This window comes from Esox lucius, chromosome 6 (assembly GCF_011004845.1).
Source record: "Esox lucius isolate fEsoLuc1 chromosome 6, fEsoLuc1.pri, whole genome shotgun sequence".
Lineage (NCBI taxonomy): Eukaryota > Metazoa > Chordata > Actinopteri > Esociformes > Esocidae > Esox > Esox lucius.
In genome coordinates, this window is record NC_047574.1 from 17,845,066 (window position 1) to 17,989,244 (window position 144,179).

The 144,179-nt window shown below is 38.4% G+C and overlaps 1 protein-coding gene across 2 annotated transcripts; it reads right to left on the reverse strand.

The window, feature by feature from the left end:
- Positions 1-19,246: 19,246 nt before the first annotated feature.
- sorcs3b (sortilin related VPS10 domain containing receptor 3b) lies at positions 19,247-88,044 on the reverse strand. 2 transcript variants are annotated; one of them, XM_020047073.2, is made up of 27 exons: positions 87,211-88,044; positions 49,382-49,449; positions 44,363-44,456; positions 42,443-42,601; positions 42,156-42,229; positions 40,171-40,235; positions 39,516-39,634; positions 35,835-35,924; positions 35,371-35,550; positions 34,980-35,126; positions 31,351-31,453; positions 30,855-30,931; positions 30,637-30,731; positions 29,664-29,765; positions 29,348-29,465; positions 29,014-29,147; positions 28,375-28,488; positions 27,971-28,142; positions 27,379-27,562; positions 25,934-26,067; positions 25,654-25,777; positions 25,297-25,409; positions 24,184-24,309; positions 23,854-23,953; positions 22,759-22,864; positions 22,296-22,456; positions 19,247-20,153 (listed from the first exon to the last, which is right to left on the reverse strand). In XM_020047073.2, the coding sequence occupies exons 1-27, from the start codon at positions 88,018-88,020 to the stop codon at positions 20,089-20,091; spliced, it is 3,834 nt and encodes a 1,277-aa protein (XP_019902632.1). In that variant the 5' UTR covers positions 88,021-88,044; the 3' UTR covers positions 19,247-20,088. The 2 variants fall into 2 exon arrangements, with proteins under 2 accessions (XP_019902632.1, XP_010868274.2); XM_010869972.3 differs by having other exon boundaries at positions 24,178-24,309.
- Between the last annotated feature and the right edge of the window lie 56,135 nt (positions 88,045-144,179).

Below are 144,179 nucleotides of genomic sequence, written 5' to 3' on the forward strand. Positions count from 1 at the left end.
TCCTAAATCTGTGAACATTTAAGAGTAGTCAAGAGGACTCCTAAGTCACTAAGACCAAGTCACAAACAATCCTAAAAGGGCTGCTGCCAGCAAACCGCCTCGTAATCCGCTCAACGTTTTACAAACATTTATTGATACCGAGTTTTTAAAAGGTATCAACTTCACCAACAAACAGAAACAACCCAATGACACCGGAGATAAAGGTTGTGACAACTCTATGCTACTTGGCCACCGGGAAAATGCAGCCATGCAGCAAAGATGAACTATGTATATCTACCACATCTGTCAGCAGAATATTACATCAAACAATAAATGCCCTCGCCAGACTCCATATCGCATTGAAAAACATTCAGTTTCCTCCTGATGTTTGCCAACTACAAAGAAACAAAGCCGACTTCATGGCCATAGCTGGACCACGCAGTGTAGTTGGTGCTATATATGGAACACGTAATTGCACATATTTTTGGCCCATCAATAGATGAACGCGCATTTGTTTACTGGCAGACATGTAAGAGGCTAAGAATTAGCTGAACATATCTTGACTACTCCGTATATCATTCTTGGTTTAATGTATTAATCAATAACACTCAGCCTACATTTTTATTTGAATACCTTTATTTCAATATAGCAACATGACACATCATTCTACAGTTTTACTATGATGAAGACTCATCCCCTATCAACCAATCACTGTGGGCAGAGTAAATTAGCTTGTTCGTGAAACACGATATAATCCATAGCAACAGGGATAATCCCGCCCTTTCTGTTAGTTTAAGATTTCTCCCCATTCCTTAGTAATAGTTGGTCTTAGCAGCTTTGTGAGTTTTTTTAAGGAAACTCTTAGCTTGGAACTTTTACCACTGTTTGGGTGTCCTCCTGGAGGTAAAATAAAATGTTTTGTGAAAATGACCCCTGGACCACATGCCAAGCAGAGTACAAGAGAGGACATAATCCAATATATATATATATATATCTCATAATCCACTGAGGGCCTCCACCATTTAAAGAAATAATCTGAGTGCTTTCAGCTTCATTAGCTTCTTTCAGCTTCATTAGTCAATACCATCCTCCAGCCAGGTCATCTGTGATCATGGCTTCAAACCTGAACATAGGAATCTGTCAATGAAGAGCAATGAAAGTGAAAGTCCCACTGAGGCGTAAGGAGGGAGACATCTTTCAACCACAACCTTGTAACCTTGTGGGAGACTAGAAGCGCAGAATCATCAGCAAAAAGAACAGCCATTTCACGACGGATTGTCAAAGATATCATGGTAATTAATGTACTTAACATGAAAACTATATTAAATATTTCACATTTTTACTAGTCTAGCTGAGATGTGTTCAACCTGTTTCCTGTGCGTAGCTAGGCTACATTCTGTGTGTAGCTAGAGGACATTGTAGAGAATGCTTGCCCAGTATCACTGCATCCACCCACACATTTCAGAAGTGGATGAGTAAGAGAGCACTGCTTCCCCTCGTTTCTGTGCTGCCTGCCTATAATCTGCTGCTTGCCTGAAGTCACTTGGTGGGGAATAATTATCATAATTAGAAAAGGACATTTACAGATGTAAATCTGGTGTGCTTGATAACTTGTTTTATAAAATTGATGGTTTATGTAAGTTACTATAGGGACAGTGACTAGAGTTTTACTCACAGATGTCATGGCCTGGGTGACAGATTTCTCCCGAAGAGACGTCCATCACGATGAATTTAGCACATTGATCTGTCATCTGCTAGGTGGGAGTTGCTTTCCCCACTGGGAGTCAATAAAACGAATGAAAAAACAAGCAAACGTTTAGAGCACACAGCTACGAACGGGCAAACGTTTAGAGCACAATGTTACAATAGAATTAGCATTAGTGAGACCCTCACCTCACTTCAGTTGTGTCCTCCCCTTCTTTACGCCTCAATTCTAACTGAAAAGAGTATTGCAACACCTTCTTGTCCAGTCCCCCTGCTCGGGGTGGAAGACAAGGCTGTGGATGTCAAAGGCTTATCGATGCCTCTGACAGGGTGCATACTCGTCAAGGCTAATGAGAAGGCTGCTCTCCAACTCAAGATCAGTCAGCAAGATTATCTGATTTAAACGGGAATAGGTCAGCAGTGAAGCCTGACCTGTTCCCTTATCTGTAAGGATGAAACTTGATGAACTACTGGAAAGACTGTGAGAGACAGCAAACCAATATGACCGTGGTACCGCACATGATAAATAAAGATATTTGTCGGACTCCCATACAAGTAGCTTAGTATGGTTTTCGGACCAACCGTTTTATTATGTTTCTTATGTGTGGTTGCATAGTCGGTTGACCTGAAATTCAATTACGGTATTAACTAAATTAGATATTCTAATGTTAATAGCTATACTGAGAGCACAAAGCAATAAAAATTATAATACCTATAGTGTAGCTTTGTACAGTGACAGTATCATTAGAATATGCAGGCAAGCAGAAAATTGCAAATATTGAGTTGAATGGACAATTGTTCAATTAATTGAAAAACACGGATGTCGATATAAAAGATTATGCAAGGGATTAATATGATTCATGGTGAATATAAAAACATGAAATATACAATCTCATATCACTTAAGGCTACAGCCCGCAAAGCATATGAACCCATCGTAAGATGGTAAAAGACGGCAAAATATTATTCACAAACATCTTTTAATAAATCTTGCTGTGGGCTGGGGTTCTCTAGCTGTCTGGTCCAGTGCCTTTGGTGCACAGCCATACATACATTCTGCACAGTGTGCTTGAGCCTGGCCCACCTTCAGCAAAAACTCTCTATCTTTCCCCACTTTCCAGTCCAGTACAATGAAAATGCTTGAAAATATGGAGTACTGTTTAAAAGTTTGGGATCATTTACAAATATCCTTGTTTTCAAAAGAAATGCAATTTTTTTTGTCTGTTAAAATATCATCAAATTTATTTGATCAGAAATACAGTGTAGACATTGTTAGCATCGTAAATGAATATTGTAGCTGGAAACGGTGGAATTCTTTACGGATTATCTACATAGGCATACAGAGGCCCATTATCAGCAAAAACCTGTCCTGTTTTCCAATGGCACATTATGTTTGTTTATCCAAGTTAATAATTGTAAAAAGCTATAGTCAAGATACTCAATTAGTCTAAAGAAGGCCAGTTTTATTGCTTCTTTAATCACAACAGTTTTCAGTTGTGCTAACATAATTGCAAAAGGGTTTTCTAATGATCAGATTTCCTTTTATAATGATAAACCCAGGTTCCAATGTGCCATTGGAACTCAGGACTGATTTTTGCTGATAATGGGCCTCTGTACGCCTACGTAGATATTCCATTAAATATCAGCCTTTTCCAGGTACAATAGTCATTTACAACATTAACAGTGTCTACACCGTATTTCTGAATACATTCTGGTTGTATTTTAATTCCACAAAAACTTGCTGTTCTTTTGAAAACTAGGACATGTCTATTTGACCCCAGACGTTGAATGGTAGTGAATGTAAAAAAACAACAACCTTGTTACCAACTTCCATGGAGAGGTGGAAACGGTTACATAGTACCTCTCTCTGAAAGATCTGTATTTCATACATTTCACATCTGGCATTTCCTGGGTGTCAAATGTTTCTACATTCAGGCATACAGTAGTACAACACAGCACATAATACAACACATCACAACATATTTGGTCTCTGTTTCTTTACCAGCAAAGAACGTTATAAAGACCATTGGTTGTCTTAACCATGTGATAAGCCATCACTAGTGCGGTCAGAGTCATATGCTCAAGAAAACAACCCTTAACATATAGAGCTCCCTTTGTAAAAGTTCTCAGAATCACCTACAAAACAAAATACATTTCCCATGTCAGTATACATTTTTTGAAAATACAAGAAATGAACACTTACAAGCGTCATTCCATCTGGCACGTGGCAAGTCATGAGTTACTTAATAGAGTTACTTAAATAAATGATTTCATTTAAGTTGGTAAGTAAACCTACAATAAAACATAACCTAATTTTCTAATTTGTTACTGTTGAGGCATAATGCTGAATATGGGTTGATCTTCCATGCAGAGGTAAAGCAGAGTACTTGCATGTTATATTTTAGGGTAGGGGATTCACTGTTGGTCTGTAAATAAATGAATCAATAATAAAATTATGCAACTATCATTCTTCTAATGTACAGTATTGTGGACATATCCTTTGAATATAAGATGAACAATAGCATTGTTAAATTACGGTTGTACAAGCTAAATAATTCTTAACATTACACATATGCAACATACTTTGCTGTATCACAAATTGTTCTAGGGACCATTCTGGACAGGGCTATTTTTCCCTTCAAATTTAAAAGAGAAACTCTTTTAAATCCTTCAACTCCTTTCCTATTCAGTGTTTGTTTCAACATGAATCCAAGTATAAATCCAAGTAATTTATGAATTCAGAATTGGTTTCTTGTTTCACAATAAGGCATCCTTCACTTATGCTGCCAAGATGACCCTTGTACAAATGTCCTACCTGTCAATCCTACAACTGCAACATAGTTTATAGTCTTGCTCTTAAATGTTAAACACATTTGGTTGTGTCTGAGCAAACTAGATGCCTTCAGCAGTTATATCATCAATGAAGAAAAGTGAGCCAATTACAGTGGCAGCCCAGAATATAACACCCCATCCATCATATTTCAGCTATACAGTACATACACATAAAAGCTGAAAACATAACACCTCCTCTACTGTACTTCACAGATAAGGTGGTATGCCATTCCCTTTTTTCCACCATATTTTCCTCCTGGCATCACTCTGATTCATGTTCATCTTTTGTTTTCAGATTGGGAATTCTTCTGTGGATGATAGTAGCTGACATATCCACCCCTATGTCCTGGAGAATGTCCATGATTTGTGGACAGTTGTTTGTTTCCCCCATATACAAAACAAAAAGTTTTTTTCCACCTAAGGTGGATGACAATAAGTATGCCTTAATAAGATCATACTTCATATTTGCCAATATCGGACCAAATAAATCACAAATTGTGTCATGGTGCAAAAAAGGAGTCCAAAATAGGAGCAAAAGAAAAATGCGATGGATCATTAAATAAAAAAGCTGCTATTGGCTTCTGGTACTAAACAGATAAATAGTATTTGTTTTATGCTTTTCTGGTGGATGCAATTTTTGCGTCTCTTAGCTGTACATTACCTGTACTAAAAGCATATGTGTGCTTCTGTTAATTAAACCATTTTGATATAGTTCACATACGTCCAACTGTCCTCTTGGAAGAAAATAAAGATAAAGTGTTTCTTCTTCTCGTATCTGTTTTGTTTGTGGTATAATTTTTACATTCAGGTAGGGCATGCATATATCCACAAGGATGCAATAAAATGTATGTAGTCTGTATATATACTCTTCAATTGTTTTGAGGCTCTACATAATTCAGTGTATCATGTTTCAGTAGTCTTGCTTTGATGGAGTTACACCATAAACCTGTTTACTGGTTTACAAATTCCAGAGTTATAGAAGGAGCCTATTTTAGAATATGGGGCTGTTATCTTTTCCAGTGGACCCAATAGATGAGACCACTGAATAAAATTGGAAAATTGGAGCAGTAAGCCAATTACAGACTGCTGAGGGAAGCAAGATGGGGCCTTTTTATTATGGTTAAGACAGTATGGAAAGTGAGGAGAAACCTATCAACACAATAGGTGGAATTAATCCAACAAGTAGTCACTCTTGTCACTTTGCACTTAATGGCTGCCTTCCAGTCAAGTCTCAACTAAAAGAGGTTCAAATGGCTCTGAGTCACCTTCCCTCTGAATTACCCAAAAACCCCAGAGATTGATAGGCCATGTTGATGGGAAATGTTTGCCATTATTAAACAACCCTGTTTCCAAAAAAATTGGGCCACATTGAACCATGCACACCAATCAGCCATAACAATAAGACAGGTGAAGTGAATTACATTAATAATCTCGTGATACCATGGCACCTGGCAGTGGGTGGGATATACTAGGCAGCAAGTGAACATTCTGTCTTCAAAGTTGATGTGTTAGAAGCAGAAAAAATGGGCAAGCGTAAGGATCTGAGCTACTTTGACAAGGGCCAAATTGTGAAGGCTAGACAAATGGGTCAGTGCATCTCCAAAACTGCAGCCCTTGTGGGGTGTTCCCAGTCTGCAGTGGTCAGTCCTTATCAAAAGTGGTCCAAGGAAGGAAAAGCGGTGAACTGGCGACAGGGTCATGGGCGACCAAGGGTCAATGATGCACCTGGGGCGCAAAGGCTGGTCCGTGTGGACGGATCCAACAGACAAGCTACTGTGGCTCAAATTGCTGAAAAAGTTCATGCTGGTACTGATAGAAAGGTGTCAGAACACACAGTGCATCGCAGTTTCTTGCATATGGGGCTGCATAGCTGTAGATCAGTCCGGGTGACCATGCTGACCCCTGTCCACTGCCGAGGGTGTGTACAATGGGCATGTGAGCATCAGAACTGGACCACGGAGCAATGGAAGAAGGTGGCCTGGTCTGATGAATCACGTTTCCTTTAACATCACGTGGATGGCTGGGTGCGTGTGCATTGCTTACCTTAAGAAAACATGACACCAAGATGCACTATGGGAAGAAGGCAAGCCGGCAGTGGCAGTGTGATGCTTTGAGCAATGCCATTCATGTGGATGTTACTTTGCAACGTACCACCTACCTGAGCATTGTTGCAGACCATGTGCACCCTTTCATGGCAGTGGTATACCCTGATGGCATTGGCCTGTTTCAGCACGATAATGCGTCCTGCCACAAAGCAAAAATGGTTCGAGGAACACAACAACGAGTTCAAGGTGTTAACTTGGCCTCCAAATTCCCCACATCTCAATCCAATTGAGCATCTGTAGGAAGTCCAATCCATGGAGGCCCCACCTTGCAACTTAAAGGATCTACTGCTGACATCTTGGTGCCAGGTTTAGGGTTAGGGTTACCACATCACACCTTCAGAGGTCTAGTGGAGTCCATGCCTTGACGGGTTAGGCCTGTTTTGGCCCAAAAGGGGGACCAACACAAAATTAGGCAGGTGGCCATAATGTTATGTCTGATCGGTGAATACATGCCCGTTTTGATTTGATTCCAGCAACACGTTTCAAAAAAGTTGGGACAGGGGCATGAATATTACTATGTTGCATCACCTCTTCTTTTAATAATACTCTGTAAGTGTTTGGGAACAGAGAAGTGAAACATTTTCTCATTCTTGCTAGATATATGATTTCAGCCACTCAACAGTTCAGGGTCTCCTTTGTCATATTTTTTGTTTCATAATACCCCAAAAAATTATGTCTTCACAGATGTGCAAATCACACATGCCATATGCACTAATGCACCCCCATACCATCACTGATATTGGCTTTTGAACTGTGCACTGATAACAAGGTGGATGGTCCCTCTCCTTTTTAGACCTGAGGACACAGCGTCCATGATGCGTACAGAGATTTCGTGGGATTCTCTGAATCTTTTAATGACATTATTTGCCATTGATTATGAGAACCCCAAAATTTTACATTGAGAAACCTTATTCTTAAATTGTTGCACTATTTGCCTGTGCAGTCTTTCACAGAGTGGTGAACCCTTCCCCATATTTACCTCTCTGGGATGTTCTTTTCATACCCAATCATGTTACTGACCTGTTGCCAACTAATCAAATTAGTTGTGAGATGTTCCACCAGCTTCTTTTTTTGTATTACACAACTTTTCCAGTCTTTTGTTGCCCCTGTCTCAGCTTTTTTTAAACGTGTTGTTGGCATCAAATTCAAAGTGGGACAAAAAGGGACAATAACATGTTTCAGTTTCAACATTTGATATGTTATGTTTGTACTGTTTTCTATTGAATATAGGGTTTTAATGATCTGCTATTTTACACAGCATCCCAACATTTTTGAAAAAGGTTGTATTTAAAAAAAATAAGGGATCAAGATTTCAAGTTGGTGCCTTCCTATTATAACTGAATGCAACCCAAATAAGGCGACCTTTAAAAAATGACTCCACTGTGTCCTCTCTTAAACCCTGATGTTTAAAAGAAATGCAAAAATGGCATGACTGAACAGAGGAGTTGACATTTGCAACTGTCACAACTGTATCATATTTGTGAATACTGCAGCTATTACTGCAACAACAATGGTATTTCCATAACTGATTATATATTACCTTAAGTTTAATAATAAACATACAGTGCTTTTGGAAACTAACAAGAACAATTCCAGTGTGCAAAGCCCATAGCAGTTCTGTTGTCACAGTAGCCATTGGAAAAGGAAAAAAGACCTCAAGTACTTTTAACTCACAGCTATGTTAATTGGCTGCAAACATATTCTATTCTATATACAATGTAGTTGAAGGATGAGAAGGATGTCTGGTGACTCAACAAAGTGTTGTCAAGATTTAGAAAGTTAGCTTTAGTCCCCTTTAACTCCAAATATGTGTTTGTGGTATTTAAAAACGTATTAAAACTATTCCTTATATCTTCTGAATGACCTACAATGCATTATAGCCAACATCATCAGGAAACCCCATATAGCAAGTTTTCTTTTCTAGCTATGTTTTAACTGCAGCTGCCCAGGAGCTAAATATCAAATAATGCAGCAAGTATCACCGGTTTTCATGAAAAATTAATCTTTAATAAATTTGCATAACTCTTACCCTAACCTTAACCCTCACCTAAACATAACCTAAACCTTTACAATATTTGTTACATTAATGTATTCCTTCAGGGGATATCTGAACAAATCATTGGCTGCAAAAAAAATCCTTGAACACCAGAAACAAATAATGTCATATTCAGTTATTTCTTACTTCAGTGAATTGGTGAAAAAAACTACTCTCCAATAAACAGTTTGTATCTATTGCATGAAGACCTTTGATCCCCTGTTGGAAAATTAGAGGTGTGGCAGTAATTTGTTTATTTAATTAATTAATCACAATTTTCAAATGCTAATAACAAGTCAAACATTATATTTCATTTTTTGAAGACTGACTATGTTGAGCTATTTTACCAAATAATCCAGTCCAGAGCTCTGTGTTATTGTGTTACAACCAAGAGCATTTGAACTCATTGGACATTGCTTCATAAAGCAGCAGTGTTCATCACTTAATACAAGTGTGCTCAAAAGTTTGCATACCCTTGGAGAATTGGTAGTATATGTACCATTTGTAAAGAAAACATGAGTGAGCAGGCAAAACAGATGTATTTTATTTCTTATGGGATTCACATTCAACTGTAGGTCATAACAGAATGGCACAATCATAAAACAAAACATGGCAACAAAGAAAAAACATTAACTGACCCCTGTCTGCATACCCTTAGTTCTTAATACTGTGTATTGCCCCCTTTAGCATCAAAGACAGCATGCAGTCTTTTGTAATAGTTGTCTATGAGTCCCCGAATTCTTGCAGGTGGTATACTGTAGTGGCCCATTCATCTTGACAAAATGCCTCCTGGTCATGCAAAGTCTTTGCTCGTCTTGCATGAACCGCACGTTTCAGATCTCCCTAGGGTCTTGTCACTCCAAATTACAGTGTGCCAGAAGCTGTGAGGCGTGTCAAGGTGTTGTCGGGCATATTGTAACCAGGCTTTTTTGTAGCATTGGCGCAGTAAAGACTTCTTTCTGGCAACTCGACCATGCAGCTCATTTTTGTTCAAGTATCGTCTTAGTGTACTCCTTGAAACAACCACACCGCCTTTTCCCAGAGCAGACTATATTTCTCTTGAGGTTACATGTGGGTTTTTCTTTGTATCCCGAACAATTCTTCTGGCAGTTTTGGTTGAAATCTTTCTTGGACTACCTGACCTTGGCTTGTTATCAAGAGATCCCCGAATTCTCCACTTCTTGATTGAACAGTATTGACTGACATTTGCAAGGCTTTGGATATCTTTTTACATCTTTATAAAGTTCTATTACCTTGTTACATTTGTCTTTTGACAGTTATTTTCTGCTCCCCATGGCTCAGTATCTAGCCTGCTCAGTGCATCCACGTGAGAATTAACAAACTCATTGACTATTTACACACAAACACTAAAAAAGACACAGGTGTGGGAAATTCACCTTTAATTGTCATTTTTACCCGTGTGTGTCACCTTGTGTGTCTGTAACTAGACCAAATATTCAAAGGTATGCAAACTTTTGATCAGAGCCATTTGGGTGATTTCTATTATCATTAAGAATTAAAATGGAGCCAAACAACTATGTGATAATAAATGGCTTCATATGATCACTATCCTTAAATAAAACACAGTGCCAAAATTTCACAATATCTGCCAGGGTATGCACACTTATGAGCACAACTGTAATGAATGTATGTTTTTAATTTTTTTTCTGATGGCAGAATTTGAGCTTATTTAATTAATATATTGGCCCATCAGCAACTACCTTGTTCTACTTGGTCCTGCCACACTTCATCAAATATGTTTTTTTTTTCATCAAATGTGGTTAAATTATGCAGAAATTCAGAATACTTGAAGAGAAAAAGGGAAGTAAGCGTAATTTATATGCACTTCACCGAGTCCAGAATATGTGTCTGGAATTCAATCATCATGATATAATACTAGTGTGGTTCTAGCTACATAATATATATCAACATATATGTGCCTGGAATTTAATCATCATGATGTAATACTAGTGTGGTTCTAGTTACATTATATATATCAACATATATGTGCCTGAAATGTAATCATCATGATGTAATACTAGTGTGGTTCTAGCTACATAATATATATCACCATATATGTGTCTGGAATTCAATCATCATGATATAATACTAGTGTGGTTCTAGTTACATAATATATATCACCATATATGTGTCTGGAATTTAATCATCATGATGTAATACTAGTGTGGTTCTAGTTACATTATATATATCAACATATATGTGCCTGAAATGTAATCATCATGATATAATACTAGTGTGGTTCTAGTTACATAATATATATCACCATATATGTGTCTGGAATTCAATCATCATGATGTAATACTAGTGTGGTTCTAGTTATGTAATATATATCAGCATATATGTGTCTGGAATTTAATCATAATGATGTAATACTATTGTGGTTCTAGTTATGTAATATGTATCTGCATATATGTATCTGGAATTGAATCATCACGATGTAATACTAGTGTGGTTCTAGTTAGGTAAAATGTATCTACATATATGTGTCTGAAATTTTATTGTAGAATATTTCCAGTCACACGTTTTAACCTTCTTCACTATGGACACCTTCAGTCCTGGTGTGACCTAAAGGAGTCAGTAGTGGTGAAGCCCTCTGTGGTCCAAGGAGCTGTCATTTAAAATACTGTACAGAACTCTACAGCACCACTAGTAGTAAATTACTTTGATCACAGCAGCACATTGGTGCTCTATGATGCTCTCATCAAGTCCCTCTGATAGCATCAGTTTCACTTAAGTAACAATATGATCTTTAGTCACAACTAATAGTTAACAAGGTTTAAGTTACCCAAATCAGCGTATGTCCCTATACGTAATTAGCTTGATGTTAAAAGCATATTGTACTATATACGACAAAGGGCTTCCACCCTTTAGATGTCAAAAAGGGTTACATAATCGCTGCCGAGCTACCCACTCTTGCTTTCATTATGAAATATTCACTTTGCCTCTCTTGTCGGATGTTACCACATTTTACACCAGGACAGAGACAGGGGACCCCTGGTTACAGCTCAGATGCATTTAAAAACAGACTCAGCCCAAACATGGACTTATGGGCAAACTAATTTAGCCTATCCAAAGTTAATTACAAATCAGTGTCAAATGACATAACCTAATGTAAATATAGGAAAAGCATAGCCGGCAGGAACAGTATGAATTTTCCATTGATTTAAAATTGAAAATCACAGAGATCAGTGGAGTGCAGTTTCTGGTGTTTTTGTTCCTAGGATTGCCAACAGCACTTGTGACATCAAACGTAATCAAAGATTGAAATCAAGCAAAGTCTTTCATTCTTTATTATTATTATGGGAGTTAAATGGGTTCTACCCATTTACTTCCATTTACATTGCGCCGCTGTTAGGCCGACCTCAACATTAAATTAAACAAGCCAGTAATAACAGCATAGCTAAATAGCAGCACAATATGAAACCACATTTACCCTTGATTATATTCTTTGTATCATGGTGGGTTCATGATTGGCTCCTAATTCGCTTTTCTCTCTTTACTGCATTCATGCATATACTGTTACCTAGATACACAAGCATGTTATTACACATTTTCACCATTAGAGGACAATGTCTTCCCATGAACATAACATCCCTTAAAAGGCAGAATTTATCTCAAAACAGGATTGTCTCATTTATTTTACATAACTAGTTTCAAACCATTTGACGTTAATAGTTTTATAATAAGACATACTATGCATTAACATTTACTTCATCATGAAGGGTTCACTTTAATTAGAATCACTTTCAATAAAAGGGTTAGGTTGTTGCCCTGCACACTATTGATTGTCACAGTTCCATAAGCTTGGCATTTTACAGAGCCTGAAACATAACACGTTTTCATCCACCTTTCAGCTGCATAAGTGTATAGTAGATATTGCTATCCATTCCAGTCAATCTTTAGACATGTTTAATCTCCATGATCTGTTACAATCCTGGATCCACTTATTTGCATAATGACAAATGTTTATGTTGCAATAAGTAAACACAATTCCAAAGGCTTACACTTAGTTTTGAACTAAGAATGCAAATCAATCAAACCAGCCTGGCAGAATTCATGCAGTAAGTTGTTATGGCGTGTTTGAATGAATCCAGGCTTAAGTTAATAGGTATTTAATTACGATGATGCATCATGTAATTGGACACATTGAGAGAGGAGACCAGTGGTGGGGAATCCTGAGTTGGGAGTTAGGGGAATGTAGTTATACAGCCTGTATGATTACTTGCCAAGACCTCACAGACAATGGGGTAATACATCATAGTTGACTGCTGCACATCGTATGTCCTGTATGTGGTATGGCATGTGTGAACACACTGGATTTGTGTGTGTGTTGTGTGCAAGTGCAAGTATGTGCGTTTGTCATGCATGTGCGAGTGTGTGATGTCTGGTACAGCTTATTAAAATGTGTAATAGATTTACTGACCCTGATATGCCAGTAGAATAAAAAGTAATTATTCATACAGTGTAGATCAGTCTAATTTTAACCAATGGAAAGATTTTAGAAAGAGCAAGATGGAATTAGTGAGCCTTGGCTAAGGACCGAAATGGGCTTTAGGAAGGCTTTCTGGTCTCTTGTTAAATGACTGCTACACCTAGGTGTAAAAAAGCAACAGAAATTATACATCCTTGGTAGAAGAGATGGAGGGAACATTTTAAATGTTTTGTTTTCATTATTTAACAAGGCACTGTGTTTAACAGTTTAATTACTTAGGCACATACATTTTCGTTTTCATTTAACGGACAGTACACACCATGACTAACAAGGCATGGTTCTATTTCAATTTATTTTGCTGAGGCTCAGCTCGATTAGTCCGTTAAACCATAATCATCATTGGTGGAAACATGAAATTAACTGAGAAAAGTTTAACTGGCTGATAGAAATTGTTGATCAGTGGACTTTTAGCCATATTATTATTTAGACAGTAGGAACACTATTTTCAGCAGTTTCTTCTTTTTAATGCAACCGCTAGACCTGACCTAAACCTTCTACGAGAACATTTTCAGATTTTGTTATTTGTAGCTGAATGCTACATTTGTCATTACTGTGTGTGATTAAGATCGATTTAGCATCCACATTACCTCATTTTAATTAACAGGATTGTGCCCTGGTTAATGCATGTTTGTAACTGCTCAACTCACGTATGTAACCACAGGCACCCTGTGCCATTACATCACTACATTCCCATGAATCTTTAAGATAACTGAACATTATAATCTGAAATAAGTCGTTTCATATTTAACTAGTGTTAGTAGGGTAGTAAGAAAATGAAAGTCATAGCAAGAACATTTGCCCTCAACAAATTAGTCATCAGCAAAGTCCATGGCAGTTGGGCCAGAACAGAGGGTGGTTGCGGGTGCCATGAGATTTATCTAAGAAATTCCTTTAAGAGGTTTGGATTCAGCCATTTATGGAAGATGGGTAGAGACTCTGCTTCTCAGACATAATGGAGAAGAGTTTTGAATGGGCTGGCAGGGAGCCCAGAGGTGGGAGGACAAAGGGCCAACTACAAGTGATGGAATAGAGAGCTACATTTGGGTTGCGCTAAAGGGTTTGCACTAATTAAGATATTATGGATTGTTATTAATCAGCAAAAAAATCTAAAATGACATAAAATACAAGATCCCCAGAAAATGACAATGCATTGGAAAAATAAACATTAATTTATAGGACATCACTAACTCATGATCAATCTTTCAGTTAATATGATTCGTCTTCTGAGAAAAAATGAATTACAGTACACTGTTTCATGTCATATCAACACTTGCCCCTCTTTAAAAGGAAGCAATATTTTATAGTCATCACTGAGAATTCAGTATTGATGAGTGTGAAATTATGAGTTGAATTGCTCTGCAGCTCTCTCTGGTCCTGTTAAGTTCCCTGAACCGAGACCTCATCCAGTTTACTTTGCAGACCGGATTTCGGTTAACTAAACTGTCACAAGATTCTCCAGGTAAATCATTCTGTTGCTTTGTTCACAGTATAGTCTAATTTCTAGCCAGGATATTTACAGATATAAGGCACTACCTACTACTATGCTTTTAGAACAACTTATAGTGTTCTGCCTGTTGGCCATTTTGGAAGTAATAGAGTAAAATAGTGATTTTAAGCAATAATTCATGTTTTTTGAAATATACACCAAAAATTACAGGTGAAGTCTACAATGGAGAAGGCATGCCCACAGACATTAACACACAGCCACAGAGCAATGCACGTGGAGCAAATGTTTAAGTTCCTTGCTCAAGGCAATAACGACAGCAGATTACACCTGGGATTTCAACCACCAACCTTCCAGTTTGGATAGCATTCTGATTAATTTACCTTTTGGGTAAGTATAGTGCCACAACTGTTTTATAAGAACAATATAAGAATTACCTAACTCATGTTGTTTCGATTGAGGTCAACTACAGTTTTACTATGTAGGTAATAAAGTGAAAAACCTCACAACAACTTGGAGTTTGATTGCAGAAGTAAATACCTCAACACTTTACATATCTATTTGTCTTATGTCTAAATCCTTTTTGTCCTCTATGACATAAGTGAGCGGTCAGTGTTTCTGTAGTAACTTTTCTAGTGTCAGTCGTATGTGTGGGTTTAGCAGTTTGTGTTATCTGCAAGTTCAATAGGCAAAGTATCCCAGACTTCATGTTAATTAAGCTGATTCAAATGAGCATCATTTTGACAATTTATATCATTCTCACACACCAATCCCTAAGCAAATGAATCTTTACATCTAATTTTACAACTTACATTGTATATCCTAAATCCAAAAGCAAAAAACAAATCTTATATCTAGATACTGGGTATCAGTATTCTTCAGCTATCAATATTAATCTTTAGGACAATGTGAAAGTTGACCTTTCTAAATGCTAAATGGAGTATTTCAGTCTGAGGCGTTCAACAGAATTGCTGCAAAGGTTGAAAAGATAAGACCTAAAATAACACATAGTATCCTCAGCTTCCATACTTCCATTACAAAAAGCCACATTCTCCCAAGTTTATATTATTCCTACTAAAGTGTGTGAATCTGTCAATTTTAAAGACATAATGAGGGTTGTTCAAAGTTTAACATTTATCACCAAAATGAAAATGTAGTGTAAATACCCCATTAAACCCAGAATGACACCAAAATTATACAGGGAGTGTTACTCCATTTCCCTTAACAGAGGTCAATATTTTACAAGATGTACTTAAACTAGTGATTAAACAAAGGACGAACTACAGTGGGGAGAACAAGTATTTGATACAATGCCTATTTAGCAGGTTTTCCCACTTACAAAGCATGTAGAGGTCTGTCATTTTTTATCATAGGTGAACTTCAACTGTGAGAGACGGAATCTAAAACAAAAATCCAGAAAACAACATTGTATGATTTCTAAATAGGTAATTAGCATTTTATTGCATGACATAAAAATTACAGACTTCTACATGCTTTGTAAGTGGGAAAACATGCAAAATCGGCAGTGTATCAAATACTTGTTCTCCCCACTGTATGTACTGTATGCATTCCTTTGATTTACTGTATCATCTAAACTCTTTTGTATAGTATATTTTCCTTCAGAAAGATCCCAAGCATCAACATTGTGACATGGCACCCGACAACTACGTAGTGAGAGTTAAGAAGAATATATAAGCAAAAATAGAGCCACACAAAATATACATAACACTGTACACATTAGCCGCAGTTTCTGTAACTAGCAGCAATCTGGGTAGTTTTATTGAACATTTAGATATGGCTAGTATGGCAGTAATCTACATAACACTGTATATAGCAGCAGTTTGAAAAGAGTACTATAAACAGGCAGCAATATCGTTAGTAGTATTGAATACTATGCAAGTATGGCAGTAATATACATACAAATGTGAACAAGCATGTGAACTAGTCTGGCTAAGATAACTGCCAGCTCACACTGATATCAAACTCAATGAAGAAATTCCACGTGTTTTTAAGCTCAGAGTCTATGACCAACTTATAAGCAAATACATCTTTTCGGAAATGACTTCTAGCGGAACCAGTGGATAGTACAACACCAATATTAATAATTTTGCCGGTAGATTGTTAATGAAAATGTAAATACAGAATAAATGAACTACTGCTTGACAGATTGGTGTGTATGACCACAAGACATTAAGAGGTTTAGCAACAGTAAGGTAAAGTAATCTAGTAGGTCTCATGCATTAGGGCCTTTGTAAGGGAAGTTAACTGAATATAGTTACTAAAAACTTGGACATTTATTATGTCTATATTGCCCCCAAAAGCATGCACAGAGGCGTACTTCAAAAATCCACCAGAAATAGTTGGAATATTACTGTGAACAGTATTATTTTAGGCTTACTATGATGTAGCTACTGAAGCTTGTAGCCAGCATAGTTTTTGTCTATCCTGAACAAATCCTAATGCATTCTTTGTTCTGTCCGTGTAAAGGATTGAACACCGGTCACCCACATCAGTCTGCATCTCTAACCACTACACTATTTAACAAGGGGTAGTCAGACAGTCAGTCAGTCACTCACTCAATAAAACACATTCGCTCTTCTTGGCCGGCTCAGGTAGTTACAATATATCTGAGATGCTTTTACGATCAGTAGGAGAGGCGATCTTGGAGAAAAGGGTTAGGTGATGACAAGGATCTTTAAGATAAACACCCCTAGTTGTTTTGTTTTTACCTGTAACAACTGTTATTTAGCATGCACTATATCTTCTAATGATTTTATTTGCATATACTTTGGGGCAGCCTAGTAGGACAATGAAAAGCAGCCAGAAGCCTGGAGTGTATATCTAATGGGCTAGTTTCACATTTTCCCCACTGTGCAACACATTAATTATCCCCTCTCCAGGACATCAACACACACTTAAGCAGGATCTCCATAAGTGAAGTAGCACCTTGAATAAAAAATATCCCACAACAATAGCTTGCAGCAATATTGTGTTAGTCCTAGTGCGAAATTGATGAGCGTGGTTCCTTTCGTTGAGTACTGCATTATAGCATCTGTCCCTGCAACAGGAATGTAGTGGCGATAATGTGGAATGAGAAACAGGTAGAGTGAGACTCCCAGGGATATGGAAACTGTTTGGCAATGATGGAGATGGCATCTGACATCAAGGTGCTGAAACAGTTACAGAAAAAAGCAATGTGAGAGAAAGAAAGAGAGAGGCTGGGAAGAAAGAAATGCACCTGTTCAAAACCAAGTTACTTTAGAGTCTGGGGTATAAAATCTCACACAAACATATCAGACTTGTGAGGAAAAAAAAGAGATTACTTCAGGGCCTATGCTGGATCACAAGAAAGTGTGTGTGAGTGTGAATGTGTGTGTGTGTGTGAGTGTGTGTGGGCGCATGCGTGGACCTTCGTGTGCATGTCTAGCCTTTGCTGGCAGATATAAGGATATATGTTCCAGCCAGGAACTCTGCAATACCTTTGGGGATAATAGTTAAACAGAGATTCAGTAGGCTGGAGGGAGAATTATTTTAGAGGCTGTCCTGATCACAGTTCAGCAACTCCCCTGACAGAGGACATAAAGACATGCACGTAATTAAAGGAAATGCCGGCATATGTTGGGCCACCAAAACATGCCAGAAAAGTTTCGGTGCGCATTGGCATTGATTTTACAACTGTCTGTAATTTTATTAGAGGGATATGACACCATCCTTTTATAATGAATTACAATAAAATATACATTTCACACCCGTTGTGAAGCTACTCAACAAGAAAAAAAAACGTAATTAAAATAAACACACGCTAGAAACACTCCTCTCCCCCACCACTCTCTATCCCCTCATCCCAAAACCCACAACCCCCCTCTCAACCAACCACCCAACCAACCAACCCGCCCTCCAGAAAGTCCCGCTTCTCCACCCCAGACGTTCCACTGCACAGAGAAACCAAAAACCAAGACAAAACAAAGAAGAGAAAACACTATGACGACAACAACAGAAACCCAACTGAGTGTGTCATTGCATTCTCGTAACTGTTAACACACGTGTGAGTGCGTGTGCCCGTGGGTCTGCGTGTACGCTAGTGTTCATGTGCGTGCAAGTGCTGCATGTCCTCCTCCTCTGACAAATTGTTTTTGGGAAATCTGCTTAAACCAATGTTACCTCACCTCCAGCAACCCCCTCCCAATTCTCCCTCAGTTTAATACACTGCAATATTCTGCTTCCCTTTGACTGTCCTAGCTGTTGTTTTGTTGATGGCGGTGGTAAAAGCATTGTCATGTATGACCCTAAGAATTTTGAAATGTTGATTCCACACCTGTGTGGAAGCACCACTTGCTTCCTTTAACTATGTATTACTCAATGTGAACTTTACATATTTAATAGAAATAGCTTTGTTGATCTTTCTCTTCTGTGGAAAGTCCATTAATCAATGAACCATGGTGAATAACATGAATTATTGCCTATGATAATTATGTTGGTTTCACTTAAGTCTCACCAAACAAGAAGCTCATTTCTCAAGCTAGTTTGCTTGAAGTACAAACAGCAAATCAATCAATTCAATGTGTAATTGTAAAAAAAAACAATACAGAACAACATACGTTCATAGCAAAAATACATTTATTTCGAACTATTTGACATCTGAATTTTGTTTTCAGTAAGAAATGAGGTACAATCAACAATGCACTTGATAGCTCATGCACTACTATGCAAAATGTGCTAAATGTTTAACAAGACCATCAGACAAATGTTTTATTAACACATTTTTCATTCACAGTTATACTTTTACTAATGTGAAAATCACCATGATTAACATTTGCTTACCTCATCATGATATTTTACAATTATTTGGTGACATGCTAGAAACGGCAAACGATGTGACAATACTGTAGCTGTAAGCTTCTTGATTTTACTAACGCTCTGTTCAGTATGCCGAGGTTCTACAATTGCTAGTGAAAGAAAAGAAGATAGGTCCACATCCACCTGTACACATTTTAACTTCTAGTCTATAGATTGTTTCCCAAGTGGCAAAGCTGTAGTTTATGTTTATATCTCATTATGTACATCTCATCTCCCTTGTGTAATAGTACAACAGTTGTCATTATCGAGTGAACACCAGCGTGATAACAATGTTGGCCTAAAGTATTTAATAGCATTGATGGCACTTGATGAAACAAATTATTCTTTAAACAATAGCGTTTTCCCGATGCCTGTTTCTGACACAACATCCACAGATGATGAATTGAGCTTCCTCATTACTCCAATAATGTATCTACACCAAATCATTTGATCAGCCATATGGAGTACATATTAAGTAGCAGTTGTCAGTGTCCAAATCATTTCCCCTACTGTATGGTATATTTATAAAGAATTGTAAAATACATACAAAGTAGCAGTTATCAGTGACCAAGGTAAATGGTGAAAACAAATAAAATAGAGTTTTCCCACTGAAACACCACAGTCTGCCAGAATCACATTTCTTAAACATTAGTACAAGTAGGAAATTCTCTTGTGATCACTCTCTCCCCATTTCTTCCATTTGTCCCTGGTGATAGAATATATAAACACACAAAAAATATTTTGTTTTAACAACCCAAAATGGTTCCCTTTGTGCTTACTGGAACTTACAACGCAAATAGACTAATGTTTCTTTCAAGAGCACAACAATTTTGAACTGGTTTATCATAACGCCTCAATGACACAATTAGATTGAGACAATACTTGCAAACCATCATTTTTTAAAACTCTGAATATTTGACCCAAACATATAAAACAGTAACGAAACAAAGCACTCACCAGCAATCTGTATACATTTATCTTCTATATTATAGTGCTTCATTGTGTTTTATTGTTTTTGTGGCTCAGTATGGATAACACCTTCATTGGCTTTGGTCAATAAGGCATTTCTATCAATATGCATTTTTTTTTTGGGATTCAGTCTTTCACAGTTGAAGTGTACCTATGATAAAAATTACAGACCTCTACATGCTTTGTAAGTATGAAAACCTGCAAAATCGGCTGTGTATCAAATACTTGTTCTCCCCACTGTATATATATATATATATATATATATATAAATATATATATATATATATATATATATATACATAGTCCGTGGCGTCGTTAGGCCTTTTTAAAAATAGAAATTGCCCTTTATCAATTCATCTCTAATTCCGAATGCGCATTATGACAATGTAGACGTATAGACCGTTAGCATGTACATCAACATTTTCCGTGTGTACATTCAAAACCCTGTACTTTCTGTCCCGGGTGGGGCGGGGGAGGGGGGGGCTAAGCCCCGAATGTATTGGGATCCTAGCAACTACTCTGTATACAGTGGATATAAAAATTCTACACACCCCTGTTAAAATGCTAGGTTCTTGTGATGTAAAAGAACGAGACAAAGATGAATCATGTCAGAACTTTTTCCACCTTTAATGTGACCTATAATGTGAACAATTCAATTGAAAAACAAACTGAAATCAACTCACAATAATCTGATTGCATAAGTGTGCACACCCTTAAACTAATACTTTGTTGAAGCACCTTTTGATTTTATTACAGCACTCAGTCTTTTTGGGTAAGAGTCTATTAGCATTTGCACATCTGAAAGTGGCAATATTTGCCCAGTCTTCTTTGTAAAAGCGCAATCTGTCAGATTGCGATGGCATCTCCTGTGCAGAGCCCTCTTCAGGTCACCCCACAGATGTTCAAATGGATTCAGGTCTGGGCTCTGGCTGGGCCATTCCAAAACATTAATCTTCTTTTGGTGAAGCCATGCTTTTGTGGATTTGAATGTGTGCTTTGGGTCATTGTCGTGCTGAAAGGTGAACTTCATCTTCAGCTTTCTAAGGGACGTCAGAAGGTTTTGTGCCAAAATTGCCTGGTATTTGCAACTGTTCATAATTCCCTCCAACCTGACTAAGGTCCCGGTTCCAGCTGAAAAAACACAGCCCCAAAGCATGATGCTGTCACCACCATGCTTCACTGTGGGTATGGTGTTCTTTGGGAGATGTGCAGTGTTGTTTTTGCGCCAAACATACCTTTTGGAAAAAACTGGCATTTTAAGGGGTGTGTAGATTTTTTATATCCATTGTATATGTATATTATATAAATAGTTTTTCAGCTTAACTTATGGATCTGCTACTGTTAGCTAGCTATCATAGCCAATACTCACTTTGCATAGACAAACTAAGCTGTTTTATTATGGCTGAGATTATTAGAATCCTTCAGCTAGGTTGCATTACAAATTCAGCAACAATGTTGTTGGAGAGAGTGTTACATTTGTCTAAAAATTTTAAGATAGCGTTCTAGTTTATAGTTTGCACTCGTTAAGGATTTTAGGCAAGGGAAATTGACTACCATGTTTTTTTTGGTCACAGGGCTCAGAATTGGTGTATCAACAGGCATCAGGTATTACTTACATAAGTGACTTGGTCACAACTCAGCTACTCAGGAGTCACCACTGATAAAGCTTGCTGCTTAGAATTTTTTGTTGGTTTTGATTAAAGACATGGGAAGATTAGATTTTTTTTAGGAAACATTCTAAATGAACATATTGATAACTACCCAAGAGGATTTCCAAAGTACTCCCTACATGCTTTTGAAATTTTCCCAACATGCTTTTTTACATACAAACTGCAGTACTTAAGACTTCCAAATTGGCTGGGAATAAATCTGGCCTTACCTCTGCTTCTGGCCTCCAGTTCTTTCTCCATGAGTTCCTTCTCCGAGGGAAACTCACTAAGCCTCATTTTGGACATGGTGTCATTTTGCCCAACTGCACCGATCATCTCTTGCTCCTTTTCCTGGTTCTCCTCAGCCTGGACATGGATCCAAGGAATTTTCCTAAAAAGGCAGATAACTCTAGATTAGATTAGATTAGTTTCAACTTTATTGTCATTGAACAAGTACAAGTACAGTACAATGAAATGCAGTTAGCATCTAACCAGGTTTGTGCTTACTCAACTCTACTTACACCATGTAAACTAAACCTGAGTTACCTTAACAATTTAGCTTTGAGAGTATTATAAGAGTATTACATTTGAGATTATATTGTATTCTATGAATGTCACCAATAAAAAAAAGACACAATTTGGAAATAGCTATATACAATAGCCAATCAATTGATATAACAACAAGGAACATACCTTTTGAACTTAAAGACAAACAACGCAGCTAAACCAACAAACGCCACAGAGAGCAACATCAGCATGGCTGAGCTATTGTGAATAGGATTGGAGTCCACCAGAGGTGCTAGGGAAAGACAGACACCATAAAAATAAACAAATGAAATATCACATTTGCCATGACATTTGAAATTGAGCTGAGATGCATACTGTTTCTGCCAAAACCTTCAGCCAAAGCCTTTTTCATAATCAGTTTAATATACCTACTACATTAAATAGGAATTTATCATGTACATAAATTAAGAGTATTGTCTGTATGATACTTCTGTATTTGACTGTTCAGTACTGTGTCATGTTCTTTGGACCCCAAACATTTATTTATAATGACAGCGTTTTGTAAATCATTATTTTAATTGACCTGCCTGGTTAAGTGAAGGTTATGTAAAACCAAGAATAGGATTCGGTATAAACTGATCATGCTAAACACACAAACAAGTGATGATGACAGCAGCAGCAAAACTAAAAATAAATGGGAGGAAAGTATGGGATGAAACCAGAAATAATTCTGTTGTTTAGTCAACACGTGTCAATTACGAGTGAGTGGTCATTCAGAGGGTCTTCATCCATTTGGTCCTTCTCTCTCTTCCTATAGCTCTGAAAGGTTTGTGCTTAGTCATGGCTTTTAGTGCTGAGGCGTATTATTCAGAGCATGCATTAGCCCACCCTTCCCATCTTTCTCTCTTACAAGAGGAACCAGTGAAGTCGATGACCTTTCCACAGCATTTTAAAGCCATATAAGACCTTTCCATGCAGACACAAATGAAGAAAGATCAGTCACTGGACGAAAAGGGTAAAGTCAGGATGGCTTGATCGACATGTATGCTAATATCCTAATTCCCAAGGTGCATAGTAAAGATTGCTAATCGTATCATTGATTGCATGACTTCAAGACAATCTACTGTCATAAGCTAGTGACAAAGGGGATTACATGGAAAATGTCCATTAATGTCTGCTGGTGATATATGCAAGTTTCCATAGTGCTTATTATTGCACTTGGCATTGTGTATGCATTGTAAGTTAGCACTTGATGCTGTGAAAAAGTAAACAAATATTTACCTGTAGTTAGCTGTGTGATGTAAACACTTATCCGTGTGTCAGCTTTCAATTCAAACTGGATAAATCCTTGGTTCAGGGCATTGACAAGAATGTCTGATATCTGTTTGATGGAATCAAAAAATGACATGGGACCCCAAAATAAACATTTGCAAAGATTATTTCAAATCTGAAGAAAAGTTCAAAAGTTAACATCTTGGAAAACCAATTCAGTCAGTTAAACCCAATTGGTGCTACAAATACAACTTTTTGTGCAGATGAATTAGAAGTCTAAATGCTTTTAAGGATTTTAGAAAAGCCAAACCTTTTGAAGAAACATATGCTTACACTCACTAAGGCCTCTTTGTCCCCTTTTCCATGTTCAGGCAACTGTGTCTCAGGCAGGATAAATAGCTCTGCAGTTGTTGGAACACCTGGAAACAACGATACCAACAGCTGCTCCTCTGGTAACCCAGACACCTGTAAGATCAGTCTTAGAGTCAAACGTACACACTACTATTGTTTGAAAACATATGATAATATTATGTTTAGGTTACTTAAGTCACATTAAGTTGGGAAGGGTTGTTCTCATTATGTCTCACATGTTTTGTTGTAGCCCTAGTAATCCAAATCTTCCGGTATTTAAAAAAAAAAAATTACCATCTCGCAAAATAAATCTATTTTTCAAGCCAGGAAGTAATTTTTTTCGAATGATAACGTTTCAACATTTTCCATTGTGCTTTCAGCGTGGAAAGCAAGTAGGAAGGCATGAGTGTGGTTACATCTCTGGAGCTATCAGATAACAATCACTATTCAGTGGCTGTTTAGTTTTAGTAGCTTTAGTAACTGATGTTTGGTTATCCGTGAACAATTTATTTCCTAAAATAACTTGGCCTGGTGGTCGTTTCCGTGGTTGGCTGTGGTATTGTCAACAATGTAAAATCAAAATAGATTAAATATCATCATTCACCAGAGCAAAATATTGACAGATGCAAGTGGTTGGCGGCTATTAGAATCCCTAAATACGACGTGAACGTACACCCAGAGATGTAGCAGAATGTCTGTGAATAGTTAGCATTTCACTCCGGAGGACGGTGAGAAGGATATCTAGACCGAGCTGATGGGTAGCGAGTGATTAACATTACAATGGGTTTTCAGGCCACACGCTATTATTAAAGTACATACAATTCATGTCTTCAATGTGGCATGTCATTACATTGTGTAATGTAGCTATCTAATATTCAAGCCAAAAACAACATCAGCTACAAGATCAGGAAGACAAGCTCACTCCTTCCTAATACTTGTTGTAAAAATACATCACTGATGGGAGCTTTTGTCATATTTGCCATACATACATTTCAAATGACAGGACATAATGACAAGCGGTTGATATGTTGGAAACATGACCTGCACGACGATTTTCAAGTGTTTTGGCTTCTGGAGTTGTCCTTTAAGCCAAGCATGTACCTGTGACACAGCTGTCCTCACCACACGGCCCACATCCTCTCGCCACTCCGGAATGTCTGGGTTGTGATCGTCCAGCGTCGGAGAGAATGACAGGAGCAGGGATTTGAAGAATTCTGCAGAACATGGAAGATGTTGCCATGACTTCTCTAGTACAAAGTGTTCCCAAGCTGCAACATAATGCTACTTCTTAATATGACTTTGATCATTTAATTTAGTGACCGTTCATGACATAGAGGTTACTTGGCAGGAGTAGAGGTGATGTCCACATTATTTTACTCACAAGGCAGTGTTTACATGGACATAGCATTCCTTTTTTATATACTAACAATAAAGGCATTAGAAGTCTTTCTCACTCACTTTTAACAATTATAACCTTGGTATCCTGCAATATGTTGCACCCAGAAGACACTTGAACCATGACTTTGTTCTTGCCCTCCTTCTGAAATGTATATGTGATGCTTCCATCCAAAGTTATTAAGGGCTAGGATTCAGAAGAGAAAGAAAAGCATAGAAAACCTCTCAACCTTGTTTATAAAGCACATGTGAATTACAAAAGAAATAAACAATTCCAAACTACCATCTAACAAGGTATCTGAACTAATCAAGGTGTCCAAGTAATTAGGTGAAGGAATCTCACCTCTGAGCTGTTTTCAAACCACCAGAAGAAAGTAAGTATTCTTTGATAGACAGGCCAAACCACAGCAGTGAGGTTAACTTCATTCTTCACAATGGCCACAATAGGAGCTGAGAGATACACATGCTCCACTGGGCCTAAGACACACCAAAGCACAGTAAGTTGCTTAGTGAATCAATACAACAAAAACTATTATTATACCTAAATATCAACCTAATTTTTATCAAAACATTATTAGACATGTAATATTGTCAGCTGAAATTCAAACAGTACCCTCAGACAAATTACATTTTACCTGCATGTTTCAAAACTATGAATGATGTTGCTTAGAGGTGAATAGGTCATAAATAAATACAAACATGCTCAAGCTTCCCATTACTTCCACAGTACTAAAACTGTGGCACCAATTAGCTTAAGTCTGTAATGGCTGTTAAAAGAACATATTGGCTTAGACATGACTTTCAGGGTGAGGAACCATCTGGGAAAAAAGGAAAACTGTCTTAAAATTGTCTCAGTCTTTCCTGTTAAAGAAACTTTATGATACTAATAAAATGTATTAAATAACTGCACATCTTGACTTTAGTTATGTTAATGTGCAAAACTGAATTAAATTCAAAAAAGTACAAAAAATATGTCTGTGACAGAAAAGGGATATTGCTTAAGAACATACCTTCCCAAGCCACAAAGTCAATAATACAGAAATACTGCTAACGTTTGGACCACAACTCAGCTCAGTATTAAGGACCCAATTTTAATGGAATCCAATTGTCTGCTTTTGCCTCAGCGAATACAGCTAGCGTTGTTACCATACTTACTTACGTCTTTTTAACATTTGATGTTATTATTTGATTTTTCTACAGATGTGAACAGTTTTTGGGAAGTAACAGGACACATGTTTATGAATGAAGTGTACACTGTGGAAGCAAATATTGTTCATTAACAAGTCATAAGTAACTGATAAACATTTATTATCCACTGACATATAAAGTGCATGCACTCACATTTATAAAAGCACACAATAATAATGAGTAAATAAGAATCCCATGCATGAACAATGCAATTATACATAAATGGTGAGTCAAACCATTAATCAGTAAACAATTATTACAAATGCCATTCCCACCAATGATCAAACATCTGTTTATTATCTTATGAATCATTCATAAATGTACAATATATACTTTATTACCAATATAATATGCTAAATAGGTGCAAACAATATTATATAGAAATGACTTATTAATATAAAAAAACCTAAAGATAATGATCTTTAAACCTAAAGATGAAGGGAGCATAACATAAAGTGTTCCTTATTGTTGTTGACGGGTCATTTTCTACAATCTATGCCGTTGTCAATGGCTTACTGTAATAAAATGCTTGGGCAGGAAAAATGCTTGGGCAGGACACTGTATGAGAAATGAAAGAGCCAGCGTTTCTCATTGACATACTGGTGATGTGTAGGAACATGGAGCTGCTGTCATATCCCTGGCTGTTCTCTGCATGTGCAGTCACTCTGAAGATCCCAGCTGCTCTGTAGTTGTGCTTGATCCCATCACCTCTCTGGCTCAGGTTGTACATGACTGTGATGCCATCCCCAAAGTCTAGCTGGATAGAAGTCCACAGCGAGTTTCCCTGGAGACAGGAAGTAAGACAAGCATCATTAGTCAAAAAAGATGATGTTATGACACTGCATTATCTTTCCCAGGGAAAAGCTGTCTAGGGAAATACTTGGGATGAGATTTGAGATTAGACATAGAGAACTACTGGTGATGAGAACAAACAAGAGAGAAATAAGAAGGAAAAAGTCAGAGATAAAGATAGAAAGTAAAATAAATGGAGACAAATGCGGTGAGTCACAGTCATCATTCATTTCAAAACTAGACAGGACCAGTTCAGTCTGTTAGGACATCACGTCATCCAACACTTCAAAAGCTCAAGATAATCCAGGGCAAATTTTCACAATTACACAACTAAATTATATGAATAATAAAGTGCCTTCCAATGACACAGGTTTTATTAGTGGTGGGAGAGAACACTCACATCATCCAGATGAACCAGGAAGGTGACGTTACTGCCCACCGTGGCAGTGAGCTCCCCATGGCTGGTCATCAGTCTGAGACCTTTGGGAGGCCTTGGGGAACACTGCTGTTTCCTAGCAGAATACACATCATTCCCTCCCTCTTTGCAGTTATTGGACAAAACCTTCCTGTACCTAACATGGAAGAAATTGAAAGCAAATATATATATATAAAGATATTTATAGAGTGTGAGACTGGGTTTGCTGCAGGCTGACAATATACTATATGTAGAATCAGTTGCTGTACAAAGAGCAAGAATCAAGAATTTACTGCGTGGGGCAAAAAACTGAATATAAAATCACAGTAGGGACGAAAATGTTGTTCTAGAAAAATAAGAATGAGGTTTAGTGCCACACGTTACGTTACCCTGTGCTGTTGAGGAAGTTCTGACTAATGCCACAGCTTCCTGTTATGGTGTTTGGATTAAACCAAAATGCAGATGAACACTTTCCATCAACTTGACGTTCATACCCATAATCACTGTAAAAATAGACGGTTCAGACAACATTATCTACTTTCCCTCTGTCACAGAGAAGCTTTTGTAGCTGACAGTTGGTAACAGTTATTTCTGGTATGACTACATGTTTTCATAACTAGAAACACGATTGCTTTCAGATAGATAAAAGATAATTCAAAGATAATTTCAGTCAGAATTAATTTAGCAATGAGTTACTTCATAACTGGAAAGTAATAAATAATTTGACATTATCTAAATTAAACCAGCCTCTTAGTCACATTTACAAATTCAAAACCATAACTGGATTGTGTGAATGTGTCTGCGGTAGCAAATATACGCATTAACTTGGAGAACAAAAGATATTTAAAGTTGAGCAAAGAATTTGTGGGGCTTTGCTATGTGATAACGAAGGCTGGTAAGAAAACCTGTGAAGCTCCAGTAATGAAACAGTTCAATAGAATGTCTATCAGGGAATTGGAGGATCGGTTACATGCACAATCCCTTTGCAAATTCACTGACAACAGAATGTTTATCATAACTTCACTTACCATTCAAAATCATATTGCCTACAGACGCATGGTTCTGAGGATATAACTCTGGAATAGCCCTGGGCAAGCATACAGCGGGCCCCCGGTCTCCGTTTCATAAAGGTCTGCTTCTCTCCCATCACACATGGCTCTCCCTGTCAAACAGTATTACATTTCATTATGCTAATTGCATTTTTGTGCTTAAAACTCAGAAACGACTCCATGTGAATATACAGTGTGTTTCATCTTAGTGTGTGTGAATATGCATGGGCATCGCTGTTCTATGTTTACAGTGATAACAAACAAACATGTCCATCTTGATGATCAAATCAATAACCTTCAAAATGTCCATTACCTTGTTATTTAGGTGCCATGTCTGATAATCCCCATCCATGCATCTCCTGCTAAATATGGCTTTGTAGTCGATCTTTATCAGATGCCATTCTGAAACACGGCTTAAGTGTCCAGTGAAACTTCAATCAAAGGAAAAAAAGCCTATCTTGTCAAATGAGCGTTTTCCCCCTACGTAGGACAGTACATTGCTGCTGTAGCCCAAAACTACGCAAACACCATTCTGTTTATCAAGCCCATACCCATTCAGACATAACAACAACACCATTTTACTCTCATAACTAGATGAGCTGTAATCTAGAATACCTGACTCCACTTACGTGATAATGTGATTCTCTCGTTGAATGAGAACTCCATCCAGAAACAAAGGAGCCAAAGAGAAACTGTGGCGATCCCATTTCCTTCCCTCGTCTAGACTTATCCTAATTCACAACACCGGACAAGAACACCATTAAGATCTGATGGAATACATCATTGGATTCTTTACTATTCTAGTAACGGTGTGATTACAAGTAGGCCACAATACCAATGTAGTTAACTCTATGGCGTCTTCGTAACCTTCAAGTTATGACAATAAATCAAAGAAAATATTTCTAACCTCTGCTAGAAACAGATGCCCAGGAAGTATCTCATAATTTCTAGCGATAGAGTAGAGACCACAGATGAAAGATGGAGTAACGTTGTCAGCATGTTCTATAAGTAGGAAGTGATCCCAACTATGTATTCAACAATATAACTAATGTGTCACGGTTTGGGGTAAATGTTGAGAGAGCCAAAACATGAAAAAAAAGATTCATGGTCAATTTTGAGACCTATATCAATATTCATTGATCTTAATTGATTGTGACATTGTTTCAGTTCTGGGGACATCAAAGTATCTGGTGTGACTGGGTTCCCAAAATACCAATGCCCTGAAAGTCTCTCAAAAATTGTTATCTGCTGCATTTGCATAAAAGCTCTCTAAAATACCCATGAGTATTAGAATTCAATAAGCAACATATTTTGTTGAAAGGATTTTGACAGTGGTGAGAGAAAGAATTGCAGAGGCTATACCTAGTCACCACATAAAAACCAACCTTGCCAATTAGCATTTTAAAAGCTAAATGTAATCGTTTGCAACATCATCAAAACTGAAATCAGAATGACCTTTGTACTGAAATGGGAACTTCAGGATTAGTTTCATCATGTTGCACATCTAAAAGCAATCACAGTGAATATAATTATTATAGTAAATTTTTATAGTGCAGCATAGACTATAGTACCAGAAAAGGCAATAAATAACAGTGAACTAACCATATGTGACGGGTTGGTACTGTTGCAATTAAAGACACAGCAACCAAAGCACCACCATTGTCAAGAAACCACACACCAAGTTCTTCTTCAAATATCTAAAAAGGACGAAGACAATACAAGACATACACTTTAGATAAAGTTAATCATGTTCATAATGCATATCTTTAAGCCAAATTAATTTAAGTTTGAGTTGATTAAGAGGTACAAATCGGTCTCACATGTATCCAGCTATTGCCAGCATCAGATGTTACAAACATCCCAAGGTTAGTGGAGGACAACTCGGTACCAACATTGCCTGAAAAAAAAACACAAGACATTTACAGTATGATTGCATATACCGGCATAGATGCACAGAAAATCTTAAACTGCCCTCAGTAATCTGAAGACTTGATATTAGGAAGACGTATCTATACAAATGAAAAGTGCTGTATTTCTCAAGTGAATGACACTTAATATGGATGAGAAATGATACATAAAAAGGAAAGACAGAATATGATTTTAGAATGTTTCTGATGAATTAGGATGTTATTACACTGATTGATGGAAGTTATTACACTAGAGATTATGTTGCAGCGGATAATGTCTTTATCAAAGCACTGTGCAATAATGATGACAGATTTATGACTTCATGTGCAACACCGTCCTTACACTACACATTCAAAGTATATATTACATTATCGGCAGTTATAACATTGTTCATTTCTCCAGTCGTACCTGTGGCTACGATGATCCCGGGTGCAGAGTCAGTGCTGGAGATGCGTCCAGGAAGGTAAGGGTTCACAGGCACATCCAGGTGCAAATGCAGAGAACAATATGGCTGCCAAAAACACACAATGGGTGAAATGAAGACATTAATCTAAACCAAAACAAAATCAATCCCAGCTTTTCTGGGTCTACAGGTAACTTCCAAATCAAAGGAAACATGAGTAACGTTAGGAATACAATAATATTGAGACCATGTGCTTCCATGCACTTCTGGTTCCTAAGTTAAGTAATTAAGCAATTATCATCCCATCATGTATCAAAAGACGTATGTTTACTTAGGTATATTTATTTATGCGAAACAAAGAACAGCAGGGTGCGCCCCGGGAGCAATTTAGGATAATGGTCTTGCTCAAGGACAGAAGGACAGATTTTTCATCTTGCCAGCTCAGGGATTTAATCTCTATTTCAATTACTGGTCAGATGCTCTTACAACTAGGATAACTGGCGCCAGAGAGTTCCACTCCACCCCTTAGAGGGCAAGTTAAATGCTAATAAATACCCAGCCTTTCTGAGTGTTCACCTTCAACCTCTGGTAAAACATTTCTATCATAATGGGAGTAGTCTATTCCAGGATGACAATGCCCCCATCTATAGGGCATGAATGGTTTGATGAGCTTTAAAACAAGCCATGGTGGTGCCTGAGTCAGCGCTTTCCACCACCATCAAAAAACCAAATTATGGAATATCCCATCAAAGAATCAAACATAAAACCATTCAGAAAGCAAACACAATACAATAAATTACAGAATAAATCATTAGTCATGCTTTATTGACAGAAAGTCAGAAATACATAGGCGAGCTTTGTGCTGAAATGGTAGTAGTCCATTTCAAATCCATGTTGCGGTAGTATATGTGCACTGGAGGCAGTAAAAAAAGACCCCCACCCAAGCTCATGGCACAAAGTCTTCTAACTTTAGTTTACTTTGCAAGCATTTAAAAAAAAACTGAGTGCTAACCATCCAAAAAAACTTTATAAACATAATTTGCATATGTAGACTACCAAGCATGTTACTAACTGTAAGTCGCTCTGGATAAGAGCATCTGCTCCATAACTAAAATGTAATGGTTGTCGTTATATTATTGTTATTATAAATTATTATGAACTAGTAACCAATCTAATTACAATCATATATAAAATATATATATATATATATATATATATATATATATATATATATATATATATATACAATTATATAAAAAAACATTATGAAGCATTTAAAAGCAGGACACTTCTTTTTTACATGTTTAATGTAGTAATGATTTATACTGTCAATGCAGGAAAATATAATTGCTTATCCCACCAAGTATGAATTAATGATACAAATGCAAGTGTACAGTATATGAACCCATCATGAACATTACAAAAGAGTGACAAACTACAGGGGCCAGCATAAGACAATATACAACTGTCAACAAAGGCCCTCAAATTTAATAGGAAGAGGTCCAGGAAAAACAAATGATCTTTATGATAAACCTTGGCAAATTATAATTTATTCAATACTTTTAGTTGTTTCCCTACCATATTTAAATATAAGTTGTTTTATTGACTGGATATAACAGTGTAACGAAACACAAACCAATAATGTTGAATTGTCCAGCAGTAAATCTGCGTTATTATAAAGAATGTTAGATCTCTGTTTCCCGGTAACCCACAGTCAACTTGGAATTTCAGGACAGGATTGGAGCAAAACAACATGCGACTACTAACAGTAATTACTTGTTAATAACCTTGTAAAACCATACTTATTACCGAGCTATTACCCTGTTAGTATCAAGCTTGAAAGTACATTTAAGGGCTACCCAAAATATTGTACACATCAGTAATGAATTCACTGACAGAGACCCCACCCCTATCAGCCCTATCACTGTGGGCATAGTAAGTAAGCTTGTTCATGGAACTCGACACCATCCACAGAAACAGGGTCAACCCCGCAAACTTTAACTGCTGTTTAGGAGTCCTTCTAGTGGAAAGATGAAATGTTTTGTGAATTCAGCCCATGGTATTTAACAAATAATTTGTGGGTGAGGACATGTTTATTCTTGCCTCGCTTATATTTGACTCTGTCTTCCAGTGGTGCAAACTCATTTATCTTTGGAAAGAAAGTTTGCAAAGACAATTTATGGAACAAAGAAACTATTTTCCACCAAAAGATTAAAACTGCTGCAAAGGACATTGGAGCTAGCTATTCCATTCTAAAGCAAACAAGCCATGTAATTATAATTACCCAAGATGCAAAGATTAATCTGTCTAAATTGTTTCATTTACTGATAAGTCTAAATTAAGCTACTCATCTTTCTGAATCAGCCACTTTGTGAAACATCAATTGGAGCTTTCAATAACCCAAAGGGAAGACCTGAGTACAATGGGCATTTGTATGAGACAGATAAAGCTATTTATATCAATGATTCTCAATCTTTTAGTTATTACTTTCATATTACTTTATCACTTTTAATATCAAACATACTACTACTAATAACAACATAGCTAACACAGACTACCAAATGGCACTAAATGGCATTTAGAGTAATGTGACATTTATTAGGGAGATAATAAAATTGTACTGATGCATTGGGCAAGACATGCTCCCATTCCCTTGCTTGACAGTGAGTACATTTAAATGTTTAAAATATTGCAATATTCATGTAAACACTGCTTATCTTAATGGGCGTAAGGTCAAAATTGTAAGCAAAAAAGTAAGCAATGCTGATTAACAACCAGTTTTTTTGGAGAAGACAAGCAGAGCGAGTGAAGTGGATTTGGAATAACTGGAAGTAGGAATTTTGGAAGTACATACACATATATTTATACAGAATGTGAGAATATACAGTATGTCTCAACTCGGAATCAAATAGGCTTACCAAAAAGAGAGAAAAGTTAACACCAGTTTGCTTTAAGATAAGCAGCTTTATCTCCACAAAAAGAGAGAAATGTACCTTAGAGTGAGTAGAGGCTTGAGAAAAGAAAAATCTAAACTGTCCTGCTATATTTATTGCAAGTTATATCTAGGTAGTTTGATGCTTACTTTCAAAGATAGATTCAGGGTATCTGAATATGTTTTCTCCCTGCAAAAATGAAGGAATCAATTGAAACCCATCTGAGTAGTCCCAGAAACTGATGGGTTCTGTCTTGGAAGGACGGGAACAGACAGGTTGGACTTGGGCAGTAGCCAAAAAACACATGGGGAAAGCACTATTTTGAAATTTTTTCATTGTCTTTGAAGTTCTGATTGGCTATAGATGATCCACTTGCTAAAAACATGTTTTGTACACACTTGATTTTGACATCAACTTAAAGACTGCAGTAAAAGGAATCTCAGATGGAAATACTGCACATTGCGAACAATAATTTAGTACAATATTTCCATTTGAGTTGTCATACATATTTTTATTACTGACTTTATGATTTTATGATTTTGTCCCATCAGGTAGTCTGATTTTAGATGAGTCCATGTAAGCAGAATTATTAGCAAGGTCAAGTAATCATTTTACTCACACAATTACATTTGATTAATTCATTATTTCATTAATGAATTATTAAAGAGACAGTATAATTTACACCAATGGCTCCATCTCACCAAGATGCAGTGCAGACTGTTCCCAAACACATCAGTGTTAGGAGCTTGCAGAAGGGCCCAGGTTTGACCCTTGTTATAGGTAATAAAGGTCTTCACTTCACGATGCACCAGTTTGTTGGCTAGATATATGCCGTTTATTCCTTCTACCTAGAGTGACAATAGGCAAAGTGGATAAAACAAAAGGGGTATCATATTGAGAGTAGCAATATGTTTTCAATATGATTTATTTTAATATATTCATGATTAAGACAATGCTATGCTGTGCAAAACTAAAGTAGCAATTATATCATAAAAAGTGTATCTTTCAAAAGGTACCGCACATAGGAGCGCCTCATATAGGCCCTTCCACAGGGAGATTGGTTGAAATAAACTCACTGTACTGTAGATTTACCTTATATAGGTCGACCAGTAAATTTCCACCTGGCTCCCTTCTGGTCCTGAGGTGCTCAAGAGATAGTGTGAAGTAGACCCCTGGAGAGTCTGAGATGTACAGGCTGTAAGTGTCATTCTGGTTCCACTCCTGTACCGCTGCAAACACCTGCTTCTCATCAGTACTGATGATGTGCATGTCCTATTAGAAAAGACAGAAGTGGTGGAAGAATCAACAGACAGCTAGCGACAAATACAGATACAAAAAGACTGATTGGTACACACACTGTATACTGTAGCACAATTGTAACAAATAACAGTTGAGGGAAAATCAACAATGTGCTTTAAGATTAGGATCTTTCAATCCCCACAACATGTGCTAGTGGTGTATCTTAGAGCAAATACATATTCAAAGATATCGAATAATGAATCATTAATCTACTTCTGTATTTATTGCTAGGTTTATTTGTAAAGTTTGATGCTTACCTTTGGCAGACAATATTTGGGTAGTTGAATTTGTTTAAATGATTCCCTCATATAGGACACAAAGTAACTTGTCTGCCCTGACTTGGTGACCTGTAGGAAAAAACATTTCTCAGTCAACCCAGAACAGTTCATTTCAAATACACGCCATTGGAATGGAATTACATTGAGAACATCTACATAGTTATCTGTTGATCGGTCCAGTTCTGACAATGATTTAATGGACATATAATGAATATAATTCAATTAATTTAAATTATATATTTTTTAATAATTCAGTGACTTAAATCTAAAATATATAGTAGGCAATGGCTGTGTTTAAAAATGGGTATTTGCACTTTGTGTTATCCCAAGTGACCACACTGAGCCCATGAATGACCATACTGTCCAATACAGGAGAACACAGTTTTCAAAATCTGTTTGAGTGGAAACACGCTTGTGTGGAAAGGAAACAGAATCACCAGCACAGCTGGGTCCAGCTACCATCATCATTGATAGACAGCTAAATTCAGGCGCTTTGTTGTAGCGGCATGGAGATTTATGTCAACTATAAAATAAAGCATAGTTAGTTTACACTGGCTATGGTTTTGTTGTGTGCTCTGTCATGATCAATTACGACAAGTGACGAGCAAAACAACTAAATCTTTGGACAAGCCAGCATAGGATCACTGCATTCTGTAATCCACAGTTCCCTGGGTCCCTGCCAGGAAAATAATTTTTACAGTGTATGTCAGACACTAGCGAATCTGCCTATAATCTCAAAATATTTCAAGGATAAACTCAACATTTTATTTCAAGGCAGTAATGGAATTGGGTGTACTTCGAAGACATGGGACTGCTGCTAAGACATGTGGCTTGAAAATACAATGTCATTTCAAAAGACACATACATAAATCGGAAAAGTTGTTTGCAATCCAATTTTCTGGATTAAGGCAACGCAAAGTAATTGAGCGGAGACCACCTAATTTAGCCAAACATTTTAGTGTAGCTATTAATCACTACGATGCTGGCACTGAGGGTTTAACTGTATAACTTCATACAGATCAGGCAAGGATGAGAAGTCATAGCCAAGACAAATGTATGATAAATCTGGGGCATTTGTGCCGACTTTTATCATAAGCTTATGCAAGTGGTGACGACATCATTCAATCGCCAATTGTTAGGTTCCCTATTGTACCTTTGTATCATCCAAGTTAGACTTTGCCAACTGTATTTTAGTAACCCATAAACAATATCAAGCCCCTGTGTTTGTGGGCAAAAATGCTTTTGGTAGTGGACTTTAAGTCATTCTATTTAATGAAGTTAAATAACAAGTGTACCATGGTAGCACAGCAAATAAAAAATATACTGGTGTACAGTGTCATATCTTAATGGAATGCACACCATTACTTTGAACTTGATAGCACAATACTTGGGAGACCTACTAGTCATTGCATATTGCTTTTATTATATAATACAATATATAATTCATCATTAATACACTGAATGCGCCAAACTCTATTTTTGTTTGTGCATTAAGGATTTTCTTATCAGGGAATGCTTTCAATACCCTTAAATATAAGGAAAACATTGACTGTATTTGTGTAAATGAATATATTGTTGTTATTTCAGAATATCAGGAAGAAGCATCCAAACTGCCATCCCGTAAACCAGGATGTATGGAATCCATCTTTCATTACACTGACATGGAGAAGACCACACCATCGGCAATAGTCTTATTTTTATTTTTTTGTCAATAAGTATGTATAACACCTGAAATAAAAACTGTTGTTTGAAAAGTTTGGAGTCAATTAGAAATGCCATTGTCTTCGAAAGAGAAGCACATTTTTTTGTTCATTAAAATAGCATCAAATTGATCAGAAATACCATGTAGACACTGTTAATGTTGTAAATGACTATTGAAGTCGGAAATGGCTGATTTCCTATGGAATATTTATATAGGCATACAGAGGCCGATTATCAGCAACCATCAGTCCTGTGTTCCAATGACACGTGTTTATCATCTGAAAAGGCTAACTGATAAATAGAAAACACTTGTGCAATATATTAGCACTGCTGAAATCACCACTGTTGTGCTGATTAAAGAAGAAATAAAACTGACCTTCTTTAGACTAGTTCAGTATCTTCAGCATCAGCGTTTTTGGGTTCGATTACAGACTCAAAATGTCCAGAAACAAAGAGCTTTGTTAAATAGTCCCCACAAAACACCAGCCTCAACATCAATAGTGAAGAGGCAACTCTGGAATGCTAGACTTATAGGCAGAGTTGTAAAGAAAAAGACATATCTCAGACTGGCCAATAAAAACCAAATTCTAAGCTGGGCAAAAGAACACAGACACTGAACAGAAGAAGAATTTTGCCTACATGTGATTGATTGCTTGATTTCATATTTACTAATAACACTTTTTGGAAAAAAATAATGATTGTACACTTGATAGCATTAAGATTCAATCACATAATGTTAATTATTTTATTTGTAGAGCAACATTTCCACCAAAAATTCAAATGTTTTATTTTTTATTTACCAAACATTTTGGAGGGCCAACACAAATCACTCCAGTTGCTGACCCCTGAACTAAAGGAATGGCGATTGTCTTCAAACACACTACATTAGAGCTCTAATGGAATAATCTATTGAAAATCAATGGGCTACATTTTCCCAGGCTAGATTTCTGAGGATGTTGCACTTGGCTGTTCCTTCTCCCCCCAGAGACATTTGGGAGGTGTTGAAGACTGCTTATTTCATTGTAGCTCAATCGATAACCTCATTACTCTTTGTCAAGTTAAATCCAACTGCCCCAAGAAATGAAAGTCACAAGAAAGTCATCTGTACTGCCACAGCTCTCTGCAATGAGCCAGCTGTGTCCAACTGGACTCTTTTTTTAAACCTAAATCTATAATGTTGGGGCCAATTCCATCTCAACTCCAGTTTGAATCAGGAAATGTATCGGATTATCGTGTTTGACCCACACAGTCGTGTATGACCATGGTCACGCTCATCATTTAGAAGCAGAAATTAATGTTCATTAATCATCTTTTCAATCAGAGTTTTAACAAATTAATTAATAATTGAGCATAGTACAATCCTATCATTTATAAAAGACAATTATGAAGATGGCCATATTTATTGACAAATAGCACATTCATCATGAACACCAAGTTCTGTATGTATGTAAAATAAAAGACCACTAAAAACACTTGCGAACCAAAGTTTTGCGCCAACCATTTCTACATCATATTACTTAATCACGTTAATCTAAACTATAATTAGCAATATAAATCGTGTGAACAAAGGAATAGCCAAGCTGACAAAGACATAAACCCAGTAAATAATCTCCCAAACTTGTGTGGAACACCAAATAAGTGATCAGGAGGAACAATGTTATCGCTTAATTTCAACCAATGTCATGTGTCATGTAAACATGGTTAGCAATAAAGGACAGCAAATTACATCATTGCCCAAAGCCCTCAGCAGATACAAATAAGGTTATCAGTAATCTGAGACTCTTTTAACATTATAGGCAGCTTGGACTATAGATAATCAAGACATCATTATTAATTGTAGCATGTTTGGAAGGTTTGGAGGTACAATAGACAGGCTGCAACAAAAGAGCTGAGTTCAAAGAAAAAATGAAAGCTTTTTGTGAACATGTAAAATGCACTGCAGTAATAGATAGTACACACCTGAACGAACACATAGTCATCCTGAACAACCAGAGAATTTGTGTCTATGTCTTCCGGGAAAAGGTATTGTTTGTTTGATTCTGTGCATCGTTGAGCTCTGCACTTTGCATACTGAGCACCTAACACAGAAAAGAACTAGATTAGTTGACAGTGACAACTCTTGAACAACCATCCAATGAAAGAAAATCACAAGCTAATGGACTTTTGTTTGTCTTTACAGGGCACCATACCAATACCAAGTTTTTCTGGGCACAAGAAAACATTCATCTAGCATTGCAAATCAATGGAAAAAAACAACAATAACAATTCAATAACTCCCTCTCACATTACACAAGTAATACTACTTTGTCTACATCCACGAATCCTGGTAATTGGTTTGGATGAATAGAATCTATACTGTTAGTGATTTTGGAGAATTTAGATTCTGATCTTGGGCCCAAGAGACAAATTACAGAGGAAAACATATATTCATCCATAATATAAAGCTCTATTTTCGTCAAGAGACTCATATTCTGCTTTACAGTGCTACTGGGACCTATCCTAGAGCCCAGAATGGGTCTTATCTTTTCTGTGACCTCAGTCTAAATGAGAGGCAGGGGATCCTTGGGGTCCTGCTACTGAGAGGAATTGAGCCGAGTCACAGTGCAGCACTCACGTCCTTTAGGGATGTCGGTTTCCAAGTGGACCACATCTGCCTCTCGGTCCAGCCCAGTTTGTGCCCTGCAAAATAAGAGAGAGGAAAAACAGGAAAAAGAATACGGAGAGTGGGGGCGGAAGGTGAGAGGTGGTAAAGGGAGAAGATGAGGAGTACAACGAGAAGAGGGACGGAAAGAGGAGGACAGCAATTTAGCAGAAGAAGAGGAGGGGGAGAACGAAATTGGGAAAGGGAGGTGGAGGAGGGGAAGGGGAGCATTTTAGAAGCAGGAGGACAGCCTTAAGGGGACAGTGGCAGGCCGTGATGGACAGCCTTACTCAGCCTTACTCTGCTTCCTCTCACAGATAACACATCTCCATTTCCTGTACGCCAACTTCCCATTTGTGCCAGCCTCAGCAATTCGTCTTAATTTGTGAAAGCGCTAACAAAGGCAGACAGAGGCAGGAAAGCCTGCACCCTACACAACAATTACTTGTTTGGGGTCATCTCTCTCTCCTTCCCTCTCCAACCATTTGAAATATGACATGCAGGTGAGGTAAACTCTGTTATATGGTAATTTTCAAGAAACATCAATAGACAAAAAACATGTCATGCGTGCAGTAAATACAAGCCGTTAAACATTTCACATGTGAAATCATAAATTTCCTAAACCCATTACAATCTTGTGTGGGGTGCCATTACTCCCCTTGTGCATAGGGTGTCCAAACCATGTCCTTTCTTTCTCAGCTTGAGAGGCACTTCGTTTTGACACACAACATGGCAGACTCTTATAAACTGCCTCACATCAATATTCACTGCCTTGTGTCTGTGCACTTGAGATCACTGAATGACAACAAGCTAAAACAACAATGTCATACTTGGGCTTCAGATAAAGGAGGCCAATATTCCTGGCTACGTGATATGCGTTAAAGATTTGTAGGCCGACGCTGTATGGATGGTTGTCTTTGTCAATCATACACAGTAAATCCAACCAACTGAAAGAGCTGGGTAAATATCTATACATAACTTCCACTTGAGTGAATATCTAAATTACATATGCCAACAAACTGAACTTGATTATTAAATGTACACATGATTTGGTATGTGGTTGTTTCTTAGAAACTTATTAGCTCCCCGTTAGCCCCAATTTTGTAGTATTCAAATGTAGTTACGACCTTGTCACATCACAACGTGCTTGGGAGTGTTTAAGATTGTGAAATTCTTTCTCCAAGACATGTCAAGCCAAGCCATTCTGTTTATTTTCACACAGCTCATTCAACCAGTAAAGTTAGATAGATCCGAATGTGAGAGGTCACACTTGCTCAATGGATGCTAAACTGAGTAGTGCTGCCATATTTGTTGATTGTCAGAAGGTTTTGACACATTTGATCACTCAATTTTGTTGAGGTAAGCGCAGAACAAAAGATATGCTCTGCAACTACCTTGTATTGTTTTCAGAGTTTAGAAGACGGCTGGTGGTTTCTGTATTTGATAAATGTTTTTATATAATACCATGATCCTAACATTTGCAGTGTTTAAATTAGTTAATGCAGTGTATTTTGTTTAATTAGTTAAATACTCCTTGTTAAAGATGCATTTCAGGATTTATGACCACTGTTTTTAAAAGTGGTGCTGTCAAGCCAAAACATGTTACGGAAAATTGTGTACTGTGTAATTTATGTACTGGAGACGGTAGGAACAAGTGCCATGGTCAAAACTATCATCAAAACCACTCGCTAGCCATAAAATGTAATTTTATTGCTAAGTGAGGTATGAAAGTGATTCCACTTATCGATTATGCACACACATACAACATATTACAACTCCTTTCCAAACTACAAGATTTAAAAATGATTGTATAATTTGCAAGCCCTAGAATGTATCTTCAAACTGTATTAACACGGCACACTTGAAAAGGAGAACCCATTCTCGTTGTGTTTCCCCTGAATAACAAAAAGCAATACCTTTAAATTAATAATAATAAACTGTCAGGAATTAAATCATACCAGAAGAACCGACCAGTTGTCACATTCTCACTAATCAACTGCCATGTTCTTCCAAAGTCCATTGTGCTGTACACCTGACAATACATGAATGTGATCAAACATTAGTGGGATATGCAAAATTGTAACATCAAGTGTGTACATTCAATCTTTAGGACTATTTCAAGCAGAACAGGTTATTTCAAGCAGAACAACATTAAAATCAGAATTGTTCAACTTCAGACTTCTTTTAAGTTCAAAGATTATTTTCCATTCAACATAAAAAAAATGTTTTAAGTCCTGCTGCTTACCTTATTGTCTGGACTGCTAGCCAGCAGCCAGTTTTCCTGTGTTGGATGAAACAGCAGACCGTCCATGTAGAAGTTAATGGAATACTTCTCGAAGCTGGCACCTTCATCTGAGCTGATGAGTATACTGTGCTCCCGCTCTGGGTCGCTAAGCATCATTATCTAAAGTACAGAAGAGAAGAGATATTAAGGGGAGAGGGAAGGAAACAGAGTATAGATCATTGTGCTGAATGGAGGGTATGATTGCATGATGTCAACGGAGCAGCATTAGGAATAAACAGCAGCATAACTGCATTTTTTATGAAAGCAAAAGCTACATGAGGTACCGACATCATTAGTCATCAATAAACTGACCAAGAAAACATATCATCTTTGGGTAAAAAAAAAAAAAAAAACATATTTAGTCTGGAATTATTCCATGTAGTGAGGTACAGTAGTTATGTGGGTTATGGGGTATAGTGGAGTTGTTTGTAACTATGGGGTTTAGTTGAATAGTTAATGAGTGTGGGGTGTAGTGGAATAGTAAGCGTGGACTTTAGTTGAGTCGTTAGTGAGTGTAGGGTATAGTGCAGTAGTGTGTGAGTAAGGGGTAAAGTGGAGTGGTTACTGTGGGTGGGGTGTGGTGGAGTAGTTATTAAGTAGTGTAGGGTATAGTGGTGTGGTTTTTTAGTGTGGGGAAAAAAACAACAGTAAGTAACTGTGGGATATATTAGAATACTAAGTGAGTTATGGGTGTACTGGACTAGTAAGTGCCAGGTTTAGTAGTTAGTAGTTTAGTAGTAGTAGTCAATTAGTTTGGAGTATAAAGGAGTAGTTAGTGAGTATGTGGTATAGTGGGGAAGTTACTGAGGTTTAGCAGAATAATTTAGTGGGTTAGCAGGGTTGGGTAGGTTACCTGTCCACATCTGTAATCAGTAACGTAACTTTTGGATTACTCAAACTCAGTAACGTAATCTGATTGTTTTGAATGTGAGATTACTTTCAAATGAAGAGGCATTAGAAGATAAATTGGAATATAACCAATTGAACACATTTGAGGGAGCAATCAATGTTAGAGTTTACATAGCTGGCCAAAAACGGAATTAGTATTTTAAAATAACGATGTTTTTGAAACATTCAATAAAAAAATCAAACATGCAGTTTGTCATAATTATCAATGTTAGGTTATTATTTTTTAATTGAAGTAATCCAATTGCATTTTTTCAAAACTATCTGTAATCCGATTACAATATTTTAGCTGGTGAAGTAACAGATTACGGTTATTGTTCTTTGTAATACTGTTTTTGGCTTATCTGTAATCCGCTACCCTCCAACTCTGGGTTAGTTAGTAATTGTGGGATACTGCAGTGTGGTTAGTTAATTGGGGGAATTGTAGACCATTTAGTAACTGTGGGATGTATTGGAGTAGTTAGTGAGTTAGGGGTATAGTGGAATTGTTAGCGGCCTTAAGCGACCGCATATGTCGATTATTCCTGGAGCCGGCCCTGGGTATAGTGAGTAGTTAGGGTGGAGTATTGTCAAGTAGTTACTAAGTAAGGGGTCAATTGATAAGGTGAATGACCAGAAATCTTGGATATAATATTGACACTAGAAGCTTGTGTTTTTCAATTCCTAATAAAACTATACAAAAAAATTTGAATGTGCTTTAATAAGTGTAGAAATGATATAGGTATGTCCAGAGCCCATTAATTCCAGAAACGTACAATACACTTCAAAATCTAAATCAGCATGGTCCTAAAAGCCAAAGGTCATTTATGTCACTGGGGGCAACACTATTCCTTGTTAGGCTAATACCACTGTGACAAAAATGCAAAATGTTGTCTGAAGCAGAAAGAGGCTTGGACACCTGGATACACATGCAACACATTTCTGTTTGTCACCAACACAATGGAGATATTGTACAATGGAATCTGTTACACAAACCTTTCTCTTGTTGGTTGGGCAGACATAGAGACAAGCCAAGTTTGATCCAACCTTGTTATTCAGTTTTATATAAGTGCTCCCGTAGTCCACAGATCTGTGAATAGTAAAACATGTGTAAGGAACACTATCATTTTCTTTTTACACTGATGTGGCTGGTAGTGCAGAGAATGTGATTTAACAAAAAAACACCCGGCAGCTCTAATCACATGTACAGTACTTCCCCATCTGAGATCAGGGTTCAATCCCTGAGTTGTCCCGGCTGATTGTAATGTTTTCCCACAGCCATTGCCACCAAAAGCTGAGAACTTTTTCCAAATTGAACAGTCTCCTTTTTTCCACTCCTGTCTAAATGAAGTGCATAGGAATATGTCAGGAGTGTAAGGCCTGCCTCTAACACTCGGCCTTCCCACCAGGCTGATGAACACATCTCATTCACCCAATCCCTTGAACGCACCCCTCACAGCATATTGCAATCCCCTGAACGTACACCTCAAAGTATATTGCAATCCCCTGAACATACTCCTCAAAGCATATTGCAATCCCCTGAAAGTACCCCTCACAGCATATGGCAATCCCCTGAATGCACCCCTCACAGCATATTTCAATCCCCTGAACGCACCCCTCACAGCATATTGCAATCCCCTGAACGCACCCCTGACAGCATATGGCAATCCCCTGAACGCACCCCTGACAGCATATGGCAATCCCCTGAACGTACCCCTCACAGCATATGGCAATCCCCTGAACGCACCCCTGACAGCATATGGCAATCCCCTGAACGCACCCCTCACAGGAGATAATACTCCACTGAATGCACCCCTCACAGCAGATCCCAATCACCTGAATAATAATTAGCTAAATGCCACACACCTGTGCTCTTCCTCTTCCCCTGGCAGCCACTCTATAGCCTGGTCATTCACACCCTGTCCTTGTGAGGTATGGGTTGTGATATTTCCACCCTACTAAGCCTGTTTGATTGGGGGTTTTCTGTGCTGTAGATAGTTTGTAAGTCTTGTTCTGGTACCCTGAACCGTGTGACCATGTCTTTGGATTGTCCCCTTTTGTACTTCTGCCATCTGTCTGATTTGATACCTGTGTTACTGACCTTGAGACTGCCTTTGGACTACGCACCTGCTTGTTCCTGTATATGTTGTTGGATCATCAAAATAAACATACTGCGCTATGCGCTTGGATCCAGCCATCCCTCTCTGGGTACACTGGTCACAAGGAGTCTCTTTATAATAAAAATGCAAGTTAACTCCATTGTCCCTTAAAATGGTGAGTTACTGTATTGGTATTTTTTCAGGTTATTAATCACTGAATTGTTTAGATAAAATGATTATGCTTCTATGTCCACACAATAGGCTATGCTGAATTGCTCTCCAGAAACAAACAAATGAAAAATGATGGTGCTTCTCTGAATGCACTCTGCCCCCTAGCTAGAACTTCCTGTGTTGTTACATGAAAATGGTAAATATGTCCTCCATTATTCGTGGTTCTATTACCACTCATCAAACATTCAATGTAATCATCTCCCTCAGTTCTATGTGAGCAACTCTCAATGTTATTTCATTGCATAATTAGATCTGCTAACTCTGCTGGCGCATTAAGCTGTCATATTCTACTCCATATGAAAAAATAGACATACTTATGTGAAAATAAAAAATACATAAATATATACATTGCCTCTTAAAAGTATTCACCCCCCTTGGACTTTACCATACTGTATTCTGTTACATCATGATTTTATCAGATTTTGCTAATGATAAACATAAAAACATCCATAATGTCAGAGTAAAATCTGCAATTTGTTGTAATTTACATACAACAGCAAATAATAGATTGCATAAATACTCATCCCCCTTTGTTATGACACACTTGAATGAGCTGAGGTGTGACAAATTGTCTTTAAAAGTCACATCAATAGTTGAATGGAGTCCATATGTGTGCATTTAAGGTGTTTCACATTATTTCAGGTGAAATACACCTGTCTCTGGGAGGTCCCACAGACATTTTGAAGATGTAGGATCACTGACCAATCAAAAACACCAATCAGGGGGGAGATACACTGTAAGAATATTTCCAAGGCATTGAATATCCCCTTCAACACAGTGAAGTCCATTATAAATTTTTTTTAGAGGAAGGCATAACTGTGAATTTGTCAAGAACAGGCCTCGAAGAAATTATCCAGGCGAGAAGGACAGAAGACAGAGAGACACCAAGAGGCCTGAGGCAACTCTAAAGGAGTTACAGTCTTCCACGGTTGATCTGGGAGAAACGGTGCATACCGCAACAATAGCCTGGGTACAGAAGTAATACATTATTTGCCAAACTCTCTTTAGTGTATATTTTCTTCCGATATGAGATTTGCTGTACTACAGTGTAAAGTTCCTTCATTAAGAGAGGCAGTCGTTACTTTGAAACATGCAGGAGATGCTTGTTAAGATACCCTTTTTGAAGCGCCAATTCATCGTTCCTTTGCATTTTGCCATCAAAAGTCTCCCTGGGCAATATCCATAAATAATTTATTGTATTATTACAGCGATCATTTACTCTGTTTCTTTTGAAAACAATCATATGGGTTCCTTTTTTAATATCATGCTAAGAGCCTTGACGCACCGCCTGAAGGAAACTCTAATTTACTGGCTATGCTATTGTTAACCAGACACCTTGATGATGGAAGACCTCATGTACACAATATGGGATTTTGAAATGTGTCAAGTCGGGTGTAAATCTAAGCAGCGTCTCTAGTGAAACAGAAATTAATTTGAGTCTCTCTGCTTGGTGAACTGATGGTCTTTTTGTCAGGTGCATTTCAAAATGAAATGAGTTTCCTGTGGGCTTGGGGAAAGGTGAGAGGAAAAAACATAAGAGGCCGTATCAGCCTCGCTATAATCCTTAATGAATTCCATTCTTATTTATGATGTGACAGAATACAGTAACTCACCATAAGATATAGGGTGAATGGGATTAGAAGTTACTGCATGTACAGTACTGTCAATGGATAATGCAACAATGGGAGTTTCCTGGATGAGTAAAGAGAACATTGATCCAGTAGCAAGGCCAGTAAAGGATATTAAGCACAACACCTATTGAACATATTGTATGAATTAAGTTAAGTAGTGGGGGAGAGTTTGGGGCAAATGTAACACCTTGAATTGGTCCAAGCAGAAACAAGCTATTGCAGTGAAACCAGCACATGCCCTTTAAGGTTCTCCCCTTGCTTAAATAATTAAACCCAATCAAAGCAAACAGAAAAACAAAACAAGTCTAATGTTCATTTTTTATGGGTGACAATATATTTTTTCATGAGCTGCAATATTTCTTATACTGCCCTGAGTGTTAATGTCCAACAATTCTAACCAGCATAATTTTCATCACTAAGGCAATAATTGTTACAGGTTCCACAAGTCTTCTAATTTAATGATGTAGCACACAAAATGGCTTGTGATTACTACTTTCAAAACTTGTGGATAGCACTGTACAAAAGTTCTGGGTTGTCACTTTAAAATACTTTGTATAACTGGTTGTTTGGATGCTGTACAATGTTCCAGTCCACGCTATATTGGCTGTCACAGATGCACATTTGCCTCCTAACAGTTCTAACTGAAAATGATCCCTGTGCATTACTGTTAGAATATTCTCTTATAGTGATCCACATTCTCATTATGTCCCCAACAAGTATCTAGGCAAGCATTTAGTTTGGTACTATGACAATTTTAGTCTAGCATTGTACCTTCCAGGAATCAGAAAATTATTTTCACTTTTATTATGCAAATTCCCTAGGCTGTAGGAAACCATGAGTAAAGTGTGCAGACACAACAATATTATTTTTTTGGAGTCATGCAAAATCTTACATAAATTTTATAATTTTTGACTTGGATGCAAAATCTTACATAAATGTTATAATTTTTGACTTGGATGCACTCAAGTCAATGTGAATAGAAAAAAAGAAAAGAAAATACAGCTAGTACATTTTCTTCCAGTTGCTTGTTTGACGTGACTGAGTTAACTAGTAAACTTCACAAATAAAGTTAACTAGATAACAACTGACAACAACCTTAGCCAGCATACATGGCAACCACTTAATATACAACAGACAAACTGCCTTTTATCTACATCAGCTCATTTATGTTTATAAGGTAGCAGGGCAGTCTGTATGAGGGCATGGTTGCCAGGGAAACATTTGTAGCACAATGACTCAAGCAGCTAAATCTGGGGCAAAAATGGGACTTCCAACAAGACAACGACCACAAGCATTCAAGCAAATCTACCAAAAAATTGCTCAGGAGAAAGGTTTATGTTTTGGATGTGCCAAGGCAGCAAAGTCCAGACCTTAATCCAATCGAGATGTTGTTGGTAGGACCTGAAATGGACAGTACATGCAAGACACCCCTCAAACCTCTCTCAATTGGGTGAGTTTTGTATGGAGGAATGGGCAAATATCCCTCAAAAAGATGTCAGAGACAGATTAGTGGCTATAGGAAACTCCAAGTTATCGCTGCTAATCGAGGTGATGAAAACTACTGAATGAAGAGGTTCACACATTTTTGCTAAAATTCAATCTTAGTTTCTGACAAAAATAAACTGCTTTTGTTAAACAACCATTGAAATTTCTCTATTATTTTATGAGTTTATTTTAATATTTTACATAAATATGGCCATCATTGCAGGATTCACATACTTCCAAGTAGCACTGTGTAACTTGTAGTAGAATAATTATATTGTATGCATTTACTTTTAAAATAGAAATATATATATATATATATATATGTTAGTCAAATTTTATGAAATCAATCAAATATGCAAGGCAGTGCTGTATCATTTGATAAAATGGCAAACTACATTTACCTGTAACTATATCCATGATACACTGCTGCTTTGTGTTTGTTATTGCCTAAGAATGTCGTTCTGGTAAGTGATCTATAAAAGCATTTTTACAAAGGTGCATATAAAAAAAAAATATATGTAATACATGACCAGTACTTCTAAATGTACAAATTGTTCATAAAGTCTTACCTCCACAGAGAACTTTCAGTGAAAGCACCCAGGTTAAAGTCATACTGCTTCGTTAAGGTCAGGATCACCTAAAAATAATGAATCAAAGCATTTGAATTATACAGAATGGCAAGTATACATCAACGGTACATCTTACAATATGTATCACCTGTGTCTAATAGAGAGGAATATGAACTATGATTGCTTAATTACATACTGTACATACATAACTGCATGTTGTGTATTGTCCCTATATGTTGTCTACCACAAGCAGCATCTAAAAACCAATTAAAATTCTGGGTATGTGTGAAGTATTTAATAAAAACATTTCTGATTGTTCTTATTACCATAAAATATAATCATTGTATGACAGCACAATGTGATCCTCAGGTTGTCTAGATCAGCCATTTCTTTTTAAGCTGCAATGATTTGAAAAAGCTCTCAAGTGTCATGTTAGTATTTCATGTGGAATGATACATAGTACAGCACATGACAGGTGATTCAGAAAAACGTTCTGTGAACAACAATGTGAAGTGTGGCTAGTCTTCCCACTTTCACTCATTTGCTCAATACGCCAACTCTCTTGGTCTCTCACTGCTTGAAATGGGTAGCATCAGAAAATACAAAGTCATACTGCAGTCTGGCTTTCATTTTTTCACGGTTTATTTGCACATAGGAAACAGTGGTCACATAGAAGACACACTGGGGTTGCTGTGGTGTGCCTGTTTTGTTTTGTGTCTATTTGCTAACATGCATGTATAAAACAAGCATTAACACCTTATTATGAAATGGTATGCCAGTGGAATCCAGTAACCTCTATCCCTCATTTGAAGCACAGAGACCTGTTTGTCTTTATTGCCTCGTCAGTCATGGTTTGGTTGTCATACCGCTGTGACGTTTCTGTTTTTGCTTCCAATAGTTTTTTTTTTTTTATTACATGAATGATAATACTCCTTAGCAGTATTTGAAATTTAGTTTTTTTGTAAAATGTGTTAATTCAAGGCCATATCGAGACCTTGGGACTGGAATGTTCTATGGCAGGTTGTGCCATGGGCAATGATCAGAAAGGTCCTTGACAAAAACCTGCAGCCCACTGTAAGAAATCTGAAACTGGATTGGAAGTGTAGCTTTCAGCAGGAAAATGAACCAAAGTACACGCACAAATCTTTTGCCGTTCATAGTGTCCTGGCAAAGGAATAAAACGGTCAGTGTCTTTGAGGGTCCAAACATAAATCCAATCGAAAATGTGGGATCTGTCTTGAAGATTGCGATCATTTGATACTCCCCAAGGAACTTAAAAAAGCTTGAACAGTTTGGTAAATCAGAATGGTATAATACTGCCAAACCTGCAAATTTGGTAGAAGCCTGTCCTACCAGACTCATTGTTGCAATTACCGCCATCATTGACAGACTGATATACAGTAGATAGACTAATAGATCAGAGAGAAACGAGAAACAAGAAAAAAATGAGAGCAACATGTTGTAGCATCATAAATAAAACACTGGGTCTGAAAGACAGGTCGAAAGCTCAATTACAGTGAGTTTAAACACATTAACCCATAGAACAACTCATTAAACTGAAAAAGTCACACAAGTGTGAGACCAAAACCATGCCTCCGGTCTGACTGAAATATTCTAAAAACTCAATTGACCCACAATTTACCCATCACACGACGCCTCTGCTAGACTTGGTATATCTAAATTCCAGGTTAATTAACCAATCAAGAAGAAAGATAACCATTTGCATAACTAAATGTGCCATGTCTGCAAGGACCGACACCAGAGTCAGAATCAATTTGGAATATAGATTTAGTTAAACGGCTCTGTAATTTGAACTAATTGCATCTTTGAAAAAGGAGGATAAGAAAAAAGTAAAAAAAAAACAAAGTCTAGGCTAGTGTCTTCATGTTTCAATGGTTATGAAGGGTCAGTGACAGTGAAGCCTGGTACTTATGGAAAATTACATCGGTCTGTAAAAAGACAACAACTATAGAGAATAATGGGTAAAGGAAGACATTATATCACACCTAAAGGCAATGTTTGTCCTTAATTTTAATGGCTTAAACGATTCCAGAGGCATGTGTGTTGATAATTGCATTATAACAAAATGGTAATATGTTTCTTGATTTCACCCATCATTACATTCACATTTTTGTCATTTAGAAGAAAGTCTGGGTTCTACTGATGACCATAAACGTACTATAAAATTGCTCAAACACCATTAAAAATTATTATATCTATATCTATACATGTATATACAGCCCTGGAAAAAATGAAGAGACCACTGCACTTTTTCTTTCCTTTCCAAAAAATAGAAAAGGAAGGTTTTGAGTGAGGAACAGGAGGGTTAAAATTAAGAGACTTCTGTTTCTCATTCAAAACGTTCCTTTTTGACTGTTTTGGAAGGGAAAGAAAAAGGTGAAGTGGTCTCTTAATTCCTCTTTCCATAGTAGAGTTTTAACTTGCATTTGTGGGTGCAGCGACAAACTGTGTCCACAGACAATGGTTTTCAGAAGTGTTCCAGAGCCCATGCAGCGATTTACAGGATCGTGTTTGTTTTTAATGCAGTGCCATCTGAGAGCCCGAAGAGCACACCCATCCATTATTGGCTTCCGGCCTTGTCCCTTGCATGCAGAGTTTTCTCCAGATTCTCTGAATCTTGTAATTATATTATGTATGGTAGATTAAGAGATCCCCAAACTCTTTACAATTTACGTTAAGCAAGGTTATTCTAAAATTGTTGCACTATTTAGAGAGTGGTAAACCCCTCCCCATCTATACTTCTGAAAGACTTATACCTTCTGGGATGCTCTTTTTATACTCAATCATGTTTCTGATTTGATGCCAGTGAACATTATTAGTTGTGAGATGTTCCAACAGGTAATTTTTTTGTATTACATAACGTTTCCTGTCTTTTGTTGCCCCTGTCCCAGCATTTTTTTAAACGTGTTGCTGGCATCAAATTCACTGTGCATTAAATATACACTGCTCCAGAAAAATTAAGGGAACATGTAATAATAACAGTATAACACCAAATCAGTTAAACAGCATAACACCTAATCAGTTAAACTAAAACAGGGATATCAATCTGTCCAGTAGGAAGCATAAGCGATTGTGAATCAATGTGACCTGTTTTGGTGCAAATGAAAGTGACAAATTGTGCACTGGAGAGGCAACTGCAAGACAACCCCCAAAAAAGGGAATGCTTTTGCATTTGGTGGCCACAGACAATTGCTCTCTCCTTATCTTTCCTGATTCTTCTCTAGTTTTGCGTTTTGCCAGTGTCAGAAACCAAACTGTCAGAAACTGACTCCATGAGGGTGACATGAGGGCCCCACATCCTCTAGTTGGACCTGCCCTCACAGCCCAGCACCATGCAGCTTGATTGGCATCTGCCAGAGAACACTTGAATTGGCAGGTCCTCCATTGGCGCCCCGTTCTCTTCACAGATAAGAGCAGGAGATGCTGTAGTGAATGTTATGCTGCCTGCAACATCATCCAGCATGACTGGTTTGGCGATGGTTCAGTGATGGCCTGGGGAGGCATATCCTTAGGGGATTGCACAGACCTCCACATGCTAGCTAACGGTACCCTGACTGCTGTTAGGTACCGGGATGAAAGAAAAAAATTGTTTTGATCTTTCTCAGGGGAAAACACAAGTGTGCAGAATTATTAGGCAACTAAACTACAAAAATAATTTTTCCAACTCACTTGTTTATTATACATTTTTAGAGTAACTGCAACAAATAAGTAACACATAATAAAAATGAAATGACATGTCTGGCCTTTCAAAAATATTAAATGACCAATATAGCCACCCTTCTTTTTAATAACTGCCATGAGCCTTCCATCCATGCAGTCTGTCAGTTTCTTGATCTATTCACAATCAACTTTCTATGAAGCAGCAACCACAGCCTCCCAAATGCTGTTCATAGTGGCGTAGTGTCTTCCCTGACTGTAAATCTCACCTTTGAGAAGGGTCTACAAGTTCTCAATAGGATTTAAGTCAGGTAAGGGAAGGACCAGGTCATTATTCGGGCATCTTTGAGGCCCTTGCTTGGTATCCAAGCAGTGGAGTACTTGGATGCATGTGATGGAGAATTGTCCAGCATAAAGAACATGGCCTTCTTGAATGCTGAGGAATTCTTCCTGTACCACTGCTTGAAGAAAGTATCTTCCAGAAACTGGCAGTAGGTATGGGAGTTGAGTTGGACCTTTTTTGGACTTTCTTTCCAACTACCTCATCCTTAATGACAGCAGCCCACACCACTACCCCTCCTCCACCTTGCTGGCACCTGACTCGAAGTGGTGCCCTGTGTCCATTAGTGATGGCCACAGGCCCATCCAATCCGTTAAGAGTCACTCTAATTTCATCTGTCCATAAAACCTTTGAAAAATCTGTCTTCAGGTATTTCTTTGCTCTATAGGCTTCAATGTGTGAATCTTATTCAGTGGTGGTTGTGTTTCAGCCTTCTTGACCTGGGCAATGTCTGTGAGCACCTGACACCTTGTACTTCTGGACACTCCAGGTAGGTTGCAGTTCTGGAATATGGTGGCACTGGAGAATAATGGGTTCCTGGAAGCTTCACTTTGAATTATTCTCAAGTCTTTTGCCGTTCATTTGCATCTTTTCTTCTCCATGCCTTTTTTGCACCCCAGTTGACTATTCACAACAAAACGTTTGAGTGTCCGGTGGTCACGCCTCAACAGTTTAGCTATTTCAAGAGTGTTGTATCCGTCTGAAAGGCATTTTACAATTTATGACTTCTCAGTGTCAGTTAAATCTCTTTTTTGGCCCGTTTTACCTGAGGTCATGAAGCTGCCTAATAATTATGCACACCTTGATATAAGGTGTTATTCACTGTTGCCACATCCTCCCTCAATACACAAATACATATCACCTGAAAATGATTCAATCCAATGAGCATTCAAGTTTATATGGTTTGGAATTGGAAAATTTGCATAGAAATAATAATACGATGAGAATACTCACTTGCCTAATAATTGAGCATGCAGTGTATATAAAGGCTTTTTATCAACATCAGTAGATGGCCAATTTTCCCATAGGCCATCCAAGAACATCAGTAGATGGCCAATTTTCCCATAGGCCATCCAGGAACATCAGTAGATGGCCAATTTTCCCATAGGCCATCCAGGAACATCAGTAAATGGCCAATTTTGTATGGGCCAAAAGTAGCATGGCAGTGAAGCGTCCCATGGTTGCTGAAGGAGGCAATAAGTTGGTTGTTTGTGTTCTTTTGTAGTTATTTGTGGTATGCTGTGGTTGTTTGTGGTTAGTTTTTGTGGTATTTTGCTGTTATGTTAATTTGTGGTTAATTGGGGTATTTCGAGGTAGATTCGTGTCCTTGTTTCGGGTTGCTCTGTGGTATTGTGAGCTTGTTTTTTTGTAGATTCTGTTTTCTTACCTTTTATTTCTTTATTAAAAGTCTTCCGTTGTCTTTGATATTTTGATCTTGTTTGTGGCATCTTGTGATTTTTCAGGTATTTTCTTATTATTCTTTGATTGTCAGGACCTGACATCCTACTGTTTTGAAGAACAAAACGCATATGAGAAAATCTGTGAAATTGAAGGGCAACACTTCCAACACGCAATACAATCGTCAGGCTGAGATTTGGGTTCAGGCTCATCATTCAGCAATACGTCAGTGGTGTCTGAAGTGTGACAGCGTGGTCCATATCGCTGTCGTTTCTCCCTATTGGCTTCACGGCTTTTAACTAACACTGACCGATATAATTAGGTCAACGGCAATCCACCGCAGGGCCGGCAAACATGTCCAGCCAGATGATTCCTAAGAGCACAAATTGTCCCTAAGTGGATTCATCAAGGGTACGTTACAGAGGACAAAATGTTCCAGTGTCTCTTCCGTTATTAGTAGATACTAATACTGACACTGAAACTGGAGCTTGTGTCAATCGACACCGACTACTATACATGCAAATACGGCAGCCGTTGGGGACCGAGTGAGCAGCAATGAACCTCTCTAACACACTGTATCTGCAATGCTTGGCTATTGATGTTGCAGAAGGCACATCCTAAACTCAAGAGTTTTTAGGATGTAGTATTGCATTTATGTAAATACCCAAAACAAACAAACAAACAAGAATGGCAGCTATTTTGAGCCTTCTAGGTAAATACAATTTTCAATGCATATCATCACTCACTTGCTTCATGAAATTAAGTATAAGGACCTTGGAAGGCCTCAAGCAGTGCATTTATTCATGTTTATGTTTTATTGATGTGGGGAGAGCTTTGCCTCAGGAAAGTAAACCAATGATTTTCAGATTGCCTCCCACTTTCCGTGGAGATCAGTCATTCCTTTATCCTAACATTTTGTTCTTGTTTTTGTTTTGTATTAATTGACTCTCAGAGTGCAGGATTTTGTTATGGAACTATACATTTCAATCCGACATCTTTTGTGAAACACCACAGAACAGAGCAGACAGAAACATAAAAGGAATATTACTCAAAAGCGTTGTTTGCCCATGCAGAGATTTTGATTCTTTGGAGATGCTTGAATGGACAGATTCTATGACAACTGAGGTGTCCTAGCCATAATTTAATGTTGAAATAGTAGATTGCAATGCCAGCTGGACACATCTCTTTCTCTTGCATGCACGCACAGTGGCACACACACTATTCTTGGAAAATACATTCTCTTTGTAACAAGATCACTAGGTTCCCAGCCAATTCTGTAGTTTCTTTGTTTGGATGAAGGAACAGAAATCTGCAGAGGGCAAGTTGAGATCGATCATTGGTCACAGAAGGCCCATACACGGATTTCTTATGTCTTACAACACAGCACATAATCAAAAACAAAACAGAGCATTTCCACATAACAGGTATATTAGCTCTCATCATGTATTTGTGTTGTCAAGACAAGCTTCACTGAGCCTTCACAAAGCTGGTGCTTAAAAACTGAAATGATCACTGCATTTCATTCTAATGTAAAACCATCTTCGTCCTGTAGATGAATATATTTTACACAGGCTTTACTTCTTCAAGGCTAAACAGTGTGTGTATTCCTTGACACATCTACCATTAATGACACAAGTCAAGCCTCCAAAGGCCAACTGCTTTCTAGCTTTCCCCTATGGAAAAAGTATAGATTCTCAGCTTGTATTTGATGGTACTTGTTTACACATTGGTTTCAAAATATAGAAGTGACAATTTCTTTTCATATATTCCCACATATTATTTATTTTCCTTGCTTTATTTGTGGGTTTCTTTCTTTAATGCCCTTACTCTGTCTTCTTGTTAGTTTTCAGTTGCAAACAACTAAATTACTTAAAATAAGATATCTTTATAATTTCCTATTTGTTTATAATACAAATTTGAAACTTTAAATTGTACTACCCAAGATGTATTTAATATCAATTCTTCATTTTATATCAAATACATTCAAACGTATCTCAATTCTCTAATACGGTGCATATGGAAATTATTCATACCCTTTCAATTTTTCCACAATATGTTACATTAAGAAAAAAAATCAATCTATACACAATACCCCATAATGACCAAGCAAACAGTTTACTTTTTTTTATTTTCAAATGTATTAAATATACAAAAATAAAATATTACATGTACATATGTAGTCAGACCCTTTGTAATGAAACTGAAAATGTATATCTGGTGCATCTTGTTTCCATTGATACTTGAGATTAGACTCCAACTGGTGTAAATTCAATTGATTGGACATGATTTGGAAAGGTACACAGGACCAACAGTTTGAACCACCAACAATGTTCTTAGAGCAGGCCGCCTGGGAAGCGCCTTTGTCAGGGAGGTGATCAAGAGCCCAATGGCCACTCTGACAGAGCTCCAGAGTTCCTGTGGAGAAGAGAGAACCTTCTAGAAAGACAAACATCTCTGCAGCACTCCTCCAGTACACCACATACACAAACATCAAGGTAGCTAACAATGCTGTGGTGGTAGGCTCGATCACTGATGTTATGAATCCTGTGGCTCTAACAGTGTAGGGTGGATGGTACAGAGACCCGTAACATAAAACTCATGCAAAGTAGTGTAGTGTAAATGAACAGTGAGAACAAATGACACAGACAACCAAAGCTACCATCAAACATAAAACGTTTATTATAAACACACAGTAAAGGGGTTAGGGAAAGGTGGCTGAGCTGGACCGCAGAAATTAAATAATATAGTTCAAACACCCCTAAACTGAACTTGCCGGCTTCAAGAACCGCTTGGCTGACTACTAAACAAAACAAAAAAAGTGGGTGGTCTGCTCAGTTCTAACTATTGTTTTTAGACAAAGTTTTCCTACGGTTTCCTACAAGTGCTAATAAAAACTTTTTCCGAGGGACACAGGGACAAACAAAAACACACAGGTTGAACAAGGACTAAACAGCAAACAGCAAACCATGGACTAGACAACACTAAACAAAACACCACAGCAATACATACATGAAACAGGACAAAGTGAGATGTATGTGCTAAACTAAGTGATGTATGAATGAACAAAGTGTCTGTCTATCGAAAAGGGTGTGTATCTCAAGAGTGTCTATGTCCATGTGGGGTAAAGCAAAAGAGTCTCTCTGGGAGAACCAACTGACTGGGTTTTTAAACCAGTGATGTGTGATGAGACTGGGTAATGGAAAAAGGAACAGGTGGTGCAATTAAGAGGGGGGTCCACTGATTGGTCCACCTCAGCAGTAAGGTGACGCCCTCATGACTGCCAGGTGGGAAATACCAACGAGTACACCTGGGGATATGGCAGGAGGGGAAAAACACTAACGCACATACAGGGTACCTGCATGCGTAACAGATAATCACAAGAAAGCCTATAGGGAGGTCTATGACAAGACAGTCTAATGCCGGGAAAACAATATCTCCCTCAAGAGGGATGAACAGGGCACCATCTAAACTGACAGGGCAGAAATGTATTGGGTCAAGAGGTCCTTGGTGTATACATTTTAAAACATCTTCACCAGCTGCATCACCTCTTGGTATGGCAATTGCACCACCATTGTTGGCGAAGCACTTCGTAGGGAGTGACGGCTCTACCCTTTTGGAGGCCCTAAGCGAAACTTCATTTTGGGGCCCCTTCTCTTCTATCGGTTGGGGGCTCCCTAGCAGCCGGAGTCCCCCTAGCGGTCGGGGGCCCTAAGTGACTGCTTATGTCGCTTATGCCTGGAGCTGGCCCTGTTCGGAGGGTAGTGGAAACAGCAGAGTTCATCACTAGAGCCGAGCTCCCTGCCATCGAGGACATCTTTACCAGGCTGTGTCAGTCCAGAAATAGTCTAAGACTCCAGCCACCCAAGTCATGGATTGTTCTCTAAACAGGCACGGCTCATACTATGAGTAATAGGTTCCGTTTCCAGACATTCCCACTCCCTTAGGATGATAGGATCGTATTGGACGTGTCATGCTTTCTAACTATGCCTCCAATCTTACTTAGTTTATCCTCTTCTCTCCCACTGGACCGTACTGTAGAAGATTGCATCCCTCAAATATCACTTTATTCTAATGGAGTGCAATAAGATCATTCATCTTAAAAAGTTAATAGAAAACATTTCCAGTTTGTATGAAAAGTGTGAAATACAATGTGAAATACCGCCTCTGGATTAAAGAGTGAAGACACTTTGGGCAGTTGCAATTCTAAGTAATCTGATGGGCTAAATACAGAGGCTTCATTACTTTCCAAGACACAATCAGATAATATCGGTCAAAAATCTGTAGTTTCTTGTAATATAATTCCACTTCAGAAGCATATGAACTAGTCTGCAGACTCATGCATATGCACAAGTACAGTATATACACTGCTCAAAACAATTAAGGGGACACTGATATCACACATTTTACTGTACATTAAGTAATTTGTTTGAGAACAAAGTGACGTAACAACATCAATGGAAACCAACTGATGGAGGACTGGATTCAAACTCGCATTGAAAAGTAAACAATTGAAATCACAGGCTGTTCAAACTTGTGTGAAATTTATCACAGCAACTCATAATGTGACTCAGTAGTGTGTATGGCCCCCACTTACCTGTATGCACTCTTGACAACATCTGGGCTTGCTCCTGATGAGAAGGCGGATGGTGTATAAGGGGATCTCCTTCCAGACCTGGATCAGGGCATCAGTGAGCTCCTGGACAGACTGTGGCACTACTTGGCAGCGTCGGATGCATTGATACATTGCGTTTCCAGAGATTCTCAGTTGGATTCAGGTCTGGGGAACATGAGGGCCAGTCAATGGCATCAATGCCTTCAAATTCGAGGAACTGCCAACACAGGCTGGCCACATGAGGCTGGGCATTGTCCTGCACCAGGAGGAACCCAAGGCCCGCTGCACCAGTGTAAGGTCTGAAGATGGGTCTATGGATTTCATCCTGGTACCCAACAGCAGTCAGAGAACCGTTGGCTAGCACATAGGTTTGTGCGACCCTCCAAGAATATGCATCCCCGGACCATCACTGACCCACTGCCAAACTGGTCATGCTGGATTATGCTGCAGGCCCTATCCAGCTCTCCTCATGTAATGGCCCATCTCCTGGTATGTCCTCCATGTTCTTGAGACTGTACTAGGTGACACAACAAACATTCTTGCCCACGGCACGTATGGATTAGTCATCCTGGAGGAGTTGGACCACCTGTGCAAGCTGAATGGGCTGCAGTTACAACCTCATGATACCAGTAGTGACAATGACACTTGCAAAATGCAAAACTAGAGAAGAATCAGTCAGGAAGGATAAGGAGAAAGGAATTGTCGGTGGCCACCACCTGCAAAAGCATTCCCTTTTTGAGGGTTGTCTTGCTGTTGCCTCTCCAGTGCACCTGTTGTTACCAAAACAGGTGACATTGATTCACAATCGCTCATGCTTCCTAACTGAACAGACTGATATCCCTGAAGACTAACTGAGTTAGTGTTTCACAGTGATGATTACGTGTTCCCTTAATATTTTGAGCAGTGTATATGATACACATACTTGGGAATAGTCTATAACTGAAATGCCAGTAAACAAAATGCATATAATTCAGAAGATCTTCAGGTAGTCCTTAACATTTCAGATATCAACTTTAAATTAAATAAACCTGGTTGTGGCCTACTGACAATCCTCAGGGGCCTTGCATGGGGTATTGCAATTTGTCTCTGCACCGTCAGAGGTTTGTGTCAGACAACAGTTGCCTTGTCTTGCTTTAGCAACACTAGTACATTTAATTTTTAGTTATTTAGCAGATGCTCTTATTCAGAGTGACTTACAGTATCTCACAAAAGTGAGTACAACCCTCACATTTTTGTAAATATCTGAGTATATCTGTTCATGTGACACTGAAGGAATGAAACTTTGCTACAATGTAAAGTAGTGAGTGTACAGCTTGTATAACAGTGTAAATTTGCTGTCCCCTCAAAATAACACAACACACAGCCATTAATGTCTAAAACGCTGGCAACAAAAGTGAGCACAAAGTGTCAATATTTTGTGTGGCCACCATCATTTTTCAGCACTGCCTTAACCCTCTTGGGCATGGAGTTTAGAGATTCACAGGTTGCCAATGGAGTCCTCTTTCACTCCTCTATGACGACATCATGGAGCTGGTGGATGTTAGAGACCTTGTGCTCCTCCACCTTCCGTTTGAGGATGCCCCACAGATGCTCAATAGGGTTTAGTTCTGGAGACATGCTTGGCCAGTCCATCACCTTTACCCTCAGCTTCTTTAGCAAGGCAGTGGTCGTCCTGGAGGTGTGTTTGGGGTTGTTATCATGTTGGAATACTGCCCTGCAGCCCAGTCTCCAAAGGGAGGAGATCATGCTCTTCTTCAGTATGTCACAGTACATGTTGGCATTCATGGTTCCCTCAATTAACTGTAGCTCCCCAGTGCCAGCAGCACTCATGCAGCCCCAGACCATGACACTCCCACCAACATACTTGACTGTAGGCAAGACACACTTGTCTTTGTGCTCCTCACATGGTTGCCGCCACACATGCTTGACACTATCTGAACCAAATAAGTTAATCTTGGTCTCATCAGACCACAGGACATTTTCCACAGGACAGTTCCAGTAATCCATGTCCTTAGTCTGCTTGTCTTCAGCATACTGTTTGCAGGTTTTCTTGTGCATCATCTTTAGAAGAGGCTTCTTTCTGGGACGACAGCCATGCAGTCCAATTTGATGCAGTGTGCGGAGTATGGTCTGAGCACTGACAGGCTGACCCCCCACCCCTTCAATCTCTGCAGCAATGCTGGAAGCACTCATACGTCTATTTTCCAAAGACAACCTCTGGATATGATGCTGAGCACATGCACTCAACTTCTTTGGTCGACCAAGGCGAGGCCAGTTCTGAGTGAAACAGCTGTATGGTCTTGGCCACTGTGCTGCAGCTCAGTTTCAGGGTCTTGGCAATCTTCTTATAGCCTAGGCCATCTTTATGTAGAGCAACAATTCTTTTTTTCAGATCCTTAGAGTTCTTTGCCATGAGGTGCAGTGTTGAACTTCCAATGACCAGTATGAGGGAGTGTGAGAGCGATGACACCAAATGTAACACACAAATGTAACACACCCAATTCACACCTGAGAACCTTGTAACATTAATGAGTCACATGACACCGGGGAGGGAAAATGTCTAATTGGGCCCAATTTGGACATTTTCACCTAGAGGTGTACTCACTTTTGTTGCCAGCGGTTTAGACATTTATGTGTTGAGTTCTTTTGAGGGGACAGCAAATTTACACTGTTATACAAGCTGTACACTCACTATTTTACATTGTAGCAAAGTGTCATTTCTTCAGTGTTGTCACATGAAAAGAAATACTCAAATATTTACAAAAATGTGAGGGGTGTACTCACTTTTGTGCATACATTTTAAAAGTAGTTTATAAGTGCATTCAAATAAATGAATTAGTTATTGGCAAAGGTCAATGCTGGATAGAACCCCATATAAATAATGAAAATATAAAGTTAAAAGACAGATGTTGGAACGATTATAAGTACTCAATGAAAAGTTGAGTTGTCAGTTTTATTTTTAAGAGACAATCCATGGATATCTGGTTCCACCATTGAGGTGCCAGGACAGAATTTTTTTTGGCGGAAATTGGGATCATGCCTTGTGTTTGGTCGGCACCAAGAAGCTCAATCTTGGAACTTTAGGAATCTGTTCTATATCAAGTGTGAAGGTGCTGAAAAGTACTTTCTGGTTTATATGAAACTGAGAAATGTTATTGTTTTTGGAAAAATACTTGCCCATTTTGTATTTGATGCCAGCAACACGTTGCAAACATTTTAGGACAGGGCATGTTTACCACTGTGTTGCATCACCTCTTCTTTTAACAATACTCTGTAAGCGTTTGGGAACTGAGGAGACCAATTGCTGTAGTTTTGTGAGTAAAATGTTTTCCCATTTATGCTTGAGATAGGATTTCAGCTGCTCAACAGTTCGGGGTCTCCTTTGTTTTATCTTTCGTTTCGTAATGAGCCAAATGTTTTCACTGGGTGACAGGTCTGGACTGCAGGCAGGCCAGTTTAGCCCCCGGACTCTTTTACTACGGATCCATGAGGTTGTAATACGTGCAGAATGTGGTTTGGCATTGTCTTGCTGAAATAAGCCAGGTCTTCCCTGAAAAAGACATTGTCTGGATGGCAACATATGTTGCTCCAAAACCTGTATATATTGTTCAGCATTAATGGTGCTTTCACAGATGTGCAAGTCACCCATTCCATGTGCACTAATGCACCCCCATATCATCACGGATGATGGCTTTTAAACTATCTGCTGATAACAAGCCAGATGGTCCCTCTTCTCTTTAGTCCATAGGGTATGGCATCCATGATTCCCAAAAATAATTTCAACGTTTGATTTGTTAGACCACAGGACAGTTTTCTGCTTTGCCTCATTCCATCATAAATGACTTTGGGCCCAGAGAAGTCCTCTGTATTTATGGATCTTGTTTATACAGCTCTGGAAAAAATTAGGAGAACACTGCACCTTTGTCTTTCCTTTCCAAAAAAGTTGAAAAGGAAAGTTTTGAGTGAGTTACAGAAACATTCAATTTGCAGTGGTCTCTTAATTTAAACCCTTCTGTTCCTCACTTAAAACCTTCCTTTCCAACTTTTTTGTTGTGAAAGAAAGGTTGACATACTGTGTTCACAGACAATAGTTTTCGGAAGTGTTCCTGAGCCCATTTAATGATGTCCACTACAGAATCGTGTTTGTTTTTATGGCAGTGATCGAAGATCAAGGCCATCCAGTATTGGTTTTCGGCCTTGTCCCTTGCGTACAGAAATTTCCCCAGATTCTCTGAATCTTTTAATGATATTATGTACTGTAGCTGATGAGATCTCCACTCTTTACAATTTTACATAGAGAAACTTTCTTCTTAAATTATTGCACTATTTGCCTGTGCAGATTTTCACAGAGTGGTGAACCCCTCCCCATACCCAATTTTTTCATACCCAATAATGTTACTGATTGTTGCCAATTAATCTAATTACTTGTGAGATGTTCTTCCAGGTTTATTTTCAGCGTTACACAACTTTTACAGTCTTTTGTTGCCTCTGTCCCAACCTTTTTGAAACATGTTTCTGGCATCAAATTCAAAGCCGGTATTTATAAAATGTCGTTAACTTTGTATCATTTTCTATTGAATATAGGGTTTAAATGATTTGCACATGATTGCATTCTTTTTTCCTTCAGATTTTACACTGGGTCCCAACTTTTTTGGAAACAGGGCAGTACTTTAAAACTCTAAGTTACAATGTAAGTTATGCTTTGAAACATATGTTTGAAATGACCAACCTGGCTTAACAAAACATAATTTACAACAACATAAAACTACATTTATCGAAACTTTGACAGGTTTTCCAACAAAACTATGTATACAATGTAGTCTACATTACAAGGACTGCTTTAGAGCTACCTTCCAGCTACCATGCAATCTAAAGCCACCTAACTTTTGGCACTTCAAGGAAGGACAGGGATACTAGTGCTTTGAGGTTTAAACACAGATTGGTGCACTCTATTGGTATTTTTACAAATGTTACTTTAAACCCGAAAAGGAACCAGGCAAGCCTGGCCCACAACTGAAAGTGATGATTGTTGTTGCCCGCACTGGATTCAAACCGGGGTTACCCACAAGCGAGGCCGTGTCTTTAGCCACTACACCATGGAACTGCATGTTTTTCGAGTTTCGGTATAGCATCTTGACATTAGATCATTTTGTTAACATCATGCAAAGTTTGAATATTTCGTTAGAAACCATTAAGCATTGTGTTAAACTGACTAACGTTTCTTAATAAGTTTACCTCAAATAGCATCAATGAACCGGTATGGCTTTTGCCACCGGCTGTTTTAACATCTTATTAGCTATTTGTGAATGACACTGATACAATAACTATCAATATTGGTGACGATAACTGATCATTGTGTAGCCGGCGATAATTGTGTAGCCGGCGATAATTGTGTAGCCGGCAATGCTAAAAAAAAAAAAATCCACCAGAAATATAATCCAGAAATTATAACCCATGCAATATAATAGTAAACAGTTTTATTCTAGGCTTCCTATAACGAAGCTACTGAACATTGTAGCCAGTGTAGTTTTTGTCTGTCCTGAACAAATCCGAAGGCATAATTTGTTTTGACTGTGACAGGAGTCAAACGCAGAACCTGATGTTCTGTAGTTTGTGTCTCTAACCACTACGCTTTGTGGGACAGTCAGCCAGTCACTCACTCACTCACTCACTGAAAGACATTCGCTCTTCTAGGCTGGCTCCGCTTACAGGGTCTGGCAAAGACTGAGCTTTTGAATTTGGCTACTCTCTTGGCAACACTTTTTTGATGGATATGAGCTGGTTCGGTGATGCTTTATCGCTTTTCTCAATACCATAACTCACAAGTATATTTCACCCAATCAGGCCACAACTCATGTCATTGGATTTAGACCGGCCTACAGTTGAGTAGGTGAGTTGAACCTTCACACCTCATTAGTCGGGTGGTATTGTTACTTCTAAATGAGCATCGCTACTTATGTGTCAAATCAGTTGTGTACTGAAAAATGATAGGTCCTTCAAAACTCTGTTTTGGTTGTGCCATCACAAGTTAACACTGCTACTCTTACAATCAGTGCAATGGGATTTTCAATGACTACATAGAGTCAGGACAGTAAGTTCCAGCCAAAACACTGCACCATACACAGTGCAATGCCCCCTTCATTGCCCTGGGGCATTGGGATGTTCATTAGTTGGTCAAGTACTGGCTCTGAAACAGCATTTCCAGCAGCAACATCTGGTCTTCCATTGAGAGATCAACCTGCTCGGAACGTGCTTATCTTCAGAGGCAAACTAGCAGTGGAATGCAGGATGCTATACTGATGACAAACAACTAACTGTTTAAGGTCTCTAAAAAAAAATACGAAAGCACTACTGGTTGTTTCGCCTATTCTGCTCATGATGTAGGATTACGTTTGTTTTGGAGTGCTTATTTAAACAGATTTTAAATTATTCAAATCTACGTTATGTATTGATTTCTTTCCCCACAACATTATATTGATACACTGACACAATGGCAAATGTGGGTTAGATTTTGGCACTGATGTGTAGGACATTTATTTCAACAGCAAGATATGCAGCTGGTCACACAGGGCTCTATGCAGTGAAAGTGGTTCACTTGCTGGGACATAAAAATGCTCTCAAGTCCAGTATGCATTATGTTGTCAGAATTAAGAATTTCTGATGTTTAGTTTAATAGCAATACCAACTTTTGTAACCAGATGGCCTCAGGGGAATAAGTAGCATATTATATGTACATATCTGACACCCAAATTCATATATGTTACGTTATATTAGGTTACATTACAGCGTGCCACCGGCTGTTGTCTCTGTTGCCATGGTAACCTCATTTCAGGGACAGCTGAAAATATCTGATCTGTAATACTTAGTCTTAGGTCACAAGATTTGTTTAGAAAATGAGCAGTGATATATCACATGATTTGTTAGTAGAAATAATTATTATTTAACATCACACAGTATTGCTTTTGTGTTTTACGTGTTCTAAAATTACTTTGTATTGAATGTTTCATTTTCTTATTGGTCGCTATATTTTCAATAACACTGTTTCTAAATAGTCCAAGAGCTATATATATATTTTTTATTTTAATCAGGTGTACAGGAACTCTGCAATGTCTGCCCTTATGTTTATGATTATCAGAGACAAGTGAATAAAAATGTATTCATATTGTGACCCATATATTTGCATAATATGGTATTGTGAAGTTCCACACAATCCCAACCCCTACTATGCAGACCAATGGTAAAAAAAAGTTTATTAAAGAGACCTTAAATGAAGATAAATACAACATCTATAAGACATAGCATTTACACTAATTCATTAACAACAATTAAATCAATCTATTAAGATATACCACATCATATTAAATGCACTATATTATCTATACTCATCCATGTTATCCTACAGCAACCAGCATCTCCATGTTCCAAGAAACCTGATGGTGCAAGATTCCACCTAGTATCTGATACCATACAGATGAGATAGGGTCCCAATTAATTAAATGATTTACCAAAATGTGTCTCATCATATGTCTAGGCATCGCTGGGATAACACTCATTTAATTGGGCTCTTGATGCACAACACAACACTGGGTGTGCCACTGAGAAAGACGTGCTCCACATTACTCCTGTACTAGACCTGTCTCATAATCGACAACAACTGGAAGCGACATAGCGATTGTCAAACAGCACAACGCTGGCAGGTAGAAGGAGAAGAAAGACTGTGACTGCGCCACGGTTGTTCTATTCAGACTGCAACCCATTACACTGCCCTCGCAAGCATATGTAATTCACAGGCCACCTAAATCCAAATATGATTCATTAAAACTGGTAAATTGCCTTTCCAGATTGGAAAAGTAAAAGAGCAAAACAAGAGAAATAGAAAACAAGTAATTTAAAAAATGCTGTATATTCATTAGACTCAAACATTTGGTGATGCTCAGTCTGATTACTCATGCTGTTTCAAGGCACCCCTCATGAGAATCATTCATGCGTCATATTATTGTCATCCTTTTCAGAGATTTTAATGTTAAGAATCAGGTAACAGACTGTGAGTACAAGTGGGCAATCACTCAAATAAACACTTATGACAGTACAATACTGCATGGGCCATTTATGTTTTCTTCTTATGATGAAGGATTCATGTTTATTTATGCATTCATAAGAAATAATTTCAATCAAACACCTGCAGTCAAATATTGACTGCATGCATTTTCATTACATACAATCACTTGCCATCTAATTATGTAAATTTGCACATTAATGCAAATAGACAAACATCGAATCATGTAGCTGCAAATCAATATACTGAATAAAGCATGCGGACCTGCTCACGTGGTTTAGTTGTTGTTTGACAAAACATTAGAATGGTGAAGACGCGATCTATGTGAGTTTGACTGTGGTATGATTGTTGGTGCCAGATGTGGTGGTTCCAGCATCTCAGAAACCGATGACCTCCTCGGATTTCCATGCACTACAGTCTCTCAACTCTACAGAGAATGATGCAATAATCAAAAAACATCCAATGAGCAGATTAATGGACAACAACACATATGACATGAGTCACTCCTAAAATCTACACTTTCTTGGGTCCACGGCTGCATCATTCATCATTAATTGCAGTTAAAAGACACAAATTAATGGAACTAATTACAAAAGACCCTTAAACTTAGCATTTTCATCACATCTCTCTCCTACCAAACACAGACTAACCACGCACTCATCGGTGTTAGCCATTTTATGACAGAAAAAAAAAACACTTGATAAATTCATGAGCTCCATTAGATCAGCTTTAAGGGGCCTTTTGCACACTTAAACAATAATTCACACTCCTGTTTATATATGCACTCTCACCATGCATGCAGGCACTCAGCCACACACACTCTCTCCTTGATCACAGATATTCACTTTCCATTTTCTTCATTCTGTGTCTTTGATTTTGTATTCAAAAATGTTTGTGAATATTTTATCTAACTGACTATATTGTTTTAACAGCTGACACAAACATTTTGCTACACCCGCAACTACATAATGTGTATGTGACTAATAAAACTTTATTTTTTTTGAAACAATTATGTAAAGCCCCCATTTCTTCTGAACATAACTCTGATGAAAGTAATTTGATGTGTGTTTCCTCAACTCTATGTTAACCTATGGAAATTCCACACATACACCTTAAATCTCCAGTTTGAGGTGTTTCAGAAATCTACTCTACCCATCTCACAACCTCTGAACTGTTTTTGATTGAACTTGGCAATGACATGAATCGTTCAGTTATTGCTATAGGCCAACTCTTCATTTTCACGATAAAACATCAAAGTCTATGGGGATTCCAAACTCCATAGTATATCCTCTGCATTCCAAGCACCATGAAATAATGGCTTTATGAACGGCACTCTAAGATGTCAAAGCATGTGCATAGCAGTGCACATAATATCACCATTTGTGTTGCTTTAGGCAGGTGTCCAAATGTGACTGATGGCCCATGGTAGGGGATGACATATGACAAAGGGACATTCCAGTTAATGAGTTACCATAGATCTTGATACTTGATGTTGGAACGCAAAATGAACTTCCTATGACATCACCTATGAATGGATTATGCAAAAAATACACAAACGGGAATGCTATAGGTATTATTAGAAACAATGTATGTATGTATCCCCGCCTCCTACCCCCGGGTTGCCCCTGTCCATTTGGTCATGCTTCTGACCTGGATTAGGTTTTAAAGACACAGTCCACATACAGTGGGGAGAACAAATATTTTATACATCAGAAAAGCAGAACTTAATATTTGTTACAGAAACCTTTGCAATTACAGAGATCATACGTTTCCTGTAGTTCTTGACCAGGTTTGCACACACTGCAGCAGGGATTTTGGCCCACTCCTCCATACAGACCTTCTCCAGATCCTTCAGGTTTCGGGGCTGTCGCTGGGCAACACAGACTTTCAGCTCCCTCCAAAGATTTTCTATTGGTTTCAGGTCTGGAGACTGGCTAGGCCACTCCAGACCTTGAGATGTTCTTACGGAGCCCCTCCTTAATTGCCCTGGCTGTGTGTTTCGGGTCGTTGTCACCCATCTTCAATGCTCTTACTGAGGGAAGAAGATTGTTGGGCAAAATCTCGCGATACATGGCCCCATCCATCCTCCCCTCAATACAGTGCAGTCGTCCTGTCCCCTTTGCAGAAAAGCATCTGCAAAGAATGATGTTTCCACATCCATGCTTCACGGTTGGGATGGTGTTCTCGGGGTTGTACTCATCCTTCTTCTTCCTCCAAACACAGAAAGTGGAGTTTAGACCAAAAAGCTCTATTTTTGTCTCATCAGACCACATGACCTTCTCCCATTCCTCCTCTGGATCATCCAGATGGCCATTGGCAAACTTCAGACGGGCCTGGACATGAGCTAACTTGAGCAGGGGGACCTTGCGTGCGCAGCAGGATTTTAATCCATGATGGCGTAGTGTGTTAGTAATGGTTTTCTTTGAGACTGTGGTCCCAGCTCTCTTCATGTCATTGACCAGGTCCTGCCATGTAGTTCTGGGCTGATCCCTCACCTTCCTCATGATCATTGATGCCCCACGAGGTGAGATCTTGCATGGAGCCCCAGACCGAGGGAGATTAACTGTCATCTTGAACTTCTTCCATTTTCTAATAATTGCGCCAACAGTGGTTGCCTTCTCACCAAGCTGTTTGCCAATTGTCCTGTACCCCATCTCAGCCTTGTGCAGGTCTACAATTTTATCACTGATGTCCTTACACAGCTCTCTAGTCTTGGCCATTGTGGGGAGGTTGGAGTCTGTTTGATTGAGTGTGTGGACAGGTGTCTTTTATACAGGTAACAAGTTCAAAAATGTGAATTTAATACAGGTAATGAGTGGAGAACAGGAGGGCTTCTTGAAGAAAAACTAACAGGTCTGTGAGAGCCGGAATTCTTACTGGTTGGTAGGTGATCAAATACTTATGTAATGCAATAAAATGCTAATTAACTATTTAAAAATCTTACAATGTGATTTTCTGGATTTTTGTTTTAGATTTCATCTCTCACAGTTGAAGTGTACCTATGATAAAAATGATAGACCTCTACACGCTTTGTAAGTAGGAAAAACTGCAAAATCGGCAGTGTATTAAATACTTGTTCTCCCCACTGTTCATGTATTAATTATTACAAGTTGTACTCTTAAAATGTTTACTTGTCACAGCCAGATGAGAACTGGTCACCCCTCTGAGCATGGTTCCTTTCTAGGCTTCTTCACAAATTTCAGCCCCTCTTAGGGATTTTTTCCCTAGCCACAGTGCTTCAGCACTGTTGTTGATTGCTCCTTGGGGTTTCTGGCTGGATGTTTTGTAAAAGCACTTTGTGGCAACTGCTGATGTAAACAGGGCTTTATAAATACATTTGATTGATTGATTGTATTAGAACAGATCATTAGGACAGTAATAAACATGACTTTCTGTGTGTGTGGTTGGCTTTCAACAATTTGGGTACTGTTATTTATTATATGGGAGAACAATAGCTAATGACAAACAGCAATAATATCAGGGATGGTCTGATCTATACTTCTAAGATTGCCTTAACTTCTGTGTGCTATCAATTGAATCTGGAAATCCTAGCCAACTGAACTACTCAGACGCAATCAAATAATGGTTGTGTGTCGTTGGTATGGTTAATAACCGGTTGACATGGTCATTGGTGCAACACTCACCAAGGACCTTGGTTCAGAGGGTTAAGACATCGACATAAGACAGAAACTTGTTATGTGGAGGGAGACTTTACTCCAGTGGCCGACAGGGTGACAGAGGAAAGAGAGTTGACTCTACATAAAAATATAAATGTGTGTGATCCCAAGGTATCCCAAGGTACACGCAAATAATTTAAAATAGACATAGCAATGGTAGGCTATAGTGAAAACTGTTTACACTGTTGAATGTAATAAATAAACTTACCTGTGAGCAGTGTGGTGCAAACACACCCTCCTCTACATCAGCGTTAAGCCCAAAAATGGGGCCCTTAAATGCAGCCCAGCTGTTGTCCCTAAACAAAGCTTGGCTGCCTCTCCTTGACGAGGAACACTTTTTCTTCCTCACTTTTGATAGATTTTTGTTAATAAATGCCCTTCAAAGCCAAGAAGACTGGCACTGTGTCTGTTCCCTGTGTCTTTCCCCGTTACAGTGGTAGAGGTAGCAGGCACAGCCTCAGGCTAGAGACACAGGGAGCGAGTTGTTTTGATTTTCCCCTTTGTTCTGGGCTCCGCTATGTGGAGGGCTCCATCCAGCTCCTTGCAGGCGGAGGTTGGGAGGACCTCAGACCAACAACCAGATTCCCTGCCAGACTGGAGCACGTGTAATGACGACAGCACCCGCAGACAAGCCATCCAATGAGTTGTCGAGGCCAACGCCCTAGGGAGAACCACCTGGCCCGGGGCTGCAAAACGGGGCACTTGAACACAGCCCAGCTGCTTTTACTAAACGTAGCTTGGCTGCCACTCCTTAACGAGGCACACCTGCCACCAATTTCTCCTGCTTTTGTTAATAAATGTCCTCCAGGGCGCAGAACACTGTCATTGTGTCCATTCCCTGTCTCTTCCTATTATAGCAGCAAGGAACTGGCTCACATGACAGAATGACAAAAGTAGTGTACCCAAATATGATTGCAGAAAACTCATTTTCTTAAAACCATTAAAAACTAATGTAATAACACTGAACAGCTGGTGGGCAAACAACAGGTTCTGCATAAAAATACAGAAATAAAACAGTCACATTGTTGCCCCTGGTGAAATTAAGTTGAATGAGTTTGTCTATGAGATCTAAAGTACTGCTCCATTTCAGTAAGTACAGTGGGGAGAACAAGTATTTGATACACTGCCGATTTTGCAGGTTTTCCTAGGTCTGTAATTTTTATCATAGGTACACTTCAACTGAGAGACATAATCTAAAACAAAAATCCAGAAAATCACATTGTATGATTTTTAAATGGTGAATTTGCATTTTATTGTATTTGATCACCTACCAACCAGTAAGAATTCCGGCTCTCACAGAACTGTCAGTTTTTCCTTAAGAAGCCCTCCTGTTCTCCACTCATTACCTGTATTAACTGCACCTTTTTGAACTAGTTACCTGTATAAAAGACACCTGTCCACACACTCAATCAAACAGACTCCAACCTCTCCACAATGGCCAAGATCAGAGAGCTGTGTAAGGACATCAGTGATAAAATTGTAGACCTGCCCAAGGCTGGGATGGGCTACAGGACAATAGGCAAGCAGCTTGGTGAGAAGGCAACAACTGTTGGCGAAATTATTAGAAAATGGAAGAGGTTCAAGATGATGGTCAATCTCCCTCGGTCTGGGGCTCCATGCAAGATCTCACCTCGTGGGGCATCAATGATCATGAGGAAGGTGAGGGATCAGCCCAGAACTACACGGCAGAACCTGGTCAATGACCTCAAGAGAGCTCAATGACCTCAATGACCATCTGGATGATTCAGAGGAGGAATGGGAGAAGGTCATTTGGTCTGATGAGACAAAAATAGAGCTTTGGTCTATTTTTGGAGGAAGAAGAAGGATGAGTACAACCCCAAGAACACCATCCCAACCGTGAAGCATGGAGGTGGAAACATCATTCTTTGGGGATGCTTTTCTGCAAAGGGGACAGGATGACTGCACCGTATTGAGGGGAGGATGGATGGGGCCATGTATCACGAGATCTTGGCCAACAACCTCCATACCTCAGTAAGAGCATTGAAGATGGGTCATGGCTGGGTCTTCCAGCATGACAATAACCCGAAACACACAGCCAGGGCAATTAAGGAGGGGCTCCGTAAGAAGCATCTCAAGGTTCAGGAGTGGCCTAGCCAGTCTCCAGACCTGAACCAAATAGAAATCTTTGGAGGGAGCTGAAAGTCTGTATTGCCCAGCGACAGCCCCGAAACCTGAAGGATCTGGAGAATGTCTGTATGGAGGAGTGGGCCAAAATCCCTGCTGTAGTGTGTGCAAACCTGGTCAAGAACTACAGGAAACATATGATCTCTGTAATTGCAAACAAAGGTTTATGTACCAAATATTAAGTTATGCTTTTCTGATGTATCAAATACTTATGTCATGCATTAAAATGCAAATTAATTACTTAAAAATCATACAATGTGATTGTCTGGATTTTTGTTTTAGATTCCGTCACTCACAGTTGAAGAGTACTACTCCCTTTGTACTTCTCTGACACTGCCTTGCAAAGTCTGATAATAGAAGTTTTCAGTTGTTACAGGTACATGTCTACCTTGGGTACCTCATGGCTGCTATCCCTCCATATCAGTTGTACATGTACCTTGCACATTCAATTCACCCCTGAGGACTTGGAGAGACCTTGGAAGCACTGTATCTTTCCTTTTGTGGTGTCTGAGAGCATGGGCAGTGCCATTAGCTGAGTTTACACAGGAAGCCCATTTCCCAAAACGTTCTTTCAGTAAAGACTGGAAAACTATTGTTTAACAAATATAAAAATACAGCCAACTAAACGAAGCCATCGAGGCCATCTATATCTTCAAGCCGTTCATTTTCTATGTGAGTACCACTAATTGGCTGATCCTTCCTGATGATAGTTTCAACAAAGTCATCAGAAAGGATCAGCGAACAAAGTTCAAAGTCCCAATCAGTTGCCTAAAAAAACAGAAGACCTAAACAGCCGTATTCATGTTGAGTCCTCTGTACATATCCATGTGTTGAGTGCTGATCTGTGGTCTTAGTTGTGCTACATAAAGTTAAAGTGGTGAATGTAACAGTGTGTAATAAGGAATAATTCCAGATAAAATATACTTCCTTGGTACATGTACATATTCTAACATGTATAGACTTCACATTATTGTCTGTGTTAAACACAATATTAAACAAAATCAAATCAGATATGAAATACAGTCACTCAGTAGATGAGAACCTTTAGTAGTCGTCTAAAAGGAATTCAAGGAAATCATCTGGATAATTTAAATTGCCACCTTGTTTAAGACAGCTAACAGTGATCTTGTGCTGTGCAATTTAAGTAGTGAGTGTATACATTTATATACTAGTCCCCCATGGAAATCAAACCTACAAGCTCTTGTGTTGCAAGTACCATGCTCTACCACAGATTTTAGCCCTCCTGGTCCTGGGGACCCCAAGGGGTGCATGTTTTGGGTTTTGCCCTAGTACTCACACACCTAATTCAAATGTTGCCCTACCACTTACACACTTGATTGATGTAATCAACCTATTATCAAGTCTGTAATTTGAACCGGGTGGGTGACTGGCAGGGCAAAATCAAAAACATGCCCCCAAGACCAGGATTGTGAGACACAGCTTTACCCACTGAACTAAACAGGACCCTACATCAGTCTCTAAATAGCAACAGGGTTTGGCTTTCATTTGAATAATGGATTTACCCTTTGCACATTTGAGGCCAAAGATTTTAATGGTAGCAGCGCCTGTTTTATTTGTGGCACAAATGTCTGGAAAATGAGTGCGGCCAGAGCATCAGGAATAGACAGCGAGACTCAGCCGTGGGACAATTTCTGTGGGAGCGGATGGTCGGGGGTCTGGAACATAATTATAATGATAAAAAAGTAATTTGTACAATGCAAATTGACCACAGCCATCCCTTAAATTGATTGTATTTGAAAATAACCACTAATTTCACACATTAATTAAATTGACACAGATTACATTATGTCTCACTTAATTTGTAGTAATATTTGGCAACTTGGCCACATTCATTTCACCTAAACACATTCCTGTTTATGTGCCGGCACCATATCGCGCTGTTAGTCTCCCTCTAAAGCTGAGCTGAGTCGGTGCTGATCAGACCTTAGATCCAAGACCAGATGCTGCTGGAATTAGCGTTCATGGGCCAGTAGTGGATACTCTTCCTTGTGGTCCAAATGTCAAAATCACTATTCCCCTGGGCAATATAGCGTACACTGATCTGCCTATCGGTTAGGTCTTTTGGATGGGATTTTCCCTGGGTATCTCTGTGGTCAGTTCAGATCCTACAGCACTGTCTGTAAGAGTAGTGGTGTTAACCCCAGTGTCATGGTCAAATGTACACCCCAGCCCTCATGCCAACAGGACTTCATAACCACCTTGAGCCTCCAGTAGTAGGTCAGATTGGAACCTGCCCTACAGCAGCACCAGGGGCAAAGGCTTGACCACTGGGCCACTGATTAATAAATGTTCCCATCATCTAATATATTTCTTCTTTACAAAGGACTGAGCCAAAATTGGTGACTTGCCACTGCTTTTCATAGGAATTTGATGTATCTTGAAGTCATTTTGATAGGCGAAAGGCATTTCTTAAGGATTATAGAATGTTTGGTTAGTCACGACACAATGATTTTGTCTTTCTCCTGGTTATTGAAAGCACAGCTGTGTTAGCTGCATGATGACGGGATCCTATGCCTGCTGAGCAATATTTAAAAACACTATTAGACATGGCCTATTCAAGTGTAACTTGCCATGGTAACATTTAATGCAGCTGTTTTTACAATAGCTTGTGTTATGCTTTTTTGGTTTGTGATTTCTGAAAGACAGGTTTGGCTGAACTTGAAGAAAGCAGGAACATTATCAGGTATGTTAAAACTTCCTTTGTTTCAAATTTGCACCTCTTCCCAGTCGTACTACAGTGGGCCATGTACCTCTACTTCAGTGGTTCCCAACCAGGGGTACTAGGACCCCTGGGGGTACTTGGCCTTTCCACAGGGGGTACTTGAAAACACTCATGACACCATAGACTTACTAGTGAAATGAACATGACGGGGTACTTTAGGGGTACTCCAAGCAGTGCAAATTCTTTTTGGGGGTACAGTAACTGAAAAAGGTTGGGAGCCACTGCTCTACTTTCTCCATTGTATCTACTGGCAACAATACATGAGGCTATTGGTATTAGGTAAAAAAAAATATATATATTTTATGTTAGGTTCTATATTTTGAATATGGAAGATGCAGGGGTCTTAAAATATATGCATGTGACATCTGCTATTTGAGAATGTTACTCATTCTCTAAAATCTCTGAAATGCTTGGATGTCTCTTTCAAATCAAAATATCAACTCAACCATTTGGTACCATAAAAATGAAGCCTCCCTATGCTGATCTATTCTTTTATATTCTGATTGTGAAATTTGTTTTGACTGTGGTAAGGCACAGGATAATAAGTATGTGATGTTCACTAACATGTTGAGTTCATTTTCATTTATTTGCCATGGTGCATAACTAAATGGTGAAACTCAGAATTATGTTTGTTTGAAATACAGAATACTATCATGTTTAACTCCTGTTGCTACATTAATGTTATGGTTTTTTTTGTGACTGAGAAAAAATATATTTCAAAATTGTGCTGCTGTGCTTTTTTTTTTATATAAATGCACCACATCACGGTCCTAATAGTTTTTAATGTGGGTATAGGCTAGTGGAGCCTATTCTTCACATTTTTGTGGTGGGGGGAATATAATGCGAAACCTGCTAAATGAACAACTTCATTTATTGCCGTGGTGCAATGATAGTCAAGGACAGGTTGGTTTGTTATAAACTTTAACACATTTAACAAAATGTTGTTGCTAAATTATTCTATATGAGTTATTTCATAGTTTTCATGTCTTCTATTTTTCCACAACGTGTAAAATAGTCAATCTAAACAAATACCTTAAATGAGTATATATGTCATATCATAGGCAAATACACTAATAGCCCAAATTGAATATGAAATGCAGGCTAGGTACAGTGGGGAGAAAGAGTATTTGATACACTGCCGATATTGCAGGTTTTCCCACTTACAAAGGATGTAGAAGTCTGTCATTTTTATCATAGGTACTCTTCAACTGTGAGTGACAGAATCTAAAACAAATATACAGACAATCACATTGTATGAATTTTAAGTAATTCATTTGTATTTTATTGCATGACATAAGTATTTGATCCATCAGAAATGCAGAACTTAATATTTGTTTGCAGTTACAGAGATCATATGTTTCCTGTAGTTCTTGACCAGGTTTGCACACACTGCACCAGGGATTTTGGCCCACTCCTCCATACAGACCTTCTCCAGGTCCTTCAGGTTTTGGGGCTGTCGCTGGGCAATACGAACTTTCAGCTCCCTCCAAAGATTTTCTATTTGGTTCAGGTCTGGAGACTGGCTAGGCCACTCCGGGACCTTGAGATGCTTCTTACGGAGCAACTCCTTAGTTGCCCTGGCTGTATGTTTCGGGTCGTTGTCGTGCTGGAAGACCCAGCCACGACCCATCTTCAATGCTCTTACTGAGGTATGGAGGTTGTTGGCCAAGATCTCGTGATACATGGCCCCATCCATCCTCCCCTCAATACGGTGCAGTCATCCTGTCCCCTTTGCAGAAAAGCATCCCCAAAGAATGGTGTTTCCCCCTCCATGCTTCACGGTTGGGATGGTGTTCTTGGGGTTGTACTCATCCTTCTTCTTCCTCCAAAAATAGACCAAAGCTCTATTTTTGTCTCATCAGACCACATGACCTTCTCCCATTCCTCCTCTGGATCATCCAGATGGTCATTGGCAAACTTCAGACGGGCCTGGACATGCGCTGGTTTGAGCAGGGGGACCTTGCGTGCTCAGCAGGATTTTAATCCATGACGGCATAGTGTGTTACTAATGATTTTCTTGGAGACTGTGGTCCCAGCTCTCTTCAGGTCATTGACCAGGTCCTGCCGTGTAGTTCTGGGCTGATCCCTCACCTTCCTCATGATCATTGATGCCCCACGATGTGAGATCTTGCATGGAGCCCCAGACCGAGGGAGATTAACCGTCATCTTGAACTTCTTAGATGTTCTTATAATTGCGCCAACAGTTGTTGCCTTCTCACCAAGCTGCTTGCCTATTGTCCTGTAGCCCATCCCAGCCTTGAGCAGGTCTACACAGAGTGTGAGGACAGGTGTCTTTTATACAGGTAACAAGTTCAAACAGGTGCAGTTAATACAGGTAATGAGTGGAGAACAGGAGGGCTTCTTAAAGAAAAACGAACAGGTCTGTGAGAGACAGAATTCTTACTGGTTGGCAGTTGATCAAATACTTATGTCATGCACAGTTGAAGTGTACCTATGATAAAAATGACAGACCTCTACATGCTTTGTAAGTAGGAAAACCTTCAAAATCTCCCCACTGTATGTGGTATATATTTAACATGCCTGTCTTGATAAAGGAAATTAAACAGCATTAATAGCAAGCATTGTTTTTCATGTACATAAATGTTAATTGAGTCTTTTCTTCACAGTGCTGAGGCACACTGCATCACTATCAACAGATAGTGAACCACGGACATGTCAGGAATTCTCTGCCTTAATCGGAAAAATGTTGGGGAGGGGGAAACATTCAGGTTGGAAAGGTTGCCAGGCCACACACAAACCTAGAGCTGCCAATGCAAGTAAATTCCAATTTACGTGGAATACAGCGCATCCATGACATGTGAGAAACGCAATGTTAGCAGTCTAAATATATCCTCTCATGGAATCCTGGCTTATTGCTCGTTGTGTTTCTGCAATATTGTCAGGTTGTTGGAAATATGCACATTTACATACAATAAAAAGCCTACATGCAAGACCACCGCTTAAGGGTGTAATGCTTCATTGTAGGCAAAATTGCAGCAATAGAACAAGATTCTTGTTTGGCTGACCTAAAAAATGCTTTCCATGTATAAGCTGTTAAATTCTAGGTGTTGTCAATTACTACCTCATAATATTTGCGGTAATCCAGCAGTGGATTAAACAAACTCCATAAATATTATGAGTTCATCCTATAAATAACTGAAGTGAAACATTTATCATTGTATGATTATGCCCAATGGCACAAATAATATAATGATATCTTGTGAGGTATGGTAGAAAAGAAGCCTAACAATGCACCTTGGCTACTATACAATCAATCATTTGATTATTCATTGATATGCCATGTTGTATTGATGGTTCCTACTAAGATCTTAAAACAGTGAAGCCTTTAGGAAATGAGGCCTTTGTCAAAACTTCAATCAGAAATTGGGAGAACTACTTTAAAGTGCCTGATACTTAGTGTGTGTGTGTAAGTGTATGAAAATGTATCAATTATCAGAACATTCATGAGAGGTACAGGGCATATTTTAAAGGACATTAAAACATATCAACTTGATATTTAATGGTTCTTCACCTTGAAAGTAATCTATGTGCCAACACAAACTAAAGTCAGTTCTCTTTAAAAAGCAATTGCAAATTTCAACCAACTAAGCCCCTTCAGCTAAAAATCTGAGCATGTACATTTTGTTCTGATACAACTAATGTTGTTTCTGTACATAAGAATCATATCATGGTTTGTAACTCAATACACCAGTTTTTAAATTCCAAATTAGAAAATGTAACTAAACATGATTAAATACAGAATTTTCAACAATTAATACAGATGTTTTTAAACATTTACCAGCTATGCATTGTAATCATCTAACAGATGCTATTAAAGCTTTTTGCCGGGCCGCATAACCAGAGCCGCCCAAGAAGAGCGAATGTCTCTTATTGAATGGGTGAGTGAGTGCCTGCCTGCCGACCCATTGTTAAATAGCGTAGTGATTTGAGACCCGGACTGCCACGTATGCGACCGGCGTTCGATTCTTGCCACGGACAAAACACATGATGGATGTGTTCAGGATAGAGAAAACCTTCACTGGCTACAAACCACAGTAGCTACAATACAGAAGTCTAAAATAAAACAGTTTACGGTTATTTTACGATGGACGAACTGCAACGACAACGAACACATTCCTCTCTATTCCGATTTGCATTGCTTAGTTCACATAGAGTAGTGGAACAAGTCATGGAGTGATTGCAATCATTGTGTTCATTACTGTTTAGCTATTGCTACTCTTGTAGTACTACTTGTCTACCTCAGGAAACTCATTGCTGATATACCTGCCTTTGCATTGCATAGACTACATTACACCTCCAAAGTGCTCGATTGGACAGTCAGAATTGCCATTTGTACTTGCATTTGCCTCATGCACGTACACAACTATTCATTCCCACTTGTACATAAATATACTTAATACTTGTAAATGTTCTGCCCTCCCCTATTTGCCTTCATTGCTCATTTAGAATTGCCAATTAGAATTTGCATTGTGTTTGCCTTCATTGCACAGTTATACATTCCATTTGTAACATACACTTTAGTTAATACTTTCCTGCATTCTTCTATTTGCACTTCTGGTTAGATGCTAATTGCATTTCGTTGTACTGTACTCGTGCTGTTCAATGACAATAAAGTTGAATCTAATCTAATTAGCTAGCCATCTACAGTAATGTCTTTCTAATTTAACGTGTTGAATGTAGTGTAGTGACCCTTTTATATCTATTATGATGGTTTGGATCTCAGCTAATGTAGGGAACTAGTTTCGAGATCTGTGGAGATTCAACTAATTGGTTTAACAGTGCAGAAGTAAACAGACACCACATCTCTACACACATATCACATGCAACAACACACTGTGTTTAAATAGCATATTGGTTAAAGACACAGTCTGCTATATGGGAATTTGCAGATCAAATTCAGCCAGGGCAACAACATTCATCCCTTCTAATCGCAAGCCTGCAAAACTTGCCCAGTTCCTTTTCTTGGTTAGACTGAGAAGGAGTAAATGAGAGAAAAACGTGCCTCATTTAACATGAAAGTTTAAGTTTAAACTGGCATATACCAAAGCCATTCACATCATACTTCACCTTTTTTATTTTTTGACCAACCAAATGAATTATCAGCATTAGCCATAGTCTTTCTTCAAGGTGACTGGGCATCCCTGTTTCTCTGGTAGCCTCAGAAAGAATACTCAAGATAATTTGCAGCTGATATTTCAATAAAAATTTAATTTGTTTAGAATTGCATTTAAAAAGTTTCAATGTATCTTGTATTTTGAGTAAAAGATTGGACTGATGAACAATTAAATTTTTCATAGCCTTTTTTCATCTTTACCAAGGGGGCAAATAATACTACAGGGCACTGTAAATACTTTAGATGCGTAACATCATTATCTCCCACCAATTAAAATAAATACTCTAACATTATTATGCTGTGACAGTTATTAGAGTAATTAATCACATGCAAGCTTGTGAAATATGATCCCCTGCCTGCTTCATCTCTCTGATTAAGTCCACAACATAATGATTATGGGTGTGTGTCCCTGTGTCAGTATGTGTGTGTGTGTGTGGGTTGAATCAAGAATCAAGGCAACTAAAATTCATTTGTGAAGCCAATGATTGCAAAATGCTGAGAAGGTGTATTATGCACTGCATTATGGTGATATGTCAGTTTTTACAAGGTAAATAGCTAATAGCACAACAAAGTGTGGCTATGGAATGCCATTTTATTTGGGTCTTTATCTTTTTACACTATTTGACATGTCAAATAGGCTTTTAATTGAGAGATCAAATAACAGAAATCGATTATAGAATGATGTGTGCTGTTCTGGATGGGATAGATCTTGTTAAGTTTTGCTTTGTGCCAGCCTGAAAACAGTGACACTGCAGTCATTTTAGATTTTCTTAGGGTTTCTTAGTAACTATAGTCAAATTTCAGCACATGAAAATAACATAATGCTATAATGAATTTAACAAGCAAGGTAGCCAACCATCTAGCCCTGTTGACCTAAAGCAACAGAAATTATTTTTATGTTCAACAAAACAATGACACTTTGTTTGCGCTACACTTTCTTCACTGATTGTTACGACAACTGTTGTGGTTTGAACAGGGCCTATCACTTGAGAACTTTATTGTTTTTTTATACAGGCAGGTTTTTTGCTGGTTTTTATTAAGGGTGCCAATCATCTTGGAGATGGCTAGTCTGAGGCATGGCTTTGCCCATTCCTCCATGCATCTGCATTTCATGCTTTTAAATGTCTTCGAACTTATGTAAAAAACGTATGTAAAAAACATGATTTCATTGAATTGCACATTGTACATTGAAATTAAGTTCAGTTAGATTTTTCATTCTAAGATATTGACTTTGGAAATAATTTAAGGTCATGCTGGTTTAATGTTTGGAAATATTTGTTGGTCAGTTTGTCAAAACATAATTATTCAACCCCTGTTTTTAGGATTATCCTAATCAGCACACAGTTACCTTAACATTGACTTCTACCTTTGAAGCATTTAAGTTGCTGTCACATTGTCTGGTTAAAAACCTCACTGTTGCAGGATCATTGGTCAGGCAGTGTATCAGAAGAAAACTGAAGACCAAAGAGCATTCTACAGAAGTTGGAGATAAAGTAATAGAAATGCATAGATTAGGGAAAAGGTTAAAAAAAATAATATCAACGTTCTTGGGATCTCCCAATGAGCCCAGTTGAATCAATAATCAGGAAGTGTAAGGTGCATCAAACCACCCAGTCACTGCCAAGAAAAAGCTGTTCCTTAAAACTCCTTAAAAAGAATTTTGAGAGGAGCCATAGAGACCACCAATCACTTTGAAGGAGCTAGGGAATTCAGTGGCTGGGAGTGGAGTAATGGTTCACTGCTCAACAATATCAAGCGCTATTATTGGCCAGTATTAGAGAATGGTAAGAAGGGAACTGTTTCTAAAGAAGTACCATCTGAAAACATCAGTGACCTAGCTGTAATGTGGGAAAGGTTTTTGTGGTATGAGACCAAGAAAGAGATTTTGAACAAAACTCAAACCACTATTTATGGCGCAAACCTAACACTGCCCGTGCCTCAACATATATTGTTACGTCCCTAGACTTGTTACTGTGCTTATATGTTGTCCTTTGTTTCTTCTCCCTCTCCCTTTCTCTGACATTCTCTTAGGTGTTCCTGTGTATCTCTATTGATTGGTTCATCTCCCTGTCTGTCATTGTTAGTCCATTTGTTCCTGTGCCATCATGGCCCAATCAGGCCAATTCCCCTTGTTAATCCACTTGTTCCTGTGTCGTCGTGGACCAGTCAGAGGCTGCTGGAGATTGTTGGAGACAGATTTGGAGAGAAATAAATTGAGGATGACATACATTGAGAAAAGGTCAAAGAGACTGTCCGGTTGTCATTTTATGTTGGGTTACTCATTCAAGAGAATTTCTTCATTTTTAGTATTTTCCACATTGTAGACATCAAAACTGTGAAATAACATATATGGAATCAAGATGTAACCAACGAAAGTGGTACAGAAATCCATTTATATTTTAGATTCTTCAAAGTAGCCATCATTTGCACACACTTCTCAATTCTCTCAACCAGATTAATTAAGTAGTCACTTAGAATTAATTTCCAAGTCTTGAAGAAGTTCCCAAATATGGCTGCTTATTCTTCACTCATACCAAACCATCTCAATGTTTCGGGCTCATCAGAACACAGGATAAATTTCCACCAGTCTAAAGTCCATTTGTTGTGTGTCTTGGCCAGAGCAAATTTCTTATTATTACTGGTGTCCTTTAGTAGTGGTTTCTTTGCATCAATTCAACCATTAAAGCCTGATTTACGCAGTATCCTCTAAACAGTGGATGTTTCTTGAACTCTGTGAAGCATTTATTTGGGCTGAAATCTGAAGTGCAATTAATTGCTGGTAACTCTATTTAACTTATACTCTACTGTTGAGGTAACTCATGATGACCTGTGGCAGTCCTCATTAGAGCAAGTTACATCATAGCACTTGATGGTTTTTGCAACTGCACTTGAAGTTAGTTTGAAAGTTCTTGACATTTTCTGAATTGACTGACCTTCATGTCTTAAAGTAATGATGAAGTGTTGTTTCTCTTTGCTTATTTGAGCTGTTTAACTGAATAAATGTTGTTTTCTTTTGACATAGTCCCTTGTGGTGCTGTCATCCATTTTCTCACCTACCCATTCCTCTTCCTGTTTTACCAATGCATGTGATTAACAAGACAAACTGAATGTTCATGCTGAATCACGCTGCTAGTAAGTTTCACATTTGGTTGACAAGCTTATGAAATGAATGTTGTACTGAAAAAAATTTCTTAGAGACATGGCCGTAGCAGATGTGGGAAAAGGTGGATAAGATTTACGGGGTCCATTACGTGGCAGGGCCCACTGATAGTAACAATGTCAATATCATCTATAAGTTAGGGGGCCCAGGAATAAATCTTATCAGAGGGCCCAGGATTCCTAGTCACGGCCCTGCATGGAGATACAGATGGCATAATCATTCATTACATTATGCATTGCTTGTTTTCTCACATGAATATAAACTTACTGAACTTCATAGAATTTTAGCAACCAGGAAAAGACTCAGGGATTACAGTCTAACTAACCATTCCCAGTTGCAGACTTAACGTGGTACATGTAAATGTGGTACACTCCATTTAGTATATGTTGCAATAGGTGACATTACATTTTAAACGGCTTAACTTGATATGAAAAAAACATATGATGTTACATCTGCTGTTGTGTGTCGATGGGTTTGAGAAGATTATCACGTTTCTTAGTGATGCAGATGGAGGAGAGAGAGAGAGTGCAACGAGTACCCACAGTAATGTGTGGTGACTAAATGCTGTGAAACACTATCATTCCACTATAACTGCAGATATAATACAGACATTTTCTGGTATTATAATGCAAAGGTTTTTTACATTAGACAGGAGCCCCATGACCAGCTGCCACACAAGGCCTAACATCTGCCAAACAGGTCATCGATCAAAGACATTCTTCCTGAGCTGAGATCCCAATGCATATAACAAGCCCAGCATGATAGAAAAAAAAGTGACATCCACACAAAATACCTTGCCTGCCTTCAACAAAAAGAGAGCCCTCAACGCGGGGTGCCTGGATGAGGCAGAGGGGAGAATCCTCTGCAAAAACTAATTGGCAGATGCCTTAAATCCAAAACCATCCACTAAAAGGATTTTACTACTTGAAGAAAAATAAGGAACATACAAAATAAGGGAGTGTAGGAAGAATTGTTTACATCTGAGTAATTTAGCCGAAGTTCATAACCTGTGACTAACAAAATGGAAGATAGCTAGGAGGAAAAAACACTCAACTTGATAGTAAGTACACTGTACTCAGTGAGGTAGCAAAGGCAGTGCCAGACGGAAGTTTTATATGGCAAGCATTACAGTGCTTGCCATTTTCCTATTCCATCATTTCTCATCACAGTGAGACACAGATTACATATCGCAGACAAGCCTCAAAATGAAATCACATGGAGACCATTTCCTGCGATCCTTTACTGCTGAATTCTGTTACTTTCATAAAGGACATAAATGGACAAGTTTACTCCACCTCCATCTCTGGAGTACTTTATGAAATTTCTCTAACCTTTTTCAGGCATGATGTGAATACAAAATGTATAGATAAGGAAAAGAGTAAAAAATAATATCAACGTTTTTGTATCTCCCAAAGAGCAGTCGATAATGAGGAAGTACAAGATGCATCAAACCACTCAGTCACTAATAAGAAAAGAAGACTAATGATAGAAGCCACAGAGAAGCCAACAATCACTTTAAAGGAGCAACAGAGAAAATGGCAAGGGAGAAGCTGTTATTCAAAAAGTACCATGTGAAGGCATGAGAATGACCCAGCTGCTGTGTAGGAAAAGGTATTTTTTGTTCCAGTGACCAGCAAATTACAACTTTCCTCTGGGAACAGCTTTTTATTAATTTTTTTTATGAAAAATTTGCTTCGATGACATGGGGCACCAATCAGCAAATAGATTAGATTAGATTCAACTTTATTGTCATTGAACAGTGCAAGTACAGTACAATGATAGATGACAGTAGAATTTCCGGGGGCCCTTGACCGGATTGACAGTAGTGTGCCAAGATACATGCATTTTTAACTATTGAGAGGTTTATCTGAATGATGTTGTTGTTACAGCAACATTAAAGGTCAAATCTCCCATATCTATAGGCTCTGTGGCCCCTCCTTAAATTGGATTGACCAGATTGTCCATGTTCTTCAGCTCAAAAGCTCACCAATATGACCTATGATTCACCCCAAAACTCAATCGCATTTCAAAATGGACAGAGTGATTGTGTCCTCAGGCAAATGTGTGTGTATACATGCTGTGAAAATGTGCTTGTTGTCTGAGGTAAAGTTGTAGTATCTAACATTATCACAAATGTTGTTGCTGCATGCAATAATTTTTCCCCCGTTTATTTTTATTTAATAATATCTATTAATGTGATTGCGTATGGACTGTTCATAGAAAACAAGATCATTTTAACAATTTCATTATTTCATCAATTATGTTTGATTTCTCATAGGCTATAATGGAATGAGTGCGGATACAATTCGTAATTCCAGTGCCAAAAACAGCCTCTATTGTATGTAGACAGCACATTAGGGTTGTAGATGTGTTAGTATAGCGCTTTTGTGGCTACACTATATGCTTGTAAAATAATTTCCTAAATATTTATGCACAGAAGTCCTACTATTCCATAGTCAACACTGACAAACGTCCGTCTCTATCCATGCAGTACACACAATAACTGTTCGAGTAGACAGCTCGATAACATGTTGGTGATTCTATTCTCGTTCCAAAGAAGCACATATAATGGAATAGCCATTAAGCAAAGTAAGACTAATCCCAAGTCTGTGACAGAAATCTTTCACATCATGATTCTCATGTCTGTTAACCTTTTAGATAAAACGCCCCTTGAGTTAAACGTCCGAAAAGAAACCGTTGCATTCCGCGCATGGAGAGAAGCTGTGCGTAATAATGAGAAACAAAATGATACACTTTTGAAATATAGCACTGATATGCTATTAAATAAAATAACGTGCTTTTTATTATCCCTTTCCTGATAAGTTAACACCATCTGAAATTGTGTACAACAGTGATTACGTATAACAAACGACTATTAAAACTCACGCTGCTGTTGTCTCCAACCCAGTGCACCATCGCCACGTTGTGCGCATAGTCTCCAGATAGAGCGAACGTGGAGGTAACCAGAAGCGTATCAGTTTGCCTTGGGACAGTTTTTGCTTCCTCCCCAGTTCTTCGGTATTCAGTCCTCGGACTATAAACGCCTTGTAAAGGCTCCAAAATCTTATCAGCTGAAAATGCGTCAGGACCTCTAAATTCATTCCTGTGCGAATATTTGCCAAATGCTTTACTGCGCTTTGTCCTCGAACGATTGTTTGAAGCAAGTGTGCGGTGTATAAATTCAAAAGAACTGTCAGGATTTTTACTGACATCAATAAAATGCTTGGCACTGTTTGGCGCCTTTTTATTTCTGCCAGGGGATACATAGTCCGGTGGCACGTTCCTTACAACTCCATTCAATTTCTTTGGCAATCTCCCCTCACCTTTTGGAACCTGAGTCTTTCCATGAATGGGTTCCATTTTAATAGCTCTGGAAAACGCGAATTCCTTGCGCAAATACTTTGGGACTTTGACCCATGCGGATTTTAGGTTAGAGCTGAGCCCGGAAGAAAAATGATCCATACTGTTAAGCCAAACGTTCGTCGTTGTGGAACTCACTGTCCAACTTACTTCAGCGTATGCTGTCTTTATATTTTGAAAATTACTTAACACGAAAACAAAAATAGCCAAACACAAACCATAACCAGAGACGACCATGGTTCTCATCTCACGGTTGCCAAAAAGATACATGCCAAAACACGGTCGAAGCTGGTAGATCAAGTTGTGAAACAGTAATTGGGTAAACGTTACAATCATGTGTCGCTTTCAGCTGATCTGCTCACATCCAGGAATGTGTCAAAGTGAACAACAACCAGTTGGGGAGGCGCTACGCATCAGACAAATGCGCCCTACAGAAAGTGATTGTGTGAATTGGTGGAGGGGAGTTACGAAAAAACGAATAAAATATGTGAACTTGCTGTGGGCTACGTTTATTCGACGAATTACTTTTTGAATTAGAGACAATATTATAATTTTCCAAAATCATTCATTGGAATAATAGTTTAAGATACCCAGAGAGTTTAAAATAGACAATGATTTTTTGGTTGATCATCCGACAAAGTTACAGCTATAATAGATCCATGTGAATATGCATTGTAATAAAGGTACATTATAGGCAGCTCTATTCATTCCATCATTTAAAATGTTCTGTTTAAATTAAAATGTCCCTGATCTTCTGCTAACCTTTACTCAGTATTTGTCCATATTTAGGTTATTATTTCAGCTGCCACTGGCTGGCATAAGCTTCTGCCTTCCCCAAACCCCTGACACGCAATCAATAGGGCAAAGCTAACAATCAAAATATCATTCCAACCATGACAACATGAATTGACAACAACCGCAAAGATCAATAGATATTCATGTACAAAAGTACTTGGGGTTAAATATCTCAGGAAAACTTATGTTAACTTTTTAATGATGACAGTTGTCATAGCTAAAAGCAGATCCGAACATAGTAGTTAGTTTTGCAGACATGGAGTGGAGTTATAGTGCCAGAAATGCTGGAAACGTTGACAAAACAATGGGCTTGAAATCATGTGCGTGTACGGCTGCTTTAATTACTATTCATGTCTCATAGCAATACTATTTTGTTTTTGGATGCTCATTCAATGTATATATTTTATTATACAACCATGAGCTATCTATGAATTTAATAAGGGCGTGGCCAATTGTATACATATTTTCGGCCTTCAGTTCAGTGAGGAAAACTAGTTGCTTTTTGTTTGTCGGTATAGATTGAGAGAATGGTATTGTATATTTTTTTTGTATATATGCTGTATATACAGTGTATATAAAAAAGTCTGCATACCCCTGTTAAAATGCCAGGTTCTTGTAAAAGAATGAGACCAAGATAAATAAGACAAAGATAAATAATGTCAGAACTTTTTCCACCTTTAATGTGACCTATAATTTGAACAATTCAGTTGAAAAACAAACTGAAATCTTCGAGGGGAAAAAAATAAAAAACTGTGTGCACACCCTTAAACTAATATTTTGTTGAAGCACTTTTTGATTTTATTAAAGCACTCAGTCATTTTGGGTAGGAGTCTGTTAGCATGGCACATCTTGATGTGCAAATATTTGCCCACTTTTCTTTGCAAAATAACTCAAAATCTGTCAGATTGCGAGAACATCTCCTGTGCTCAGCCCACCTCAGATCACCCCACAAATGTTCAATTGGATTTAGGTCTGGACTCTGGCGGGGCCATTCCAAAACGTTAATCTTCTTCTGGTAAAGCAATGCTTTTGTGGATTTGGATGTGTGAATTGAGTCGTTGTTGTGCTGAAAGGTGAACTTTCTCTTCATCTTCAGATTTCTAATGGATGCCGGAAGGTTTTGTACCAAAATTGCCTGGTATTTGGAACTGTTCATAATTCCCTCCACCCTGACTAAGGCCCCGGTTCCAGCGGAAGAAAAATAGCCCAGAAGCACGATGCTGCCACCACCATGCTTCACTGTGGGTATGGTGTTCTTTGGGTGATGTGCTGTGTTGTGCATTCCTTTTGGTATTATGACCAAAAAGTTCAACCTTGGTTTCGTCAGACCATAACACATCTCACATGCTTTTGGGGACTTGATGTTTGTTTTTGCAAACTTCAGTCGGGTTTGGATGTTTTTCTTTGTAAGGAAAGACTTCCGTCTGGCCACCCTACCCCATAGCCCATTCATATGAAGAATACGGAGATTGTTGTCACATGTAGCTCACAGCCAGTACCTGCCAGAAATTCCTGCAGTTCCTTTAATGTTGCTGTAGGCCTCTTGGAAGCCTCCCTGACCAGTTTTCTTCTCGTCTTTTCATCAGTTTTGGAGGGACATCCAGTTCTTGGTAATGTCTCTCTTGTGCAATATTTTCTCCACTTGATGATGACTGTCTTCACTGTGTTCCATGGTATATCTAATGCTTTGGAAATTATTTTGTACCCTTCTCTAGACTGATATCTTTCAACAATGAGATCCCTCTGATGCTTTGGAAGCTCTCTGCAGACCATGACTTTTGCTCTGATGCAACTAAGAAAATGTAAGGAAAATCCTACTAGAACAGTTGAACTTCATTTGTGATTAATCCCCAGTTATAAGAGGGTGTGCACACTTATGCAACCAGGTTATTGTAAGGTTTTTAGTTTTAATTTTTCCCCCTCGAAGATTTCAGTTTGTTTTTCAATTGAATTGTTCACATTACAGGTCACATTAAAAGTGGAAAAAGTTTTGTCATGATTTATCTTTGTCTCATTCCTTTACATCAAAACCTTGCATTTTAACAGGGGTGTGTAGACTTTTTATATCCACTGTATCTATCCATGTTTGTGTTTCATGCAACGATTGACTTGGGCTGAAATAAGTGCAAGAATTGCAAAAATCGCACATTTGACTCTGTTCATCAAAATGTATGTGTTAATAAATTGTGTTCCTATAAAGCTTGCTTTTTGCCCAAGTTAACCACTGGTTTCATGGCAATTACTCTAGGACATCTATATGTAGAGCCCTCATCAGGCTCTAGCCTTTTGGGGGCCCTAAGCAACATTTCATTTGGGGCCCCCTCTACCCTATCGGTGGGGGCTCCATAGCGTTTGGGGTCCCTAAACCAGCCCTTATGTTGCTTATGCCTGGAGCCGTATATTCCAACATTTCAAAGGGTTGCAACACTTTCTTTTTTGTCGATTGAAGTAAATTATTACTATCAGCAATTGGGGGTAACTGTCTTGATCAATGGAAGCGTAACATATTTTTAAAATATTTCCGCCTATGGGATTTGATCAACCTTTTGGTAGCTGGTCAGATGCTACAACCACTAGGCTACCTGAAACACCCTACCTGCCACAGAACCTGTGGGCTGCAATTTAAATCAGCACCTTATCAGTGTCCACTGTCCAGTTTGAAAGGCTATATAACAGCCATCAGCATCAGGCCTTTGAAATCAATGAAAGCTACTACACGGCATGTTTTGTCGCATTCAGTGGCAGGGTCCAAGCTAAGAACTGCAAAGGTTTGATTCTCAATGGCTGGCACCTGCTTTCATTCTATTTTCTGAATGGAAATAATGAGGAAAAATAGTTGATTTCTGGTTGATTTTTGGTCTAGCAGGTAGAATATAACTTTGATATGATGCTGATGTCAAAGTGACACATGTAGTGGAGCTGATGTGCAAGTGTGCTAGTGATGGGTTGTGCTTTTTAAAAGCCTCTTTTTGGTGAATGTTTGTAATGGAATCGCAATGACAAAAGACTGGTTCATTTCGATATTTGATATTAATATTGTTTTATTAAAAATGACATGGGTACCTGCCAATAGCTGACAAAATAAATCAGTAGACTGCATATCCTTACTACAGAAATAATAATGTGGGGGAGAATACACACACTACCTGAAAAGCATCCTTTTTTCAGTTAACTACCTGAAAATTAGGCCAGAAAAAATATACCCTATTCATAAGCGCATTTACAATTTGACATAATGGTACATAAGTATTTGGACAGGGACACAAGTTTGGCTGTTTTGGTTCAGTACTACAGTATTGCATTTGCAATAACACAATAAGTAATTGGACAATTGACTGAATTGACTGCTCAGCCATTTCTTAGCCAGGTGTGTTGTTGAGTTGTTAGTTCATGCACAAGAAAGCGAACATAGGTTCAACAGGTGATTCTAGGTGGGGTATTTGCATTTGGAGGCTCCAAATTCTCCATAGTTTGAGAAACAGTTTTTGAGTAAATGTTCTTGACTGGCCAAGTCAATCACCCAACCTGAATCCAGTTGAGCATGACAGTACTAAAAGCAGATAAATGTCTTTTTTAAGATGGTTGTGCGATCATTTTCATATGTGCATCTGGGAAAATTCAATTAGAGCATACTGTTCATTGGTAATGGAAAAAATTAATTATTTCAATACTGGTAAGGCAACTACTGGGTAGTGCATCTAGCTGAGGAGCTGAAGATCATGTGTTTGAACATCATGTATCACTTTCCATGATGCTTACATATATTATAAACATAGGTAGTGATTGATGGAGACAAAGGTAGTGAACTTTGTTTACTGGTCTATGCAGAGGAAGAGGTCACATCACTGGTAAGGTCAGGCTCATGAACACAAGGCATTGGCTGTTTTGTACTATTAGGCCGATATAAGGTCTATGGATTTTTTACTCTCAGTTTTTTCTCCATTGCTCTCTTGTTCCGTGTGGTGTAATGTCGGTTCTTTGACCTCAAAAGGAGGATATAGTTTAAGTGACAAGGACACGCAGTGACTGGAGAGACTGGACAACATGCTCCTGAAGGGACTAAGGACTTCCCATCCCATCCTCAAAGGACTGCTCATCACAGTACAACAGTCAGGTTAACAGGACAAGCACTAAAACTCATAAGACAGACAGATGAACATTGACTGAATCAATAATAGAAAATTGTGTAAGTGGTATTTGTTTAAGAAAAATCATAGATTCTGTCCTAAATATACATTTAACAAAAAGTTAAAGTGCTCAGAAGTAATAGTTTTTACAATTTGATGTCTATCCTATTCTTGCTATTGAATAACAATGTAGCTGACACTGCAATACAAACTGCAACATTCTACTTATGAAGTTCCTAATACATTCAATTACTCTCTAGTTACTCTTCATGCCCAACCTCGAATAAAATACTCTGTCTAAGCAACCAGACATGACATTTGAATATAAAATCATGACACATGGGTTGTTGACATGATGGATAAGACTGACAGCACAGCAATTTGTGACTGATACAACCTATCACAGTACCACACAGTAAATTCCTACAGTGTAAAAATAAAGCAAAAAAGAATATAGTGACACCACGTCTCAGGGGTTTCACATTTGGCTACTGCTTTCTGGAGAGCTGTACAAACAAAGTATGATTTATACAAGTGGAAGCTCAGGCAGCAGGTGCTACTGTTGTAGCTCTCAAACTGAATCGAATGCAGATCGCACATACACACTTTGTTTTACTATCCTTGTGGAGACATTACACCGATTTAAAACATTACTTCTCTTGACCTACACTAAACCTTATTCCTACGTGGAAAATAGCATTCTTTACTATAATCTTGTAAGTAACCAAAAAATTGGGAGGCTGTGTTAAATGTAAAGAAAAACAGAATGCAATGATGACATCCTTTCAACCCTATAATCAATAGAAAATAGTACAAAGACAACATATCAAATATTGAAAATGAGAAAGGTTATGGCAAAAAAAAAAAAGAATGTCATTGCATTCTGTTCTTATTTGCATTTTACGCAGCATCCCAAACATTATGGAAACAGGGTTGTACATGGTTTTGGTAGACCACACAGAGACAATAAAAAAGATTCACAGAAAGTTGCCGCGTAATTATATCCAATGGGTGCTGAACATATACAATAGTTGAAGTTTATGAGCAGCCGCTTGGTTTACATTTTCAGGTGGTTTGATACAATGGTGAGCGTAGCGATGAGCAATGTGTTCTTAGTCTCTATGAGACCTGTACTGAAGGCCTGCCCTTAGCCCGCTGGAGCATCATTTTTTAAGCAGGCGGTGACAAGGAAGGGAGGGGTCAGCTTAGAACACGTAGGACAGATGGCAATTATATTTTCCCTCTTCGTAGCGCCAAAAATGGAACCTTAAAGGAAAATGTTAGTGTTCAAGAACGTTATCTGTATTTTTAATATAAAAATCATGCGATAGAAGGGTGAAGACACTTTATTATGAATATGTACAGTTTAATAGATTAGATACCCCCTATCTAGGTCCCACACTTCCATATATTACCCTACTCAAAATAAAAACATGAGATCACCACTTATTGTAATACCATGGGTACAGCTCATATTTTTCATTTCAGGGCCATTTTTCAAATTTGCAATTCAGTTTCCTGAGCACCCATGAGAATAACACCTCAACATGCAATTTGCAAGACCCATATTTTACATGACGTTCATAAGCTAGCTACTAGCTGGTTTACAATTGCCTACAATGAAATGCTTCACTCATTCTCTGTCGACCTAGGTGCGTAGCAGTGATACCTAGATTGATCTGAGTTCCTAACCAAAGGCTATGGGATTTGAATAATATAGGGGATGTCAAAAATACATACTCCATTGAAAGGTAAGCAAAATGACTACACACTTTCCGAGTGCATTTAAAGTCACTGTTAATAGTCGGAGTCACCCTATCATACTATGGTACCTTACTGAGTAAAGTATTTAAGTTTAGTGAATCAAAATGGCATGGCTCCACATGGAGTGGTATTTCGGATGTTTTCATTAATTAAATTCACAAGATTTCTCACACATCAGCCATCAAGAATCAAACACCTGCTATTCATTGTATGCAATACAGTCAGTATAGCAGTTTAATTTATTGAAACGAGAGATTGCAGAGGATAGACTCACTTTAGGCGTGAGCATGTGCGTGACAAAAGAAGGATGGAGAAAACATCCCCCAGACTCCAACTGTGCGTGTGTATCTACACTCCCATCTCTTGAGTGGATAGGTAATTAGATTATGAGATCTAATCATCTTATTCTAATTTTGTGCTGAACTTTAAGTAGGTTTGCAGAGTCGAGCCCTCCAAAACAAAACACCTCCCCAGCCTGCAGCCTTGAAACCAGCCTAGTCTAGAAGCAACATCCCAGAAGCTCTCAGAACAAAATCCCATTTGTGCATTGGTTGTCTCCATCCCAAGCTCATTAGCTCCAACACTTCAGTAATCCCGATGGAGTGGGCACACTACAAGTAACAAGAATTGTAATGGCCATCACACAGACAGTTCTTACACTGGCACTAGAGACGAACAGCAAGGTGCACTCTCCTCATGCCATTAAAGACCAAAAGAAAATTTGAGAGGCCATAATAACTGTTCTGGAGCAACAATTTAAGAGAATGTCAAAATTAAACTGATCATGAGTCATAACTAGCTAACTGTGAGCCAGGGACTTTATTGCTCTGACATTTAGTGGCACCATAATGTTTCACAGAATTTGATTAAAAAACATTGGTTGAACTGTTTGGGTATTTGGTTATTAATAGAATAATAATATTATAATCATAGGTTAAGTGGTAAAATAAACATACAGTAGTCTACTAGTACTTTCAAGAACTCCTCATATAGAAAACTTATGCTGGGTCAATATGAGTCAGAAATCTTTTTTCGTAGTGTATATATTGACTAAAAAGTCATAAACAGGACTATTTTGGTGGTTATAAAGTCAGTCATTCGAAGAATTTTGTTGAGATGATACCAAAGCATGGTGGGTCAGGTACATCTCTTGGAAAGAAAAGTGTCTTCCGCTGTCATGTCCAGGCTATGCCCCTAGCCATCTCTGCGCTGGGCTCGGGGCATAGCCAGGACAGGACAGGAGGTGGCTCATCTAGCCACCTCCAATCCTTTTGGTCTCCCCAATAGGAGGCAGGTGTTGGTCATTGCCTCCAATTGGGGACCCTATTTAAGTCCTTTCATTTTGCCATGCTGGTGTGGTTCATTTTGGTTTTGCCTGAGTTTCAGTTAGCCCCACGTCACTGGTTGCTGCTTTTTGTTTTGTTTGATTTTTTGTTTTCATTAAACATGGATTATCCCCGTTATCTCGACTCCTTCCACACTCCAGCACGTGACATCCACATGTTCCCTATCCAGAAAATACTACATTTACACCAAATATTTGTAATTAACCATTAATAGACAGATTAGAATTGGTAAAAAAATAAAATATGTATACAGGTTCTGATCATAAAATTAGAATATCATCAAAAAGTTGATTTATTTCAGTAATTCCATTCAAAAAGTGAAACTTGTCTATTATATTCATTCATTCCACACAGACGGATATATTTCAAATGTTTATTTCTTTTAATTGTGATGATTATAACTGACAACTAATAAAAATCCCAAATTCAGTATCTCCGAAAATTAGAATATTACTTAAGACCAATACAAAAAAAATATTTTTAGAAATGTTGGCCAACTGAAAACTATGAACATGAAAAGTATGAGCATGTACAGCACTCAATACTTAGTTGGGGCTCCTTTTGCCTGAATTACTGCAGCAATGCGACGTGGCATGGAGTCGATCAGTCTGTGGCACTGCACAGGTGTTATGAGAGCCCAGGTTACCCTGATAGTGGCCTTCAGCTCTTCTGCATTGTTGGGTCTGGCGTATCGCATCTTGCTCTTCACAATACCCCATAGATTTTCTATAGGGTTAAGGTCAGGTGAGTATGCTGGCCAATTAAGAACAGGGATACCATGGTCCTTAAACTAGTTACTGGTAGCTTTGGCACTGTGTGCAGGTGCCAAGTCCTGTTGAAAAATAAAATCTGCATCTCCATAAAGTTGGTCAGCAGCAGGAAGCATGAAGTGCTCTAAAACTTCCTGGTAGACGGCTGCGTTGACCTTGGACCTCAGAAAACACAATGGACCAACACCAGCAGATGACATGGCACCCCAAACAAGCAATGACTGTGGAAACTTTACACTGGACTTCAAGCAACATGGATTCTGTGCCTCTCTTCTCTTCTTCCAGACTCTGGGACCTTGATTTCCTAAGGAAATGCTAAATTTACTTTCATCAGAGAACATAACTCAGCAGCAGTCCAGTCCTTTTTGTCTTTAGCCCTTCTAACGCTGTGTCTTGTTCAAGAGTGGCTTGACAAAAGGAATGCGACAGCTGAAACCCATGTCTTGCATACGTCTGTGCTTGGTGGTTCTTGAAGCACTGACTCCAGCTGCAGTCCACTCTTTGTGAATCTCCCCCACATTTTTGAATGGGTTTTGTTTCACAATCCTCTACAGGGTTCAGTTATCCCTATTGCTTGTACACTTTTTTCTACCACATCTTTTCCTTCCCTTCGCCTCTCTATTAATGTGCTTGGACACAGAGCTCTGTGAACAGCCAGCCTTTTTAGCTATGACCTTTTGTGTCTTGCCCTACTTGTGCAAGGTGTCAATGGTCATCTTTTGGACAGCTGTCAAGTCAGCAGTCTTCCTCATGACTGTGTTCCCTACAGAACTAGACTGAGAGACCATTTAAAGGCCTTTGCAGGTGTTTTGGGTTAATTAGCTGATTAGAGTGTGGCACCAGGTGTCTTCAATATTGAACATTTTCACAACATTCAGATTTTCTGAGATACTGAATTTGGGGTTTTCAGTATCTCTTAAAAGAAATAAACCCTTGAAATATATCAGTCTGTGTGGAATGAATGTATACATTATACAAGTTTCACTTTTTGAATGTATATTCAACTTTTTGATGATATTCAAATTTTATGACCAGCACCTGTATACATACGGAATATCTCAATTGACTAGTCTTCAGTTTCTCATTCCTTGTTTCCCTATGAAAACCCATTGGAGGAGAGGCCAAATGGTAAAGACACAAGTTTGCTATTGAGATCTTCTCTGTGGGCATTTTTTTATCAATTAGCTTCACCTTACCTAAGAGCTGTCGGTTGTGGGGAAGTTCTGTAACATGACACTCTGACAAAAAGGGAAAAAAAACACATAGCTAAAAGAGCCCTGGGTCTGTCATATTGTATTTATGTTGATGGTCCAGCCATTGTTGTCTAATGGGTGTCTGTGAGAGCTGGGTGTGTAGCTGGGTATCTGTGAGAGGAGAAAAATAAATAAAGAAAAAAGAGAATCTGAAACACACTTATAAATAGCAATAGCTATTGCATAAAAGCCTGCTTGTTTTCTAATCAAAAAAACTTAAACATTTCTCATACTGTGCTGTGAACGTCAATTCTGTGTAATCCACTCTGACGCACCTAGTTGTTCGAGTGTCGCAGGAGTCCAGTGCGCAATGTTTGCATGAGTGCCCGTCCTCTACGGAAGTAGCACTACAGGCTGCTGTAATGCTGCTTTTCCTCAGGCAACATCCCACTTCCTTGTGAACATTTCATTGTGTCGATCCAGTGTCTGTGAATTGTGGAACACGCTTGTCCTACCACTCAGTTGACTCACACCGGGTCCAGACAGCAGGTGGTTGCCTGCGGCTCTGCAACATGTGACGGTTCTTAAACACATATTGCAGATTGTTACTGTAGGTTCATGATATTGAAATGCACCTGAGGGAAATAAAAGAAGAAAAATATGTCTGCAGTTTCTACCTCTGAACCTTCTCCTCACTAGCAGAGTTCCTGAGTGCAATACGGATATATATATATATCTAGGTTACTAGGCCTATCACAGACATCATACTGCAATAATAATACCGTATTGCAGGCAACTCTAACAGCTTTCCTCATTTAAATAAGTTTGGGACAATTCAGAGACATGCACAACTGCTAGTCATTAAATGTTGAGATACTCTGCTACTAGCTTAACATAATTTTACCTCTCTTGAGCATTTCTGTCGAAGTTTAAACTGGTTTAAAGTTTAAACCAGCTAAGATAATCCTCCCCTTGCATGATGATATGTTGTGTATTTCATTGTCTCTTCTCAGCTGTCTCCTTCACTGTTCCATCTTACCCAAAAATCTAAAAGGAATACACCAGCATGCCTCCTTCCTCTATGCTAACAAATTACTGTCATAGACTATCACAACAATCTCACGGTGGAATCACATTAATTGGTTCCTGCCATAACGTTGTCACAAGCAGTATTTCATGCCAACTAAACCCGGCGTTGATTCCTGTCAGTACATGCGACCACAGAACCCAGTTCCAAATAAACCCCTAGTGCTGATTTTAGTCTAGATCAGAGTAATCTTTGTTCTTGGCATGGAAGTGGTGTCTAATTCTAGTTTTGTAGATTTGGTGACCCTCAAATTCAATTTCTGCAATTGTCCAATGATGATCGTTTTAAACGGTTTTACCTCTCCAACGATCAAACTCACTCTGAGAGGGAGCAAAATACAATGATGTCCTAAAATAATGTTTTGTCACATGTTCACAGTGTTTTTAGAAACATAAAGACATTCCATGTATTTAGAGCAATACAATTCATTGGCCTCCAAAATCTTGCTTGATTTTTATGTATTTTTTATTATTACTTTATGTACAAAGTTGAAAGTGGCTGTTGATGAAAAGGCATTCTTTATTGACACATACTACAGGTATATTTATTTAAATATGCTTGTGCTGGTTGCAATGACTGCATGCTTGAGCCCCATAATGCAGACTCCAAGTACCACCTGAAACATTTATTAGCGCTTTCTCTAATGCTGACATTAGATTAATTAAACAACAGCTTAAAAAAAGCCTGTTGTCTTTTGAAACAGGTTGACAGACAGCTTAGAGTAGCATTATTTACAATAGCCCTGTTTAGTTGTAGGTCAATTTATTGTGGTACCCTGAAAGGGAAGGGACTATGTAGAAAATGTGCTGTAATCTCAGAATGGTACATCAGGTATGCATGACAATACACTAAAATGAAACTGTATAGTTTGCACTTTAATACTATAGTAAATGTAGTATTTGTAATTCAAAAAGCTGGTATAGAGAACCTAAATAATGTGTCAATGCGCAAATAAAATAAGACAAAATATTAAATTCAAAACCAAGCACTGGGGGTAAAACATTCTTTTACTCATTTTTGTCTAATACACTTGTGTTGTGGGGTAATTTGTGGATCTTACAGTAGCAGGACGACACCATTTTAACTAGCAAATGCACATAGCTGACTTCAACAGAGAACTCAAACATCTAACCTTTGGCAGTGTAGCTCTGGGAACAGGCTCTTCAACATAAGCAAATGCTGTTCACTGATCTGACAGGAAACTACAACAACATGTGATATCTTCTGCAAACAACCTGTCTTTCAAAGCCGCAAATGGATGTTTAAAGGCAGTTTAAAGGTTTCCTTGTTGCATGGCATCATTGGTTCTTTGGTTCCCTTTGTTAGAGGATTCTTGCTGTTGCAGACATAAAAAAAACTGTGTTCATTGTTCAATAACTCCACTGTATCTTTACATCCTTTCAACTAGGTCAGATAGAGTTCTATGTTGCATTATTCCATAGCATCAGCGACACCTATGCTAAACACCTGTGTTGCCAGATTCTTCTTTGTTCTCAGTCTCTGCTGTATATGTTTATTCGACCCCCTCGATCATACAGAACATTCCTCCACAAGTAATTCCAAGATGACTTTGCAGACTTCCCATCAGACCTTATAGTCATGAGAGATTATATTCACATTTCTGTCAACTTCAATATTCACATGAAGTACAATGATCATCTCTAAAAGGAGAGGATTATTTTTTGGACATGTTTTGGGACCTATGCACTACTACAATCATACAATCATACTCATATTGCTGAAATATCGGACCACTATCTTATTACATATACCGTCACAACAACTAACCCAGTGGCACTTCAGACAAGGACATTTAAAAGCAGAAATATACATTCTCATAGAAAGATATTTAGATTCTCTTCCAGACTCCCTCCACTAACACAAGGATGTCAGAGTAAATAAATGTGTTAACAATCTAACCAAGGATCTCCCTGATACACAGATAATACCAGCACCCTAAAGCAAGCCTCCAGCAAAATTGCAACAGAAATGACGCTCCACCAAGTTGGAAGTATTTAGACTAGCCTGGAAAGACATTACAATGGAAGTTTGAAAACTGCTCACAACTCTTTGATCATCCAACTTTTCCAACCTGATTGTGGAGGACAAAAACAATACAAAATGTTTTTCGGATACAGTTGCAAAGTGAACTAAAAAGCAACATTCCACAAGTGAAGTTGGCCTTCACCTCAGCAGTGACAAATTAATGATGAAAAGATCAGGATCATCAGAATAACTCCTCCCTGAATAAGTATGCCTTTCCGAAACTCAGTTGTCCCTGAGATTGCACTAAACTGCCTTGGCTCAATGGAGACACTTGAACTACTTAATGAGCTCTAAACCACCAGCTGTCAACTGGACTCTATTACAACTAAACTACGTAGAGTCCAGTAGCACACTGGCTTGCCAGAATTAGGTAGTCTCATTCCATTTGTGTTTGAGCTAGCAGCACATTTTTATTCTGTGTACCGTACAATCTTGAAAGTCAGTCTTTTTCCTGGGCCGTGACCCGACCAATTTACTCATTGGCCCACCTAGAAATTTGTAAGGATCTGGGTCGAAACAATACCCAATCATTCTGTCCTTCTGTAGTAGCAAAGATACAGAAGATAAACATGTAACATATTAGCCTTATCACGGTCAATTCAATACAGAGCCATCTAGAGCGATTATAATTTAACAGCTCTGCAATCAACAATGATTTCTGTCATTTTGCTGTTGCTATGAAACGGTACATATATGCGTAAAGTACATTGCATCCATTAACCAATCCTAGAGTGCACCACTCACTATATTCAAATATTCAAATATAAATATATATTCAAAGGGTCAACCATGTCTGCTCTAGTGATGTGCAGTTCGCGAAAGATTTGTTCGTTTTGAACGAATCTTTTTAGTGACATGAGTCCTTTTTTTCTAGAGACACGTTGAATTGTATTGTTTACTCCAAAAAAATGATATTCAAATCCTGACGCCACCATTGGATAGGAATGGAAACTGTTGACTATTCATCGTGAGTAGCTGTTTTCAGAAAGTGCCAAAGTCGCGGTACTGACATCATATTCTCTGTGTGAAAGCTACTGTAAGGCAAGAAAGGGACATCAATGCATTTCTCTTGATATAAAAAACACCCCTATAACACAGCCAATCAGGAGCCACCATTGACATGTAGCTAATGGTGTTGATCTTCAATGCATGTTTAAATGCATGTTTAGTTTTCTAGAGTGTTGGTTCAAGCACTGAGCAGGGCATGTCTTGCCTAGATAGATTTGGTCGATTCAGCACCCACAACAACAGTAGGTATCTCTCCCAATTTTTGGGCGTAATTGACTAAAGTGACAGAGACAGAGAGTTGGTGGTGAATGTGGTTGCAGTTATGGGGCATACTGTGAGCAGCTAGCTATTTGTTTGTTACTTTACGGCTACGATTTGATACATGGTGTGTATCCGTTTTGAAATGGCTATCCCGTTAGGGAGGCACGCTGGTAGCATCGATTATGTCACCCGCTCTGAGACCTTGAAGAAGTTGTTACCAAAGAGCCATGGCTTTTGTGGGCCAATGGTTAATATGCTTTGTTGTGAATTTGTATTGTCTGACATCCGTGTGGGGAATTTAAATATAACTTTTTTTGTAAGATTAATAATAATGGTTGAAGCAGAAAGGTGCTTTGTAACGTGACTCTACTTTATTCTCCATTCCTTTTTCTCTCTGTCTCATACATCATTTTGCTATCACTCCATCCCATTCATTAGCCTTGGCCTTAACCACGACACCTTGTGAACTTAATAAGTGTTCACAACACAGCTCATGCTCAAATAATGATTTCTTTGTAAGAAAGAAACATAATACACAAGAAATTCACTGTAAACTATGGCAATCCAGTCTTCACTGGGCTGAGCTACAGGGCTGCCCAAACTTCCAGCCACAACGTTAGGCTGTATGCCACTGTGTTCACGTTTGGATGTCGTCATTCCAACTTTGAGATCATTGATACTGCTTCAGCCTCATCCTGATATCCAGGGCATGCATGAACTTTGCAAGACTGAATTTTGAGAGGGTTCAGAGCATGCAGCATCACTTGTTGAATCTTCATGTCGAGTTCCCCTCTATGAAAATATTTTTCTCCAGCATGGCGCAACCTGTGTGGCAAGAAATCACATCCAGCAAACATCAACAAGGCACGAATATGGGTCAACAATCTCATGGCTGTTTGTCAGGGGATTGGAAGGAGCCGTCATTAGGCAGAAATACATAGAATCCATGGCTGTTCTATACTGTTTTTGAATGATGCAGTTCATTTTAATGTCCAAGGCAATTATGTATTTTTAAATGCCATCCACCTGGGACTTAAAAGGTATTGCTGATGTCCCTTGGCCCTATTTTAGCAGCCACTCACTCACTTTGTCTTCATACTCCCTCTCTTCCAAGCACAAGGGAATACAGTGGATAGTTGAATACATAATTACACAGCGCACACATTTGCATAACACCAAACACAATGCATACAAAACCTACTTTCTTCTTGCATTATAACATCAGAAAAGGTCCACACTATTTCAATCAATCAAATGCATTTTATAAAACCTTTTAAAATCAGTATTTGTCACAAAGTGCTTTTTACAGATCTTCAGAGAGCAAGCAACAACAAGAATCGATGCACAGTGGCTAGGGGAAAAAAACACCTATTTTGGTTGGAACCTAGAAAGAAACCTATACAAGAGACAGACTCTGAGGGGTGGCCAGGCCTCTTCTGGCTGTGCATTATGTTGTGCATTATATTGAGTAGGTTCAGATGACCAGTGGATCAATGAGTGCTGGTGGGCTGTGTCCAGAGTCTTTAGGCAGAATCCAAATCAGCTGCACAGCTAGGTGGACTAGGATGATACCAGCTGTCATTGCCAAAAGTCCACTTGATCATCTCCGTAACCACCAGAGCAGCCTGTACTTCTCCTGAGGTTACCTGTGGGTTTTTCTTTCTACCCCGGACAATTCCTCTGGCAGTTTTGGCTTAAATCTTTCATGGGTCTACCTGACCGTGGCTTGGTATCAAGTGGTCCCCGAATGTTCCACTTGTTAATAAGTGATTGAACAGTACTGACCGGCATTTGCAAGGCTTTGGATATCTTTTTATATCCTTTTCCACCTTTATAAAGTTCCATTACCTTGTTACACAGGTCTTTAGACAGTTCTTTTCTGCTCCCCATGGCTCAGTATCTAGCCTGCTCAGTGCATCCACATGTGAGTTAACAAACTCATTGACTATTTATACACAGACACTAACTGCAATTTAAAAAGACACAGGTGTGGTAAATTCACCTTTAATTGTCATTTTCACCTGTGTGTGTCATCTTGTGTGTCTGTAACAAGGCCAAACATTCAAGGGTATGTAAACTTTTCATCAGGGCCATTTGGGTGATTTCTGTTATCATTATGAATTAAAAAGGAGCCTAACAACCATGTGATAATAAAAGTTCACTATCCTTAAATATATATATATATATTTTTTTTCATGATCAGTCATATTTTCAAAATCAATGCCAAAATCTCACAATTTCTGCCAGGGTATGCAAACTTATGAGCACAACTGTATCTAAATTAGGTGTCTAAATTATTTGTCTCGCAAAGATCGTAAACAAATGCAAATTCACTACTTTGCTGTGATTCTGTTAACTATACTTTATCAGAATAAAACATAATTTTAACATAGAACATGTTCTTCTTTACATCAACTATCTGGGAGCAATTTTGGATAACTGCCTTGCTCAGGGAGAGAACGACAAAGATTTCAACTTGTTGGCTAACAAACATTTCATTTACTGTCCAAATGCTCTTGACGTCTAGGCAACCATGCCACCCTACTCTGCTACCACTTGACTGTTTGCCAGAGATGTCCAGCTGGCAATCAATCAAAGGTTGCCAACCAGCATAGCAACAGATCATTCAGCACAAATAACAATAGACTACACATAGATTTAAGCAAAACAACTGGTTTGTGCTCATAGATACAGAACATATAGACTTAACAACTGTGTGCCGTTGTTTGAATACAGCTAACCATCTGATTTATTGATACAATATGTAGTGGTAAACATGTGCAATTGTTTTGGTTTGTTGGCAAACTCGTATGTGAGATAATTGCCTCTGTTGGACAAATTAGATATGTGACACATTTTTATTTCATTTTTTCATAAGGTACAGTACTGAATGTCGATGCTTATTCCTTATATTACATTGCATTTAAGAATATTTAATGAAGCACATGGAATTCTTACATCAGCCACGACTTAATTCCAACTCATAACACAGAACATGTGACTGACTATGGCATTCCTATACACAACCTTATTCCAATTTTATATCGATGTGCAAAAAAGCCTGTTTCAGACTGTGTAGATGTGTAGATATGTTTTATATCACTGTGTAACAAGTTAGAATCTTTGTAATGATAGAAGTAGAAAGAGTTCAGTGTTGAGAGAGTATGAACAGTTTTTAGGAGTCAGTCCTGGAAGGAAAAGGACATTAGCACATGTCATTTCCACAGTTCTACTTGGTTGTCAATCTCCAAAGCAAGCAATAGTTTTGTAGGCCTGTCATATGTCTTTTCAGTTAGTTCACACAAAACAAATGCTAGTAAAGGTATATAGTTAGTTAATATACACTAAGTCAAACATAGTGAAGGCTAATAAAAGGAGAAATTGAGTAACATGTTTAATCGGCAACAAGACAAATAGACAAATTGTTAATAGTAATTATTTGCAAATGAATACTTGCGCCAACTTTAGCTACACAAAGTTAATTACATTTCTATTTAAGTGATCTAGGGGATGTTCTTATTCAATCCATAATATACTTCATAATACATTTATTATGAAATATGCAGATTGATAACATGTCCTTGTCGGGCCAAGTGAGGTGCATTAAAGCAATGCGTGCAACAAACCACTCAAAAAGGAACTACGGAGTGGAGTAGCAAAAGTGGCATGTGCACTGCTCGGGTTCAGCCCTACCTGTATTCAGACCCCATCACTTTCTCAAAATGTTTTTGTGTTATTGACCAAATTTATATTTGATTCAATAAAAATAGAATTGCCATCAATTTGCAGACAATGCCCGAAAGTTCATTTGAAAGATTTGTGCCTTGCATCTTGCTAAACAAATTGTGGCTGCAGGAATTGGGAAGCAACTGCAACTATTGAGGTTTGTGGCTAGCAATCATTATGTAAAACGTACATAGGATATACATAACTTATAATGAATGACAGAATTTTGTGCAAAGTTGTTTTCTCAAAAAAAAATTGGAATAGAATTGTTGTTTTTGTAAACATTTGTTAATGTCTGTGTTTTTGCCTACTGTGGCGGGATAAGAACAAAGGTATCCTACATGGCCTGTAGAAAACAGTGCTTACTGTATATGTAATCCACTAGGCAAATGTTAATAGAGCAGGAATTTGCTTGAAGAAATTATCATTTGAAAAAGTTTACTTCTGCTGGTAAAGGTGTGTTGTTGTTGTTTGTTGGCATGGTATAAGCATGACTGGTTGGCATGGTATAAGCATGAGCTGGCACCAGGCAAACAAAACACGAAAGAGCACTTTTCTGTGTTCATGTGTAATGTGTAAAGGCTGGCACAGAACATCACATGGGCACGATTAATGTTGGTGTTTAAAAAAATTGTTTTTTTTGTCTTCTAATATTTGTTGTATTCTTCAATTGCCTTTTTGTTAAGGATGAAATGATCAATACAAAGAAGACTCTTTTTTAAATGGCCAACACAGAGAAAGTAGTCTACCACAAAACTCTAATTAGCTTGTATATTGTGTTGTGGAGATCTGGAGTTTTTCACAAATGTTTCATGGCTAACATTAGTATTAGTGCATTAAGTAGAGTGCTGTTGTGAAATGCCCCTTTAGGTATATTAATATAGGGTGAAGAAAAGCAGAAACAATGCTATGAACACAGCCTTTTTAAGTATTTAGATTTTTTTTTAAAGTATTTTTTTAAACATCACATTGACTTTTCAGCTGCAGCTGCAAACCATTATTGTACTGAAAGGTAGAAACATCAGCCATAAGAAAACCTGGAGAGAGCAGCAGAAAGGGACATAAAACAGCCCCAACGAGACAGCCCAGACTGGCCAAGAGAGCGTTGTGAAAAGCTCTACATAGACAACCCTAATCATCATGGAGATCTACTTCCACTGACTTTATTAGCACTGCATTTCAATAATTTTTGCACTGACTCACTTCAGTGCATCTATCCAAATGAGTGTTTTAAGAAAGCTCACAGCATTTCCAAGGACTTTAACAACATTGTGGTGTTTGACATAATGTGTTCCGAACTCTAAACATTGTCTTTAGTGGTGGAAGCTAGTTATTCGTGAGGGACATGTCGCAGGCTGGATAGTCAGGGTCGATATGCTCCATTGGGTGTTGTTAACCCCTTATAATTCCTCTTCTACAAATACTCTTAATAAACCAGCTTTTGAGCATGATTAAAGTGATTAGAGACTGTAATTCTAGAGACCGGCCTGAACGTGTCCAGTTTTCAGAGGTGTACAGATTTCTATGAGTATGAAGGCTGGATATTTGGTGAGGGGTATTATGTACCCTGAAGTTACTGCCAGACCAATCCAATAATTTGGTCTCCTTCATATACAGTCCCTGTACATTATGCTGCTGCTGCATTGTATTTTAATATTGGCAGTTCTTAATTAATTTATTAATGTAATTAATTTGTTATTTATTTTAATTTCATATTTGTATATATTTTCTTTTCTGATGTTTATGCCTGTATATTTGTTGTGGGAGAAGCATGGATGAAGAAAACATTTGAACGGATTGGATTTGATTCATTTGTTTGTCCCCTGTGGATTTAGGAGTTCGAGTTGTTTAGCATTCTACTACAAACTAGGGTCAATGAGCAAACCAGCTCCTTTGCCTGGATATATGTCTAATTAACTCAACAATCAGAAAGAACTGGCACCATCTGATGTATTTTGCACACATTAATTAGCAGTAAGGACTTTGCTCCACTGTATCTTAATGAGATACAGTGAGTTGTGGAAATATTTGGACACTGACATAATTTTCATAATATGGCTCTGTATGCCAACACAAAGGATTTGAAATGAAACAACCAAGATGTAATTGAAGGGCAGACTTTACGCTTTATTTCAAGGGGTTGAACAAAAAAATATCGTATGAAACATTTAGGAATTGCAACCATTTTCATGGGCTCTAATGTAATTGGACAGATTAATGTTCTTCACGGGCAATGAGTGCTTTTATTTTGGAACGCTTGGACATCACCCAACGATTCCTATTTTGTGATGCTTTTCCAGGCCTTTACTGCAGCTGTCTTCAGTTGTTTCTTCATGGGTCTTTCTGCCTTAAGTTTGGTCTTCAGCAAGTGAAATACATACTCGATCGGGTTGTGATCAGGTAATTGAGTCTGCCACTGCAGAATGCTCTTCTTTGCCTTAAAAAACTCCTGGGTTGCTTTCGCAGTATGTTTGGGGTCATTGTCCATCTGTAAAGTGAAGCGCCGTCCAATCAACTTCACTGAATTTGGCTGAATCTGAGCAGACAATATATCCCTATACACTTCAGGATTCATCCGACTGCTTCTGTCTTCTGTCACATCACCAATAAATGCTAGTGTCTGGAGTGCCATTGGAAGCCATGCATGGCCATGCCATCACACTGCCTCCACTGTGTCTTACAGGTGATTTGGTATGCATCGGATCATGAGCCATCCCAAAACATTCTTCCCACCCTTCTGGTACAGGTTGATCTTAGTTTCATCTGTCCAAAGAATGCTGTTCCAGAGCTAGGCTGGATTTTTTTAGATGTTTTTAGGCAAAATCTGGCCTTTCTATTCTTGAGGCTTATGAAAGGTTTGCATCTTGTGGTGAACCCTCTGTATTTGCTCTCGTGAAGTCTTCTCTTTATGGTAGACTTGGATAATGATATCTCCTGGAGAGTGTTCTTCATTTGGCTGGATGTTGTGAAGGGGTTTGTCTTTACCATGGAAAGGATCCTATGATCATCCACCAATTTTTTTTTCCATGGACATCCAGGCCTTTTTGTGTTGCAGAGCTCACCAGTGCGTTAGTTTTTTCTCAGAATGTACCAAACTGTTGATTTGGTCGCTCCTAATTTTCCTGTCATTTCTCTGATGGACCTCTTTTTTTGCAGCCTAAGGATCGCCTGTTTCACTTGCATTGAAATCTCCTTTCACCGCATGTTGTAGGTTCAGAGCAACAGCTTCCAAATGTGAATGCCACACCTGGAATCAACTCCAGGTTTTTTGATTTGATTCTGAAAGTGGCTTGTCTCTGGTAGCTGTAGTGACTGGACTGGGCTGGGTCATACAGGTGGCATATGAGTGGCTGGAGCATGGCTTACAAGCTACATAGTGGCCTATTGCGGTTGCCTAAATGTACATGGGGTGCTTATGTTGTATGACTTGTCAAAGTTCGTAGAGTCCTAGAATACACACAGAACTCCTATCAATACTGCAGCTTCAGGGAAGTAAGTGACATCAGGGTAAGGATGGACAAATATTCCCCCAGCATTACAAATCTACATCGACCTGAAATTAAGTAAAGATATTTCCGTATTTGTTTAGATCATTTATATCGGGGAGGATTATCTTGAACAGCAGACTAACCATGCATAGTATCAGTACTGTAAGGCAGGAGTACATGTCTACACTGAACACATTTGTTTGTTGCCACTGGTAAGCCAACACCATCTGTTATCAAAGGACAACTCTGATACAATTATGAAAAAATATACTTCAACAAAGAACTTTTTCCTTTTTAATAAAAATAAAAACTGATCTGGAACTACAAGGCCCCTATCAAGTGTCGTTGCACGGATTTACCACAGAGACAATTAATCTATGCTTATTGTGCAAAGCAAAAACCCTATAAAACAGAGATTGCCTATATAATGCTTGAGACTACTTACCCTTTCCACCATACAACCGCTCAGTTCTACAGAGCCTTTTCCTGTATTTTCCTTCCACACAAACTGAAAGGAAAAATCAATACTTTTAAAACCTCTGGCAAATTTCTCTGGATTTTTAAATGGTACTTTAGTACTGGGCAAAGGTGATGTGTTCTCTCTGCTCTCTTGGTTCCTGGGTCTAACAGAAGACAAGCAATTACCAAATGTTGTGCCTTTTCTTCCTCCCTCCTTTTCTCTTTCTGCTGTCATACAGAACCTGAAAACAGAATCACATCTTTTCATCAACCATGGGTGCACAAAGTGGAAAATGGCACCAAATGAAATTCTTGTTTTAATCAAATATCTTGTGCTGAAGCTACATAGTGTGAAAATGTTATAAAAATGACTTTGCATTCATCTGTCACATCTGTGTTAATAAATACACTCTTCCATTTGAAGATATACTGTCCACATTTCTATAGATACATACAGTATGATGTGCAGTTGTGACAATTGGAAACAGTTGGACAATTGGAAACACCATACAAAATGCAGAAGAAATTAAAGCCCTTTTCAAGCTAATATTGTTGTCGCATTTCACCTCAACAGATAGAAGTGACATCAAAACACCACAAAGTCTGACAGTCAGGGTCACAGATATTATGTTGGACAATTTAAAAAAATATATAAATTCCTACCCAAAACCTCGTTTGGCTGACTGGTGCTGAATGGTGAAACATTTTGACACCAACAGCGATTTACTGCCACCCCTTCAAGCAATCAGTTATTGCTCAAATAAATCAAATGTAGAGCTACAAGTCGTTGCTTGGTTAACATGCAGGGAAACAATACATACCAGTGGCAAGTGGAAAGCATGGGTTTAGCCTATAATATAATGACATTGACATGAACAATGCAATATCGATCGCAATTATGCAGCATACACTGTACAGATAAAAACAACGATATGGCAGGTAGACAGGACATGTAACTAGATCGATAGCTAGAACAATAACTAGCCAACTAGAGATTTTGTTTCACACAACTTGTTTTGAGAAATAAGAGAGAGTTTTCTCGTCTTACCGGAAGTATAAACATATTAAGGTTATTAAAAGATGAATCTAACAGTCTCGTATCCAACATTGTTGATGAGGTTCTGTCTTAGTTAACTACAGGATGTAAATTCATCAGTGTCTTGCAATGACAACAAAGTGATACTTTAAGGTATCAAAGACGGTTTGTATCACAACATTTCACGAAGAGGAACCGCAAAGGACCTATCAACAGACATGGACAGAATCCTGAATGGCAACAGCAACAGCATGGGACATTCTTCTACACTTCCCTATCAATCAATCAATCAATCAATCAAATGAATTTATAAAGCACTTTTTACAACAGCAGTTGTCACAAAGTGCTTTTACAGAGACACCCGGCCTTAAGCCCCAAGGAGCAAACAACAGTAGTGTTGAATTTCAGTGGCTAGGAAAAACTCCCTAAGAAGGCCGAATTTTAGGAAGAAACCTAGAGAGGACCCAGGCTCAGAGGGGAGACGAGTCCTCTTCTGGCTGTGCCAGGTGAGATATTAAGAGTCCAATTGGAATAATTAATAAATGCATGTGGGCTAAATCCAGAGTCTATTTAAATTTAGACTAGGTCAGAAGTATGACCAGATGGACAAGGCCAGGGACAGCAACGGGCCTCCCAAACCAGGTACTCCGCAGGTGTGGACCAGGACCTCATGTCCTCCTAAAGTTTAAAACAAGAGGAGACTGGGAACATTTTGAAAATGCATTCCACATATCAACAATGATTTATAGTGAAGGAGAACAATAGTATAGCAGCGTAAGACCTTGGAACTGAGACGGGGGTGTCCAGCAACACTGTGGCCCTACCCAGGGGAGGCCCCGAACAGGGCCCAACAGGCAGGAAATCAATCCACCCACATTGCCAGGCATCAACGAAAGGGACACCCACCAACCGCAACCACCCTGAATGAGGGCCGAGTATTGCCAGTAGAGTACAGCCCAATTGCACAAGTGCGCAACAGAGAGACAACAACAAGCCAGTGACTCTTCCCCCGAAAGGCATTGGAGGGAGGGCATCCCAGTGGCGACGAGAGCCCACCTGGCAAGACAGCAAGGGTGGACAGGATCAAGCCTACCCTAGATTTAAGGAAACCCCACCACTGCACATTGGGACATATCGCGACACACAAATCTTACCATTGTATAGCTGTCATTCCACAAAATAACGATTGATTGACAAGTTTTTAGAGAAAGACACTTCTGATATGTTTGACCTAATTCAACCTAAAGACAAGCCAGTCTATTGTATGCTATGGCAACTCAAAAACAAACATAAACACAATGTTAAGCTTCATTTAACAAACTAAATAACTTTCATTTGTGTTTGATAAAATGGGAAGTGATTTTCGAGTACCAAATAAAAAATTAAGCATAATTACTTAGGATAGGGTGCTGGAGTGATGGCTGCTGGAAATGCGGCCTGTCTAGATTTGATCAAACATTTATTTTTCAAATAGTGATGGAGCAGTTTTTTTTACATCAGTAATGTCCTGACTTTACTTTGTGATCAGTTGAATGCCATTTTGGTGAATAAAAGTACCAATTTCCTTTCGAAACATCCAAATCTGTACATTATTCCAAACCTTTGGCTGCCAATGTATATAAAGCTATTTAACAGGGTCGCAATAAAATATGTTACCTACATTAATACATATCAAATAATGTTAGGACACATTACTAAAAACATTTTTTTGACTAAAGATCAGACATCATGTCCTCAGTTGCCCGGTAAACCACAGATTCTCCTCTCTTTAAATGTTCTGAGCAATCAGGTGTCACTATAGGGCTGTGGTGGTTGTGGACGAGTGAAACGGATTTCGTTTTGGCGACGCCTCTTCTCCCCATAAGAGCGGTTGGCTCTCCTTCATTCGTCAGCTGATTTTATCAGATACTTAAACTGAGCAGAGCGCCAGCGCGGAGAGGAAACCAAAAATCCCCCAGGCTCAGTCTCTATATCAGACATAATGTCCACAGTGCAGCTTCTCTTCAGGGTTCTTTCATCCAACTAGCCAAAGCCTGTGAAAGTACAGTAGAAAATGAACTGACAATGTCAAAATGGTACAATGTCAAACTGTAAAAACCTAGAGCTGTCCAAACATTACAGCAACTCATACTCTTCACATTTAAGGAAGCTAACTGTGTTAAGCTACATTCAAATTAGATGTGGCCTTATTTTATTTATTTTGTAAGAGAAATGAGCCATCACTTCCAATCAAATATGAAACAAACGTTCTCAAAACGTGTTTTTTTCTTTCTACACATTTATAAACAAACCTGTCTTGTGCGGCACCGTGTCCGCTGTTTGATGTCCCTCTTTGCTGCTCTTTCCAGGTTGTCCAACGAACAGTGTTTCTCCCTTTGTGTCCAGTATTGGCTTGCAGCTGCATCTGAGAAGTCAAGAGTGGTGTTTTATCAATTATAATATGCTTTATAATCCTTAATTCAATGTTACAGTTTGCAGTCAGGCTATTTCTTACCTTCAAAGTCAGTCCTACTCCATTCTTCATCAATACATTTTAGACTAATCTAATTTACCACTTATCCCAGAAAACCAGTGTTGTGTGGACTGTTCTACGTGAGATATGAAAGACAATAAATTCCCTTTTCAGTACAGTATTGGAGCAATCTAAGTTATTAACCATTAAAAATTTGAATAAAATTACAAACCACAAAAATCAAACATAGTTAGTTAGTTAGTTAAGCTTTGTTATCCCCCATGGGGCAATTTTGTTTACAGCCAGCAGACACATACAATGTACCATCAATACAAAACAATAAAACACATATAAAAGAATACATTAAATATACTAATTCATTTAAAAGACTAATCGCTCTAGGGATCATGGATTTTTTTAACCTGTGGGTGTTAGCCCGTGGAACATTATAACGATGCCCAGAAGGAAGCAATAAAAACTTTTGGCACAAGGGGTGAGAAGGGTCAGCAATGATGGCCTTAGCCTTCCTCACACATCTGACCCTGTACACCTCGCTAAGGTCATTTGAGGCAATTCCAGCAATTTTACTACATACTTTCACAACATCATTAAGACAGTTCTTTTGCTTCTAGAGACATCAGAGGCACTATGATACCCAGCCCATCTTCAAAAGAACATATAGCACTGTATAAAACCAGCTGTTAGACTGTATGTATGAAGTGTACAGGGAGGAGATAGCCAAGGAAGAGGACGAGACATCATTTGTTGCCATACAAGCAGATGAGACAACTGATGTCTCCTGTAAATCACAAATGGTGGTTGTGTTGCGATACATGTTGCCTGACAATACAGTGACAGAGAGGTTTTTGGAGTTTGTGGAAGTCAAAGATAAAACTGGACTCGTCCTCTCTAATAGCAGCAAGGGTGTGCTGGAACCACCGAAGCTGGGAGAAAAGCTAATCGCTCAGTCTTATGATGGTGCGGCTGTAATGAGTGGAAACGTCAGAGGGGTACAGACGCTAATGAAAGAGACATACCCACATGCCCAGTTTTTTCACTGCTATGCTCACCAGCTGAGCCTGACCTTGCAGCAACTTTGTTCAGCAAGGATGAGCATCCTGAATGTGTTTTTTGCAGATTCAACTACTTTTGCCACCTTTTTCTCTGGTGCTCCAAAATGTGTTGCGATACTTGCTGAGGCCCCACAGAGACACCTTCCAAGGCCACCCACTGTACGATGGAACTTTAAAAATAGAACTGTCAATGCAGTTTGGGAAAACCTTGCTGTGTTGCTCCTGTGTAAGGAGGACATACGCACACAACCAGGATGGGATGAGGCCACCATAAGTGAGGCACACGGCCTAGTTGTGACCACAATATGCATTCTTCTGCACGAAAGTTGCGCATGGAAAGCTCTTGGACTTTCCAGCACGACAATGACCCTAAGCACAAGGCCAAGTTGACCCTCCAGTGGTTATAGCAAAATAAGGTGAAGGTTCTGGAGTGGCCATCACAGTCTCCTGACTTAAATATCATCGAGCCACTCTGGGGAGATCTCAAATGTGCAGGTCATGCCAGACTACCAAAGACTTTTGGTATTCTGCCAAGAGATATGGGCAGCTATACCACCTGCAATAATCTGGGGCCTCATAGACAACTATTACAAAAGATTGTATGCTGTCATTGACGCTAAAGGGGGCTATACACAGTATTAAGAACTAAGGGTATGCAGACTTTGGAACAGGGGTTTGTTTTATGATTGTGCCATTGTGCCATTCTGTGCAACCTGATCTCAGAAGGATGACGTAAACTATTTTACATACATTTTAGGCAGTGGATTCCGTAAGATATATTACGTGCAGTAAAATAACGTTATAGTTGGAATTGAGAAAAGAGGATGTAGTAACTGTGGTTTGAACCGGTGACCTTCCAAAACCTAGACAGGTACCCAACCCACTGCTCTAGTGAGGAACTTGCAACTGGCCTTGGCTAGTGGTGTTGTCACAACATAAATATGTTTCTAGTGATTTTCTTTGTAATCCAAACCCAGACCATAACCCTAACCCCAGTGCTTTGATACCTAACCTTAACCCCAACCTGAACCCCAGAGCTGTGAGACGTAACCCTAACCAAACCTTAACCTAACCTTTTTTGTTTCCTAACCTTAGCCCAAACCTTAACCCTAACCTTAGCCCAAACCTTAACCCTAACCTTAACCCTGGTGCTGTGAGATCTAACCTTAACCCTAACCCCAGTGCTGTGATGCCTAACATTAACTTAACATTACTTTTATAACATATTCTAGCAACTTTGCTATTGGTGTTACTCATCCTAAACCAGCATGTTCAGTCTGGGGTAGTGGGTAAGGTGACTGCCTTCTCATCCAGTCGTTGCTGGTTTAAAACACAGGTCAAACATTTTGTAAAAAAATCTTCTTTCACTGCATTCGTAAATATCATACGTTTGTCTGGCGTTCGTATCTTATTTTAAGTTTTAATAGCGCTCGTAACATTTGATATGTTGTAATAGCGTTCGTAAGATATGTGACGTTTTAATAATTTTGTAATTTATCATACGTTTTGGTGGCCCATTGTAATGTAACCTAACATAATGTCACATATCATACGAAATCGGGTGCCATGGATTTTCGTAAAATAGTCTACATAGGTTCCCGAGACCAGGTTGGACCTCCTGGGCCCATTTTCAGTCACTAAACTATTTCTATACTACTTTGTGTCCAAAAGAACAACACTTTAAGTATACTGCTTTCTAACTTTAGTCTGCCTGCTGAGTGTAACTGTTGAAATTATAATGAGGACAAAAGACAAGTGTTAAGAGCTAATTTGCATGTGCAAAAATCGAGGAGTTTCTCGGTATTGGCCTTTTCATTATTACAAATATTTTGACTTGTATTGACACACTATTAAACAGGCTTTTTCATGCAGTGCAACACTAAACATGACTGAGCCAGCTGGTTAGTCAAGCCAACTATGATTACACACTTACACGACAAACCCGAATGCTAAAATAATTTCTGCCTGCTTGCTCTTTTCCACCTTCCCTTTACCCAAGACTATAAGTACCAACTGCCGGTGGCAGACTGAAATTTGTTGCCAAATCTCATGCAAGATAGCACCTGTTATGTCAGCTATCCAACCTTGGCAGGCAACTTTTAAATCTCTGGCAGCTGTCACAATCGAGAGGATTATCAGCTGTAGGAAAGCCATCATGAGTTCATTTGGAAGACAATAGCAAGGAATTTCTGTAATCTTAACTTTGATCTAACGTTTGCCAGACAGAGGCTGCATGTTCTTTTGTGATTTTTTTCATTAAATTTTTCCCAGTTAGGTAAAAACAAAAATAAGAAATAAAACAGTATCAGCGGCCTACACATTTAAAATAATCAAGCATGTCACACCTAAATAATAATTTAGTTGTACAGATGTAGATATGTGATTATTATGCAATTAGCCTAAATGTTTCTTATTCATTATACACAGCCTATTAACTAGTGACTAGTTCCTTTTCAGACATATTGTTAAAGGAATATTTCACAACCACTTTTACTAATTACTAATGTTAGCAATGATATATTTGTGTCATTAAAACACAAGATCTCCTCAACACAATCTAGAACAGAGGGCCAGAGTGAGTTTAACTTTCACTTCCATGGGTAATAGGCTTAGCTGCATGGCAAGTCAACAACAACAAAATTCTTCTGCTTTTTTTTCTGTGATTAGACAAACTTTGTGCCACGCACCCATCACACCCATTAAAGCACTGCCTCTGCTACTTCCTCTATATTTGTCTGTGCATAAAATATCACAATTTCCAGAATTCACAGCAAATGTTAGATACTTTCTTGCTAACAAAATGGCAACCGAAAATGACAATACAATAATAATTTTTAGAAGACTAAGCAAAAACTGCATGGGCAGGCTAATGTGTTGTAGCAACAAACCCAATTCCTCTGAGAGATTTTTAAATGGTCTTCTTGGACTTTCTTAAGAGTTAGAAAGGGCACTGCCCTGTGTATCCCAAGGGGAAAAGCATGCATGAAGTTTTATGATTTGCTGCAGTCTTGACAATATGGGCTGTCCATGGCTCTGATCACCATGTTTCTTCTATATGGTTCATAAAACATCCTACAAGGCCTAGTGGTACCCTGATGACTGGAATGCAGCTCTCAAAAAATGGACACAGCCTTTCCCACCAATGGAAATGCTAGTTCTGTAACTGAGGTCAACACAGGGCAGGCTAGCGGCAAGAGAAAGTGAAGGAGGGTATGAGAGACTCTGAATACATTAGAGCTGCAGAGTAGAGAGACATATTAAAATTGGATATGAAGAAACATCCTGAGTACCATCAGGATGATGGAAGTTACCCTTTTAAGTTGGGTTTCCATACTTATAATATACTCATTTTAAATGGCAAATCTGTGACACGTGTGTGTGCCTACTATATGGAAGATCTGTGTTTTAGCGCCTAAATAATATTTTATATTCGCAGCACCATAGGCTGATTTTGCAGACACAGATGAAGCCTAGTGTAGGACTAAAAACATCAAGTGCAATGGAGTTATGGAAAACTCCACTGAGCTAGATTTTTTACTTCTAGATTATGTCAGCGAAACTGGCCCCAAATGTGTTAGTCAGAGAAATAAACAACACCGACTAAAACTGGCACCTGATTGAAAAGCCATGTCTTTACAATCCACACAGTGTTATTATAAGCATATCTAAACAGAGTCATGTAAATACTGTAAACAAATGAGCAAGAAACACTGCAAGCCTCTATCATTTATTGGAGGATTTTTATTTTTGTGTTGGTTACAACTGCTTCAGGTAATGCAAGTTCTTGTGCTATCAGGGGAGCAGCATCTGTAAATGCAACAATCTGCTGCTGTCTTCTTTGTGCTATCTGTGATCCTTTTGTTTTCTCTGTTAGTGTATTTTCTTCATCGTACCTTCAATCATTGTACCTAAACTGTATGTGTAAACATGTATACGCAGGGCCCAGCTGTAAGAGTCCTTGGTCTCATGTGTTCCTTGTTGAAATAAAGTTTTTTGCTGTATTTAATCTGAATTTAAGTCCAACAAATGTGAATCAAATTGCTAAATGACCTATGGTGTATCGTTACTCTAAAACAAATCCATATATTAACTTCTTACAAATCACAATTTAATGGGGAAATAAGCACATACTGTAGACTGTCTGTTAACTGCAAACAGCACCCCTGAAGTACAAGCATAACTGGAGTACATATCAGAGCATGGAATAATTTATAGCAAAGAGCTTTTAGGAAGTCGGGACGAACATGGCCTTAAGAGTCTGGGTATTTATAATTACCTAAACTTAAACTGCCTCTTGTAGAATGTGAGGCTGAGTCTTATCCAGAATGACATGAGGTATACTCCCTGAATCCCTAAGCCACTCACTATAACTCTAAAGCAGTTAGAATAGCGCTCGGTGTCGAATAAAGAAGGAAAAAACATTACAGCTATTGTAACAATACCAACAGCAAAACAAGATTTTTTCGCACCTACTAACATTTAGTTCCCATCACAGGGTTGATGGATGTGACTTGAGTGGACAGTTTAAAATAAAAGGGGAGACATAGTTTCTGGTTCATGATGTTGTTCTATCCTTGTGAGATGGAGGCTGAGACCTTTCCTGGGAGACTAAATTAAAGGCTTCTCTTCTCTGTGTCCTGCTTCACTTGGCTCTTCCTCCTCCCTGCAGGGTAGCTTACCACAATGCCACGGTAGTGTCACACACACATTAGACTCCAGACTGTGCCCTGAACAGAGTGAAGGGTGTGTGACACATTTCACAGTGACTCCTAGCTGTTCCCTGAACAGATGCAGAGGGCTGTTGTGACAGCTGAAAGGACAAGGAATCTTCCTACCACACCGACTTCCATTTCATTTTCAGGAAGTCTTCTTTTAAAGCTTTTCACTTGTTTGTCAGTTGGTGGTCTACGTCGCATTTGTTATTCTGTGAAAGATGTATATATATATATTTTTTTTTGTAAGAACACATGCCAAAAATAATTGCTAATTTCACAAAGAATGGCCCCTGAATGTTGCTACCAGCTTCACCTAGATATGTGAGAAATGCTCTTTGATATGTCATAATCTCTAACCATCTTTTCATGTAACTTTGACAGCACTTTCTATTCAAGGTAATGCCTTTGGAAACATTTAGAATCAGATAAAATATTGTACATGGGACTTCAAAAATGCTGTAGGAAGTGTTATTGCTTTTGTTTTTTTATTTTTACAAATGTTGCTCCATTCGTGATAAGGCAATGCTTCATAGCAGCAACTCAGTGGACACGGGACCATCGGTGTCCTCACGATGTGTCCTCTGAACCACATGCAACGTTGTTCTGGATCTTGTCACTCTGCTCGCTCAAACCGGAAGTCTAGAATGGGACTCTTACCAAAAAGAAATGCACTCTCCGGCCCTTTACCTTAATTGAGCTCACCGGTGCCCAAGATGTCACAAGGAGTTACTAGAGCGCAATTAGACACGGTGACCATATTTGATCACTAACGCCCAAAACCCTGACCTCAGCAGAACCCCTGGGCTAATCTGCCATTCCCCTTTTTCTTTTGAGTACTTTTCTGACCTTCTGCTCAGGGTGTCATGGTTGACTTCTTGAAATTGACACCTTTTTTCCTGCCCCCACAATGGGCTGAATTCAGAGACAATCTTCATGCAACAGCATTTAACAAATTCTGCTAGAAAACATAATTTTTTAGACATAAATTTCAAAACTTGAAAACAATTGCAAAGGATCCCCTTTGTCTTTCCTGTTTGACATTGAAGACGAGTGGCATACTTTTTTTAATCTCTTTGAAACAGATGACTTTCATGTTGCACTGATACTGTCTAGCTCTGGGTAACACAGTTTAAATATTCATATGCTGTTGCATATATATGAGTGCAGATGAGTGAGAAACTAAAAAACAAAACAGTAAACCATCAAAATAACAGTCGGCGCTGAGTGGCTTCCTCTCCTCTGTCTTTCCTTGGTTATATATTTCTACCAGTGTCTCCATGCCTCAAAGCACTAGTGAGCCAGCCTCTCTCCCTCACACGCACCAGCAGGATTTAGATACCCCCATGTATTATAGATAGGAAAAATAAACTGAATGCGCAAACCATTTATATGAAACACTGCAGGACCACAAGAATGAGAGATTCAAATGGTCAAATGAAGCTTCTTGCTGCATGGTAAAATAAAGTAAGAAATGCAAAGCCCTATAAATTTGTTTTATTTCCTTGATGCCTCTCTGCATGTCACCCTGTAACCAATTACATTAAGCTATCACTCCCCCACTTGCTGGGAGTCCATAAAATGGTCCGTAATCTAATAGCAGGCTTATGAATGTGTTGTTTGGATAATTATTCCTCTCATTGAGGGTGATTGCACCTTCATCAAGAAAGCAATGTGCAGCAGCTTCTTCCTTTGCAACATTGAATAGAATTATGCATTTTTGTGGGACAATACATATACACCCAATATTTTGATGCAGAGTTTGCCTTGTACTGCAGTTTCATCTTAAATGAACAATCCCCACCAAGGTTACAAGGGGCAAACTATTCACTTTTCAATTAAATGTTTTCTAACTCTAATTCAGGTTTTATTGACGTTAGATACCCACAGGACATGCAGCATGGTAACTTGTTGGGGTCTTTTAAAGCTTTAGTATGTCTTACACCTAGCATGAAATTCTATTCTTCTAGCTGTATGGGCAAATAGAGTCAAAATTGGGTAGGTTGAGTTAGTAGTTGAGCCAATCGAATGTTAAGCAAATGTAATTGTATTCTTCCCAGGCATAATGCAATGCATTATTGCTTGGATATGAGGTAACAGCAGGGCTTGACCTGTTTATAATTAAAGCGGAGTTCCGGTTACCATGTTGTGCTAGATGGTGGCTCCTTAATGTTTTTCCAAAATGACTTAATTTACGCTGTTTTTTCATGGTTGACTACTGATGAAAAAAAACACATTTGTGGCCAAAATACAAACAAGCTTTGAATGAGGCCTCCCTGTCATGAAGTGTGGCCATGCAAGAAGAGCCTGTACCAATCCCTATCAATCAACCACAAATATCAATGACAACCAGAAACCCAAAACTACAAGGGGGAGTAAAATGGCTTATAGAAAGGCATCCACAAGGATGTCCAGTAAAAGTTGACTAGAAACAAAAAAAACGTGAATGCCCACTAAATTCACCAAACAAAATGTGAAATAAAACAAATAACACTAAATTAGGATATGGAGTGTAATAAAAAGTTTAAAACAAAACATACAGAGGGGAAACAAAAGGATCAGCCTTCTTGAAAACTATTATTCCTACCGTCTTCATGGTGGGAAAAAGTATGTCTTTATGGTACTTCTTTTAAAAGTATGTTTTCAAAAGAAGTCAAAAAGACGTCTTTGAAATTATAGTGCACTGTGGGATTGTAATTCATGACGCCCCCCATCCAATCTGATAGATCTTAAGAGGATCTACAATAAAGAATGGGTGAAAGTGCCCAAATGCAGGTGTGCAAAGCTGGTAGAGGCACACCCAATAAGACTGGGAGCTGTGATTACTGCCAACGGCACGTCTACAAAATACTGAATTATGTGTCTAAATATTTATGTAAATGTATGTAAATATGTTGTCGATATCTCAACAGAATGTGGAAAATTTTAATGGGTCTGAATAGTTTCTGAAGGCACAGTACATAAGACCTAGCAAACATATTACAGACCAATCACTCAGAAGAGCAACTTGGCTGATGGACATCTTATTTTTTTCTCAGACTACATTAGGGTACAGGTTGGTCTTGTTTGAATAGTCCTTTGGTCTATTTGGGTTTGGGTATGATTATCTTCTTTTGTAACGAGGACGCGCATGGAGGACGCGCGCCACCCCTCCCGACGTGGTGTTCGGTGCGCGTCATCGCCGGCCTTCTAGCCACGCCGCTCCTCCTCCCACGGCACTGTCCTGTCTTGTTATTGCACACACCTGGTGTCCATTCCCTCATTAGATCGCTTATATAAGTTCCTGTGTTTCTGGCTGTCTTTGTGTGGTATTGTTCTATGTGCGGTGTACTTTGTATTGAGCTGTCTGCACACTTGTTTTGCGCCTGTGCGCCTGAGTTTTACCCGTGCCCTTTTGTTAATATATCTATTGCTATTGAAACTACCTCCCTGCGTTGGCTCCTTATTTCACGCACCTACTACACCGGTTACATCTTTATCCAAATGTTTGGCCCTGTGAAGATCTATAGAGTGTATAGTGTCAAGACATGGTTAAAACGTTTTGACAAGGTCAATCCCTGCATCCAAACCTTTGTATATACATTTGACTGGTTAGATTTAGTAAGGTCCATCCTTAGAGAACACATTATGTTATTGTTTCAATTAAATCTTTTATCTGATGCTGTATGCTGCCTGAATTTGTCTTTACATATTATGGAAATGAAGGTGATATTAGATGTGTAAATTAAGACATGCATACAGCATGGCAATCCAGACCCTCCATAGGACTGGGTTGGGTCGGGTAATCACTATATCTGTATGCCACACAGTAACTTGCAAGCCCTGTTTTATGCTGTATTAAGGGCTCTTGTAGTGAGGGCACAGGGCCTCTGATGGCCAGTTCATTGAAGTAAAACTCTGGTATTAGGTATAAAGCCCACAGACAAAGAAAGAGTCAAATTGGTCCTTTAGTTGCTTTCTCAGAAAATGTCAAGGACACTGGCCACCCCCAGTGCTTTGCTTCAATATTAGTTTTGGTCAGCACATATTCATCATATTCTATCCATCTTGCTTACTTCTTGCTATCCAGATTTAAAATGTTATATTACATTTTCTATCACACTGAAAAGCTACTTGCCTGACTGCCAACAATGTTCGTTTATTGTACACAGTAGTGTGGATCTGAGTTCCTTTAAGACAACTTAGAGATCCCAGGAAAAAATCTAAATGTTTTTCTTTTGTCTCAGGGGTGTGTTGCGATCAAAAGGTTAAGAGTATGGTAAACATGTTCCAGATTGTTCAGGCCAGTTCCACATTTTCCTCATTGTTCTGCAATTATACAGATTTAACTTGAAAAAAAATGAAAGATCAGTCATTTACAATAAAATAATGATTTGTCAATGTTTCAGTCTGACATTCCAACCTGTCTATTTTCTTATCACCAGGATTTTGATGAAGCAGCCACACATATGGTCTCACTTCCACATCACAATTTCTTCCACTAGGGTAAAGAGCAGGCTACTGATTGGCTTTGTGCACTTCACTTAGCTTGTTTATTGCATCCCACAAGCTTGTACAATTAAGTGTGAACTCATTTTAAAAAGTTGAAATTGTGTAACCTAATTTGTATGAATTGAACTTGAATTGCAAGCATATTATTTTCTCAGAATTACAACACAAACATTCACTGCAACAAATATTCTGCTCTGAAGCTAAGATTTACACACAGGTTTGGTATTTCACGTGTAGTGATAAATAAATCCAACAAGTCAGTCACCTCGGGATTGCTACAACCAGTATCATGGGCCAGGTAATTACATACATCCAATCGAAAAAACATAATTGAGCAAGATGGTTAGCTCTAACTATTAGAACCTTTTCATTAGTTAGATGTTTTGAATTTAAGTGATCACCCTTAGATAGCTAAATAGCTACCTTGTTAGCATGCAATTATTCAAATGAAATAGCCATGGCTACTAATGTTGTCAATTTACAGTTTAGCCAAACAATGTTTTACATATAACCTACTCATTTCAATAACCTACTCATTAATTATTTACAATTCTACTGTAGTTAGACCATATTTACCTTAGCATGAACTAATATTCTGTCATCACATGAAAATACACTTATATCTATAATTGTGATGATAGACAAAATCAGGAAATATTTTATTTGACATTATGTTTTGATGATGTTCTCTCAATATACGCCTTGATATTATGATCACAGTCTCAACTCTTATTTCTGGTCTAAACATGTTCTTTTTTTTCCTCAAAATATTTGAAAAAGAGGAGAGAAAGAGGGAGACAGATATGAGATAAAGATGAAAATGTACATCCTTGAGTATTCCAAGGGGTGCTGTTTATTCTTGTACTGGAGTAAATTAATTTCTAAAGAAGGACAGATTTGGTTTCGGCTCATAGTTTTGGGTACAATAGAGGGGAATGTTTTCCCACTGATTTTTTTTGAATAGTCACAAATTTGACTATGCATTTTGTTTTAGGTTTCTATGATATAGGTGTTTCAAAACAATTACAGATTATGGAACTATTTCTTTGGGAATGATATCTCTACCAGTTCTGAAAAAGAGTGAAGAAATGTGGCCTGTCCTACTGTGTGTATTTACAGTCCTGGGTAAAAAGCCAGTGCATCACTGAACAGTAGATACAAAGTATTTGGGTATTTAATAATTGAGAATAATTAGAATGGAGAGCTATCTTGTGGATCATAATAGCATCACTTTACACAAAATTGAAGTGGAACAAGGCAAAGGTGAGACATATGTTATCAATACAGCGCCAATAATCTCTACCAGGCTGCCTGCAGAATACAAAAGTAACTGGGTTTAAAGACCTTGGCATCAGCCCAAAAAACGGTCCCTCTTGCACCGTATGAGCTGTGAGTTATCTGTCTGGGGGAAGAAGCCGTCATCCCTGTACCTGAGTCAATCTATGTCTGGTGCCAAAGCCTTTTGCACGACAAGCAACTTGATCTGGAGATGTCTGCTCCTTTCCTCCTCTCTGTTACTCTGCTGTTAGTCTCCTTTCTCAGGGCGGCTCAGTCTTATTGATCTAGTCATCTGATTCAACCAGTTTTAGGCTAGCCTTATATCTAATTTACTATTTCCATTCCCTTACAATTTTGAGACAGTAGAATCTAGTAGTAGATCAGCCAACCTGGAAAGAAATCCTTCTAAAGTGTGATGGGGCGATAGGCTGAATGAGTATGCATCTGAAAACCAACAGACGTTTCATGCTTTGTGTCCTGTGCATGCCCTCCACACAGAATACAGGATATGGGGCAAACCCAAGGATTCCAGGTGTGCTACCAACCTGTTGTCTGCTTTGCAAACCAGATTTGGGCAAGAAGGTGTCTAAACCAGAGGTGTCCAAACTATTCCACGGAGGGCCGTGTGTCTGCAGGTTTTCGCTCTCTCCTTGTAATTGATTGACTAATTAGGTTACTAATTGGTTAGTTTCTACCCTCACCTGGTTGTGCAGGTGTAAACTGGGAACCAATTTAGAGGAAAAACCAAAAACCTGCAGACAGATGTTCCCTTGTGTAGGCCGCTTTAGGCTGCCACTTTCTGGGTTTCACCTATCTAGCTTAGTGGCACAAATGTTATTCCCTGAAGGGCTTTGTACTGAGTGACTGCCTGAAAGGGAACTTTGGCTTATGAATAGAACCTTGGTTCCCTGAAGGAGGGAACACACTCACACCTTTGTACGACATCTAAAAAGACAAATCTGAATTGCAAATCTGGGAGAAGAAGATGAACATAACAAACAAATCACTTTTTGGAATCATTAGAACTCCTTCGATAAACAGTGGGAGTAATATTTTGATCTTGACACGGAATATATAAAACTTTGTATAAAATGTGTTCCTTCTTTCATCCAAGAAATTACAGAGGTCAATACCTCGATTTCCTCATAACTACAGCTCTGCGTCATTCACTTTGACAGGAATGACAATTGTGAGTGAAATAAATCAACAACAGATATGTTTGATGCTGTAAAACTGTCTAAAAAGGCTTATTTTTCAGCATGTGTTAAAAGTTGGAATCGATGAAATGATAACAAGAAGAAGCAGTAGTATTAAGATGTGATAAAAATAGTTTGGCCAGTTAACGTGTCAGCTCTCAAAGCACCTGGAAATGTGCATATGCAAATTAGCTTTTTACACAAGTCTATTGTCTAAACTGTCATTTCCAAAGTTCCACTCAAGCAATCACAAAGCAAACACTAACGTAGGTCTTAATCACACAATAGTTGAATTGTGCTAACTAGATAGGTAATTAACTTGACCACCTCTACAAACAGAGGGGTTAAATAAACATACTAGATAAACCCGAACAGGGCCATACAGGCAGAAAATGACTACACCATTCACCAGACCAAAGAGACACCAACCAACTGCCAACTTCCATGAGAGAGTGCCGAGTATAGCCTAGAGTCCACTCCTATCGTTTGAGTCTTAAGGAATACTATTAGTGTGAATAGGTCCTAATCTTTTACCACTTTCCTCTCCAATAAAAAATAAAATGCCTAACACAATGAAAGAAATGGTTGCTCCACTTAAATGTCAACTAACACACATTCACCGTTGTAGGCAGCAGCAGCCAAAAACATGCAGTTCCCACTTATATTTGTTTAATATACACTCACAGAAAGGATTATTAGGAACACCATACTAATACTGTGTTTGACCCCCTTTCGCCTTCAGAACTGCCTTAATTCTACGTGGCATTGATTCAACAAGGTGCTGAAAGCATTCTTTAGAAATGTTGGCCCATATTGATAGGATAGCATCTTGCAGTTGATGGAGATTTGTGGGAAGCACATCCAGGGCACGAAGCTCCCGTTCCACCACATCCCAAAAATGCTCTATTGGGTTGAGATCTGGTGACTGTGGGGGCCATATCAGTACAGTGAACTCATTGTCATGTTCAAGAAACCAATTTGAAATTATTTCAGCTTTGTGACATGGTGCATTATCCTGCTGGAAGTAGCCATCAGAGGATGGGTACATGGTGGTCATAAAGGGATGGACATGGTCAGAAACAATGCTCAGGTAGGCCGTGGCATTTGAACGATGCCCAATTGGCACTAAGGGGCCTAAATTGTGCCAAGTAAACATCCCCCACACCATTACTCCACCACCACCACCAGCCTGCACAGTGGTAACATGGCATGATGGATCCATGTTCTCATTCTGTTTACACCAAATTCTGACTCTACCATCTGAATGTCTCAACAGAAATCGAGACTCATCAGACCAGGCAACATTCTTCCAGTCTTCAACTGTCCAATTTTGGTGAGCTTGTGCAAATTGTAGCCTCTTTTTCCTATTTGTAGTGGAGATGAGTGGTACCCGGTTGGGTCTTCTGCTGTTGTATCCCATCCGCCTTAAGGTTGTGCGTGTTGTGGCTTCACAAATGCTTTGCTGCATACCTCGGTTGTAACGAGTGGTTATTTCAGTCAAAGTTGCTCTTCTATCAGCTTGAATCAGTCTGCCCATTCTCCTCTGACCTCTAGCATCAACAAGGCATTTTCGCCCACAGGACTGCCGCATACTGGATGTTTTTCCCTTTTCACACCATAAAGAAATGGTTGTACGTGAAAATCTCAGTAACTGAGCAGATTGTGAAATACTCAGACCGGCCCGTCTGGCACCAACAACCATGCCACACTCAAAATTGCTTAAATCACCTAACCCTAACCCTTTCCCATTCTGACATTCAGTTTGGAGTTCATGAGATTGTCTTGACCAGGACCACACCCCTAAATGCATTGAAGCAACTGCCATGTGATTGGTGGATTAGATAATTGCATTAATGAGAAATTGAACAGGTTTTCCTAATAATCCTTTAGGTGAGTGTACATCTTATACCATGTATCTATATATTCAGCAGTGCAGTATGCTCTGAAGAGGGAACAACAACAAATGGTTCATTTCCATTGTTCTGTAAATCCTCATTGCTGCTACCCTAGCTTGAACCTGCATCCAATTGTTAAGAAAACCTGTTTTTAATATCATGTCATCTGGATTGGTCCCAAAATCAATTTGCCTTCTATTTCAAAGACTAAATGAACATGAAAATATGGGCTGCAGTTAATAAAAAATACCAAAACATAAAACCTTCACGAGTATTCAAATTCCATTGTAATTAATATTGTAAAACAAGTATTTATATTAGCTTAGTACACCTTTAGAAAAAAGGGGAAATCATTTTAGGCTTTAAAAACATGGCCTCATCTCTGCCCCATTACCTAGCAAATTATAATTACTAGCTGAAATAACAATAACTCTAGCAGTACTGTGTTTATAAACGTGAATTTCAACTTTACCACAGTTTAGGGTTTATTGAACACCACAGACCAGCTCCCTCTCCTGCTTGTCTTTTTACTCTATGAACAGAGGTATCTGCACCAAGGCACCAAACAACCAATAGGAATCATAGTAACTGCATACACATAATTCATTGATGACTGCTTCAACATCATTGTTTCAAAACCACAGTCAAATGAATGTCTCTCTCCACAGAAAATACATCCAGGTTGGCAAGATGTTAAATTTTGTTTAATATTACTTTTTGAAAGTAATTTTCATCCCAGAAAAAATTAGGCGAACTGGCCTAAAGAGTGGTATCATCTCTACACAGATTCTTTTTTTAATCAATTCCTCTGGTGATTGATGGTGGAAACTATTATTGTGTCACAGTAAGGCCCGGTCGTAAATACTTACCCAAGGCCGGTATGGAGGGCAAGCTCCAGAGAGGTCAAAGGGTAAAATGGTCCGCAGTTGCAGACAAAAAAAATGTGAAAATATAAACATAAATGCATTTATATACATTTGATTAATATATTTATAAAATACATACCTACATGAAAACCTCTAATATATTAAAACAGCCAATTTGTTCTATACAAACTAGTATTTAGAATATTGTTAATCAATGTAAATATAATGCTTATGATTAGATGTTTTGTCTTAATTTGTTTCTATGTGTATACACAAACAAATATATCTATATATTATATTTTTCTTCTTAGGGAATTTTCAGGCAGAAATAACTTTTTTCCAGAGATGGTCCTGGACTATAATGACTAAATGGGCTAGGTTGACCATCTTGACTAACCAACAAACTAACACAATGTTCATTGCACAAGTAAGAAAGTACTGCATGTGGAATTGTGCCAGAGAGTGCCAGAGATATTCCCCATTTAAAAATGTTTCCGATCTGTCTATCAGATTGCACTGACTTGTAATCTCCTCAGACAATTGCAGTAGTATTCCTACACCCCAAACTGCCCTGGATTAGCGAATACTATTCTGGTCTTGTTCGGTAAGTGAAGAGGAGGTGGAGACAAGATTTGATATTGTTTAAATTCAGTCTTGTAAACATTAGACTCAGGATTCTACACAGAGCCTCTTTAATGTGTGGGGGACCCTGCCAAGGCCCTTTCCCTGGAAACTTAGGCACTGGTGCCTAAAGGAAATATTCATGATGGCTACAGTGGCAGAAGGTTGTTGCATACTTCTTGCATGTACTATATTGTTGTCTTAATAAACGTATGTTTATATTTTGTGCCATTTTTTAGGATGGGGCCAAGCCTGCGGACATTCCATTAGGCACCACAGAAAAGGTTAAACAATAAGAGTATGACATACTTTATGCCTCTTCAGGGAAATTGTATACATTTTAGTTTATTCAAGTTTTATTTATTGAAAAGTAACATTTTGTTGCCAGGCTAAGTTCAGTAAGTTCTAAATCTTATTGAAAGAGACTATTCAGAATCTGAGTACCTGCATATTTTCAGAAATTGCTAAATAAATAAGAATGTAAAATAAATAAGAATCAGTGTCTTCACATAATGGAAGACAAAATGAGTGTCCTTCCTATTTAGTCAAAGTCAAAGTCTTTTATTTATCAAATGCACAGAATTATATTGCGTCATTCTGAACAAGGATATTCTTGTGATATGGCACGTGACATTTATGCATTAGGCATTAAGAAATACAGTTTATGAAGCAAAAAATATACATGACAATAGAGACTAGAGGCAATGCCAGAGAATGTAGAAATATTAATATGGACAGTATGAAAATAAATCATAAATATTATAAATGTAAGTGTTGTAGTGCCTATATATGGATACATTAAAATGTGCTAATGTATATTAGATATACATAGAAAATGAACAGAGCATATGAAGTGTACATGTGATCAATAGACTAGTGTTGCTGGTCGAGGAGCCTCATGGTCTGGGGGTAAAAACTGTTTGAGTCTGGAAGTGAGTGTCCTGATGCTCCGGTAACGTCTACCAGATGGCAGCGGTGTGAACAGACCAGCCTGGGTGGATGTAGACTTTTATGATGTTCGTGTTCTCCTAAGGCATCGTGTATGGTTGATGCCTTGCACAAAAGGGGGATGGTAGCCGACGATGCACTCCGCTGATCAGAAGCAGAGAAGCTGCTGCACCATGGCAGTAAAGCAGCCTGAGAGGATGCTCTCGATGGTGCACTTGTAAAAGTTGGTGAGTTTTTGCAGACATGCCAAACTTCTTGAGTCTCCTCAGGAAATACAGGCGCTTTTTAGAAGTGTTTACTGCCAAGCCTTCTTGTCTGGACCGGGTGTGGTCATCTTTGATGAACACACCAAGGAACTTGAAGCCTGAGGTTCTCCACTTCAGTTCCATTGATGTGTACATGTAAAAAAAAAAAAGAGCTAATGTTTTTAAAACTCTACTTGTCTTAGCCATTGTAATTGTCATTTGTTCTGTTGTCGAGCCGTTTGTTTGTTGTGTGAGATGTGCTCTACTCGAGAATTCTTGAGTAATCTACTGCAGCAATCTTGAAACCACATGGGGTAAATCAAGAGTGAATTTTAATCTGCGCCTTCCCAAAACGGTTCTTCAGATTAAAATGGTATTGGTAGCACCCTATTCCTGTGCAGAGAACCCGTTTGGTGCCCTTTTTCTAGGTGTACGTCACTTTGTATTGCAGCATTCTCGAGTGCAAAATGGCTGTAAGTGCACTACTTTCCAGGGCAGAATCTCTGGGCCCTCTGGGCTTTCTGCCACCTGAGTTAATAAACACAGCTATCATACCTAATTGTCTCTCAACACTTTAAACACCATGAGCTGACGGATCAAGACCACTGACAGCAACCACTAAATGCAGGCTTTTCCACAGTACAGCCTTCATCAAGCAAGCTTTTGAACAACTACAGTAACTACTAAGCATTTTCCTTTAGACAGTCCACAACTATTTTTTTTATCTTAATACTTTTTGGTTCATATTAAAGACATTATGCTCTTCACAAATAACATCACATTGATATGAACATTGTGTGGAAGACAGTTGTTGAACTACAAGAGACATCAGCATACTTATTTGGGCAACTGGACTTCAACTGAATGGACAAATTACCACTGAGGAAAATGAATTGGTAGCAGTCAAGCATTCAGTGCCGCAAATCTAAGGATTTGATGGCCCAGCTAGCTGGCTGAATAAAGGTAGCTTATAGCTTATTGCAAGTGATTATATGAGAGATTTCTCCTTTTTTCCTGTGAGCATGGAATGGTTTTGAGCGCAGCGGGAAAATGCTCTTGAGTGTGGAACTGTGAATGATGAGTGGGATCTCAAACTACTAAGCTCCGCTCACATTATCTGGACAAGATATAGATTTGCCTGATGTTGGGCACACTTTGAGGCACGTGTCAAACACAAACATGTGATCTGACCCATATAGGTGTTGATTCCTTATAGTTTGTATCCCCACCTCCTCCCAGCGATCAACAGAATGATCTGTGTTGGAAGGGGTCAAGGAAATGTTCTTGCTATCAGGTGCAGGATTGACAATGGTCTAAGGTTGACGTGAACATAATTTGTTTCCAAATCTAGATATGGTGTCGAGTTGTTTTTAAAAAGGACTTATGGGATGTACAATGGATGTAGAGAATAAGGGGAATTGTGAAGTAGCTAAAGCAAGTGTGGGGGATATATCATATTATTTGAGTCTTGGTTCAACAACAACATGAATATGCTGAACATCTCCCTGGCTTCTTTCTGCATTGCCATGAAAAAACATAATGCAAGTGTAAAATGAAAGGACGAGGGGGGTGTATTTTCGTAAAGACAAATCACATTATATTTTGTTCATGCTTCATTAACAACAGGTGTCAACCAATAGTGAAATGCTTATGGTCGCATACCTCACCCGCATTTACAGTTGAATGGAAACATTATCCATTAAGCTAGTTCTGCCCTACTATGTTTTTTCTCTGAATGTCTGAAATCATATGACACATCACCTAGTTAATTGATTTAGACATTATGTTTGTGTGGTAGTTGATTCCCCAACACATTTCATTTGATCTTAGTTTTTTTGTCACAGAGAACAGGTCATTCTTATGATTCCACCAATTACATCATAGGTTGCATGGAACACTCTGTCTGATCTAAAAATGGAAACAATATTGACCGCAAAGATATTCTGTGGAGTCTGATGCGATTTGAGTTGGACTTGAATGGATCAGTTATTAACATTCTTAGATGCATTATACAATCCATTGCAGTTAAAGGCAAGAGCATTTCACACAGTAAAGCTGGGAAAGTACCTGCATTGTCATTGGGGTTTTTTGGGTCGTTGTCATGCTGAAAGGCCAAAATCCTTTCAGCATGACAACAATCCATTTTCATCCTTCTTGCAAAAGGGCACTAGGTCTACGTCAATTACTTTTCTGAACATTGCTCCATTAATTTTCCCTTTTCCTAGGAAGTGACCCAGTCCCTGATGAAGAAAAATATCCCCATAACATGATGCTGCCACAACCAATCTTCACAGTAAGGATCATTTTCTTTGGGTGATGTGCCATGTTGGGTTTGCCCTGAACGTAATGCTTTGCTTTTCCAACCACAAATGGGATTCTGTAGCCACATCGCAACAGAAACCATTTACATACGTCAAAATTGATTTTGGGTGGGCTTTCTTGAATAACGTCTTTCTTCTTGCTACCCTTTTAAACATGCCAGTGCTTTGTTTTACTGTCACATAATAATAACAACAGCAATTAAAGCTGTGAGAAGCATTTCAGGGGGCCAAGCGGGGCACAGGAAGCATCTCACTGCATGCTCTCACTAGAGAAATGTTTTGCTATTTAAAAAATAAAAAAAAATAAAGTTGTCAACAAAACATTTGTAACGGAACTTGAGTGAACTGTTGTACAAAGATTATTATAGATGGCTAGCTAATACCTTATACATCCTACTTATAATGAAATCAATGACTCCAATCATTCCATGGCTGGTTCCTTTCTTTGGAAAACAGTAACAGCATAAAAGGGTCACGTAATACAATTATTCTCGCAAATAAATGAAAATCATGGTATTTCAGATATGTATTGTTGTGTGAAGACTGAAAAGCACCTAGAGGAAAAGCATTTAAGAGATACAGAATTTGGAATGTCTGAGAAGGGAATCAAACTTGGGTCACTACATTGAAGGACCGGGATGTTCCCACTACACTACAGGGCCAGCAGGCAGACAGAATAGTCTCATTGGGTTGTGATCTATAATACCCGAAATAGCACATGCATATTTTGAAAATCCACCAGAATTTTTTTTAAAGACAATGGTGTTTTTTTTACACCAATTGTCATCCAAATCCATTCAGCTGTTTCAGAGGAAATGTGGTTTAAGTGTGTTTTTATCAACGGCAAAATCGTGAGAAATGTTTATATTTATCGCGCCCCCAAGCAGTATTTCTGTATGGGAGTTTTCCTGTCGATTCCTAGCAGACACATTTACGAGTATGATTCGTTGCGTAGCTGTTTGATCTTCCGTTTGGGTTTAATGGATGTCTAAAGTCATAGACCCGCCCAGCTCAATTTCATTCGCGGATTTCGGCCGTACTATTTGAAATATCAACTTTCCTTATGTTACTTTTAAAGATAATGGTTCAAAGGTCAAACATAAAAGGGTTCCAGCAACTTTGTTGCTTGGCACCCTAATGACAGCCACCAATGACATGCCACATATGAGCTCTCAATTATTTGTCAAATAAATAAAGACAATAAGTTACTTATCTTTTGCTCTTTTAAGTTATATGTTATTCTAATAGTTTGGGAAAACCAATAGCCAAGGTTAACTATGATTATAAATCTGACAATATCCTAGATAGTTGAAAATGTTGGCCTGCTTTTTATTTTCCACTTTCCCTATGCCCAAGACTGTAGGTATGTTTCACCTTATGCAAGATGTTATATGCCAACTATCCAACCTTAAAAGCAAGCTGCTTTTATATATTCTGGCAGTTTTCACAATCCAGAGGACTGCTATCAGCCATAGCCAAGCAATCGAGTCATAGGGTCACTTAAACTATAGCAATGCATTTCTGGAAAACACTTATCAGCACCCTAGACATTTAAAATAATTGAGCATGTCAAAAATGAATTATATTTTAGTTAAAATTGTATAGATGATTAATTACTATGCCAATAGAGTAAACGGTTGTCATTAATTGTACATAGCCTATTATCTCATGGCTACTTCCTTTACAAACATAATGCTCACACAAAGGCTATAGCTAAGCTATGTTTCAACAATCTTCTTCCAGCCCAGTCTACCTGTATCCAATTTTAGCTTTAGCTAACAGATTTCCTAATTGATGGTTTAGCAGGGTAGAGTATTTCACAAAGTGTGCATCCAGTCAGCCATTGTTCATTCTATTCCAGTAACAATATTTTATGAGCATATTGCTTTCCTCTGCCTTCTGTAATTTGACGCTGCTTCTTTGATGCAGATGTACTGTTTATCTTGTCCAATCTCTCCTTTTCTAGCACTGTGATATTGTCATGATGACAGTGACGGAGTGAATTTCTTACTTGCTCTTTGGCGCCAACTAGGCAGATACCAAATATATAAAACTACCTTCAAGAATACGATTGTATATTTAAATGTCCCATAGTGGTACATTAACACTGTGTTGTAAAAGTAATGTGATGAAATCCTTAGTATCTTGTTTGTTCATCCCTCCCTATAGGAAAGCAATTGATGTACAATTTAAGCACTGGGCTTTCAGCCCAACACCCAGAGCTGTTGCTGACAGAGTAGTAGGTACCTGAAAAGCTTGTTTTCACCACATGTATCACATAATCCATAATATAAGAAAAAGAAATGTTGCAAACAAAAAATTCCCAGGGCTCCCACTGTACAGACATGTTATATCCAGCACCCAACGATAAGGTCAGCAGAGGGAAAAACATCAACAAATCAAATAATCATTTTGGAAGACCTCAGGGTGATATTTATCGTAAAAATTGACAGCTTTGCCATCGTCACTCAGGGCTTTCTTCGAACGTGTCATGTGCAGGATTTGTTTGGTAGCAGTGAAAGTCAACAATGACAGGGTGAGGCAAGTATTCAAATTAGACTTTGACGATGGGCTCTGTCAACCTAATGGGTATATGTCAAAACGTCATGCCCTAATACCCAAAATATATCCTGGCAAAGAAGGTAGTGGAGTGTGCACCAGTGTCTGTCATCTATATTAAGCCAATGATTCTCCTCATTTTTTATTAGATTTTTTTTTTTTAAAGCTTAGCTCTATTATATGAAAATCTACAAAAACCTACAAATCACATCAACAATTAAAATCAACATCAACATTATTATTCCTCTATATAGTAGTTATGCAAACTATACAGGCACACAGAGTTGAGCAGATATGTAAAAACATGAAGTCATTTCTAAATAGTTTATCTGAAATAGATGAAAATATCCTTAAATAATCAAAGCCGACAGTCTGCACTTAAACCACATGGAAACTGTATCATTTCAAATCTAAAATCTGGAATACAGAGCCTTAATCCTAATTGCAAAGGTGATGACTGCAGTTCCTTTCAAACTCAGCAAATCAAGCAGCTGGTGGAAATGTTAGGAATTGGCTGTCAGTTACTGCGAATTGTGGAATGTATGCTTTAGTGAGCAAGTGTTGGATCACGTCGGACTCTGAAGACAATGTTAGTTGCCTGATAAGGACTTAGTTACCGGATACAATTACCCGCTCAGCTGATCAAACACTAGCATTCTGTCAGGTTTTGCAAGGTTGGACAAGGAGAAAACAGACCAATGGTTAAAACAATGTTTTTAGAAAAAGTTCATGAGTATGGCCCTTCATTTTCACTTGTCAAACTTATTCTAAACATTAAATGGTTGTTATGATTTATGGTTGCATTTCTATGCCATTCAATCAGGTACCGAATATAGGAATATGGTACATTAAGTAGATGTAAATAGAATTAAATAATGCAAGGCTTCTGTAATACCTACTCCTCTGATAACACAAAACTGACATTTTGATTTATTTCTGAAAGTTTGATGTTAATGGTTTGGCTTCATAGTGTCTAAGCAGTGTGTGCAATATCTGACCTTGGGACGAAAGCACATTGATTGCACTTTTTTTCTGAGGGCATTCTGTGGTAAACTATTAATGTGGAATGAAATAGTCCTAGAGCTTATTTTTAAAATACCCTTTTAAAGAAAAATAATAGTTTTTACGTATGCAAGTTCACTACGTCTTGGTCATTATTTTCACAAGCTAAACTCCTCTGAAAAGGATAGTATGCTCACCTCATAGATCTTACATCAACTGTTTTGAAGATGTATATGAACTACCACAATAATTGTATTTTATTACCATCATTTATACAAATAAATCATTATTTTACAGCTGAGCCCTGTATTATTACGATTAAAACACTTACAGAATGGAAATAAAACATTAATTAAGACAATTCACAATAGACAATAAAAATATAATTTATAACACATTTAAAATCTCCAACACAATCTCCAACATAATCCAGTTTTGAAAGCGTGTTTGGTAACTGGTGTTCTTCCAACTCATTATACTACACTACCCTTTTAAGCATTATTTGAACAGAATTGTACTGCAGGACGTACAGGCCTGTTTCCAAAAAAGGCGGGACAGGGGCATGTTTACCACTGTGTTGCATCACCTCTTCTTTTAACAATACTCTATAACTGTTTGTGAACTGAGGGGACCAATTCCGGTAGTTCTGGAAGTGAAGTGTTTTCCCATTCTTGCTTGATATGGGATTTCAGCTGCTCAACAGTTCAGAGTCACCTTTGTCATATTTTTTGTTTCATAATGCCCCAACTGTTTTCAATGGGTGACAGGTCTGGACTACAGGCAGGCCAGTTTAGCACCCAGACAGTTTTACTATGGAGCCATGCTGTTGTAATATGTGCAGAATATGGTTTAGCATTGCCTTGCTGAAATAAGCAAGGTCTTATTTCTGAAAAATATTTTGTTGGGATGGCAGCATATGTTGCTCCAAAATCTGTAAATATTGTTCAGCATAAATGGTGCCTTCATAGGAGTGCAAGTCACCCATGCCATGTGTACTAATGCACCCCCATAACATCACAGATGCTGCCTTTTGAACTCTGTGCTGATAAAAAAACAGATGGTCCCTCTCCTCTAGTCCGGAGGATGTGGTGTCCATGATTCCCAAAAATAATTACAAATTTTGATTTGTCAGACCACAGGACAGTTTTCCACTTCACCTCAATCCATCTTGAATGTCCTTGGACCCAGAGAAGGTGGAGGCAGTTCTGAATGTTGTTTATATATGGTTTCTTCTTTGCATGGTAGAGTTTTACCTTGCATTTGTGGATACAGCGAAATACTGTGTTCACAGACAATGGTTTTTGGAAGTGTTCCTGAGCCCATGCAGTGATGTCCACTAGATAACTGTTTCTGCTTTTAATGCAGTGCCACCTGAGGGCCTAAAGATCATGGACATCAAATACTGGTTTTCGGACTTGTCCCTTACGTACAGAGATTTCTGCGGATTCTCTGAATATTTTAATGATATTGTCTGCTGTAGATGAAAACTCTTTGCAAATTTAACATTGAGAAAAGTTGTTCTTTAATTGTTGCACTATTTGCCCCTGCAGTCTTTCACAGAGTGGTGAACCCCTCCCCATCCTCACTTCTGACAGACCCATCCTCTCTGGATACATTACTTTAACACCCAATCATGGTACTGACTTTTTGCCATTTGACCTAGTCAGTTGTGTGATATTCCACCAGTCTTCGTTTTTAAGCATTACTCAACTTCTCTTGTCTTTTGTTGCTTCTCTCTCAACTAATTTTGAAACGTTTTGCTAGCATCAAATTCAAAGTAAAATAATAAAATGTCTTAGTTTCAACATCTGATATGTTGTCTTAATACAATTTACATTGAATATAGACTTTAAATTATTTGCACATCTTTGCATTCTGTTTTTCATTACATTTTACTCAGCTACCCAACTGTTTTGGAAATAAGGTTGTAGTATGCAGTAAGAAAGCCATTGCTAAGATGCCTTGCCTGGGACATGAGGCACCGCCAGTGTAATACTGAAGACTAGAAGAGGGGCTTATGGACCAGTAATCAAATTCAGTTCACCACAGAGTTATTTTATGCTGCTGAATATGCAAAAGGGTGGTTCCTCAGTGAGTAACACCAACTGTCAAACATGGAGGAGGAAGTGCGATGGTCTGGGGCTCTTTTGCTGGATCCAACTTGCTCAGAGTGGCACCATGAAGCAAAATGCAATACCCTTTGGTGTACATCTAGTTCATCCCACAGCACGATAATGACCCAAAACACACGTCCAGGCAATGTCAGAACTACCTTATTAGAGAAGAACAAGACGGTAGGCTTAAAATCATGAAATTGCCAGCACAGTCTCCAGACCCCATCGATCAGGTTTGGGATTAAATGGACAGGGTAGAAAGAATTTTGAGTTTTGTTCAACTGTTATATCTGCAAAAGGTGGCTATTTTGATGAGCCCAAAATTTAGATCAAACTTTATGAAACAAAACAATTCCACTATTTCTTTTTTGTCTCCAATTTTTTATTTGTACTTTGCTTTAATTTGAGAATGCATTATGGTATTACACCATGTAAATTTCAATAAAATCTGAAAATTACTAGGTGTTATAAACCTTTTGACCAGTAGTTTTTTTCAAAAAGATTTGTCCGACATTATCTGTTGTGTCAGTGTGGTGGCGACGCTCTCATCTATTATGGGTAGAAAGCATATTCACATAGTAGTCTGCTTTTGCTTTTATACATATGTTTCTCACCGTATTAAAAGTCTGCCACTCCAGGCTGGAATGTGTTTTTCTAGCATTTGCCCATGTCACATTTCTTTTATGAATAGCATCAGATATTTCAGAAATAATCCAGGAATTATAACTTTTATTGGCTTTTATCAATAAATAAGGGGCATGCTTATCTTCTACAGAAGTAAAAACACTAGTGAAATGCAGTCAAGATCACTTTGGGAGTGAAGCATTTCTAGAAAAGTCTGACCACTCTAATGCATACAGTTGGTCAATGATTGATGACGGAAATCACCAGGGATAATCACTGAATTTGATATAGAGCAACATCATATTCATTTCTTGCCCCTTCAATTTGAAATAAAAATGAAATAAATTGATCAAATAAATGGATAAATCAGTAAAACATGGAACTTGTTGTTCAAAAATAAAAACCAAGTAAAATCCAAGTAAAAGTAAATCCAATTAAACAGTAAACAGTAACTAAAACAAAATAAAATCATAATAAAAGAGTTTGTTGTGTTCCACAGCTCATAATCACCTCACGGATGAATAATGTAGCGTAGTTGGCAGAGTAACAAAGGAAGTGATGCAATTGGCATTAGCCTACATTATGTACTGTCACTATATGAATATTGAGCTTGGCAGCTAAACACTACCGAATCAACCTTGCAGACCCTAAACCATCTGATCATGTGGATGTTAAGAAATAAATTAAAAAATGTGTACACATTTATATACCTGATTTGCTGACAAAGCCCACATCTTTACAAAGACAAGCAGTCATTTTCCTGTTATACTGTCATGCGACGTTATACTGTCGTCCAAAGGTAAAGTCCCACTCAAAAAGGCTGATATTCCAATACATTTTGAATCTCTACCTTATAGTGTAGAAAACACATTTAAAAATACTGTAAGACAGTCTATATAGCTATCTTATGTTCTGTGCTAACATTACATTATTAATAAATAAAAAAAATAACAATATATTACGCAGCATTGTGGCACATTTAAGCATCTATTCACACTGAGAAAATGATTGGTATGATTGGAAAACCAGCATTACGTTCAGAAAAGCGTAATGCTTGCAGCTATTGTTAACTAGCAACACAGCTGTTTGTTGTAGAGCTGAAAACTAGATGCTGTGACTGGCACATGAGATTCACTTATGGTGGTAATTTATCAGAATCTAAACAAGTTCTGATTACCGTGGAGGAATGTCTGGCCATTGTTGGCATGATTGCAGCATTGACAGATACTGATGTTGACAAGGTAGAAAGTGGGTAGTTTGCAGGGGACAGTGATGTCATGATATGATATTAGATACAGGTCAATTTGACCTCCTCATTAACGTGCCATTATGAATTTCATGGTAAAATACTAGGCAATTACTACATTGTTCCTTTACAAAAGGTTGCTTTAAATAAAATGCCTTGCAAAAGTATTCTAACCCCTGACCAATTCTCTCATATTACTGAATTAGTGGTGGTACATTTTAAATTCATTCGGTTAGATTTTTTTTTTATCAAACACTGACACTCAACATCGAGTATTGTAAGGTGAAATTTGTTTATTGGCTGCAATAACAGCTTTAAAATTCCCAAATGTTTTGGTATGTTGTGGGAATTGTACTGAATGTACTGATGTAGAGCCATACACTGACATATTCATTATTTTTATAATGTATATTTCTAGTTAAGTATTGAGCTTAATGGAAAAGTAATGAGTACTTTTGTTTAGACAAGAAGAGGAATTCCAATGTGGGAAGGGAAGAAAAGGTGTTGATAGTATTTTAAATGTGGGAGAGGGGATCTGGTCTTTGTTTATTTGTTTGTGACACAGACCTAAAATGGTATCACTTGTTCGTTGGGTCCTCTGCCCATTTGATGATCTGCCTAAACCATCAGTGTATCTGTTCTTTGTTCTGTAGGTATGTGGCCAGTTGTCTTGAAAGGGTCATTAACAATTTACACATTTTATAGCCCCTTGGGGAAACGGGGGGCAATTTGCCCACTCTGGAAACAATTAGAAAGGAAACATGTATTGTTGACATAAGACAGCTGTGCTGTATATCACCACACCCCTTTGTTGTTTAAGTACTGATCATTCTCTGAGCTACCTTAGGGATGTTTCACGGTTTACCTTCTAACTATGATTCCTTTCTCCTTGCTAGTACTAACAAAACTGCTAATTGTGCCAAGAGAATTTTGTCACTGTACCTAATTCCTAAAGGGTTCTCTTTGGTGGAATTGCTATCACAGTAAGTATGTGTAAAAGCACAGTGTTGGTGTGACACAGTGTTGGAGTGATATAGTGTTGAGTGACACAGTGTGGAGTGACAGAGTGTTGGCGTGACACAGTTTTAGAGTGACTCAGAGTTGAGTGTCAGAGTGCTGGTGTGACAGTGTTGGTTAGACAACACTTGTGGATCACAATGTTCAAATAGTTCCAAAGATTCAATGAGATTTAGAACTTTTATTGTTTGTTTTTTTGCCACTCCAATGTGGATTCGGCCTTTTGACTATATATGATCGTCCTGCTGAATGTGAAATTTCCTCCCAAGTTTCTTATTTCTGATTTTTTATAATAATTGCATTGAAGGGAATGAAAAATTCAGCAAATTAAGTAAGCCTTGTGCATCATCTGTTGTGTGGACACACTGTACTTTTGTCACTCGATTTAAACACAAACATACAGTTAGGTCCAGAAATAATTGGACTCTGACAAAAGTTTTGTTATTTTGGCTGTTAACCAAAATATACTCAAGTTACAGTTAACTAATGATTATGGGCTTAAAGTGGGCTTAAAGTGGTAAAGTGGTTTTTAAGCAGGTAAGTGGTCTGGAGTTGATTCCAGGTGTGGCTCTCAATGAAAGTGAAACAGGCGATACATAGGCTGCAAAAAAAAAGATCCATCAGAGAGATAGCAGGAACATTAGAAGTGGCCAAATCAACAGTTGGGTACATTCTGAGAAAAAAAGAATGCCCTGGTCAGCTCTGTAACACAAAAAGTCCTGAACGTCCAAGGAAGACAACAGTGGTGGATGATCGTAGGATCCTTTCCATGTTAAAGAAAACCCCTTTCACAACATCCAGCCAAGTGAAGAACACTCTCCAGGAGGTAGGCATATCATTATCCAAGTCTACCATGAAGAGAAGACTTCACGAGAGCACATACAGAGGGTTTACCACAAGGTGTAAACCATTCATAAGCTTCAAGAATAGAAAGGTTAGATTAGACTTTGCCAAAAAACATCAAAAAAAGACTGGAAAAGTTCTGGAACAGCATTCTTTGGACAGATGAAACTAAGATCAACCTGTACCAGAATGATGGAAGAAAAAAGTATGGAGAAGGCTTGGAACGGCTCATGATCTGAAGCATACCACATCATCTGTAAAACACGGTGGAGGCTGGCTGATGGCATGGGCATGCATGGCTTCCAAAGGCACTGGGTCACTAGTGTTTATTGATGATGTGACAGAAGACAGAAGCAGCCGGATTAATTCTGAAGTGTGTAGGGATACATTGTCTGCCCAGATTCAGCAAAGTTGATTTACCGATGGACAATGACCCAAAACATACTGTGAAAGCAACCCAGGAGTTTTTTAAGGCAAAGAAGTGGAATATTCTGCAATGGCAGAGTGAGTCACCTGATCTCAACCCGATCGTGTATGCATTTCACTTGCTGAAGACAAAACTTGAGGCAGAAAGACCCACGAAGAAACAACAAATGAAGACAGTTGAAGTAAAGGCCTGGCAACACCTTCCTAAACGTTTCATATTATATTTTTGTTCAACCCCTTGAATTAAAGCTGAAAGTCTGCACTTCAATTGCATCTTGGTTGTTTCATTTCAAATCCATTATGGTGGCGTACAGGGTATACAAATATTTACAGACCTATATGTATGTTTTAACAAACCAACTAGACCTCCTTGGGAGTGCGTGATGGTCTTTTTTTTGACAGCTGTTTTAATAAAGTGCCACAGCAAATGCTATTGTCACTTCTCTTAAAACATTAGCTCCAGGCTCAGAACAAGGCTCAACATTGCCACATATAATGAAACAAACCCATGCCCTAATTCCATGACCAAATGCACATTTCTTTAAAAAGCATAAGTGATTCACTTTGACAGATAGTGCCTCAAAGTAATAATTTTAGTAAGTGTATTAATAATGGATTTGAAATAATTAGGGCAAACTGACCACCAAGACGCCAACGCAATGAAGTGTTGCCTTAAAAATTTCAATAAATAAAATAACAAAATCCTTGCAATAGTATCACTTTAAATAGGCTTTTCAGAGAGAATATATATTACATATATACTCTAACATTCAAAAGTTTGGGTTCACTTAGAAATGTCCTTTTTGAATGACCAATCAAAATGATCAGAAATGCAGTGTAGACATTGTTAATTTTGTAAATGACTATTGTAACTGGATTTTCAATGGAATATCTACTTATGTATATAGAGGCCCATTATCAGCAACTATCACTCCTATGTTCCAGTTGCACGTTGTGTTTGCTAATCCACGTTAATCATTTTTAAAGGCTAATTGACCATTGGAAAACTATTTTGCAATTATATTAGCACAGCTGAAAAAACTGTTGTGCTGATTAAAGAAGCCATAAAACTGGCCTTCTTTAGACTACTTTAATATGTTCAGCATCAGCATTTATGGGTTTGATTACAGGCTTATAATGTCCAGAAACAAAGAAACTTTCTTCTAAAACTTGTTGTTCTTGTTGAAGAAATTAAGGCTATTCTAAGCAAGAAATTGCCAAGAAACTGAAGATCTTGTGCAATGATGTGTAGTTCTGCAAACTGGCTTTCACCTGAATAGAAAGAGGAGTGGGAGGCCCGGGTCAAATACAGGACAAATACACTGTGTGTGTAGTTTGAGTGTCTAGTTTGAGAAACAGACGCCTCACATCGTACTACACATCATTGCATGAGATCTTCAGTTTCATTAAATTTCTCGCATGGAATAGCTTTCATTTCTGAGACCAAGAATAGTTTCAGA

Excerpts from the sequence above, each read along its gene's own strand:
- sorcs3b (XM_010869972.3), bottom strand. The coding sequence starts at position 88,020 with ATGATTGTAACGTTTACCCAATTACTGTTTCACAACTTGATCTACCAG. Across the intron at positions 25,778-25,933 it reads GGTTTGAAAACAGCTCAGAG|CCCTTAATAACTTTGGATGG; the intron begins GTGAGATTCCTT and ends TCTGAATCCTAG. Across the intron at positions 22,865-23,853 it reads CATCACACAGCTAACTACAG|CACCTCTGGTGGACTCCAAT; the intron begins GTAAATATTTGT and ends GTCTTTCCCTAG.